This window comes from Anoplopoma fimbria, chromosome 17 (genome assembly GCF_027596085.1).
Source record: "Anoplopoma fimbria isolate UVic2021 breed Golden Eagle Sablefish chromosome 17, Afim_UVic_2022, whole genome shotgun sequence".
In the NCBI taxonomy this organism is placed as follows: Eukaryota; Metazoa; Chordata; class Actinopteri; order Perciformes; family Anoplopomatidae; genus Anoplopoma; species Anoplopoma fimbria.
Genome location: NC_072465.1, coordinates 1,112,639 through 1,256,817, shown reverse-complemented (window position 1 = coordinate 1,256,817; position 144,179 = coordinate 1,112,639). Strand labels below are relative to the sequence as shown.

Genomic DNA, 144,179 nt, shown 5'->3' with positions numbered 1-144,179 from the left:
AGTGTGTGTGAGTGCACAAGGGGTTGTGAAGATGTGTGTGTGTGTGTGTGTGTGTGTGTGTGTGTGTGTGTGTGTGTGTGTGTGTGTAAATGTCAGGGAAGGGCTGACGAAAGCAGGCAATTAGGACTAGAGGAGTGTGCTGGTTCAATCAGCTCCACAAGTGGAACCATCCAAAGCACATTAATAAGGAAGTAAGGCAGAGAGACAGTGTAGGTTAGGATGCTGCTTTGTGTGTGTGTGTGTGTGTGTGTGTGTGTGTGTGTGTGTGTGTGTGTGTGTGTGTGTGTGAAAGGCTTGTCTATGAAGAGCGAGCAAAGCAGAAGATGCAAAGCGCAAAAGGAATATACATTTTTAGATGAATAATGCATGGATGCAAACTTTCAAATTCATGATTATTAACATAGAAGAGAATACAGCTATATAGGGTATATAGCAATATCTTAATGCAAAGATTTGTGTTAAATCCTTCAAGATGCCGATTATGCATGTGAGACAAACTCAACAGTTACGCTTTTGTTACTGAAAGTGTGCACTGCGTAGCCTCTTGATGCTCTCTGCTACAACCATGTGCACCGGTAAGGGCTTAGCTGGCTGGACGAGACTATATGAAGAGGTCAAACCTTTGCACACACAACAGCTGCTTTCATCGATACTTTATTACATCAGTCTGGAAATAATTTTTCTCTAGTGCACAACTTGATGCAGCCTATTTCAATTTAATAAGCAGGCTAGCCTCAGGGTTTATTAGCATTAATGTGTGACTGACAGTGTTTTGGTCATGATTACTTTCTGTCTGAATCCTTAGTGCTCCTCTCCAAGAGAAGCATGATGCTATTTTTTTAAATAATAAGAATAATGCATAACAATGGGATGCACTTAATTAGCAGTGTGTGCTACAGCTGCATTGTTCTGAATGATCTCATTCACCAAAGTGTGACACACTTAAAGCACCTGATCTATTTGCTGAATTTTAAGAGACATTTTTGATGCCATAGTTTTACAGCTAACAGACATATTTACCATAATAATGTTAATTGATGAGCCTTTTCTTCAATCAGAGTACTCTACGCACTTTTCATTGTCAGTAGAGGAATCTGACAAATTTCAGATGTTTCTAGTATCTTGTTACTTCAGTATTACGCCTCAGTACAAAAGAAAATAAATTGATGTGAAAGCGGTCGCTGTACTCTTTCAAAATCTTACTGAATACAATTTCTGTGTGTTTCAATTCAAAATTAAGCTGCATTATTCAACATCAACATGTGAGAGATTATTTAATTCTTTACTGTTAAGTAATAAAACCTAGAAGGGTTGTTAAATGATTACGATGATACAATGTCCAACACAACGATCCTGAAGCCTTTATGAAAGATATTTAGTTATTATTTGCTTCATGAATAAAAGAGGAAAGCTGTAGAGTGTGGCTGACAAGTATTACATTTAGCCTTGCATTAGAGAAGAAGCTAGTTTACAAAAAACTAATAAATCTAATACATTTCTAAAATGTTCAAGCTGATACCATTGGAGGAGTAAAACTGTAAATCTAACTGTTGTATTGTAACATATTGTATTGTCGCATATGAATTCGGGACTTGTGCCTTAATCATTTTGTTCTTATTCAAAATGTCAATAAAGATAAAGAATAAAGATATTTAATAAGCTACCATGAAAATGAAAGATAAATATGACGCTTTGATAAATTATTATATGGTTAAAACATCATAACCCATTTGTTTGACTGTCTCTAACGCCAACTCCTGTATTTATCTGCAATCATAACTTAATCACATGGAAAGAAATTGTACGTTGAGTTTTTATTGTTTATCATGAATTTCTGTGTAATGATAATTTTAATCCCCTGCTTTATCTCTCTCTAATTCTGCTTCTTCCTCATCTCCTTTATCTTCTTCTTCTTCTTCTTCTCCTCAGAGGGTAGTGGTCCATGCTGAAAGCTGCCATGTTACCTAGCAGGTTGTTCAGCCTTCCTCTCTCAGTCAGGCTTGTGCAGACACACACACACACACACACACACACACACACACACACACACACACACACACACACACACACACACACACACACACACACAGTAGCAATTATGGCAATCAGCAAGCCGACCCAATTAGTGTTTCCTGCTTGTTAAGCCCTAGGGGTTGGCTGCCCGACCACCTCACTTTGCATAACTTAATCTGCAATGACAGGGTGTGACACCCAGACTTCTGACCCTACCAGCAGCTTGTGTGTGTTTGTGTGTGTACGTGTGTGAGTGTATGTGTGAGAGCCTACTAGTTGTCCAACCCATGTGTGGTTAAAATTTACATTCAACCAAATTGCTCCCAGGCTGAGGCCGCCTCGGCCCGGCCAGTGAGCTGTGGATCCAGAGGAGGAGCACTCTATCTGGGAGTGATTCTGGAGCTGCCTCCCTTCTCCTCTGGGTTTCTCTTCTGTCTGAGCTGGTTAAAGGCTGATGGACAACTCTGTTAATACGCAGCTTGTGAGGAGAGGCAAACAAGGTTTTTCCTGCAATCCATGATACACATCAGCTGCACCGACACACAAGCATACCGTACCAACAATCATCAGCTGAGTGTAGTTAGAGACTGAAGAACAAAAAAAAAATTGGCTCCTACTGCCATGTTCAAACTCAGCTTCTGCTCAAGTAAAATTTGTTTCATGGTCAAACACTTGTGATGTTATGAAGTGTACCGGAGGCCCTCCCCTTCTCAGTGAGTGGTTGCCCCGTGACACATGTTGCTAGGCATTAAACCTGACAGAAACCATGGTTACTGAACACAAAAGAACTATTGTGGAGGTGTGTTTGATCTCAGTGTGTGTGTGCGTGTGTGTTTGAACTCGGTGTGAACTGCATGGAGTCTGCGGAAGCCTTCTGCGAGGGGAACAAAAGCACAGCGGAGTGTGTGAGTGTGGCCATCACCCTGATTGCAGAGAGGGAAGCAAAACAACAACTTATATCTCCTTCAGCTCTCTGAGTTTCCCTCCTCACCCTCTTTTTAATTCTCTGTTTTTGCCTTCTTCCATGCCTTGACTAATTGTTTTTTGTTGGTTTTTTTTCTTCTTCTTGAGTTCAAAACTGGCAGAAGCGGGGAAAGCGTAGCGGGGTGTGTTTTGTACGAGTATCTCTCCGGTGCCTATTCCATTAAAGGCAGACTGATAAACAGGCTGGGATAATTAAAGGGGAGTGATAAATAGTGCTGCCTTAATTAAAGGGGAGTGATGAGGACACGTGTCGAAATGTTTTGTTAGCGGGCCGACGGACAGATGAAGGAGGAGAGTAATTGCTTTGGATTAATTATTTGGATACGGGCGCCGAGAGGGTACACACATCTCGAGGGCCCTTTCAGGATGGAGGGATGGAGAGGAGGGGGAGATGAGGAAGAGTAAAAGACTGGTGCCAAGGAAAGATTCACTGGCATCCATCTTCAGGCCAAGAACAGCACAAACATGAACATCATCCATGCAGGAGAGACAGGGGAGAAAAATCTGAATTTCAGGTGTGTTTACTGGTATTTTCATCTTTGTTCATCTAGTGAAAGTTGTCTTAAAGGGAGTCTTTAACAGCAACATCTTGCTTCACATTCATACAAACAAACGCATTCCCATTTGGAAGCTGCCCAATAAAACAACATGCTTCAACTGGTGTGTACTGAGCAGCAGTCAGAGGTGAACTGCCTCACCATAGCAGCAATATTGAGGTCATTGTTCGTTCACTTTGGCTTTCCAAGTTTTCTCTGGATTTGGAAAACCTAACTGTCAAGTCTGTGTCTCTGAGGTCTGGGTTCAACTTTGAGTAAAAAATGCCATATATTTACCACACTCATCAAAATAGCTCATAACACAACATTCAATGCAAGCTGTATAACCTATAGCCTGACTTATTCTGGATGTTTGAGGCAGATATTGATATTTTGGTTTAAAGTAATTAGATACCAATATAAAAGCAGATATTTACATTCTTTACAAAACACATAACATTTTTGATAAGGTTCCCTTGAATTCTTTGTTAACATTTGTGACCAAGAAATGTACTCAGGCACATCTCTCCGTTATCCAACCGACTTTGGATGAAACGAAAAAAATCAGGTGAATCAGTGTTAATGACTGAATATGTGAAGATAGCAATGTGCATTTCTACGTTGTGACAAGAGTGAATGGATGAAAAATGAATTTGTTAAATTTACTCATTTAGTGGCTCGCTAGTTAGCTAGCTAGCTTTCTACGCCACCACGCAAATGATCAAATAGTGATACTTTTTCAAAACACATCTTTGCTATTTCTATATGCCAATTTCTTGTCATCATATATTGGCCTGTCCGACATTGAGCTTTCATTAGACATTATATCATGATTAGAACAAGTACATACACCTTTTGTATTTGGAAAGCTAAATTGTTCTGTTTATGAGATGATACATTATAATATTTCCAATTTTGCAGGAAAAAAACGGATACTGGTTGTCATACAAGATCAGTCTCATTATCAGTCTATGAATGTGCATGTACATGTGATATGATTCAACTTCCTACAGAACATCCAGAGCGTGTTTTCTTATGTTATGAACGTGAAACAACGACAAACATCAAATAAAATATATAGTTAAAAATCTGTCGCTACATCCTCAATTAAATCTGTAAAATGAGTAAAAAAAAATTGTACTATTACTATAAATATATATATAAAGTTATATACTATAACTCTATTTATATACTTTGACTATAACAAAGTAAAAGGATTACATTTAGAAATGTTAATGGTTTACTGACTTCAGAGCGGTTGAATTGATTTTTGGGATGGAAGTAAAAAAAGAAAAGTAAAAGTTAGATTTGATCCCCTTTTTCTTATGTGTTGGTCCCATCTGTGATCCAATCCGTGACTCTGATCCATGATATGATCCAAACCGTGAGTTTTATGATCCGTTACACCACTAGTTTCTTTTTTCCATTTTCTTGGGAGAACATATACAACATAAAGTACAATCTCTGAAAAAGTTATTCGTAAAATCCGTTACTTATGTGTTATTTGTTCATGTGCACACTCAAAGCTCTAGTTCTCCTAAACAAGCCGAGAAGTCAAGCATGCGTGACCTCTTCTCTCAGCAGTGTGTGCGTGCCTCCCATTGAAAGGCTTGACTCCACCATTTCCTTTTTAGCAGCGTCAGTCGGAGCACTAACGCCTAACATGTACAGCGCACACACACACAGTTCACCACGCATATGCTCGCACACAAAACGGGTACCTCACCTCTCCACCTCCAGACTCTGTATGTGTGTGTGTGTGTGTGTGTGTGTGTGTGTGTGTGTGTGTGTGTAAAAGCTAGTGTGTGAGCAGGTAGAACCATCTGTGGTGTAGATCACAGCCAGATGTCCCAGGCTCCGCCACCAGCCAGATCACCTTACATAAATACTTTACCATGTGAGGGAATCATTTAGCCATATTAATTGACGGTAAACTTGCCCTGGAACGAAGGCCCCAGACTCCAGCAGACACACACACACAAACACACACACACACACACACACACACACACACACACACACACACACACACACACACACACACACACACAAACACACAGTTCTGCATCACAGGTGGGTTCCTTCACTCACAGGAGCAGCGAGTGGGTAACCGGTGGTAACCGGACTCTGATCAAAAGGAAGATTGACATAAATAAAGAGCCTGCAGGAATGCATTGTGCAAACAAAATATGAGCTGGGCCCCAAAACATTCCCTGGAGGGGGAGGGCTGAGGAGGAGGGGGAGGAGAAGGAGGGAGAAAAAGAGGGCAGCTGAGTAGTTTTCTCTTTTATTCCCTCAGACTCTCCTGTCTTTCATTCTGGTCATTCCAGACATGTGTGTCAGTATTCAACCACAAGCTCAAGAGTGAGCCAGGTGAACATAGCAGGAAACAAGTAGAGGAAGGTGGACGTGGTAGATGTTCAGTTTTGGCAGGAGCCGGCCCATCAAATTTAAACTGGAGAGATTAAAACCCATGTACTTCGGGGCATAGCGGACTGGGTTTCACCCCTCTAGTGACAGTCTTGTGTTTTGCCACCTATTGTTGTCACTTCTAAACAGGACCAAACATTCTTTAGCAGGGGAGTGATATTTAATCCCTGCTTACTGAACCTTTGATATGGTAGCCCATGGGCCTCTCAGGTTTGTGTACACACACACACACACACACACACACACAGACTGACTGACACACACACACATATATATGCACACACAACAAAAACCTGTCTGGGGAACTTCCATGTAGCTTCTGGTGTCTGTTTGTATCCATGTAAGGCTTTAAATCTAGAGGGGAAAACAAAGTGGCATAGCCCTTGTAGACGTACACACACAGTACTGTACACATGGCCGTAACACTACCATAAGAGGAGTTTACAGCTGGCACTGCAGGGTCACTTCAACCAGGACTGGGACATTTTTAGGTTTCCTTTCCAAAACAGAACCAGAGACTGTATCACTAAAAACAGCGTTGCTAAAATCAGTTGCCTCTGCACACAAACAGAAACACAGAGAGAGGGACATTACCGTTTACTTTAAACAAAACTTAGTACAAGTGTTCCCTCCTGGGTCACAAGATAATGAGTATTTAAATAAACTTTTTGGTTTACAATTGCTATGTGCGTGTTTTCGCTGAGCACTTGTGTATACTGTAAAAGTGTATTTCTCCATTATTTTCTGTGTGTTTGTTTCCACATCCCAAAGCATCCGGGAACAGTTGATGAAGAGAAGAGAGACATAATGGAAGGAGGATAACAGATAAAAGGCAGAACAACAATAGAGAGATCACAACGTCTCCCCTGACAGTTAGTTGCAACTTCAACCTCTGTGGGGAAAATACACACCAACATACTCGCTTTCAACTGCGCGCCAGAGGTATTGCGCTCTCAGTAGGGACTGAGAGGGGACCCGTTGTCTCGCTGTTCAGCCTGTAATGTGACTGGAAGTTTGTGTTTTGGGGGGATTTTGGTGTGTGTTTGCACCCCATAGCAAGGTCTCCCATCCCTCTAGGTGGGGTGAGGGTGCTGAGGGGCAGGGGGAGACAGTGGATCCCGCTGGCATCGCTCTGGGAGGAACCGCAGGGTGCTGCTGTTCCCACGGAAATCAAGGAAATCAAGGAGGGACAGGTGACAGAGTCAGGGGGAGGAAAGGCAGAGAGGAAAATGTAGAATAAGATGTTTGGGAAGTAGAAGAGGTGGGACCCTCCTCTCCTCCTTCCCTTCACCCCATCCCTCTGTGCAGGCCGCTCACGGAAGAAAAACAGCTTTGATGGAGAAAGAGACAGCAAAAGGCAGGAAAGGGCTGAATGAAAGGAAAGAAAAACACGGAAAGGTAAATCTAATTACAGAGGCCAGATATGGCAGCAACGTTCGTTAACACAATAAACACCGCTCCCATGTAACCACACCGTGTGTATGTGTGTGTGTGTGTTTTCATGTGAGTGATAGGGACCAGAGGAGGGCAACAGGGAAAGACGAGCCTATGTTTGTTTGTACACGGCTGTTTCTCAGGCCCTTGACACTGGCATTCCAGAGCCACACACACACACACACACACACACACACACACACACACACACACACACACACACACACACACACACACACACACACACACACACACTCACACATTGACATTTCATAACCAGTGGAGGTCAGATCCCAGTACAGACCCTGTGGCTAACTTAAGTCCCCGCTGCTGCACATAGACCCCCAATATATATCAATAAAACACACAAACACACAGGAGCATTTTACTCTCACACACACACACACACACACACACACGCACACGCACACACACAAAACCTTATTTTTTGAATGACTTTTGTCGTTCAAACATTTGTAGCTCGTAGTGACAGTGAGAAATCGATGAGATGGCTCCAGTTAACATGCCAACCTTGATATGCAGCAGAGAGGATAGGGCCGTGAAAAAAATATCGATATAGTTACTATTGTGATATTTTTTTAAATGGTAGTGTATCAAATGTCTCTGACTACATCGATATATAAAAAAAACTCCACCTCCACTCCTGTAACGCGTGCTGCCGATGCCTAATGCTTTCTAAGCTAAAGCCAGTGATGGGCTGTGAACCATCCTGTGACTGGAAGAGAACGTTGAAAAGGTGCATCGTCCCATTCATTTACAGCAAGCTTTCATAGAGGTCATCAAGGAGGGAAAATAGTCTCTCAGTGTGCCATTTAGGGACGGGGTTTTCAAGCAAAAATACGTTTTGATAATAAATAAGACAAGATGAAAGTCACATAAACTATTCAGTTGTTTTTTTTATCATTTAATGACTATTCAAAAGTCCCTCATCCCAATTAGGATTCTTTTTAAAATTTAACATATAAATGTAGAAGAATCTGTGTTTGAAGTGGAAAGAAACAAGAGCCAGTGCTCCACTTATTCACATGTTGGCGTCTGTACGGATATCCGGTAATGTTTATTAAATTCTTCATTTCTAGAGTGAATAAAAGGATACTAGGAAATATTGGGTTTGGGGGTACTCCCCCAAGAAAATCTGGATCATTATTATGAAAAGTGCTATAATGTTTCTATATCTTATGTCACAACGTTATGACAAGCAGTTCACTCATTATTTTAGAAAAAGGACGTGAACTTTGTATGAATAAATAACAAAAATTGCAATAAGTGAGAAGTGTCGATGCACAAAAACAATCATGGAACGCCAAAGAGTAAAATGTAGAAGTTCAGTTACTGTGTACCGGTGAGGACATGCCCGACTTCGAGCACTGAGCAGAATGTAGCATATTGTTGCTCAATTTACATTCATTTTGTGTTATGTAGCTGTTTGGTGGTGGTTGAGATTGAGTGAGAAAACAGTTCATGAATTTTGAAATGTAGTCGTTGATTTCATTTTGTGTCAAAGCAACTGGAAAGTGATCCACAGCTTAGTCCACGCTGACTTCTGCTGTGCCGACTGTGTGAAGTGAACTCAGTATTGATAAATGTGGGTTGCCAATTAAAGTGTGAAACTGTAATTAACAGTGCTTTAGAACATGACATTTCCCGTCCGTGCCCAGTGTGCCTGCCGTATGTCATCTGTTTCTCTCCTGCTCACACTCATTCCTCCCCTTAATGCTTGCATGTGCTCACAGCAGGTTTTACTCAGTAACACCTGCCTGCTTTGTGAGCATGTGCATACGTGCACGCATGCATGTGTGTGTGTGTGTCGGACCCAGGGACCCTCGGTCTAACCTAAACACTTGTGAGAAGAGCTTTTTTATACAGCCAGACATTCAAAACAAACCTCAGCCTAAGCCACTATCTGTCTGTGTAGACGAGTGAGACGTTTTAAAAAGGTGCTTTTACCGCACATCAGAAATGTAATGCTTCACAGACTTGGTGATCCAGTCTCTGCACACACACCCAAAAAAAATACACACACACACAGTCAACCGAACCCTGGTACCCCATCTGAGAGGTCAGAACAGGGAGGGGGACGTGGGTAACATACCGTTGTATTAGTGCACTTTTACCGTGGATGAGGAATGGCCATAAAAGGTAAAACCATCCTGCTCGGACCTGCTTACTGTAAACAAGCAGAGAGGAAAGTGGAACGGGTGAGAGATGCCGTCTAGAGAGGTGCAGAAAATGAAGAAAGAGGCGAGGAGGGGAGGAGAGGGAGGGAGAAGGGTGGCAGATGCCTGGGGAGGCCAGAGTTTCAAATTTTGTTTGGCTTTGCAGAAAAAGATAGGGTTGAATTGTTTAATGAAGGCAATAAACACAAAGATTTCAGTTCACAAAAAATATGGGGGTTTTTTTGGAAAAAAAATGGGTCTATTTTGCTTCCATAACATTTTCAACTAACCGTTCAGACTAGTTGAAAAAAGATATCCAGAATTCACATTTCGGTATTTATTTTACTAAACGTCTATTTGTGTCTGTAGGATTATCCTAAATTCACCAAAAGTTACCATTAGATAATGCCTCATTTGCATTTTTGAACACATCATTCAGAAAACTTGGAGCTGGGGATGTTTCATGGTTATATGAATTGGTTAAAAAAAACGTCAACCTATTCCCCTGTTGTGTAAAAATGTATGGAATTTTAACCTTTGGAGGCTGTTCTCAAAATGAGTTTTTTCTCCTACTCTGAGCCAGAAATATCCACTTCAGTAGCACTTACATAACCCAAACATTCTAATCTCATTCCTATCTATATTCTGAAAGTTTTTACTGAGGGGTTAATTCATATATCATTCATAGACTGATTTATAGAACGTTTTATTCCTAAAATATATTGTTATTGCCATTGACAGTATAGAGCACAGAGTGATAAAAAGAGATATCCAAAATTCCCTCAGGAAAAATCTTTGACTCTAATATGAGAACAAATATGAAACAAGAATGTTGAACCTGGCTTTATTCAATGTTCACATTTCTATGTTTGGAAACATATGCAAATTAGCACATCTTTAATAAGAGAATTCCTCATCTGCATATTTAAAATACAATTCAGAAAATTTGTAATGCAAAAAATAATGTCCTTGGTATACATAATCAACTGGGGAAGTTTCATGGTGATATCTATTATTTAATTTTTTTTACCCAATTCACCTGGTGTGTCTCCTCTTAAAACATGATCCAGGTCTTCATGCCTCCACTTTAATATCATTTAGTGCAGGCAGAAGGATTCACAATTATAATTTGTTATTTATATATGACTCTCTCCACAAAAAAATATGTTTTCAATGCACACAAAATAGTAATCATCAGACATTCATGTAAACAAAATCCATATATAAAAAAATAATAATCCACAAATACATTTCTGATTCACAAACAAATATTTCATGTTATAAATAAATGTTATAGATATCCAAAAACACATGTATTTAAAAGGATTTGAAATCTTCTTAAAAACAATTTTGGATTTGATTTTTTTTAGACTCCCCTGATGGCACTTTATTAAGCCAATCAGATGCCTCTTTCATTTTCAACCAATCACATGAACGCATCCCCATGATGGTAAACTCCTCATACTCAGATAGGGAACGGGGTGGAGAGTGAATTGGTGGTCCAAACCTTTAACTTGTGCACCAGCTAAGTGTTGGAACAATGAAACATGATCAGGTTAGCCTGCAAAGATGCAGGTTTAATGAAACAACATCCAAATGTGATTTTAAATACTTTTAAAGATGCATATTTGGGGATTTCCATTACATTCATTTAAAACCAGAGATATTTGTGTGTGCATCAGAAATACATTTGTGAATCTAATTTTCTTAATACATTTATATATTATGATATCTACTTTTGTGTACTTTGAAAAGATTTTTATAACGAGAGTAATTTAAATATAAATCACAAAACAATCATTAATATTGAGACTGATCTGCCTCTCAATGTGTATCTTTTTTCATTCCCATACAGTGAACACATAACAGTAAACCTTTGCAACTTTGCAACTTTGGTTCCAGGAAAAAAACTTCAGGAACATTTTTATGTCATTAAAGTTGTCCATAGTCCCCATAAGAACAGTAAATGATTTTGCACGCAGCAAGTTTAGTCATGGTTTTCAATAATTGTAATCAAACTACTTTTTCTGGTATTTAATTGTAAATATTTTTTCCAACCCGTCTACAGGGATTTTAATACTGCATATTATTTATTAAGTTTTAATTATTCGTGTCAAGCATAAAATATGCCCCGTGTATTTACAAGACACCAGACCTTCATTGTCTAAAAAATAATCCTAGGTCACTGGCAGAAACATTTTATAGTGGATAAATCAGTTCAAATAGTATTTTATCAATTCATTCAAAATCAGCTCCTTCCAAATCACACAGCTCACCAGATCTGTTATCCTCCTGAATATGTCTGAATGTGCCAACCTCAGTGTTCAAAGAAAAACTCTTCTCAAATGTGAAACTAAAGATCTTTGACCATTATATTAATGACTTTGAGACACACTTGTAGAATATGTTGTATATATTTTCTCCCAAAACTAAGATATAAAACTAACATTGCTCTTCATCAATTTTGAAGTCTTACAAATTTTTATTTCAAGACAATGCTAGCATTCTTTTCTCGGGGAACATTTGCATGACATTGGTGTCCATGTTTGTCATGACTTAATGCAGCAAAAAAAATCCTGTCTTCCAAACATTCCTTTAAGATTGCTCTTTTCTCTGCAGGTAGTGCGTGAGTGAGTCTGTGTGTGCATGTGAGTGTTGATTAAATGTGTCTGGTGTGAAGGGCGTTAGCTGCAGCTTCAGGTTTCTACAACAACAACACTTTCCAGTTACTGACCGGAGCACTTGGCGAAAACTGTGGAGAACAAAAACAAAAGATGTGTCCAGCTTTAATTTATTTTTTTCTCTTAATCGGAAAATTCCCCCACCTTTTGATCCCTCTCTCTCTCTCTCACACACACACACACACACACACACACACACACACACACACACACACACACACACACACACACACACACACACACACACACACCAAAAGAATATATAACATAATATTTGAAAATCATGGACCTTTTTCACATCATTTTACCACAGCACTAATCGTCCTTTACGTCTCAGTCTGTTTGTGTTTTCCCCTGCATCTACTTTTTAGTGAGTGAGTGTTGAGACAAGAAATCTATCAACGCCCGTATTGGATTCTTCCTTAGAATGTTTTTACTTCTCTTTAGAAACAGAAAGACAGGTTGACTCAGGGTGAGGTGGAGTAGTGCGACTTATAAATGTGTGCCTTTGTTAAGTCTCCTAATTCACTTCACAGGCACAATTTCACCAATTTCCCCTCTTTGAATACAAATGAATAGATAGAAAGATAAATAAATAACTCACCCCTTCTAACACTTAAATTGCATTGACCAAAAGCATTAGATTTTAGAAGAGTAATAGCTTTTAGGGTTGTTGTGTTTTTTTTTCTATCTTTTCACATCTGAAAAGGCCTAGACAAAAAAATTGTGTATGCGCACACACAACACACACACACACACACACACACACACACACACACACACACACACACACACACACACACACACACACACACACACACACACACACACACACACACACACACACACACACTCACTCACAGGTTGGCCAGGGGCAACGTAACAATGCAAAGTGGAAAAACACGAGTTAGGCTGTTGAGCGTGGAAAAAAAGATGTCTTCAAATAATTAGAGTAAACCACAGCAAATGAAGAGATGCATCACGGTGGAGGAGGAAGAATGAGAGATGAATGGAAGCAAAAGGGTGAGACAGGGAGCGGCTGATTTGCGTAATCCCATCGTGGAAATTGACTTTTAAATGCAATATTCAATTTCCGCACTCCTGGAAGCGAGAGAGGGAGAAGAGCCCAGCTTTTTTTGTTAATAATAATAACAAAATAATGTACTTGAGACATAAAAGCAGATAGAGAAATGAGAGTAGGCGAGCTTCGGAGCATAGAGACACATTACTGCGGCACACAAACAAAGTGCGACAGCCTTCGCTAACAAGGCTGGGAGAATTATTTCCACCTTGGTCTTTCAGGTTTCACAATCAGAGGCAGGAAAACTCTGAATTTCAATAGGAGTACCACAGTCACCACAGATATGCAGAATGTATGATGGTCTATTAATATAACCAATTCATACATAGTTGCCCTCTGTGTGTTTGGCTGGCCATCCAAAGCTAAAGCTCTGCCAACATCTGCAGACAGGAAGGTGTGTGGAATAAACCTTTTCAAGGTGATATAAACCGTTGGGTGGATCAGACCAAAAATGTCTCTGAGCTGACCAATAATTGCTTATAAAACATATCAGCTACTGAAAGTTAGAGAAACATAATCAGTATCAGGTTACTAATGTAACTTTTTCCAAATGAACAGTGAGCGCTGATTATTGTTTAAATAGTGTGTTTGGTACAGTATAGTTCCTGGTGTCGGACAGTTGTCATAGTTTAATGATTCAGTTTGTTAATGTTTATTTATATCATCGGACAGTTGTCATAGTTTAATGATTCAGTTTGTTAATGTTTATTTATATCATCAGTCATAGCTATAGACCACAAAATACCGTCTCTAATGTAGTAATGATGGGGTGTCCACAGCTCACACAACAGTTGAACAGAACAGATTGGAATAGAGTAGAACGGAGCAGATTCACCCAATTCAAATGGTACCAGCCCATTACCAGGCTGTTATCAATAGTTATCACCATGCTTCCGACGGGGCGAACCGCAACTACCCACACGTGAATCCAGAAGTGACACGAGATGAGTGGAGCTAAATACAACCAATCCTGAAAAAAAATTGTAGGCCACCAAAATGTGACAACTAACTAATAAATCAAGTCAGAAGTAGGGTCATTTTCTCATAGACTTCTATACAAGCAGACTGATTTTACAACCAGAGGAGTTGCCCCCCGCTGGTTATTAGAAAGAATGCATGGTTCAGGCACTTACACATTGGCCTCACTTTTCAGACCAGGAGGTTGCTGCCTGGCCATACCAAGTCAAATCTATACTCCTGATGATAACAACCAATTAATTTGGCTGATAAAATCTGAAGATTAGAACAGAACAGAATGGGATGCAGCAGAAGTGAATTAAATGGAAAGGAACAAACCTGAATAGAATGGAACAGAAACAAACAACAAGGTGCTCATTGCACCTGTGTAAAATTGCCCATAATGTCAGATAAAAATGTCCAGAGTTCATGTTAGCGGCACAGTAAAGATATTCAAATGCATATCAGCATGCCTGCTCTCAGCATGTATTAAAAAGGAGATAAAAAGAAAAAAAATCTATATATTTATGGAGGTAAGTTGAAGGTAATGAGGTCAGAGATGCTAAAAGAGGTTAGAAAGCTATTGTTCCTTTAGGGCTCAATCCAGATGGAAGCACTTCACTGCCACCCTATTACAGGACTTTTACTTATAGTAGTAATTTGAATTATTTCCACATATTGTGAATAACTTTGCAGTTACAGAATTGTGATTCAACCTAAAGCATGTCCATAAAAGCTTTAACAACTGCTGTTCTTATGCAGTGTAGCATAGGTGGAAAAGTCTACCACACCTCAACAGCAGCAGTCTGTTTGGAATTAACAGAAGAAGAGCCGGGTAGTTTGTTTAGCTTAGCTTAAAAGATTCGAAGAGACAAAAAAATGGCACCTACTGGATCAACAAAGAAAACATGAAACCTACAGGAATTCCAATACAACAAAAAATGGCAGCCCTGAAACATTTTTCTTTCCTTCCACAAAGCGCAGTGCAAAAACAACCTCCACAGCAATGACTGCTGTGTCCTACAAAGGCAAATCAAAAAGGAGCTCTTAGTTAGATTGCCACTTAAAACTGACTATGCAGTATGTGCATACCAAAACAACTTAACAGTGTCAACTGAACACTAATGTGTACATCTGAAATATAAAAACATATAACAAAAAAAGGCAATGATTGGCACATAGAAATAAAATAAAAAAGTGTTCAGCTAAATTAACTGATTACAGAAAAATTGCTGCCTGGTCATTTTGCACATATTTTCATGTGTAATTGTACTATTTATCTTGCCTATGTGCAAATTTGCTTGGGCAAAGAGTTACTTTTTACACTGACCGAGTTCTTGCCAAACATTTTGTCCATGTTTGTTATTATTTTGGGGAACACAAAAATGAGGGTTTCTAACTTTTTGACTGACTTTGCTGCTCCGCCAATGAATTTGCAGCACTTTGTTCCCCCAGCAGCTGCTCCATTTTATTTCTGAATAAAATACACACTTGTAACGAACACAACATGTGAACAGTTGGTCAGGGTGCTGAGGCTTCAGACTCCAGCTGGGGGGTTAGAGCCTGACCAGATAAGCAAATTAAACTCTGGTACAAATGTGAATTTGGAAGTGACTAAATTTAGGATACAAGGTTAATGCTTTATTGAAAAAGTATCGTTGCTATCCAGTGAAATCCAGGTCTCTCCTAGTATGGTGATTCTTGTGTTTTCAATAAACTTAGGATTACATGCTCTTTTATGTCATAAGAAATTCCCCCACCACTAAGGCTCATAGAAATCCTTTCAAAACACAACGGATTATCACAAAAATGCTTTATTAAGTTTGAAACAAGCCTGTTTTCTTAGTTCTTAAAAAAGTTGGTTTGCCATGTAGAGGGTTTCCAGCCTGTTCCACATAAACAGGGCCTTGATCACTGAGGTGTCCTTCATTTGCAACAACAATTGGCAATGTGCGGTCGACAATGTCATGAACATTGGCTGCAAACATTCCTGCTGCTCTCCTTTATCGTTTCATGAATTCATGTTTGTTAAAATAATATCTAAAGGCATGCACAGATTCACTGCAAAAGAGAGGTTTATTTGTATCAATCAGAGTACATGAGTCTTTAGAAATAAATCCTTAAAAAATGATATGTATGTACCTTTCTGGTATTGATTTATTTTAAGTGATGATTTTATGATAAAGGACCACTTGTATGAACTATGAGCTACTTGAGTGGTTATGCAATTGTGTAACATGGTAAGATTAAATTGTCAGCATGGAACATGATTTATTTTCTTAAGAGAAACATTTGAATCAATAGTTTGATTCAGTCGAAAGAATGTTTCATATGCAGTTATCCAATCCATGTCTCAAGGGCATGTCTTCAATTCAATCTTGACCGAAATGGATATGAAAGGGTGTTACGTTGGTGGGTGTATTTTATTCATGTCTCTAAGTTAATTAGACATTCTTGGAGTTCATCTTGAAGAAAGGTGTATCTCTGCACATAAGCTGTTTTGAAACTCATTTAATTTGAATAGATGTTTCTGCTGAAAGATGTGGTGGCAGAGTTAACACTTAAATACAGGTGCATGCTTGGCAACACACACACACACACACACACACACACACACACACACACACACACACACACACACACACACACACACACACACACACACACACAGGTCCCATAGCTCTAGCTGTAATCAGTGTGTTTATACGAAGTGTCAAGAAACCTGGGCTGCTCTGACAAAAAATTCCAAGACAACGCACTAAATGGCGTTCACCTCATCATCCGTCTCTTAACTACACGCACACTCAGTTGTCCGCCGCCGACCACTGACGAGGACTGATAGAGTGAACGGAGACGGGGACAGAGGAGTCAAACAAAGGAGTGAAATATGAAGACAGGAGGAAACGGAGAACCAAAAAACGGGGGGAGGAAGCGGAGGGATGGAGCACAGGATGAGGCTGACAGATATTAAAACAGCCAGAACACACCGAGAGAGCTTTCCCTTCCTGAGTGCTAATATACGGAGATTAGTGGGGGGTGGGGGAGAGATAGACGCAGAGAAAACGGCCTTTCTTGAAAGTCTTGAAAAAAAAATCTTAAAACTGCACACACAAAATAATACTTCTTTAAACCCTAAACCTGCCTTATCAGTCAGTCTTCCTTCTTCTCTCTTTTAAAATTCAAAAAACAATTTCTAATTCCGATATATTAAAAAACTTCTTCTGCCTTTTAAAGTGGCGTTCAACAATGAAAACATATGATTTACTAACTGTTAAGTACATTTTAGGATGATACTGCTGCTATTAATATATGCAAACATATAAATCATTGCACCGCTATGGCAGTAAAATCCCTTTTTAAGCTGCGCTGAAAATAAGGCCTCTTTCACCCTACCTCCAGCCAACAAATAAAGGTGTAATTGATGTGCATCGAGTTGCCAGTTAGAGGTTGTTTTATGTCTCGGAGGGACGGTCATGGCAGCCGAGTCTCACTGACTATTTTCGGAAGTTGTGTAAACCTCGCGGGGGACTCAAGGTAGATTTGAGACAAGCCCAAAATATATCTTTTTTCCACTGTCTAGCTCACTGCACATTGTTATACACATCCACAGATTGAACACACACACAGACACACTCAAGCGCAGGCTTCCAAAACACATACGCAACCCCGGCCTCCTCCAGTATGTGTGGGTGGGGGGGAAGGAAGGTGGGGGAAACTAATATTTCTCTTGAGAGAGATTGATGTGATCTGTTCAGCACTTCATTGTTTGAGGACGATTTGAGCGAACAGCCTGTTCTCAGCAGACCTGGCTGGCCGTCCGTGTGTGTGTGTGTGTGTGTGTGTGTGTGTGTGTGTGTGTGTGTGTGTGTGTGTGTGTGTGTGCGTGTATGTGTGTGTGTATGTGTATGCCCGAGTGTCTGTGTGAGTCAACAGCAGACCATGAGCATTAAGGAAAGAAATTGCTCTATTATTTTAGCGACTGCAACAAATCAGTTGGTTCACCTTTGTCCCTCTCAATTGTTGGAGCGAACATGGACAAACTCAACCAGCACACGCGGGACTGGCTGCTTGTTCGTGCGCTGCATAAGCCCAGCCGAGTGAATAGACCCTTTCACATCCACAGATAAAGGGATGAAGGGTAATAAAATGTGTATACTTTATACGCTAATACACTTGAGCTGTCCTTTCATGCGATTCACCCGAGCCGTCTCGGAGGGAAACAGCAACACGCTGACGCTCACAATGTATTATCAGACTGACGGGATAAATACGACAGAAATCTAAACTCAGAGTGTTGCCTGAAATGTTTACCTGGAGTGCTTCCATTATATAATCATAGCAGACGTCCTCTGTCTAATCAGAATTGGCCACTCACCCAAGCAATGGTTTGAGAACATCATCATAGCAGCAGAGCATGCTATGAAACTTTACTGCTAACATTTGTCCTGATACCGCCTCTTTGACTCTGTTGCAAAATACTCTTTTTGCAATGTAAAATACTCTTAAGCAGCAAAAAAACAAACTAGTCAAAAGCAACCATGTCTAGAGGTCTGGTGCAATAACAGTATAGTTAGTGTATTCAAATAAATGGCCTGAATTATGATGAATTATAGCATATTATTACTGAAGCTCAGGGTGCAGAGCCCTAATGCCAGGCTAAGGCTTTTTCAATAACTATAGTGCAACAACAGCAACAAATCTGTAGAGGAGAGATCTTAGGAAGAAAAAGAGCAAAAATATTTAAAACTAATGAGAGAGGTGTCGGATGCAATCTTGTCATTTGCTCTGAATAGAATATTTTTAGTAGCCACCAGAGAGCCGACGATCAGCTCATCAGTGTGAAAGAGCAAAGCTGGACTGTGATGGATAATGCAACTATTGATCTGTAGACGTAAATCAGGGAAGGGTTTAAAAACGTTGAGCTTTCCCAGCTACTACAAGAGGAAATACCCTGGAGAGGTTCTCATTAAGGGCTAACTGGCTCCAGTGGCAGGTTCAGCTTTTAATTTCTGACAGAAAAACTCTCTGCTGTGTCATTGCGGTGGCACTAATCAAAAATTAAAGCAGTTTGATGAATAGGTATCATGGGAGTCATAAGAGAGATGCATCCCTGTGGTATATTTGCAAAGAGAGGTTGGCAGGTCATTGAGTCATACCTGTGCAAACCAGGAAGCACTAGGACTCACTTCTGAATTTATTTCCAGTGTCAAATTTGCCATTTTGTTGAACATATTCTTGTAGAGAATAAATGCTTTTTAAAGCATTGCACCATCAACCTATTTTATACAGGATAATACTGTGGTAGCAGACCACAAAATCTAGCATAGAAGCCCAGCAGACTGGTTAGTTAAGAAACCATATTTAAAAATCACATGAGGAATAATTATATCTTATGAAATGGTTAGCTTATTTGCCGTATCACTCAACAGCTTGGGCAAATGCTTCAAATCTGTTTTGCTGTGAATAAAGTTGGTCTGAATGTGATTGAGACAGATGTTCAGCCAGAGTCAAACATGATTCTAGCTTTGCAATCAAGAGTGTTTAGATGTTCAGAGATAAGTGGAGATAAAGTGTAAGGCCGTGCTTATGCAAGCTGCATAATCCATTAGTAGATTGCAACCGCATGACGTTTTGTAAGACGTATTTTAAGATAGCACCTTTGCCTGTTGATTTTATGTGCTAGTCAAAGAGATATCTGAAATTCTTTCAAACGGCATTAGGTAACAAAAAATTGCATGTTCTCTTCGTTTAACAAAAGGATGTCTTTATCTTTGTCTCTCATTTTAATCACTTCTCATCGTGAGTGATCACAGCAGCACAGCAGTCAAATCTGGGATCAAAAACTTGCTCATTCTTTGGTCTCTGTGGCACAACAACCACTGGATGGGACAACAACAAATATTTATTAATTAATAACAAAGAAAAGCAGCTTGCAAGTAGCTGCATTTTGGCAAATATGTTTGTCTGTGACCAATCAGGTTGCATTTCTACAGCACAGGATCAGATTTGGGCAAACCAGCTTTTGCTATAGTAGTCAAGTTATTTCTCTATGAAGGAGGAGAGGAGCAGAGGAGCTGAGGTAATTGTTGTAATGATTTATTTCTTATTTAAACAAGCCTGGTGTCAAATACCATTTATAAATCAACGATGTACCCTTGAGTGCCACTGGACAATAGACTTGGCTCGACCAACACACTAATCACATCCAACATCAGTCATTTGTCAGACTAAAGGACTCTCATCTCCTCCTGTTGTGGTATCGGAGCAATATTCAGCCCATTCTACCGAAATGTTCAAACTGCTTCTTCAACATTTCATCAACATTTCAAGGACATTGCACGCACTGCAACCTCAATAGAACAGGACCTCACACGCCAACTCAATCAGCACCTCACCCTCCTGCCCTCCAGACGCAGGTACAGAGCACTGAGGTGCAGAACGGCTTGCTAACAGGAAAGTCTGATCCCTGCAGCCATCGCCGCCTTAAACAACAGACATCGCTGAATAGACATGAGTGTCTACTGTTGTCTGTCATTGTAGGTTGGTGCTGTTCTGCTGTTGTATGCATTATTGTTTAATGTGTACAGTGCTGTGAAATTTCCCTTTGAGGACAATAAAGTATTAAGTCTAAGTATATTTTAAATGGTGTCAATTGTTTTTGAATGCTACTGTTTAAGGCACCTGATGACACTGTTTTGATAGTCAAATCTTGATAAAATGTATTATTCTGTCATTATAATTTCACTCTCTGCTTAAGTACTTAAAAATCGTCAGTCCAAATTGCAACAGAAATGTAATTCGACTGCACTAAATACATCTGACATCAGATCTGTTAGCACTTTGAAAGAATTTTAAAATGTGATGTGTCACTTTCCGTCAATGCCTTTACGAAAAGTGCTTAAGAAGCTTCATAATGCCTTATGAGCAGCACGTCAGGAGAAGTGTTTGTACTTTGTTCTATTCCTCAGACGCCTCACGGTAATGAGAAGCGTCAGATTCCATCAAGCAGAAGAGGACAGGTCCACATTACAGATGCATACATCACTGCTCTCATTTCAATGTAATAACACCTGTCGGGCCTGATGATGGGGGAGCCATGATGGCTTAGTCTGAGAGCAACAGACACACACACACACACACATATATATATAGCCAGACACGAGTTTAGTACACACACACACATACACACACACAAATTAGTCAAATCAACAAAACACATGTAACAAGCGATCCACTCGGTAGCAAACCTACGTTTCTTTTTAAACTGCATACCAATACAGACACACATTAGATTATGTTTGAGAAAATGAGTGTCGTCCATCTCCATTATACTTGTGCAGGTGGTGTGTGTGGTTGTTCTGTCTGTGAAGATGTTGATATTTAGTATGTGACGCCTCTTCAATATCAGGAGGAAACTTACTATCTGAAGTCATTTGTCCAATTTTATTTTATCAGATAGAGCAAGGCACAAATAATAGTCTAAGGTAAAAAGTTTTTTAAAAAACCTGCCTTCATGAAGGCTACAACCTTCAGTTTTGTTTAAACTTGGACATGAGTCATTGGTTCAACTTTTTGGCCATTTTGGAGGCTGTCGTTTGTGGTGCTTTGAATTATATGGCATTAGCTTATTCTGAGAGGTTATTCGCTCTACCATCATTGATACTAATGGTTTGGACATAATATTAGAAATACCTCTCAGTGTGATGGAACATAGTTTACAGTAACAGCACCAGAATCTACAGCCTCCAAAACAACCATATTACTTCTCTTAAACTGGTCCAAACTAAAAGCTGAACATCATAACCTTCATGGAGGTAGGATTTATTGCAGGACTGTTGTATAGGACTGTATTTGTGTTAGCGAGGTTCACCCAATCAACCAAATAATAAAGAAACAATGCACATGTAATTGATTCTACCATGCTTATACTTAACTTAAAAAAGACAGAGACAGACAGACAGAGGCGTCTTTTGACGTCGTCTTCTGTCTTGTCTTTCATTGAGATGAAGTAACAACTCTTCCGGTTGTTTCACATTAAGTACGTTGTTAACTTATATTGTTTGACAGTTTGTTACTTTGTAACTATTTTCAATTGAAAGGATGCCAACTTCATCTTTCCTCACTCTAGAAAGCTGCATTATCATGTCTGACATTTGACAGTGGCCTGACGTTTATCAGCCGTGACTAACCAGAGGGGCGCTGTTCACTCACTGAGGAAGCGATGGGTGCATTCGTTAATAGTCACTTCGAGCGCCGGAGGGCATCCTGGAACGCCGCTGTAATGTACCGTTCGGTTATTCGGAGCACCTCACTGTAGATACTGCAGAGCGCTCATCGCAGTGAATGTGTGAAAGTTACTTCTTCGCCATACTGTTTAATAAAACGTTTAGCTAAGCTAACTGGGTTACATTTTCACAAACTCCTTACGTTAGCCTTAGCCTACGTTTTCTAACTTTTTTTCAAAGGCATATTGTTACAGTCTCATGTCACATCATAATCGTTGTCATCCTCTCTGGCTACAAGCTCTTGCAAGAGGTGCCATTTAGCATCATAACTAGAAAAAGTATATGATAGGAATGTTTTTCTTTCAATTAATTTAACTTACTTAATTTAATGTACCTGTTGGTTGATTTATATAGAATGATAAAGCTCTGTTTCGTCTAACAGCATTGCTCTCATAAACTGAAGGACGTCAGATTGGATTTACAAGCGCAGCCTATGAAAAATTGTTAAGCTAAGGCCACAACTATGAAATGAGTGCCTATTAGCAAAAGAAAATATCAGTCTGAATTTTTTTATTTAACATTGGCAATGATTATAATTTTGGTGAGCAGTAAAACAAAAATGTAAATGTACTTTACATTCGTACACTGCTGTTTTTTAGAGCTTATTCACTAAAAACAACTGGCTGCTCTGATTGAAATTGGAACAATGAGAGCTGGTGAGACTGAGCCAAACCAATAACATTGCGGACTGGGAAGCTTAGCCAAGAGCTGAAACTCACGGTGCCCTCTAGTCCCTGCCCAGAACCTAAATATCGATTTTAATCCTGATTAAACACAGATCACGTAAACAGATTAGTGCCACATAGAAAACAATGATTTTTAGCTTTAAATGAACACTAACAGACCAGAGAGGGGGTGTTCGCTGGTGTCAGAGGGGATAATACGGTATTTACAGTGATCAGGGTTTTGGTTTATATAACTATGCTACTTGGTTACCTTTGGGAATGATTATGGTCATTGGTAAAAGTAACCAAGGCTTTTGTTAACCAATCCATCCACCCTGAGCCACTCAATCTGAGGACTCTGTGGCTTAAACAAGACGGACATTAGTGATAATTCTTACGACCACTAGAAGGTTTTGTTAATTGTACTTTGTGACTTTTTTTGTGTCTAACTCATTGGTTCACTTCCTTGCTTTTCCACAGCATGGTCTTACTCAGCAAATCGCAGTTGCATTTCAAAATGGAACATAACAGACAGAATGACATTGTGAAGTAGGCAAATAAAAAGCTGTCTAGTCAGCAACACTCATCCAATAAGAAATACTTTGGTTTCCACTTAAACTTATTTCCAACACTGCAAATGATGTCTCTCTCTATTTTTTCACAAACAAGGAAATGTGGTGGAATAAGACTCCCAACAAGTTAATGGCAAGTCTAATAATGTGCACACATTTCCAGTGGCAGCGGCTGTCACTGCTGTGTGTTTAAAAAATCATCAAAGTCAAAATCAATGGAACAAACTCCTACAAAAGTATAACTTCATTATGAAGAGGTTGGATCTTGCTGTGATGAGTTGAATGGAATAAAACAGAGTTGGCTCGCTAATGGACTTCGTACTGTGGCACGTTGGTTCATATCAGTCACTCACTGCTTGCTGCTGTCACAGGTTTTAAGCTTTTAACCAGGCTTTACATACCAGGAAATAAAAAAAGCCTTCAGAAACATCAGAATCCAGTAAAATATGTGCAGTACTCTAGTAATACATGCTCGCTCACACCTGACACACACAAGCATTCGCAGACACACACTCTCGTATACACAGCAGAAGCAGTAGAACAAGGCATTACCATAAATTCATTAGAGTGGTTGGGCAGTATTTATAAACACGTAGAGATGTTGTTTACAATGTCTGACTGGATGGATTACACTTCTACACAGACAAGTAAAGGAAACGCTCCCAATACACACACTGTTTACACTGAGAGAGGAGAGAGAGAGAAAGGAGTATGAGTACGTCGCTCCACATGGTCCCTGACTGGCATGTTTTACACAGCGAAATAAACATCCAATAAAATAAACAGCACTCGACGGAGTTCTCCTTCCAAGTTCTGTACTGGGACAACACTGAGAGACTTCTGTGTGCATCTGCTAACACTACATGTGGGCATGTGTACATGTGTGTCCACAGGCGTGAGAGGAGGTTGTTTTTATGCAGATACATACATGACACAATAAATACATGCTCCAAAAGAGTTTTTGTTGCCACTGAATCTACGGCAGAACAAAAAAAAAAATTTATTTAATGATTTATTAAGAGCTAATTGCAATTGATATCCCTGTGGATATTGATGTACTTTTGGTTGAGTTCTGTCTCCAAATAAAATGAAAAGAATAACACGCTTATTCTTAAATCTGCAGCGAGTTAGATCAGATGATCAATACCACTCTCATATCAGCACGGTAATAAAGCTATCGCCATTAGCCGGTTAGCTTAGCATAAAGACCGGAAACGGGGAAACAGCTTGGCTTGGCCGGGTGCAGTAACTTCCTGGAGACTACGCTGGTTTGCTATCAATCTCACGGTGCAACAGGACTCTATGAAGTTACCGTTCCCAGCCAAGAAATGAGACCACAATGTACCGTAAAATGTTAACTTGTGGGCTTTAGACGTAACAGTAGGTCCACATTGTTATCTTTTGAGACATGGAAGTGGTAATTATTGAAATTAATGTGCATATTTCCTCATTTGGAGGTAAGCTTTCCTTCTAAACTGCTTTATTTATACACCCATAATTATTAGTAATGATTTATAAAGGCCTACATATTTTGATATCTAATATATGTTGACTGATAGGTCCATTCAAGGCTACCTCACTGCACTGTGCGCAACTTCTTCTGTGGTTTGTATTTCCCTAATAAGCCCCAGTGTTTTGCCAAACACTACTGTTTAATTTGAATAACTGATGGCACTGGCCTTGACACAGGGTGTAATGAACCATATGAGTGCAAAGGGAGGCAGAAATGATCTTCAGAAAAAGTGATAAGGGTGTTGATGGAGCAAAAAAAGACAAAGAGATTTGGAGATTTGGAGAAGAGGGGATGAATTTATTGCTCTGCAGAGAAGCGTATAGAGGAGACGTGAGGAGGAGGAGGAGGAAGAAGGGGGAGAGATGGAGGAGAGGGAAATCAGACAGGTTGGACTATGAGAGCACACACAGACGCACTCTGTTTAATGTCTCGCTGACATTTCTGCTCTCCATCTCCTCCCCGCCGACCCTCTCTCGCTGGAGACGAATGGGGCAGAGAGGAAAAGCCAGGGGAGAGAGAGCGGAGGAAGAACACAGACGAGAGTCTGGGAGGAGACGCAACACTCCGCCTGTACTTCACTCAAGGTCACAAGCACCAGACAAAGTCAAGGGTCAGGGTTCATGGGAGGGCCGTCCAATCAGGGGGTGAGCAAGTCTGGGAGGGATCAGGTTTCACTGCCAAGGAGGCTCCCTGAGGGCCCAGCTCGGCCCCGGTGCGACTTGCTCAACTGTCTTTCTGCGTCTGCGTCTTCCTCAATGACCATCTTTTTGTCTTTATGATAATACATAATAATCCTTTGATTTCTCTGCACACAGGTCTTTCATCCTTGTTTACGTCTTGCCCTTGTTATGAAGCTGTGGGTGCGTTACAATGTGAGGAAACTCAGGAGTTTCTGCAGGGCAGTTTAGAGGCTACCTAATAGTTCACTCCCTGAGTCCTTGAGTAAAATTCCTTCTTGATTCCGTCACTCCATTAACCCGTGCAGTCAGGGCTACGCGTGTGTGTGTGTGTGTGTGTGTGTGTGTGTGTGTGTGTGTGTGTGTGTGTGTGTGTGTGTGTGTGTGTGTGTGTGTGTGTGTGTGTGTGTGTGTGTGTGCATCATTGAAGCTTTCGTTCACTGTCACTGCTCTGTGTCTGGTGCTCATTTCATTGCTCTAAACCAAACCATGTGTGTGTTCAATAGCAGGAATGCTCTCCAAACACACACACACACACACACACACTGCTGCCTCCACACCTCCCATCCATTGACCCAGCCCTAAATGGTGGTCTCCATATCAACAGATGAAAGATGTTAGCTACCAGCTTTCCCTGCTGACCCTCATATTTATACATTAGCTCCGTCAGCTACTTAGCTCTCTGCAGTGCAGAAGGTAGAAAGCCGGCGTTCAACTGGGACCCACATCAAACATCCACAACAAGACAGCAACAGACAAAACTCCTTATGTCTGCCCTTTATTTCCCCTTTGCTGGTGATAGAGCATTCCTCCCCACTCATATTGCTGTTTAGACAGTCCCAAAGCAGCCTGACCAGGCCAGTTGGCTGGAGCCGTGCAGAGCAGTGAGCTTCAGGACAACAGGCAGCAGTGTGTAGACTCCTGGCCAGGCCTGAGAACACTTCACTAACCTGATCAGCACCAAGACAAATAGAGGGGTGATTGCTTCCCCGTGGCCCATCTGGCTTCTCTTAAAGCGGCGGGAGGGGAGAACCAGGGGTGGGCGTATGTGTATGTGTGTGTGTGTGTGTGTGTGTGTGTTAGTGTGAGTGTGCTTTTTAAAGGCTGCCACTTTACATAGTTCAAACACACCACCGACTTGCCGACCAATTACAGCCAATCGGTGCTGTCGGCCCGACTGCTTTCGCCCGTCAATAAAAACATTTTGGTTGGGGCTTGCTCAGGCCTCTCTGGACGGCGGCCCGGGCCCAAACAAAACGGCTAACTCAGAGTTTTGACATTCCAAAACGGAAGCGGCAGGATTCCAGCAGGAATAAAGATTGTAATTTAACAACGGAAACCGAGGGGCGAGTTTAGTCCTGGCGAAGGTGAAGAAGGGAAACGAGCTGACCATGTAGGTGTGAGTGGGTGTGTATGGTCACAGGTGGGAATGCTTTCCATACAGTAGGTGTTTGGCTCCCTTATGTCCTCTGAGTTATTTTGAGTGTTGGGCCCTAAAGTGATAGCCCGCGGCAGCCACCTCAAACTTAAGACTGAAACACTCAGGACCACCTCTCAGGATGGACTGACACTGAACTGATGAACCACAATGCTTCAAGCTCAAGGCCAACGGTGGTTCAAAGTTGGAGCGGCTCCATGGATGGACTGCTGCCCACAACCCCACCTGCTGGCCACCAAAAGAACAACAGCCAAATAAACGTTACCTTCCCAGACAGTTCAAGACCATTAGCTAAAACATATGTTTATACTAATATCAGTCGCTCCTATTTTTATCCTCTCAGACATGCAATTGCTGCTCGCTTTCTCCCCCTCTCTGCTTTCTGTCTCCTTCTTTCTGTTTCTTTTTCTCTAGCTAATAGTAAACAGAGATGCAGCAAGCTGGGAGCTGTCCAAACAGCAGGACAATAAAACTGTTTGTTGTCACCACGGATACACACTTTCATCACCGCCAACTCACACTGGAGCATCTGGCTTGTATGATGAATATGTGTGTGTGTGTGGGGTACATTGGCACATACACACTCAGGTTGATATATGGAAATGAATGGACTCTTACCCTATATAAGAAAGAGGCAGACCTTCACACTCTTACCACCTGCAAATTACATCACAGCGCTTAAAGAGTTAACATCGTGTTCTTTTTGTTCAGTGTGTGTGTGTGTGTGTGTGTGTGTGTGTGTGTGTGTGTGCGCGTGTGTGTGAGAGAGAGTGAGTGAGTTTGCGTATGCACACACGTGTGCATTGGTTGAGGAATGCCCTTCCCAGTTAGGGGGCAGGGGCCCAAGCAAGGGGCTTTAGAGAGGGGCCCAGTGTGTGTGTGTGTGTGTGTGTGTGTGTGTGTGTGTGTGTGTGTGTGTGTGTGTGTGTGTGTGTGTGTGTGTGTGTGTGTGTGTGCGCGCGTGTGTGCATGTGTGTGTGAGCCAGTGGGAGCTTAGCAAGGGGCCCTGTGTTTTGTTCTGTTCCACATCAATGGGACGTCAAGCCGGGTTTGGGCCTGACAGCACCCGGATTAAAGGTTTTCTACCAGACTCTCTCTACCCCTCCCCCGACACACACACACTCGCACACACAAAAACACACACACGCACAAACACACACAATGGGCTGAAAGAACACAGTCTTAACTCTTGGAGTACTAAATTGTAATTTGCAGGTGGCTACAGGCAGTAGGACAGGCCCTCCTCATAATGAGAAAAGGGGTTAGGAAAAGCATGTGTCTGTGAGTGTGCGTGCTCACATATACAAACCACCACAACAAATGAGCACAACTAAATCTTAGGCATCGCAACACAGCAACGTTTTATCTAAACTGTTGTGATTAATCTCCCAGCTGACTTCTTCCTGCTCCAGAAGCTGCTCATTCATACATAATTTGATTTAGGATGCACAAAGAATACATCTGTAGTTGAATAAGTCTCATTAATAAAACAAAGACTTGGGAATTAAATCAAATAAACAGAACTGAAAAAGAAACAAGCAACAACATGTGTGTATGTTTAAAAAAAAAAATGTATTCAGGAGTTAATGTTGGTTGTGCTGACATGTCAGGCTTTCACAGAACGTCATATCAGTTAAAAGATGTGCAAAATGTGCAGGTTGGAATATAAGGATGGCAGACTTTAGAGTTTAGAAATATAGAAGAAATTCCTAAGAATGATGCAGGCAAGAAATACAAAAGCACATAAAGGTCTGGCTAACACAAGGACAAATTACAAAAGCAACACCATCCAAAGGAAAGCAAAGAGAGGCCAAACACTTAGTGTGTGTGTGTGCGGTGTGTGTGTGTGTGTGTGTGTGTGTATGTGTATGTGTCTGTGTGTGTGCCGAGTGCGAGTGCGTCTGGTCATAGACTGTCGTCACTGACTTGAAATCATACATATTCCTTTAAGATGTACTAATGCAAAGACATGATCAGTAGATCACATACACTTAATACACACACACACACACACACACACACACACACACACACACACACACACACACACACACACACACACACACACACACACATTTGCATACTACAACACCCTTAAATCTCACACGCATACACGATTACATACAATGTAAAAATGTCAGTCTCTTCAGTGTCTTCTGAGTTCATGGAGCAGACAAGAGTGATGATGCTTCAGAGGTAGCTATTCAGAGCTTTGGTAATGAAATATGACATGTATTCACATAAGTATAGCTAATATCAGTTCCATTAAATTACCATTGGTTTGTATTTTGAAATACAATGACACTGACCTGAAAGACAGGTTCATAGTTCCACAATTTTTCAGATTTTACAGTGGATATTAAAAGTGTAAAGGTTCTTTCTAGCGGTCTAATTCTCATCGCACCAAGGAAAATAAAAGCCAAATAAACCGAATTCTGATTTAGTTTTCATGGTTAAATCAGGTTAAATGAAAGGTTAAAGCCCTGAAGACTTTCTCTTTCATTATGTTAACATGTTTCAATTTTGTATGGACCTGCCTAGGTTCATCTCTTGATAGAGGTATTTTACACAACTTGTGTGAACACGGTACAAATAAAAAATGAGGCCCTTTCTGCTTTGATGCAGAGTCGATGGCTGTGTTTGCTTCGTATAAAGATGGCACTTGAAGCAACTTTCTAAGCTTTGCTAGGGGCAGTGAGATAGAGGGAAGAAAATAGGAGACTAGCCTATCAGTACTCAGGCTAAGAAGCTGCAGCTTTTGCTTTTTTTTTCCCAGGTGGCTTTTGCAGATCCAGCGGTTCATGCCTCAACCGGACATTCAGCTGACAATAAACACGTTTGATGCTGACTGCTGTTGGGCTATAAAGTTCCCACTAAACCCCCATGGTCTGGGCGTTGGGGAACACATCCATGCCGACCGACTCGGATCCCCCATGACTTAATTAGTGCTCTCTGATTCTCCGCATTAGTTTACTGTATGGGAACAACTTTTATCCTTAACTGTAATCAGCTTGCCCAGAAGAATAGAACACAATAAGAAGCCTGTTTGAAGTTTTCTTTGTGTTATCTTGAGCACTTCAACAAAAGCCCATTGCAGCTCGCCTCAGAGTATAATTCTGGGCCAGTAGGCAGCACGCTTGTTGAAAACCTGCACTGATGCGTATGGCACCTGCAGATCTGTTTCCCCAGACTATGCATGGAAAACCAACTGTTTTTGTTATCCCTTAATTATAAAGCTAATGTTCTCAAGATCTTGGGCTCATTAGTTCCTAGAGGATATGTTGTTTTTTGTGGTTAAGCGATCATATAACATATTAGATAGATTTAGTAGAATTATTTAAGAATTCAAGCAGCCCGGCCAGCAGTCTCATGAAAGTTTCTTCCCCTGATTAAAGGGAGTATTCCCAAAGTGAATAAATTCAACCATTTATTACCATTTGCCCTCCTCACCCACTGAAGAAAGGTTTTTGTGATGAATTCTTGAGGTGTCATTAATATGCATAATCAGGCAAAGCTGGACATTAGCCTAGCCTTTTAGGTCTATTATCAGGAGATGACCATGACAGACTGCAGAGCTTTTATGAACCTCCTTATATTTCTTATAAGATATTCTGTTCCCTCTGATGATCAAGGTGACCGCTAATTTGATGGCAATCCTCTTCATCTGTCCTAGAAAAGTATAATAATGACATCTACTTGGAGTATTTAAATGCAAAATTATTTATGTGAAAAGCAAAGTAGTAAAATATTCTTGAAATGACTGGTCTCTCTCTAAAATTAGCTGGAATGGGATGTTGTTGTATTTTTTGTGCTGAGGGAAATCTTTTCATAAAAAATATACAAACGACACAACTTGTCTTTATCAGTATCCATATTCTGTTGTTGTTCAATTTGAATCCCAAAATAAGAAATACATGTTTCCTTTATGGCTTTCTGTTATTCTAGAAATAAATTAGTGACATAGCATTTATAAATATACATTTCTTTCTGGGTAAATGAGTTGTCTTTATTCCGATATGTTTCTTTGACACCGAGGTGCTGTCTCTAGCTGATTGTCTGACTGTAGTCTCCATTAATGGTACAACTGCACCATCTAGTGTCAATAAGGCAAAGTCATGTTGGCTGTGCACAGTCCCTGAACTCTAAGTAAATGTAAGAAAACATAAGTGGCATTTTTCAAGGGAAACCAGCTATTTTTTTTATCATCCAGTACTGATAGCCAGACCAGAGCATTTCTGAATTTTGCTTAATGACACCTAAAAGTACTATCCTTTGTCCAAATGTAAGCAAAGTACGTAGGAATTTATTTATTGATTAACACCAGACTAAATCTATGTGGTTATTGCTTTCTGTTAGTATCATTGCTTTGTTTGATTTTTTTCATGATGTAAACACTGCAGCAAAAAACAGGCAAATATTCTCAATTGTGATCAACTGGAAAACACACAAAATGCTTATTTTTAATCTATGAAGCAAATATGCATGTAAATAAATGTGTAATTTATTTGTGTGAGAATTGTATATATTTAATTCTGACTTTCAGTTGTTGTGGCTCCAGCAGTGATCATTTATTATCATCCTCACTCATAAGTTTCATGACCACTAAATCATAAGTCAATTTTATAAATTTATTTCCCAAATCGAAATATAACAGCAACTTAATTTTTACTGTATGTCATATCTTGTAATCTAATATTAATTTCACAATTCACGTACTTCCCTCCTCAATAATTTCAATTCTTGCTTGCAATTTACCAAAAAATGTCTTAATGATATAATAGTATCATTATTTGATGTGTTTATTTTTGAAGGACACATATGGTTTTCTGTCATATACTTGGATTTAGTTCTATATCCATCAATATGTAGATTTCTTTACTTTTAATCATGGAATGTCCTTCCTCCTCTCTTGACCATCTTGATCAGAGGACCAAGCTGGTTGGGCTTGTGTAACTATGACAACGAGAGTTTCCACCATCATCATTGTGCCCTAAATTACAGCATCCTTACAGATCACCAAATATCTCCCTTGATTAATCTCCAAGAGGAGGATGAGACATTTAAGCAAATACATCTAACCACTAAAATAAAATAAAAAGGGACCAGTAAAGTGTCCATTTAATGTAAGGTGAAGGAAGAACAGTCTTCTCTCAATATACCTGTATTTGAAAAAGAATAAATAAATTGATCCACGTATTAATAGTGTCATTGCACCTCTTATCCAGCAGAGTGCGCCAGAGTGTTTTCTATGAGGCTTTCCACTAAAGCATTAGAGGGGTTTACTGTAGGTCTGAGTTTGTAATCAACCAGTTGATCTAGTTACAATAGTTAAATTCCCTATACGAGATTATGTAACTTATATTTTCCAGATGCTCACGACTGTGTGTTTGTGTTCATTTTATGCTCGATTGCCATCTTCCTCACTCTCCTGTTAGTTTGGTTTCACCTGGAATGGAAGGTCAAATCACACATTTAGCTTTCCAACTTCAGTCTGTGGAGAGGTCTAATCAGCCAGCATTGAAAACTCCTGGGACCTTGATATAGAATATTTGAGTTAAACTGAATTAAGAATAAAACGGTCTGTTTTTATGTGTGACTTTCATTTGATTTAAACAGATCCATTTGGCATCTATTTGATCATTTTGTTGTAACTCAGCTTCCCAGAAGTGAGGGATTTATTATTTGCAAAGACCAGACAAAATTGGTTTATTGTCTAATGTGGAAAGATTTTGGATTATGTTAATGTAATCAAGTAATTGAGTTGTGCAATAAATAACATTAATTAAATTTCCATGCTGGCTCACTGCCATGGCTAACAAGGACATTTAAATGAAACAGGGTCGTCATTAATGTTATTGGTTGCACCTGTTCTTCCTGAGGAGTCACAACTCTGCCAGAAAATAAAGGGCCATTTCCATGTTTGCTTAAGAAGATAATGAGTCTATGAGCATTCTGTCACTTTAGAGTAGAACAATGCTGCATTGAGCCCTGCATCTTATGGACTCTGTGTCTACTCACCTGGCAGCTGTTTATGTAAAAGCAGTTGCACACCTGCACGCTTGTAGCTGCTATACGTTCCACACACCTGTCCACCATTCACACACAGCAGCTGCCATAATAGATCCATACCCGTCTGCCTGGTTTCCTGTTCATCTTAAAGCCGATCTTTGTGACACTACTAGCATAGTTCTTTAAAGTCATTGTTTTTATCAAGGAAAACACAATCAGGCAAAATTCTGCCTTAGATAAAACAGAACAAATAAAGAAAATAAAAAGTGGGTTCACACTGTGATTCATACTGTGAAAGAAAACAGTGTTTCACATCAATGACCTTCTAAAGGCCTTATTATCACAGGTGGCATCATGTCAATGAATTGCAAGCAGTTCCACCAAAGGGTGAGATTCTAGTCTTGTGAAGCCCAGGGTTTGTCTGATAGAACGTGATCTGTTAGACTTGTATTAGCATGTTGCTCTGTAAGCCGAGGTTGTGCCTGATTAACCAGCTCGGCTGTCACTGGAGCAGAGAGGTAACATATTGGATTTAAGAAGGCAACTGTCCTCTGAGTGCTATGCATTCTTTCTTTTATTCAGCAACACATTTACTCAATGTCTTGCAAACAAATGTATTTTGTGTTTCTCCTCTGGGTTCCAGGAATCTGGTTCTGTTCAACCCATGTTGAAGCAGAGTGTGACTTTACATGAAAAGAAATACAAACCACGTTTTTTCCTGTCCCTAACCTTTGGATCTTTTGGGGGGAAGCGGTGATGAAGTTACTGAATTGCACCTAAAACAGAGGGGATGTTACAGCTCATGAGTTGGTTTAAGATAAAACACACACATAAGGCTGATGTTCAGAGGGTGTGATTTGTAGGTTGAGCAGAGGTAAAAACAGGGCAAACCACAGCTATTTGTCTAATGATTTTTAACTACCTAAATTGCCCTTAACATGTCCTGACAGCAGCAGAGAATTCTTGAGTAGGAGGCATGCACAAACAAATTACCAAACTAAGTCAGATCCTTTTGGAAAAAAAGGACTAGTTTTCTTTGGGCACCTGAACCTCATAATGCACATAACTACAGATCAGGAAATCAGGTAAAAGACAAATTGGGGGTTTTCCCTCATGTCTGACTCTCTATATGTATTTATGGTTAAAGATGTTTTTCTTTTTGTAGATAAGACTCCTATTCTGTCTATTCTGGCTTAATATCTCCTAAAGTCTCAAATCAAACTTGTGAATTTTCAATATACCCACAGACATTCTGCCGTAACATTATGAAACTGTTAACAAAACAAAAGCATCTTATGACCCTTATGATGAATTTTATAAATCTGCAAAGTGCATGAATGAAAATACCTGATTCCAATGCGCTGACAGAATTATTGATCCATGACAACTCTCTATACCAGAGAAAGCTATTATAGGTCCCCAAGTTCTTTTGCAATTAAAAAAACAGTTGATTGTAACATTGATGATGACCAATTTGCTTTGAGATTCCCAAACACACACACACACCCACACACAACACTACACACTTGGATGCTGTCTGAGGGCTTGACAGTGCAGGTTGCGACATCCAGACAACCGCAAACGTTTTGTTGCTTTAAGGGAACACAAAGTGATAACGGCTCAAAACATAATAAGCAGGAGGATTATCCAGTTTCTAGGTTGTAAATGTTTACCCAACTCATCACTTGGTGCTGACAGTAGCAAATACTGTATATCTAGAGCATCATAACGAGACTTCTTTTTTCCTCATTCAGTCTAAGGATGGTGGGGGACAGGCTTGTAATGTGTGACCATAAATACAACTTGACTCTTTGATAAATGCGTTCAGACTTCTTGGCCGTCATCTGCATACAGTAAGTTAGAGAGAACTCAGGGTCATGTGTCGATGACGTAGAATGTGGCAAACAAAGTTCTATATAGTACTTCACAACAGCCCGTTTTCTTCTAAATCGCATAACAGGCTTGTGTGTACGCAGTGTAATAAGGATTTACTAAAACATGACATGTGTAAGCTTGAGTGAGTGAGTCATGTAATGTCAAATTTGTTCAGAACTTTTCAGTGGAGCCCAGTTTAAGCAGAAGATATGGTATGGAGGTACAAGTTAATGTGGATCTTAATCATAAATAAGTTCCCAAAAATGACATCAGAACTACAGGGCATTAAAGATATTTTGAAAAAAAAAAAGTTTATTAATTTAACAAGCATACAAAACAACAATTCATTTTTTTCAAACTACAGTTTCAGTGCAATTCCAAAATATACATTTTTTTCAGCAGGGCATGTTAATCAAAGTTATTCACATCAGAAACAGCCATTTAAATATATCTTTTTTGATTATCATGACAATTGTCCTAGCCAGAGGAAGCTTGCAAGTTATACCTTCTTGAGGTAAAACTGTACACATACAAACATACAAAACAAAGCACTACATCACAAATGAAATATTAAAAACCTGAACAAAACCACTGAAGTTACTACAAAACAATGCATTTGTAAACAAAGCTTGTAAACAAAAAGGAAGTATGTGGTTATAGGTATTTGGTTTGTGGATTTAATAAATACCTTGCTAATAAACTGTGTCCTAACAGTTTACCATATTAACAGTATTTGGTGTGCAAGTGTAGCAGACTGTCAGTTATAACTAAAATGGTGAAAGATTTCCTCCTCTATGTGTATATATTCCCACAACGGAAGGCTATAGCATAAATAAACACAGAGGCCAATTAAGGTTAAAAAAAAAAAATACCTTCTTCCTTTTTCCTTTTTCTTCAGGTAAGAAGAGACATTCTAGGTTTGCCGACAATGCCGGCAGATCTCATTCACTCACAGGAGAACTGTTACTTTAAGACAGGGCCATTTTATCAGCAGGGCACAGCAGTGAAACAATAACAGGACCGGGAGGATGGCACTGCCAAAACAGGACTGAGTTTGAGTTTGAGTCCCTGGAGGATGTCGAGGCATGTGTCTGACACAATAGACTGAGGAGAAGGCCTGGTCAGTTGGTGATGATCAACTACCATGCAGCATCAACCTCGAGGCCACAACTTAACAAAGGGTCATTGTCAGCGATCACAGCATCAGTAAGGCCAATTGAATATTGAGGTTTGAGTTTCAGGGTCAACATATTACTTGAAAATTGTGAAATGCTATTCAATAAGTTGGCCCCAAATGACACAACTATCTTTTTGAGAAGGGTAGCCAGTCTGCAAGTTCAATATCAATCAATATTCGATATGTTTCATGATTCTTTGGACTTGTCTTCTCTTCAGCTGCTACATTAATGCTGCTACATGAAACTGAACAGTAACAAAAACAGAGCATGGACACAGGAATCCATTTGGAACTCTTGTTTTCATTATTTTGCTTAATGATCCATATCGAAAGTTATTACGTTTTGTAAAAGTGCACCTTTGTTAGCTCCCGTTCTGGCTTTCCTATATCATCATCCTCATCATCATTAAACTGGGAATGTTTTACTTGAGTTGAGCTCTTACCAAAAACAAAACTTTAAAATCCAGCTGCTCCAGGCCTTTGTGGAAGCACACCCTATGCATACGTTAGTATGTTAGTATCAGATACCGCTACGGTCAGAGTCATCTGGGAGTTAAGCACATACTGCTGCTGTTGAGTATGTAACACTGTATTAGCATATCAAAATGTATCACTGATGGAACGTCAGATCGTAAGGTAACCCAAATTAAATATGCCCTTAAAAAGCAAGGAGTTCATATATATATATATATATTTATATCATTCAATCATTGTGCTATTACTCCAATACACCGGATTCAAAAAGCACACCAACTTTCAGTCTAGCCCTTTCTCCTAAAAGTTATTATACCATACAACAAAACTGCATGTGAATAACATTTCAAGGAGAAATACTTTTTTGTGGATTAAGTTTGCTTTGGAATCTTTCACAAATTAGTCTCAAATGAGAGTAAGAATTTGTGTTGACTAAACATAACCAACAAGTGGTTTGGTTGTCCAAACCTAACAAAGTACTTTTGTACCGTTTTTGCTTGTTTTGTTTCAATTTAAGTCAAAACTAGATGTTTTTTGGTAAACAGAACCCAGTATTTGTGTTGCCTCAACAAAAAAGAATTAGTTCTGTAGCTTTTTTTTGTTTTGTTTTTTTGTTTGTTAACCACATGTTCCTCCACGGCAGAAACAGTAGGATAAATGTTTCCCCTTGGAATGTAATTGAGAGAGCAGTTTAGCTGTATGGGAACGTCATTTTATACGAGACTAGGTTGTTCAGTCACATTCACACAGAGAGAATATAATCCTTTTAGACACAACTCTTATGGGAGTTTTTGCTTATTGCAGCATATTCAAAATCCAGATTATAACTGCCATTAAAAGGAAGGTAGGCGAATTGTGGTCATCTCATCAGAAAACTGGACTGAACGTAAACAGCGTGAAAAAGCACAGCATCCGTTAATAAGTTCCATTGACTTGTCATACCACACCCCCAGCTCCTCATGAGGCCGATCAAAACCATGAGCTCAGCGAAGACTCCGTGATGAGACGTAGAATACACCAGATTTAGTGGTCTAGTTGTTTGTTATTTTCAGCCTACGTCAGCCACGTTTCATAGTAACCCATGCATATTCACTAAGAAAAGAATAAGAGAGTAAAGAATATGTGTGACATAATGTGCGTCTGTGCTTTTAACAGTGAAAAGTGATGAGGGAAGGCATGGTCACAGGTTCAAGTGTAATTCGACACTAAATTACATAGAGCCAACAACTTTTTCTGCACTGCTCTCTGTGGGCGTTAACTTTGGAGCATGTTGTGTTTCAGGCCATCAGTGATGTCACAGCAGGTGTTCTCCATCAGCTGTCATAGGTAAAACACCTGCTGTGACATCACTGATTTGGCTGTTGCTAGATGTGCACCGTGGTTTCCGTTTTCAACCCATACAGAGCAGTACAGCAGAGCTTCTCTGCCCTATTTGATTCAGTATTAAATTGCCCTTTGAAGAGTCTCTTTTCTCTCTTATCTCAAGCATGGTTTGTACACTCTTCTAGCTCCACCTTAAACGTTAGCTTTCCAGGTCTCTCACATTGTCCCCTTCCCCTTTCTACCTAATACACTCTTCCTCTGATGGGCTTTCTGATTCTTCATTCTCGCTGTCATCCAGTTCGGGAAGATCTCCCCACAGGAGCAGATTCAGACCTGTGTACACATTGGAGGGCGACCGCTTATGAAACGCATTCAACAGAACAAAACTGCAAAGAAATCCAATGTTTTTAAGGGGAGTTCCTGCTGACCTGTCGCATCCAGTCTGTTGAGAGTAGACACAGCATCACTGTTGAACATCCAGAAATGGCCGTTGTTACAGGAGAGCAGGCAGGGTTTACAGGGGGCCACAACATGATAGCCCACAACATTACCACTGGGAGAGGGAGGGAGAGAGAATAAAGAAGAAACGTGTGTCAGCACTTTACTGGGGGCACTTCTGAAAAGTGCTAATCCACCAGTGGGCATCTATTATCTAACAGATGTTTGTTTTTGCCCTGAGTACAACAACAACAAAGGCCTGGGAATACAAAAGATGTTCCATGAAGCCTCACTGTAGCACCAAACTCTCCTTTAAATGCAGAATGGCAGAATGTCCTATTTATTAGAGGTGTATATAGCTTTAAAAAATGTTTACAGTTGTTTCACAGAAAATTAATAGGCAACTATTTTGATTATTCATTGTTTGAGACACTTTTCAAGTAAAAACACCAACAATTCTCTTGTTTCAGCTTCTTAAATATGAGAATGTACTGCATTTCTCAGTTTTATATCATTGTTAATTGAATAGCTTTGTATTTTATCTGGAAAATTGAATTGATAATAATCACGATTGCCTGTCTATATATTTGATGATTCCCTTCCTGATTAATCAGTTGGTCTATTAGATGTCGATATAAACAATCAGTAGCTGCAGCTCTACAGGTGTTTATAATGAGATAACAGCTACATTAGCAGATGGTCTTCCTAAAGCAAACCCTGCAGGCTATAGAAGAGCTTTACATACCACTTGAGACATGCGATGTCTCTCAGTTTGCATTTGCAGCTTTCAGTAGAGTAGCAGCTGGCCACAAAGTCAACAGTTCTGGGGGGAGGGTGCATGTAATGAGAAACAAACAGCCATGAAAGGTTAAAAAACACATTCATTTCACATTTTCATGCAACAAAAACCCTGTTGATCATACTTAGAGTATCACTATTTACCATCAACATATCAGTTAGAGGTGAGTTAGCTGTTTGTTTCAGATACATAAACAAAGGCTTGACTAGATTAGCACTTACCTATTGGGAGGTATATCAGTGGAAAACAGCTCAACCTCAGTGTCTGCAAGGAGCACGGCTTTCATGCCTCTGGTGCAGAGCAGACTGTCACAGAAGATGCAGTTCACCTGGGTCACACACTTGTTTTTGAAATTGGCGTTCGATGTAGACATTGTTGTCCTGCTAAGATGGACGGACCCTCTGGTGCTTTCTGGTCACAGACAGCAAACAACAAGACCCGCAGACTGGTGCTGCTCAGTTCTGGAGAATAACTCAAGAGTTAACACCGATGAAAGCCTTTACTAACGACACAACAGGAGGCTAACGCTAACCTGAGCGTACAGAACAGACGTTGTGTTTCGCAAAAGGATTTCCTATATTAAAAAAAATAAACTTGATAGCTGTATTTCTGATAGATACACGATATCTGCGAACAGCTAGCCCGTTTTACACGACTGGCTCAGCATCCATTAGGATGTGGTTATCAGCTAACCCAAACGCTGTCAGCTTTGTTTACAACTTCCTGGTATTTAACGGTACTTCCTGAAACTATCTTTAAAAGACTCGATCTCGGACTCTGATTGGTTGCTCTCCATGACAACCAACGCCATTGGGCGCCGTCATTTCAAAGCCGGATTCTAATTGGCTATACACCCCATGTTCAAAAACCCTCAACGCTGATTGGTCTGCTTGCATGTCGTTCAAATTGTGTTTGACCAATCAAGTCACGGAAGGCGGGGCTAACGTTTAGTTGGTGCAAATAAAGTTGATGTGTGGAGGTTCAGCCCATTGGGGGATAACTGTAGCTAACTTGAGGATAATTTTCAGTTTCGTTTAGCAAATACTCAGTTATTCAGTAATAAAAGTTCCTCATAATGACATATGTAAGACACACTGTCTCCTATCAGCGGTCATAGCGTTACTGAAAGATATGAAGTGGCAATTAAACCCACTTCTGCTCACTTTACCCACCCCTGCATCCTCAAATTATTATTATTATATTCCTTTATTGATCCCCATGGGGGAAATTCAAGTGTTGCAGCAGCTCAACTACACAGACACAGACAATAAATACACATATTATACAACTACACAGACAATAAATACACATACTATACAACTACACAGACAATAAATACACATACTATACAACTACAGACAATAAATACACATACTATACAACTACACAGACAATAAATACACATACTATACAACTACACAGACAATAAATACACATACTATACAACTACACAGACAATAAATACACATACTATACAACTACACAGACAATAAATACACATACTATACAACTACACAGACAATAAATACACATACTATACAACTACACAGACAATAAATACACATACTATACAACTACACAGACAATAAATACACATACTATACAACTACACAGACAATAAATACACATACTATACAACTACACAGACAATATATACACAATACTATACAACTACACAGACAATAAATACACATACTATACAACTACACAGACAATAAATACACATACTATACAACTACACAGACAATAAATACACATACTATACAACTACACAGACAATAAATACACATACTAACTACACAGACAATAAATACACATACTATACAACTACACAGACAATAAATACACATACTATACAACTACACAGACAATAACAATAAATACACATACTATACAACTACACAGACAATAAATACACATACTATACTATACAACTACACAGACAATAAATACACATACTATACAACTACACAGACAATAAATACACATACTATACAACTACACAGACAATAAATACACATACTATACAACAAAATAAAACAATTTGAACAACAAAATAAAAATAAAGATAGAATTACAACTAATCAGTCATAGAATTGTTGCTTTGTAACTATTCAATTCCCCTGGTTGAACAAGGACACACCTATGGGACTTTTTATTTTTATTTTTTATTTTTATTTTTTTACATGCAGTTATGGTCAAGTCTGCAGCCAAATGACACTAAAATGAGCACTGTGCATGTGTGCATGTGTGCATCCATGGCTGTCCTGCGCACTGGGGCTGACCAGACCAGACCAGTATGCACACTGGTTTTTCCTCCTCTCTCTCACTCCAGAGGGGGAAGAGGAGAGCAGTTGAGTTAAGCTGGCAAGAGAGAAACACATAATATAGAGAAAGGAGAAAAAAAACTTTTGGAAGTGACTATTGCTGCTTGTTGTTTTTTTGGGTTTTAAAAAAAAAAGGGAATGAATCTCCTTTCGCTGGAAGTTGTTTGCACCATAACCGGTTGTGAGGAGGCGGTGAGGCTTGGCGGATGGGAGCATTCAGCAGCAGCAGCCCGCACTGAACGCACTGAACGCACTGAACGCAGCCTGGGACACGACACGGACCCACGGTCACACTGACGAGCTGCAAACTCGCATCTGGGGCTGTCTTTTTTTTTTTTTTTTTTTTTTCCTCTTCCCTTTTTCCAAAAAAAAAACCCTGTTCCAGTTTGGTCATCCACCAAGTTTGACCCTTATTGTTTTTTTTTTTATTGTGCTAAAAAAAAAAAAAAAAAAAAAAAAGAAAATTGTACTTCGAGCGGTTTGATCTCCAAACTCAGCCATGACGTCTCCGGCGAAATTCCGAAAGGACAAGGAGATAGTGGCCGAATATGAGACTCAAGTTAAAGGTAAAAGTTGTTTTTTTTAAAGCTTCTCATATGTTAAAATGCTTTCTTAGTATCTGGTGGGTTTTCCTTCATGTGGCTGACTGCATGGCTTTCTGTACCCTCACCTCTCCTATCTATCAGACGCATGTTTATCACCATTTATACAAGCTTATTGTCAATATAGTTGGACGTTGGAGATCTAATATCATCAATATGTGCAAACATAACCAAGAACATCATGATCAGCGTGACTTGAAGCGTGCTCGCCTCTATAACGCAGATATGACCAACAAAGACTGGGAGGGGGAGGAGGAAGAAACTCGCTCACAAAGCAGTGTTTTTGTCCAGATGTTTTATCTTTATGGTCTCTAAAGAAAAGAAAAGAAACCTATCTTAAGGTTGATATGTGTGTCGAGTGTAGACTACACACAGGGCTGGGGTTCGACATGGAACAAGGCAGGGCGTTTTCTCTCTGTGCTGCTGGTGTGCGTTTAAAGTGTGTGTGTGTGTGTGTGTGTGTGTGTGTGTGTGTGTGTGTGTGTGTGTGTGTGTGCATGGCTTTAAAGCATATTGCAATTAAATGATCCATTTGTGTTTTAAGAATTGTCCTTAAATCACAGTTCCCTGCCCACGATCCTGGTCATGAGAGAGCAGATCATAGTGGTTGGAAAGGGGCGTTCAGATGTGTACTGTTTACTGGCTGATTGGTATTTGTGTGTGTGAGTGTGTGTTTCTGCACTGTATTCAGCTGGGCAGTGTTAGTCCGAGCTACAGTAATTGCTAATCAGATCTATAAGTTTAGGTTAGTGGGGGGGTATAGGCCTTGGGAGGAGAGGGGAAGCACCGAGGTGGAAGTAAAGGAGGTGGGAGGTGGAGGAGAGAGAGAGAGGACAGGATATTGCTCTCCTCATGGACAGCATGTTTTCCACTGCTGCAGCAGTGCAAGATCACCGGATAAAAAATGGGGCTACCACAGCCTTGATCACAGCTGCTTCTTATGTCCCTTTTTTAAGAACACACGTCCAATTCCCGTCGTTGACCCCGATGTTACATCACCTGGTAGGCCTCCTGTTCTGCTTTTGAGCTGCGGTCACCTGCAACTTTTGTAGGATAGAGCAGCAAATCAGTGACAAACAGTCGAGTTGTGGAGCGTGTTATCACAAATCCCTATGTCGGAAAAGTTGAATTTCAGGTGCTGATATACAAACGGATGACACGTTAAAGGAAAATAAAAATAAAAAACACATAAGTGGTTTTAGTTAAGTGTGGAGACACTAAAATCTGCTTAAATGGCTAAACGTTTCTGGAACTCTACTGGAGGGTTAAACACATTCTTCAAAAAGATAATCATAGGTGTTAAACCTGAGCTGAGATCAAATGACTGTGGAAACCACGCCATATGATTGAGGTGAATTTAAAACCTATCAAAGCTTCCAGTGATCCTCTTTTCCCCCTGTGTGGAGGCATCTTAGTTTGTTATGTTTCACCACTTCATCCTAGTTTATCCTTTTCATTTCTCACTTGTCTGCACAGAATCCGGGCTGTGGTTTGATTTGGTCACCTTGGCTACCAGGTTGTCCTGTCAGTTTAAATGAATGGCGGGATGAATCCATGGTAACTGGACTCGATTGTTTACCGCCTCTTATTAGCCACTTCCTCTTGTATACCTGCCTATCTGCAGACTCCTTCAGCTGTCACCGCGGCGACATTAGCGCTGTTGTCTCAATGTCCCGCTAGACCGCTGTTTATGCTTGCCAGCCCGTGTGAAGGCTCTCTGTCCGTGCTGCATTGTGAGGGCTGTCTGCTGTGTTTGTCAGCTCGTGGACTTAACGTTTGTCCATCGATTCCTCCTGTCAGTTACTTCACTGCTCCCCAGCCGACAGCGTCGTCGAGCTATCTCACTTCGTCCGCAGGTTTCTCCACATACCGTCTTCCGTATCTGGAATGAACCGATGAAAGATTAAACCTGTGCGTCCTCATTACGGTTGGGTGTGTTTGTGTTTTGTTTTTTTCATCAGTAGAAGTGTCTCCAGGTGCTGTGTGTGTGTGTGTGTGTGTCTGCTGTGACATTCCCAGCAGTCTGCATTCTCTGGGAGACACAGACAGTCTGTCATTACCCTGCACACTGCTGTTAGATGTTCTCTAAAGCCGGGTATCAAGCAGCAATACATACAGCACCTACGCGTCTTCTCCCTGTATTTGCAAACACACGTTCGTCTTATTTACATTTTTTTTTTTCTTAAATAAGTCATGCTATTGCAGTACAGCTGGCTGTTAAATGAATAGTATTTTCACTGTGCAGCCACACACTGCAGCATCATGGGGGATATAAATGTAAATCCTCCCATGGCTTACATTCGTACATCTCTGCTGCAGGAGAGAAAAATATGCACGATGCACATTCTAACATGCACACGGACACAAGATGTTCGTTACAAAGTAACCCAAGCGCTTAAGGAATTAATTGGTACTGATTATTTTCAGGACCCTCCCCTGTCCATCCTGACTACCATCATTTAGCATTTTGTTTGGCTGTTGAAGTAGGTTTTGTTTTTTGTCAGCAGGAATATGGAAAACTACCAGCTTTTCATGAACCTTGGTGGGAGGGTTTAGCATGAAAGAACCCATAAAGGTTTCAAGCCAGATATACAAATTATTTTTCACTTTTGTTAACGTTGCGAGACAGGGCACGCTCTTTGTGAAGGTCTGCGCTCTCCTACTACCCTTCTACTTAGATACATACTTTTATACCCAGCATTACATTCATGCTACACAGCGAGATTCCTGAGATAAGTTGGACTCCTATAGTGAAACTTTGATGCCCAATAGTGCTTAATGGTTTTGAATTTTGAAAACGTGCATCAAGTGCTGACGAATGCTGTTGTTGTATTGAGCCTAATATGTCATTTTTTCACGATGGGCTGTTATTTTGTATATCTTCTGTACCTTTTTGTGAAGGGAGAAAAAAAAGCTGTCGTGAAGCGATAACCTAAACTAGTTTGGGGATGTCATGGATACTGTCATGTCACCTGTTGGCATGTGAGCTGAAGAATATTGCTTTTGTAAATGCATATACACACATACGCATCGATGCTTGAATAACATCACCCTTTTCTCAGCCTTTGTTATTTCACAAAGGGCTGATACTATAATATGGGATTTTCTGGCTGATTCAAGGAATGTTCCTACTGCTCAGGAAGAGGGTGTGTCTGAGAGAGTATGAGAGAGAGAGAAAGAAAGACTAAGACGCAGAGAAAAAGAGAGAGGTGAAGAAAGCTGGAACAAAAAAGGGAAAGATAGCAGGAGAAAGTGAGTTCGACACATTTAAAGAGCGGTAGGAATGTTCTAACACAGATGTAAACGGTTATACACAGCGCCTAAATGGAGTTAAGGAATGAGCTTATCACCTTACAGTCGTAGTTCACATAGCACTTATTTCGAAATTGAATCCAGAAATCCCCCTGTGCTTTAAGAAAGACTCCTAATTTCTCTGAGGTTTGTCACTATTACAGGCTTCATCCCATTTATCCATTCTATGCACATCTACCAGCTATCACCACCAACCCTCGTTTACCAGTCAGCAAGCTCTCCAGGATATTTAAATGGAACGCTTTAATTCCCGCAATGTGAAACATTGTAGAGGAAAATTAGGGAGTGCTGAGTCTTTTAAACATTTGACAGATGTTTCCTTTTCAAGTACATTTTGGCACTTTAGCATCTGTCAGAGTTTTAACACATCTGGAAATATTAATAAGTGGCTGCCTTTGCAAATAACTACCGCTGTTGCTGCTGCTGAAACATATTGATATTGAATTCAATTCAATTAAATGTAATTCAATTTATTTTCTTAGCCCAAAATACAATTTATAGAAATACAGAGAGGAATGTCTGGCCAGCTAATCTGATGAAGCGCTGAAAAACTTGTTATGGTCTTCTTTAGACTAAATACTCGCACGCAGAGAGGTATGCACAGTATGTATCTCCGTACAGATGTAGACTTATCATTTTCAGGAATAATAAACTCATTCAACTCTGGTGCAGATATGACGTTGATCTGTCTCCCCGAAGAGGGATGAGTGCCGGTGGCCACAAACTAAAACGGTGTGACTGCCTACGTGTTCATTACAAAGCTGCCTGTTTACAAGGCAGCCAGAGACACGTATGATTTAAGATAAATGGCTGCTTTCACTAGCATACAAAAGGAAAGGTGGTGACACAGCAAGAGGCATGAGGCAAGAAGGATTGTGGGTCTGTCTCGTGTGTGTGTGTGTGTGTGTGTGTGTGTGTGTGTGTGTGTGTGTGTGTGTGTGTGTGTGTGTGTGTGTGTGTGTGTGTGTGTGTGTGTGTCTGTGTGAGGCTCTGTGGCTGGACTGAATATTTCTGTTTGTGTGTTGCGTTGTGGTTGATTGATGTATATTTGATCAGGAGGAGCAGGGGCACTGCAGAGGGGTCCTCTGACATAAATTGCAGGGAGATGCTGTTTCTCATTTATTAATTATGAAGTAGTAAAAGGCAGAAGGAATGGAGAAGTGACTAAACAGAGGAGAGCTTGATTTTTTTTTTATTGACGCCTTTGCTGCAGTTGCCTTCACCTCAGCAAACATCGCACATGGGTGGAAGGATGTGAGAGGACATCTCTAAACTAATCAATTAGTGGTCATTTAAGGGCTTTTGTGTGTGTATGTTCTTCTTAATAACCCCTAGTCGATTAGGGCTGGACTGTATTAAGTGAGTCCAGTGGTTCACCACAAGTCAATCACACAACTCTTAACAGTTGTGGGATTGACGTGTGTGTGTGTGTGTGTGTGTGTGTGTGTGTGTGTGTGTGTGTGTGTGTGTGTGTGTGTGTGTGTGTGTGTGTGTGTGTGTGTGTGTGTGGATGTCTGTCAGAGTGTGGTGGAACAAAGGGAAAGGGGGAGGGAGGGAGGGGTGGGGTGGGAGAGAGCTGAATTAAAAATGCTAACAGAGCTTAAAAATAATCAGCCAGGAAGGATGTTTGTGTGAAACTGAGGTTCAGGAGTCGGACTCAAACACACACACACACACACACACACACACACACACACACATCGGACAGCTTGTGTGTTAAGCTTCCTGTTCGGGCCCACGGCTTTGTGCCTGTGCAAAGGAATCCACTGCACACACACACACACTCAATGCTACTGTGCTCGGTGAGGGATGATTTTTAGCTCTGCAGTCGTCACACTTGCCTTTCGGAATAGAGAGGAACCGAGAAATGTTTTTTTAAGAGTGAAAATTCTCTATTCCCTATTGATGAGGCACAGTAGAACAATGTGTTTCATTGCAGGTGTCCCACCAATGTTTCAGTTTGTGTGTCTGTGTGTGCGCGCGCACCGTAGCAGTTACCTTGTGCTGTGTCAGCACCAGACACGACGTGGCTGAAAACACTCATTGATTTTCTGTTCCCTTCTACCTCTCTCCTACCTCATTCTTCAGTATTCAATATGACAATTTACTGCAGGGCTGCTGGGGCACCTGTGAGAAAAAAAACACACACAGCGGTAAATTTACCAACACCGCAAGGGTGCACACATACACATAAACAGAGCGCCGCTTACAAGCCAGTGAGTGTGTGATTGAGATGTCAAACCTGTACCTGTCTACACCACTACATTCTGGATACAGGCCATAGCTGAGAGATAGAAGAGGAATGTCTGCTATCACTATGATATGCAGATTAACCTGTACAAGTGTGCGCCAACACCAAGATGGTGTACAAGATGTCAGCTACAGAGAGATGAAGGAATAGATTTAAAAAGGCCAGAGAATGAATGAAAAATTGGCAGCCGGTGAAGCCAAGTGGCTAAGGTCAGAGGTCAGCTGCTGTTCATTGGTGCCAGATGTTCCAGATGCTCCGATTGGGCAACAGATGCTCCGTCTGACCTGGTTGGCTAATCCTCTGTGGCTGCCACCCCTTTACTAGGCCTTCAGCACTGAGGCATGTTGGGATTGGTTGGAATCTCCCCTCCCTCTTTTCAGGTGTGTGTGTGTGTGTGTGTGTGTGTGTGTGTGTGTGTGTGTGTGTGTGTGTGTGTGTGTGTGTGTGTGTGTGTGTTGTGCACCCATGTGAACCCACTTTGAATACCTAGTCAATAAGTTACATTGTGCTAATTTAGAAACGCACTGAATCTGATGTCATTTGTAATAATGCAAATATCTCTCTAACACACACACACACACACACACACACACACACACACACACACACACACACACACACCTCCTGCCTGCCAGTTTTTGTTGTTACCTAGATGGGTATTTTCCATAAAGTCAACTGTAGCATTTCCCTCAGACACTTGGTTGAAGTCTTTCTATTGAGAAATAACCAAATCTCTGGATTATTTAATTTTGCTTAAAAGATTAACAAATTATTTGTCAGAATTGCTGCCAATACACTTTCTAATTGTTTCAGCTCTAAAGTATAAATGGTCATATTGCCTAAGCCTATGTGTGAATGTGTGTGTGACCTTACCCATGGTTGATATAGGGGCCTTGACCCCTGTTAGGGTGCTTCATTCAATTTTCACTTTCTTTATCTGACACACACACACACACACACACACACACACACACACACACACACACACACACACACACACACACACACACACACACACACACACACAGCAACAGCAGAGCAACCGGTGAGAGGGTATAAAAATGTAAAAAGCAGAGCAGAACTCTGGCCTACCCCCTCTCTCTCACACACACACACACACACACACACACACACACACACACACACACACACACACACACACACACACACACACACACTGACCGTCAATCCCAAACTCCCTCTCTGGCTTTTTCAATCTTTTTCTTTCTGTCAGCCTACATGGAGTGAACAATCAGACCATTGTGAAAAGAACTGCTGGTCTTTAACTCAAACTCTCTGTTTTTCTCACTCCCTCTTTCTCCCCCCTCTCCTTTTTCTTGTCTCGCTCTTTTCCTCTCCCATGATGTCTGTCAGTTGTGATGAAATGTGACACACACATTTTTCAACCCGCCTCCCATGGCAGCTTAAACCAATAATCACCACTTTATGATTTCAGCATATGGGACACACACACACACACACACACACACACACACACATTGTGCGTGTATGCACTAGCCTCTACACCGGACACTGACTCACACCCAGCTGAGAGAGAGAGAGAGAGAGAGAGGATGTGTGTTTGTGTGTTGCTGAGAACATGTTAAAGAACAGAGGGATCTATATAAAGCCGAGCAAGGCTGAGACAAAGCTCACTCATATCCTCCGTAAAACAATCAATAGGAGAACAGACATCCAGCTGTAAATAAATAGGAGGGAGGCAAAAAGAAGGGAGGGAGGGAGAGAGAAAACACAACAGTAGAAAAGCTGGGATAATGCTCCCGGGGGACGCCAGAGGAAACAGGTTGTGTTTGAACAGTCCTCATACGTGGCCAGAGAGCAGGAGTACGAAAAGGAAGGAGTCTGACCAAGGAGGGAAAAGGGAGGAAAGGGGGGGGAGGAAAGGAAGAGGAGGGATCTTGGAAATGTGCAACAGAAGGACTGAATGGAAGATCGTTTTTTTAAAGACATAAAGAAGGGAGTGAAGCCCTTCTACTACTAGACTGTACGATCCATCTGCTCATTTCGATTGATAGGAGTGTGATTTCAGTATGCACTAGTATCAGCCCTTCCTCTCCCTACCTCCATCTCTCTCTCTCTCTCTCTCTCTCTCTCTGCCTCTCTCCTTCCCCCCTCCGTTCAGCAGCTTCCCTCTGCATGTTGGTAGAGTTGGTTGCTAGGGTTACTGAATTGCCCCCATTTTTCTGGGTTTGCGCGGAGCAGAGGGAAAATGAGAAAGAATAATGTAGATTTGTGTCCCCTGTAGGGTCTGGCTAATCAGGTTACACACACACACACACACACACACACACACACACACACACACACACCGATCGCATTTTGAACTATGGTCTTCTTGAGTTTTTTTCCTTTTCGCTGTCTTGCTTTTGCATTCCTGCTCTCCTTATTTGCTCTCCTCTGCCTCCTGTATTCCTTCTTTTAATCGCTGTCTTTTTTTTTCCCATGGTGTCAATGCCGTTTCCTCATCTCCCTTTAGGCTTTGGGCTGGTATGCGTCAAGTGTGTGTGTGTGAGATGAAGGGAAGCCGGTTTGATTAAAGGAAATTTGGAGTTGTTGTTTCTTGAAAATCATTTGGCTTGTCACTGATGTTTTTAAGCTTGATAATTATGGAAGCCCCAGGTTGCGTTTTAAACGTGCATCGGCATCAAACACTGTAAGTGCCAAGAGGTGGTTTGTGCTGGTATCAAAGAGAGAATTTCACTAGTTTGTGTGTGTGTGTGTGTGTGTGTGTGTTTGTGTGTGTGTGATGGAACTGGGCAATCACTGCACGCTGGCACCCACCATTCGGGTTCACACCTCTTCTAATGCCGTTTTAATGAAGCCATTCATCACTTCTTCTCAGCTGAATCTGCATCACTTACACACGCAGCCTCTCACTCTCTCTCACTCTTTTCTTCTATACCAATGTGAGGGAGGACACGGTGTTCTCCCCCCCCGGTTGCCATGTGGATGCACCAGTTCTATTTTAGTTGTTCCCAGCATCAAAGCTGCTCTGGTTTGGTTGAGTTTCCCCTTTTTTTCACTCAGTGTTTGTTGCCGCACATACGCAGGCTTATAGATGGAGAGGCTTGTTTAAAGTGCTGAGTCCTGGCTTTTCTTTAAACCTACTTTGAATGTGGGAGTACTGTAGTTTTCTTTCCCACAGTCTCTCTCTCACACACACACACACACACACACACACACACACACACACACACACACACACACACACACACACACACACACACACACACACACACACTTGTATGGGTAGGGAGCTAGATGGCTGAATAGGAGCAGCATCTCTGATCTTGAAAACAGTAAGATTCAAACTTCGTTCCTTGCTTCAGGCCCCCTCAATTCTCACTCAAACCAGATGCACCACCTCCACACACATCACTTAAACAGTGTACCAGCTGTGCGGTCGGTGTTTGGGTGTGTGTGCTGCCAACACGTAGACCTCAGCTGGAGGTTATTTTGAGGTCACTGTTAACCAGTTAGGTAGCAGCAGGAAGCAGATGTAGAGATCAGACTTCCTCCTGTCGTCTTCCCTTTTTCACTCATCAACGTGGACGACTCGTGATAGGAGGCCCCCCCCCTCTTGAAACCAAGAAAAGCGAAATGTCACACATGCCACTTGACACAGTGGCATAAATTAAACCTGCATGACTGGTCGACCTGAACGGGTTTCAGACCACCTCTCAGCTGAACATAAATGCCGTACTCTATCGTTTGTGAGAGTGATGCTAATTTAATCTAAAGTTTTTTTGAAATTTAAACGGCGTGCTCCCATAACAGTGCAAGAGGAAGAAACCGACTGAAGAACAGAGGCCGTTTGTGGACAGAACTGATATTGAAACAAATCTTTATTGGGTTCTATTTAAATAAACTGTATGTAATTGGGGATGTGTAAGGAACCACATTTGCAGATATGAGTTACTGTGAGCGGTGACAACTAGTAGTCGACTAGGGACAGAAGTGTCATATCTATGTGGTCAGACATGAGTTCTGTGCAGGTTGAGAGGATGTGCATCATGTGCACACTCCTCTCCAGGCTCATTTCAGTACGTGTTGACGGGGGTGGAGGTATGAGTCTGATTGCTTGCCTTCCTGAATGCATCTATGTATTTGTGTGTGTGTGTGTGTGTGTGTGTGTGTGTGTGTGTGTGTGTGTGTCTGTGTACTCTGGTTGGGCCTGGTGGGGATGAACCCAACCTGAAAATGTGGTTTACCTGCCGCTAACTTTGTACTTGAGCTGTTTATAGGCACATACCCACATACCTCAGGCCTGATATGTATCTCACTGGTTTCCAGGCTCTGTTAGCAGACTCTTTCTCTTGTTCTGCCTCTCACTGAGCGTGGCCGGGGGGCAACGATGTGTGTGAGAAACATGCTGATATGTGCTCTTCACTCATGCATGTTTAAGCGTGTCCTGAGGCGTTGGAATATGTACTGTCGAAAGTCTCTAAACCTGTCAAAAAAAGTTGTTGTCCTTTTGAAAGAAACACTGAAACCCTGTGGAGAGATTCTCTTTTTGCCTTTTTAATGTGTTGAACATGTTGTATTTTAATGTGTGAACATGCACAATTTGTTAAAAAAGGATGAGGGAGATGTTTATGAAACATTTATGCAAAGGTTCATAGAACTTTTAATTCATTACTATATGCAAGGCTCTAGTAGAGGGGTCAGGTCGATGCAGTGCTGCTTTTTTTCTCTGGTGGTGTTTGTAGCAGGTTGGGGACAGCGGGGATTATCGAGATCCAATCACAGTCAGACAATGAACCTTCTGCAGTCAGCACATCCGCAGATTGCAATGTGTCAAATTCTAGAGAGGCTACACGTAAAAGCTACATTTGCATTTGTAAAATAATTAGCTATGTGAGACAATACCAGAGTTGGATGGTGTTGGTGAGAATCTAACATTTTAATTGAGGAAGACTTGCAGTGCACTTCATGAATGACAATCCTGCAGCCACCATCATTATTGACAACATATTGCAGCAATATGTGCTGAGACAAATAATAAAAAACTGGACCACAAACACTAATATTTAGGGCTGGGCGATATGGAAAAAAATCAAATATCACACCTGACTAAATACCTCAATATCATATTGCAAAGTTTACCATTGGTGCTTTTATATAATATTTTACACAATGAGATTTTTTTTCATTTTTTTTCATTACATTACATTACATTACATTACATTACAGTCATTTAGCAGACGCTTTTATCCAAAGCGACTTACAGGAAGTGTATTCAACATAGGTATTCAAGAGAACTACTAGTCACCAGAAGTCATAAGTGCATCTCCTTTCTTAAACAAGCATCTAAAAGCATAAACCAGAGCAAAAGTATAGTGCAGAGGCAGATTACTACGAAAACAATAATTGCAACAGACTAATACGAATATAATAAGTGCTACAAACTACTACGAATAGGATAAGTGCAGTAAACAAATACGAATACAGTAAGTGCAACAACTAATACGAATGCAATAAATGCTACGAGGAAGACTCAGTTATGTGAATATAATGACTAAAGGCAAATAATAGAACAGCTAACAGTCTGGTGTGTTCAGAAAATCACATCACATTACTGTAATGCAACCTTTAAAACCAGGAAAAGACAACACTTGTGCCATATACCATATTAAAACATGTGACCCAGTCTCTTATCAAGATATCGGTATAAAATCATTGTATTGCCCAGCCCTACTTATATTTTCACATATGCACAATACAGCATACTGAGTTTGTTGGGCGAAGCATGCATTGTTAAGGCTGCATAGAGTAAATGCAGTAGTGCATCCTATATTTTTTCGACAGCTGAAGCAGCGACACTGTCAGACATTGTTATTTTCATCAAAGGAGCATCAGTAGGTACGCTGTGAGATGCCAGCGCCTACCAGGCCCGATAGTGTTGCACCGCTCATGGAGACTCTCTGTCAGCGTCCCTCTCCCCGTGCGCCGGGCCCACAGCTCAGTGTATAGACCATGTGCTAGCCTGCGCTGTGGGATACCCCTCTCAGATTACCGCCGTAGCCTCTCCCCTCCCTCCTCCACTGCGGCCCCCCTCCCCCTCCACATTCCGACTCAGTCCATGTGCTTCAAACAGACTGGAAATGGGAACATCCTTCTCCCTATACATGCACACACTCATACTCATTCCTGCGGTGCAGTGGCCCATGTGGAACAGGGGTTGGTGTGGAGCTGATGGGTGCTCTCCGTAAAGGCTATACACTATGTGCTTTACACTTTGTTAGGTGGTAGACCTCTGCCTAGACCTGAAAGTTGGGTAAGACCACGTGTTTTTTTTCTTGGAAATAAACCGAGATGAGTACTGGAGTGATAGAGAGGTTGACAAAGAAGAGAGGGTAAAGACATAAGGGGGGGGATCCCCTTTAGCACAAAGAACCTTCCCATCAATCACTTCATCACATTCGTGGCATAGCCGATTGACACGAGCATGTTCTGGTGCCCCCCCATCATTCCTTTTTTTCCACATCTTGCCTCTCCCACTCCCTTTATCTCTGTGATTTCTTTCTGTCTGAGGGCAGCGTTGCATGGTAAAGGTTGCTGTCCATGACACATATGCACATACACACAGGCATTCTCTCTGTGTAGAAGGTTGCAGTGGGAGGCAGCGGGCTAAGTGGCCGAGTGTGAGTGGGGCCCTTGTCATGTGCTGATGGTATACCCAGAGAGGAATGTGGAGGAGAGAGATTCCCATTGCTGGATCTGAGCACGCATGTAAGCCTTTAGGAAGCATTGTGGTCCCATTTGATTCAGTTGTATTTTGAGTGTGAATTTAAAAACTTCACCCATGTCAAGATAAAACTGGGTGAATTTTCACCTCCGCTGACATCCAAACATGGGATCCGCACTTGAGGCGTTTATAATGCTGAACATTTCAGCTCTGATTGATTTGACAACACCTGTGGTTACTGTTAACAGAAAAGAGTTTAAATAGTACAGGTCTCAAGAGTTGTCGATCAATGGGGTCAGCAAACGCACATTGTTATAACGAAGAAGGCTAAATAAGACGGTCAACAATATTGTGTAAACTCATGATCATACGTTGTCTTTCACATTATGTGAAATGTGCACATGCACTAGCTTTTGTCTTTCGCATCTCGTCCGATGTGAACACATTGTTTCCTGTGAACCCATATGTGCTGGTATGCAACTAAAATCTTGTGCCATGGTGTACATGTACTAAGGCTGATCCACACTGCAGCGGCCCGGCTTTGAATCTGACTCAACTCTGGCTTTTACTGTATATTGAAATAAAAAAATCAATAGAATCAGCTGCAGAATGCTTTTACTTTGAGTGTTTATTGCCTCTAGTCAAGTGTTAGTCATGAATAGCATTAAACAGGTGTTTGAGCAGAGGAATTATAACTGTAATACAAGAAAAGACAAACACATTTTTTTGTCTTTTGCAGGACTTTTGACTTTTTCTGGTTTTGAAGAACATGGCAATGCTTTTCAGCAACTGACACGCAACTCTTTGATGTGATTGTGTACTTTGAAAGATTGTTAAAAGTAATGGTAAATACAAGCCGTAGTAAATGGGCTTTGAAAAAAATCACACCGAATTCCAGAAAAACAAAGAAAAACAAACCTGCAGTGACGTTTTTGGCAAAACCGTCCTCTCTTAAAGCCACCATTGTGTCTGCACACAACACGTTGACACTTAACGCCCATTGTTTCCAGCGTCTCTGTTACCGATAATGGCCAGGAAGGCTTACAGTATGTGTGAGTCAGGTCCCTGGCTGTATCCCTCTCCATTGTGTCCCGCTCCTACTGGGGGATGACAATGATGGCCACTGTCCTCAGAGTGAAAACCATCGCCGTCGTAGCTTACGTTCTACATGCTCCATATGCACACAGCACAGCTGGCCTCAGCACAGCCTCAACAGCATCGAAGCCATTTTGAATTCATGAATTATTTTGTTGTCTTTGGTACAACAGGGGGAAACGTGTCTGATTTCTACCAGGGAGGGAAGGGAGAGTCTGTGATTCTTTTTTCTTTTTCTTTTTTTACCTTTTTTTTTTATTTCTGGAGAAGTGTGAGCTCTCTCTCCTCTAGAGTGAGGAGTGTGTGCCTGATGTCTCGGAGCTGGAGAGTCAGAACAGCAGGACTCCACGAGATCAAACAGGCTTCCTCTGCGGATAAGAACGAGAGCCAGCAAAGGAGAGAGAGAAAAACACCGGCAGGGAAGGGAGAAAGGAAAGCAAGAGGAGAGAGCTCTTTGTAATTTTTCAAACTACAGAGAATTGTTGAACAGTAAATGGCACTAATGACTCTCTCTCTTTACCTTGTGTCTTTCTCATGATGATCTGTCAGTGTGAGTCCACTGGGGCCAGTCTAGAACAGGTGTGTGCCACATGTTTCCCCCCCAACGGTCTGCTGTGACCTTTGACCTCCACTTTTCTCCCCTCCCAGCCACAGACCCCTCAGTTCTGCCTTCAGGGAAGGGATGATCCTTCGTACGTATATTGGCCACAGCTCAGCAGCTCTGTGTGTGTGTGTGTGTGTGTGTGTGTGTGTGTGTGTGTGTGTGTGTGTGTGTGTGCGTGCACGTTTATGATCCAGAGATTACACCGAGTGTGAAAGTGCTCGCCGTTCAACACCCAGGAACCATCAATAATTCAGCAGCACGTTGCTGAACACAATGCTTCAGACAGCGTTGCCTTTTTTCTCTCTTTCCCTCCCTCTAGATTCCTCAGTATTTATCTCCCTCCTGTTAGACTGTTTTATGCCCCCATTTTGTTTCTCTTACACCCTCCCCCCCCATCTGCTCATTTCTGCCCACTTTGCCTCTCCCCGTTTTCTGTCATGTTTCAGCAACTAAAACTGAGAACCTTTCAAAACCTCTCACTCTTTCTTGAATTCATAAGTGTCTTTTTTTCTTTTTTTTTTCTTTTACGTATCAGGGATTTCATTCCTGTGTGAACTCTCCCTCTCTCCTCCGTCCCATTCTTTTTAAATCTCGTCAAGGCAGTTTTGAGGGGGCCGTAGGGGAGGCCGTGGAGCTAGGAGGAAAGGGTGTGGCCGCCTACACTGCAGCACTTCATTGTGTTGTGGTGAGTCCGACCCGTCCCCTCTCTGACACACACATATCTCATAGCACACGAAATAGGACACACACACACACACACACACACACACACACACACACACACACACACACACACACACACACACACACACACACACACACTGTAGAATCATCGACCCTGTCTTTTGCTCTCCTCTATGCTGGACGGGCGTATTCTCCTGGTATCAGGGCTGTCCGTTTTCTTAGTACAGATAGCTTTGTTTTCCATCATTTGTCTGAAGCTCACAAGACTCCAGGCTCCCACGGTGTCAAAGGTCAGGAAGGCTGACGGAGAGAGACTCCAACAGTAGGACTTAACCACATGGCCTGCCGAAGGGATGACAGGAGGAGGGCGCTAGACTTTGAATCTAAGAGTCTGATACTTCCAGGAGTTTGTCCCGTCATTGACTCTCCTCCTCCTCAGAAAGGTTAAAGCTCAGGTTGAGCTAGAGTGCAGCGACTCTCCATTCATATCTTACTCACGCACATTCCAAAAAGAAATGCTTGCTGGCTGTCGTTGAGAAGAGTGAAGACACAGCACAAGAGTCAGCGTGGGTGTGAGCATGTTATTGCAGGTACAAATGAGAATAATGAAATGAATAAGCCAAAAACCCCCACTGCTCAGCAGGTTGTACTTCCTTTTTGAGGCAGGATTTTACAGTTAGAAATCAATAAACTCAGCAACAATTGTGTCTCTATGCGCATGTAAATGGCAGAGTTGGCACGATAACACACGGTATTATAATTGGACTGCAGAAGGTGTTCCCTGGATGACTTTCATACTTCATTTGAGCCAGGATCATCAACAACGGCTGACCTTGCGTTTGTTTGATGGAGCCCTATGCCCGCGGAGCTCCCCACTGCACCAACGAGGAGGTCTCAATCAATACAAAAACATGACCAGTTCTTAGGCTAGCAGTGGCGTTTCAGACCGCATCCAGGAGCCGAGCTGACAGTCTGTCCTCAGCTGACTGTGGTCGTCATCAGACTGTGAAGATTACAACCCATGAGACGATGATATTTGAGCTGTCGGGACAATCATGTGGGTGGTATACAATCATGCTTGCTATGTAGGCAGTTTTGTGTGAGAAAGCCAAACAATAGCGTGTATTTGTGCTCGGGCAGCACAAAGGCTGTGTTCATGGTGTCGGTGCGTCCTCGGGCTGACCTCAGGTGAGCGTTCCTCGCCCTGCAGTGGTTCACAAACAGGTTCTCCAAGTATCCTCTCAGTCTGACATGAGCTGTGAGAAATCTGGGAGAATTTCTGGGAAGATTTTTGTCAGTAAGGCGTTTCCGACTCGTCTGTTTGTTGTTCTTGTTTTTACCCTCCAAGTACTGGGAAGATTTGCCTCAAGGCTTACTTGAGTTTTCAGCACTGCGGAATAATGCAGTCTGTAATGCTAAGGTTTATAAAGACAGAGGTTTAATTGGGCAGTGAGCTCAAATGACCCAGATTCACCCTGCGGCAGGGAGATCGATTTATTCTGATACACCCCAAATACTAAATGAGTGTACAGAAAATCACACACCTGCCTCACTGGAGGCTCTGCTGCTGCTCTGTGTGCCTATTTACATCATTCATACATTTGGTCAAAACAAAAGATCATGTTAAAGCAGCTCTAACATTCCTGTTTTTGTACTTTTTTTTTTTTTTTTTTTACTTGCTCGAGGCTGTAACAGACAACCAAGGTTAAAGGAAGTGTGAAGAGTGTAACAGCCCTCTGCGTCTCTACACTGCCGGTCAGGTCTTTAAGTAAGGTCTTAGTGGAGGACTAAGCTTTGTCTGATACAATCTCGTAAAAGTTTAATAGAGCGTCTCTATGCTGCAGCTCATCCTGTTAGAGGAATTAGAAAACAGCGTAGTGCTCTAATTCTAAACCCTCTGCCAGATGTTGCATTGGCACCATTGTGTGTCTTTGGATGCTGGAAACGGTCCACTTTGAAACAACTGCTTTATGATCACATCTCTAACTAAGGTATACATTTCATAATTTAATTTTAGAACAACACATGTGAGTATGCAATGTGTTTGTCCAACTACCATGCAGACAGTGATTAGTATAATCTGTTTCACTTTCATGTTAAGCCTGCTGAAATGAAAGACCTGTCTTGGGCATTTTCTATAAGCTCATTTTCCTACTCTGTGTAGAAGCCTCACATATTCATTAAAGGCTAATCTCTAACAAAAAAGCGTCTGAATTAAAGGGGTCTTTAACCTTGTGGTAGTGTCACTTTGAACTGAACAGGGACATGAGTCCTCATTCAGACCACCTTTACACCAAGCGTCCATGTTTATGTCATTAGGACCTGATGGCCTTTGATATCCCTGTGCGACGAAGTTTCAGGCAGGACATGTGGATCAGTGTGGGTGTACTTACTGTATATTAGTGACTGTTACACGAATACAGCCTACGACACTTCTCCAAGCTATTACTTTGATCTGAGGATTACTGTGATCACATTCTGAGTGGCTAAAAGTGATCTTCACGGCTTAAAGCTTAGTTTATACTCGCCGTATTTGTAACTTGGCTTGTGCGGCGCAAGATCACGTGACTGTCACAAATAGTTCACTGATAAAGACACCATATACACGTCTAGGGATTATACAAAGAAGGCCAATTTGCTTTTAGATGCTTTAAAAACAAGAGGTCTTCAAAATCCTCATTTGAGTATATATTTTGTCAGCCAAATCAAATTGATTACTGGATTTTATACTTTGTTTCTTTCTAATGCATGTAATACTGGACTTCTGTCTTTATAGGGCTTGTGCAAAGGCAATAAAGTAGTCCATGATTATGAGATATGTGTTTGCAGATTATTACAATCCCTCCTCTGCCTTGTGGAGGTTAGTTTATGGCTTTTGCCAGCTACACCTACAGCCTACGGGCGTTTCTCTGGGTTACACTCGTTGTCTTTTTGATTCCTCACTTTTCATTTCATTTATACCATCCAGTATACTGTCTTTCAAAATGAAACTGAAACAGTAGCCTTAATTACCCCAAAACTTAACCAGCAGAACAAGTGTATATATACCTGGTGATTGGGTAATGCAACCCACTTGATGCTGCATGCATCTCATTAGGCCTTCACATGTCAACAATAAACTGATATAATGAGTTGATCTTCATCAGTTATATTATCATCTGTTGTTGTTTTTTTAAATAAAATAAATTACGCATAAATTCATTCAACTGTCAAATTGTGAAATGAACTGCAAGTGAGACAGTTTTCCTATCATCTATTTTCATTCTGGTGGGTATGGAATGAAAACCATGGTCTCTTTTAGATTTTGACCAGCAGAGATTGATATCTGAGATCTGTCTTTATCATCCAGTCAATCATTTTTACCATCTTGTTGTCTTTCCAGCGAGAAACTGACCCTGATCTCAGCATGGGTCATGACAAGCTTTTTACACTGATGCTTAGTGTAAAAGCCACTACACCAAAGAAAAGAAGTAACGCAAAAAAACCAAAAAACGGTGTTCTTCTTTATATGCCTTTTGGTCTACCTCAAGAGAGCAGGGTTGTTTTGTTACTATGAAAGGAAACTAAATGTAAACCAACTAAAGACGGAACAATGCTGCAGTGAAACGGAACAAGGGGAGGAATAAAAAGAGTCTCTTTCTGAGCCAGTGTCCCTGGTGATGCTTTTGTGCTGTTCAACAAAATTCTGCTGCGGTGGTTTGTTGAGCTGAAGGGGTTGAGTTGTCCTGCTCCCTGGGAGCTTCCTTATGCAGATTGGCCCACTTTCACTTTCTCTCTCTCTCTCTCTCTACCCGCCCATGTCTCTGCAGCACTCAGACATATGCCTGGGTGGCTAAGCGAGCAGGTGGGAATGCGAAGTAATGTAGAATTCAACTTGCTGGCTGTGGAACTTCACTGTGGAAAGAAATTAAGGTATAAGCCCTCAGATTCTCAGTTTATACCGCAGTGCTACATTCTCAAAGTGCTGAGGCGTAGACGGGGTGGGGCTCCGATCTTCTCTCTTGCACATCGTAACTGTTCGTCACGTATCCGGGTTTGGTATCTGCAGGGCTCTTTGTGACGGACTGCCCGCCTGGTTGAAATTGTGGCCATATTTCATTGGCCAGCCTGTCACTTGCCGGCAACCCCCCCGACTCTCTGAGCTGTAGCCTCTTACACAGCAAGGCCATTTCTCCATCATACATGCACATGTACACTATACATTAGCAAGCGTGATACTGAGTTATACCTCTGGAGCAGCGTGTTGTGGAGAGAAGGGTGGAAAGGATGCAGAAAAAGGGAGGGGGGGGATTTTAGTTGCTGCATAGGCTGATCCTGATTCAGCTTTTTTTGCCTTCGGTGATGACGGGTTGAGAGCCACTCAACTGACTCACACGCAGTTCCCTAATTCTGATCTACAGCTTTAACCTCCATACAACCGAAGCTTTCATAGCTTTATTGTGCAATTTATACGTTGTGAGCACATGCAGGCAGATCAGTATGTTAAGGAGAGTTTTATATTAGTGCATTTAATGTTACAGTTTAGGGCTGCAACCAATGATTAGTTCCCTTATCTGTTAATCTTACCATTGTTTAGTTAATTAATTGTTGAATACATTTTAAAAATTATATTTACATATTGTCTGCAGAACGGGCAGTTTGCAGTGATAAAGGATAGAGAAAAGAAGCAACATTTGTTTGAAATGTTTTTTCACAAATAATATATATTTTTAAATATTTTGTTACTTTTCCTGTTGATTAACCAATCAATTTTTTTACCAAAGTTTTTTTTAGCAGTCATGTTGTTATGCTACAATTATCCCTTATCTCCTACAAGGCAATGGTGGCAGGCATCAGCTGTTGATACATGAGAAATATAAAGTTGTGAGAAGATCACAGAGGATGAAAATCATCAGGATAAAGATAACATATGCACACACACAGACTGTATCTTTAAGTAGGCCACATCTGCATGTGGCTGGCGCTCTTTCCACTGCGTCACTATGTCTTATACCCTCCTCACCTCTGTCTGGGGAGGAAGCTTGTAGCTGTAGCTGGAAACGGCCATGATGTGACCTCAAGGTGGATGTAGGCGATTGTATCTCATGCTATCGACGGCTGTTCTTGGTCTCATCCTTTGTCTGATGCAACATACTCCCCTGCTCTCTCCACCCCCACCCCCCCCGGCTCGCTGCCTTCCACTGGCGCTCCGATAAGGATCGGCAGCCATCAGCAGATTACGGCCTTTAACTCGCGGTGCCGCTGCCCGCCCTCTCCTCTCAACTCTACCCTTTATCCTCTATCTCCATCTCTAAAATGTTTTCCCTGCGGACATTTTCGGCGTGCCACTGATGTCTCGTGGAATCCAGTGATAAGAGTTTGCCGCATACATACCGGTCACGTACACATGTTTAGTACCATGCATCTTTTCCCCACTGGGGTTTATGTATGTATGCGAGTGTGTACAGTTTGCTGTGTGACAGAGGCTGTCATACACAGCCATTAGACGACAGAGTGAGGCTATTACACACTGTGTTAGGCTTCAAAGCGCTGATGCTTCCCTCAGGGGGGCCTTAACGGGCATGCGCACATGCACACAAAGCCGTCAAGGTCTCCATGAGTCATTGGTGCTGACCAGTTTAATTCTGACGACATCAAAAAGGATGAAGGAACGATTTGATGACTGTTTAATCTGGAAGTAGGGAGTCATTACACACTGTCACTCATTCACTGGCAGTATGACGAGTATTAACCTGCTAATAAAGACGAGAATGAACCTTTACCCACCTGATGATGTGTCTGCACATGAAAGAAGTCCCACGCCCATCCGGGGCTGTCTGAAGGGACTCCCGTGTCTTGGATGATTCTTGTAATGCCGGATGCTTAAAGAGAGAGCTGTCCAAGATTGTGGAGGTTGAATCAACTCTGAACACACACTGTCAGACAGACCACTCACGCAGACACACGCACACGCAGTGGGCTCCCTCCCATCTTGTCTGCTGTGGATTAGACAAATCCCCCGACTGGCTGCTAAGCTGATTAAAGGGGGGTGTTCTGCATTGGTCATTTGGAAACACTGGAAAGACACTGCAAACACACACACACACACACTCACACACACAAATACAGACAGTGGGACAGCTCAGCTTAATATTGTCTCCTGCTGGTTTAGGATGGTATAATATGTGTGTGTGGTTTTGTCTGATACCTAACCATTCCTCCTCAGACAGATGGCGTAGGTCACTGTACTGTCATGGTTTTCATCCCCATGGCGAAGTGTGTGTGTGTGTGTGTGTGTGTGTGTGTGTGTGTGTGTGTGTGTGTGTGTGTGTGTGTGTGTGTGTGTGTGTGTGTGTGTGTGATGGAGAGGAGGAGACAGAGATGAAGGCTGTTGGAACAGACTGAGGCCCAGATGGCTGTGTCCGGCAGAGACAGGAAATAGAGGTGACACCAGGTGGAAAGTACCCTTGAGGATGAGCAACATAAACACACATACACACACATTAGCCCGGAGGCCTGTCTCACGTCATGTGAATTTAGTAATTGATAGATAGTGTGTAACCTCATTTAGTTCTTGAACAATTAGTCAACAACTTTAATAATCTGATCAATTATCAATTTATTTTGCCGATTCGCTCCGTTGTATCTTTGCAAATTCGCTGTTTCTCAGCTAAACAAGCTACTTCAAGACTTGAAAATCATTTGTGAAAGAAAATCTCAGCGCTATTTCCTAAAGCCCAAGGTGTGATGTTATCATATTCCTTGCTTTGTCCAACCCAGGGCTTAAAATCCAAAGATTTTCAGTTTCCTATCACATCATACAAAGAAAAGCAGCAAGTTCTCACATGTAAGAGCTGACAAAATGAAATGCTTAGCATTTCAAATGACTTAAATGAATAACCATTCATCGAAAAAAGGTGCTGATTAATTCACTTATTGTTTCAGCTCTCTTTCTAAACCATTAGTCTAAACATTTTCGACGGATTCATTATGAATATAGTTATTGTTTGCAGCCCCAATCTCATTTGAATCTCATCTATCCTCAGTGTGTGTGAGACGTTCCCCCCTCCCCCAACACACTCACACTCTGTCATCGCCTTTTCCAGTCTGGGTTAGTAGAGCAGGCAGGGGCTGTAAATGGGTGAGGAGCTGGTTGACTTTTGATAAGCAGCCTTTTTCATTATGCATAGAGGGACCCCAGCCCCCAATCTCCAACGCTGCATCCCCTCTGCCTCCACAGGAGAGGAGTCAGAGCATGAGGGGGTTTTAAAGGGCTGCTGGTGTCAGGAGGGTTAAGTGCTGCGATGTAAAATATCCTCCTGGAAGGACTGATGGTATATAACCGTAGACTCAGGTAGCAGGATTAGTTAAAAGTACTTTTGTCTGAGGTGAAATTGATAGTTCTATCATTGTAGGTGTTTTCCACCAGTTGGTTGACGTGGGAGAATGACTCCCTCCGGTAGCTTCGCGACCCATGACCCCTGACCTGTGCACCCAGCTCACGGAGTGCAAGGAACCCTGACGAGAGCCCACATGGCTCGACAGACACACACACACACACACACACACACACACACACACACACACACACACACACACACACACACACACACACACACACACACACCTTCATCCAGCTGGGGGATGAGGCCTCCCACTAGCTAGTAAAGGGTTAATGACTTCCTGATCTGAGTAGAAGTGCAAAGGAATTTACCCCCGCTGAGTACTGCCCCCCGCAATAACTCCCTCCCTGTCACCCCCTTTACTCTTTTCTCCCTGAAGGGTGCAACATGGACAAGTAATGTTGATTTCCACACACCAATAAGAATCAAGTCCACTCTCCTGTCCATCATGGCAGAGACTCCGTGTGCCGAGCTGATTAGTCAACTAATCGGTCCTATTGTTCTTAGGCTACATCCACACTACGTTTCCATTCTAAAAACGCATATCTTTTACTGTGTACTGTGGACAGGGAAACCGTGGACCTTTTTTTTAAAACGATGATGTAGACGCTACTTGCTCGGGTCTTAGCAGTCACAGCGAGTTTTTTTTGTGAATGTTGGTGCAGCAACTTAGTTTTACAGATCTCTCGATCAAATCAACTATGAGTGTTAGTCGAGGACAGGGTGCAGGGTGTTGGTCTGTTTTTGTGGGTGTGTGAAAACTTAAGACTGGGAGGTCAGAGTCTTGCTTTCTTAGCCCGGCTTAAAGCGTCCTACAGAACTTTATTCTCCAATATGAAGTTGGGCCAGAACTGAAATTAACCAAAGGGACTACATTAACTTTAACCCCATAAAAACTTCAGTTATTGACCTATTTCTGCTCAGGCACAGCACAGAGTAGCTCTTATATCCCTCTCATCCTCTGCCCGTCTCTCTCCTCACGGAGCAGGTCTGCCCTGGTTTGGCTTCAGCAGGGTTTTCCATGTCTGAAAGTCACCAAACCTGTTAACTCGCCTCCTTAAGACGACACTGCTTTTCCTAAAGGTTTCAAACTGTGTGTGAGAGGGGAAATGCTTGTATGAGTTTTAGTGTGTGAGTCTGTGTGTGTGTGTGTGTGTGTGTGTGTGTGTGTGTGTGTGTGTGTGTGTGTGTGTGTGTGTGTGTGTGTGTGTGTGTGTGTGTGTTTTGTTTTCAGAAGAAAGTCCAGACCCAAGGAAAAGACATTGGCTGGAATCTTTCCATTCCTGCAATAGTTTTCCCTCCAACACTTACTGTACTGTAATTCTATCTTTTCCTCTGCTCCCCTCCTCACTCGCGTGTGTGAGTGTGTGTGTGTGTGTGTGTGTGTGTGTGTGTGTGTGTGTGTGTGTGTGTGTGTGTGTGTGTGTGTGTGTGTGTGTGTGTGTGTGTGTGTGTGTGTGTGTGTACACACAGTGCAGCAGTATTAGGCAGGCATGTCTGGAACTAATAGATTCCTCCCTTCTGAAGAATCTTATTAGGAATTACAACCTGCAACCTGAGGCTTCAGACTACCTTCTCATTCAACTTCCTTAAAACCACGTCCCATAGTAGCCACGCCATCATCTTGCGCACACACAAACACACACACTCTCTTGCCCCCCCCCTTAACCTGAAAACCTCTGGCCCAGTTTCTCTCCTTCTGTCTCTCTTCCTGCCTGGTTTCGGGTTCGGAGGTTTATATTGGTGAACTCCACAGCTGCCTGTTATTCTTCAGGCCTTTTTATTTGAAGAAACAGACACACACACACACACACAACTCAGTCCAACCCCCCATCCTGCTACACACACACACACACACACACACACACACACACACACACACACACACACACACACACACACACACACACACACACACACACACACACACACACACACACACACAGACATGCTTCCTGTAGTTGTTTTAGTATGACCCTACCCTCCCGTGTGCTCCCTACTGGCAAATGAACTGGTCGGACTGACTTCCTTTCTCCCTGTCCTCTCTTCCTGTGTGTATAGGGATGAATGGACATATTATTCACAGTGACGCAGTGTCCCCCCCCCCCCCCCCACCCTTACTCACCCTTTACACTGCTTTCTGTTCTTTCTCCTTTTCTTTCTGCTTCTTTCATTCTTCGGAGGACAATAGTATGAGCTCACCGTGGTACAACTCTAAACCATTACCCCCCTTCTGCTCCCCCTCCTCTCCTGCGCCGCTCTGTACTGCAGTATCAGCCCCCGGAGCAACAAAGACCAGGCCTTACTTCATAAACACAGTGTGTACACATGCTCGCACGCACACACGCAAAAACACAAACAGAATGGGTGATATTCTACCTCTTCAAAAGCTAGATCACCTGGTTGGTTGTCTTGGATTTCCTAGAACTAGTTAACGGTTGAGTGTGCCATTGTGTTTCCCGCGGTGTTCAGTGATTACCTGGCACAGGTTGGGGCACTCCGATGCTGGCAGAGAGGTTTGTGTTTAAAAGATTATCCCGGTTTCTACAACTTTAGTCTCATTTCCCTAGTTTTGACCTTTGTTTATGTCGATTATGACAACACTGGACTCGCCAAAGTAATTGCTGAGATCTGGGAACATACAATGTTTTTGCAGCCAGTTATATTCTTTAAGTCATAGTTGGGCAACTGACTCAATGACACTGGTATCGCTTTAGTGCTCAGTATAAAAAACTGTACCAGGGGAGAAAAACTTAAAATAAATGTATCCTTACTGCTGCAATTAAGTTTTGTATTCACAAACAGGTATCATTGTCAAAAACTACAAAAATGTGGGTCATTTTCCTTTTACTGAACTGACCTGTCATCTGTGTCTGTGTGGTTTTCCTCTGTTGTTCTTACACTCATGCTCCAGCCAGTTCAAGCCTAGTCACGAACATTCACCACGTCTACTTGTTTAACAGTTGCCATGTGTGTGTGAAAGTCTATGCATGCATGTGTGTGTGTGTGTGTGTGTGTGTGTGTGTGTGTGTGTGTGTGTGTGTGTGTGTGTGTGTGTGTGTGTGTGTGTGTGTGTGTGTGTGTGTGTGTGTGTCTCTACAAACCTGTCCAGTAATAGAGCAGGACTGATCTGGGGGCGGGGCTTCCAAGAGCAGGCTGGAGAGCTGCCGTCCAAACACCTCAGAGTGACAGCTTGGACTCAAAGTGTCACGTGTGTGTGCGTGCGTGTGCGTGTGTGTTGTACCCATAGCCCAAGGTGTTTTCAGGTATAATGAGTGCTAGCAGCAGTATGTACAGCTCCTGTATCTAGGCCAGCTCTGAACAGCATCCAGGGCTGCCATCACTTCTGTCAGCTTCCAAAGAAACAGCCTAAAGCTGGTGGTATGTTTGCTGCAAAAGCTAACTTCAGCTATAAAAGGTAATGTTGCAGGGAAAACTTGACTTTCATCCTCCACATCTTGCTTGCCAAAGTAGGACTATGTGGCGGGTTGGGTTGCCTTTTGGCAGCATCGTTATTTCCTTTTCCATACTTTTTTTTCCTTTTTAAAGTTAACATCACATATTTATATGCAGGAGTGTGTCTGCCAAATGCAAAATTTACAGCAGGCATTGACCACGGCGGTAATGTCATTCTAGTATGGTTACACTGTCTCCATCTATCATCTCGCTCTATTTTCATCTTCCCTTTTCTGGGTCGGAATAAGCAAACTAGTCAATAATGCATGATGAGGAGGGGCAGCTTTGGATGAAATGGTTTCGAGAGAGATTTCATGCACAAGTTGTTCCTACATAGAGAGCCAGACATATGGAGGGTAATCAATCACGCACTTTATCACACGATACCACCCACTCATCTCCACTCAGTGCCAAAACAACAGGTGGCTCCTATGACTGGTGTTGGAATAAAAGAAGGAAAACAAACACAGATCTTAAAAAAGACAAAAACAGTGCTCCATATGACATATGAGACTGTCTGATGTTGAATTATACGTAAGTAAATGTACGTAGCTACAGTATTTATATATGTAGCTCTACGCCAGCAACGTTGCACTAAACTAGTGGTTCTCAAACGTTTCCTGTCATTCTGTTCCTTTGGAGGAATAAACATTTATCCCCCTCCTATGAAATAACATCAAGATCATGAACTTTTCTCCTTTGTATCCATGGTTTTGGACGTGCAAATAAAAACTGCTAATTCCTCTGTTTTCTAAATGTCTTCCTAATTTGTTGGGACTCATACTGTCAGCTGACACAGTTTTCAGACATATAAAATACACACTGGTCTCCCATCATCTCCCACTGCACTGTGAATCCAAGAGAGCGAGATGGGCTTCGTCATATTTTCTTTTCATTACCGTCAGCCGAGCACGTTGTCTTGTTCGTCTCGGAAGCATCTACCTTGTCCTATATCTGTCCGCTGTGTAAACCGCCACACTATCTGTCTGAATGAACACCACTGCTATTGTGAAGGCACAATTCGTTTACCGTTCCACCGTGAAAAAGATTCCGACGTCAAAACATTAGTTATGCGTCACATTTCCTTCCCGTCACGCGCGCCCTAACTGTCATGCCTCTGGCGTAGGTGACTGGTCTTATTTTTAAAGCGGGATTCATCAGCTTGCTCAGTTTATTCACATGTGAATGATTGCAGATGCTGACTGGTATTGTCTGCCACTCGAGAAGGAGTGGCCATGGTGATTTCGATGTACTGTGACATCGCTAGATACCTTCTAAAGGTCAACGAGCGCTGCATGTAGACCGGTCTGTTTATGCAGGAAAACGAAAGGAGGAGCTGCTTTAAAGCTTTGCGTCCATCTTCTTCTGCAGATTTGTGTTGTTTATGGTGTTGGTGGGACTGGTGAACAAAGTGAAAAGTGAATATGGACAAGGCTCGTAGAGACAGAGCCAGACGGCCCTCACCGCTACTGACGGAGGAGGAGGAGGAGGGAAAAAAAGAGAAAGGAGAGCATCAGTAAAGTAGAATCCCAGAGCCTGATTACAAGACCTGCTCTCATCTGCCTGGAAAATCTGACTGGCGGGTTGTCTGGAGGGGGGGGTGGAGGCGTCACATTCCAGTTCACATCCCACTTCTTACAGGCTCGGGGGGGATGATGACCATTACAGAGGGATGAGGTGGACCGGACGACCCGCATCCATCTTTCCTCTTAGCTGTACCAAGCTCTCCGTATCACAGCCAACACTCCTCTCCTGTTGGGCGATAACGCCGTCTAGATGGATAAAGACTTTTTAAAGACCTCTCAGGGAAATTCAGTTTAACAGCCAGTATCAACAAGGTATAGTGCGGAGAGCTCGGGGTTAGCTGTGGTTGAGTCGCACAGCCATATATTTTATAAATGGAGCGTGTTGCCAGAATCGCTCTTCATCCTAATGGGACTGTTAGGGGCCTGAGAGGGGCTTTGGGGCACAGTGCACGGCCTCCCTGTTAAATTAAACTACCCCCCCATTAAACCTGCTCTCTAAACATCGGGGTCACATGGGACTGATGTCACCTTTTCTCTCCACGTATCCTCCACCCCTCAAGATGCACCCCTCTGCTGATTACCTTATCCTTTCCTTCACCTTATTTCACTCCCTATGGATAGGAGCGCTTGTTTTTAGCTGGATTAGTTTGTGCACGGGGTGTGTGTTGTTGCCTTGGGTCGGTTAATTACAAGGCCGACGTCTCGAGGTTTTGTGTCGCAGCCTTGAGAGGCGGGACACTGACTCACTCCCCATCATTGACAGCACTGCGCAATGAGGGAAAAAAATATAACACACACACACACACAGACAATAACATGTGTTGTCAAATCAGATACTCACACCAGGTCATTAGCACAGACGCAGACTGTGTGTGTGGATTTATTTGTTGCGTGTGTGAGTGTTTGCGCCGCAGTGTCATAATGCCGCAAAACTCCTCCGTTCTGGGCTTTTTAATCAGTACAGAATGACTGTGAGCGGACACAGCCACTGCCGAGTGGCACAATGTTTTGGTCTGTGTTTATGAGAGAGAGAGAGAGAGAGAGAGAGAGAGAGAGAGAGAGAGAGAGAGAGAAGTGGGTAGACTCGGGGGTGGGATCGGGGTGATCATAGACACTTTTAGAAATCCCACTTCTCTTTGTGGTAATGAGAAACTGCTCTCTCAGCTGTTAAACACAAAGGCAAGGTCGCTGTCGGCCGGACGGATGGCTGACTGTCTGCCCGCCTGTGATTGTGTGTGTGTTTGAATGAATTAATGTGTATGTGAGGGGAGTCTAACCTGCACTGAAGCCAACATGGAAGCCAAAACCGTCCGCTTTTTCTACAGCCAGCGTTGTAAAGGTAGGACAGCTGTAAACTACCCATGATACAACTGCAGAGGCTGGCGATTGGAGAAGTGTGTCTCTGTGTGTGTCTCTATGCGTGTGTGTGTGTTGTTTCTTAACTCTTTAAAAGGATGCCTGTGCAGCCGACTCAGCATTGGCAGGCAGCTATGAGAGCATAGCATTAATCTGTCATCTGTCAGCACACATCCAGCGTATCGCCATCATAGTGTGTGCGTCCATGGGTGTCTGTGTGTGTGTGTGTGTGTGTGTGCACATGTTGCTGCAGACGCTTGGTGTGTCCCAGTCTATAACTGCAGTGGGCCGGACTCTCCAGAGGACCTTTTCGTTGCCAGTGATTGAATATGGTTACTGAGTGTGTCTGTACTGAGTGCACTCTATTAATTTAAGGCCCAGATTGGAGAGCAGCATGGAGGAGGGAGAAAAAATGAAAAGTGATAAGCTGGGATAAATGACAGCCTCTGGAGATCTGTGTGTGTGTGTGTGTGGAAGAGGAAAAAGCTGATCACGCACACACAAATGCATATAAATATGATGATGTACACACATGCACTGCAGTCTATGGTTTAGGGGAGTGGATTTCAGCCAAGACTCCAGGCTGCTGTGTCAGGGCCCTGCCAGGTGTTTCACTAGAGCTCAGTTCATCCACATCAGATGGGAAGAGGAAAATGCTTTCGACTTCATTACACATTGTTATGGCACGTAACTTGATGATAGCACTGCACTTGGAACAGTAATGTACACAGCTGTATGGATAATTGCAGGTAGTTCACATTCTTTAGAGAATTTGATTTGAGAAAAATGTGTCGGCTGTCCTTTGTGGCCTCAGTGTGATTGATTAACCTGAATTGGGGTTTGCATGATATCCAACAAAGACATTAAACTCATCTCCTTCTCTCTTTCACCCCGACAGAGATCCGTGCCCAGCTGGTGGAGCAGCTCAAGTGTCTGGATCAGCAGTGTGAGCTGAGGGTGCAGCTGCTGCAGGACCTGCAGGACTTTTTCAGGAAGAAGGCAGAGATCGAGGTCGACTACAGCCGCAACCTTGAGAAGCTGGCGGAGAGGTTCCTCACCAAGACCCGCAGCACCAAGGACCATCTACTCAAGTATGGGACACACACACACACACACACACACACACACACACACACACACACACACACACACACACACACACACACACACACACACACACACACACACACACACACACACACACACACTTACTTGTTGTTTACTTTAAGTGCCATAGACAGCTAAGATTCGATGTAAAGATTAGGGGGAAATAATCATGATTTTTCCCTTTAAGCAGTGTGAGAGCGCTTTCAAGATTAGTGACTTCCTTCTTGAGAAAAGAGAAGTAGACACTAATAATAATAAAAAAAGACCAAGCGGCATGTTGGGGAGGCCATATTGGTGTGTGCCAGTCTGGAAAATACAGACTTTCATCACTCACGGCTTCCCAGTTTGATATAATGGAAACTCCAACTGATTTATAGATTGAACATTTCCTTAGAATGCTCACTTCTGTTATCAGGGAGGTCCTGTGAGTTTGTGTATGCTTGTGTGTGTGTGTGTGTGTGTGTGTGTGTGTGTGTGTGTAACCGTATATTTTGCCAGAAACAGCCAGACGGTGATTTTGTGCTCTGACTACTTCGCTGTGTCCTGCTGTGTGTTTGACATTGCCCAAACAGGGATTCTCTCCCCCAAAGAAGGTCTCGCTCTCTCTTGTCTCTCTCTCAGTCACTCCCTCATTTACACATAATATGCATTCAAATACACACTGTATAATTTTATCTGTTTTGTTGGTGGAGGAGAGCAGCATTTTTCCCTGTAGGGAAGGATACACTGAACTGCTAACTAATCATTACCACACACACACACACACACACACACACACACACACACACACACACACACACACACACAGACACACACACACACACACACACACACACACACACACACATTCAGTGGAGTTACAGATAAATAGAGGCAGAGAGGTGCCTTTTTAGCGAATCATGCCTACTTGCCCTCTCACTCCTCCGTGCTTTATCGTGTGACTTGGAAATCGGCTGAAATATCACTTAGGATGTTTTAAGGTAGAACACGTGCAAAAACCCTTTCGATGAAAGTGACCGATCACTGCCGTTGGTTTAAAGGGGCTGTAGGGCTCTGTGATCATTACTGCAGTATCATTAATACATCATTACTGCAATACTGCGTTGTTTTTCAAACAACCCATGGGGACAGGAGTAGCCGCACCAAGTGTGTCACGATCTGTAGGCCAGCTGTGCGTTATCAGTGAGTCTTTACTCTTCAGAATGGTGGCGGTTGGATTAAACAAAGATGACCTCTTCAGTAGCTGTGCCATTCCTCATCCATCCATGCATATCTCTGTTGCATCTTCAAGAGCCAAGGTGCAAGAAACAAAAGCAATTAATTAAAAAAATAACCCATAATGTTTATTTTTATCAGATTATGGCACTTAAGCAATTTTTGTATAAACAGTACAAACATTTTATGAGGCGGAAAACACAATTAATCCAGATTTTTTTTTTTTTACTCTTTGTGATATAGACACAATAGATACGCTTATCAATATAATTACTAAGATTGTAGTTTAGCTCTACTGATGATGTGAATTCATCAACCAATGAACACAATCATAAATCAATAATTGTGCAGCTGCAACATCTTTTATCTTAGGACCCTAGTGTATCATTTGGCTGCAACATTTGTTATTCTGCGGTTTATAAAATAAATTGTTAAGAGAATATGTTTATGTTTCTAAGAGAACAAACAGGAGAAACATTCTTCCTCTCATTTTATTTGATTTAAGCAGTATCATGTGTCCTTTGCTGCAGAGGAAACACAAGCGGACTTTTTTTTTTTTCTGCTTGTCATCTTTCTCTGGCTTCCTGTTAACCATGACCTCCTCCACAGCCACCTTCCTTTTTCTTTTTCCCCATGCACTGTTCTCGTTCTTCTTTTCTCCTGCATCTTGCACTTTTCCAGAAACATTCATTTCTCTGCTGGGGGCAAACCCACATCCATGCTCTCACACACACACACACACACACACACACACACACACACACACACACACACACACACACACACACACACACACACACACACACACACACACACACACACACACACACACACACACACACACACACACGCAGGCAGACTAAAAGAGATCGATAGGGCCTCTAAATGAAACCCAATTCCAACCAAGAGGACATACCCCCCCAACACACACACTCATTTACAACACACACACCCTCCAGCTCAGATCAATACTGAGACAGTTGCAATGTGGGTGCGTGTGTGTGTGTGTGTGTGTGTGTGTGTGTGCGCGCCCCTGTGTTGCATATTGGGGGAGGGGAGGAGAGCAGAAGAGAGCGGAGGGCAAAAGGACAGAGAATAAAATGTGTTGTTGAGTGGGTCAGTTACTGCCGCTGCCTCAGCCGGTCTGTTCAGGTCCTTATCTGTCACGATGTCATAAGGCAATAAAAAAATACAATTCACTAACTGACTAAGTGATCAAGCTTTACTTTCCATTCACCTCTCTGCTCTCCTCACACTCGTCTTTTTTGCTTTCCTCTTCATCCAACATCTGTGCATTTAACATTCTCCCTGCATCTGCTGCTGCTCAGTCCAAGTGCCACGCTGGAATTCCAGCAATTTTCCAGTTATGTGTGTGTGTTTTTGTGTGTCTGAATGTAGGTGTGTGTGTGTGTCTGTGTGTGCGTGTGCCTGTGGCTGATTCTCCGTACAGCAAGCCATTGATGGTGCTCCAAGCAATGAGGGTGAGAGGGTTGTTGTGTGTTGATCCCATGGAGACCCCTGGTATTCCCGCTATTTGGCAGACTGTGTACAGCAGCGGTGGAGGGTTACACGGTTTAACTGAATTGTGTGTGTGTGTGTGTGTGTGTGTGTGTGTGTGTGTGTGTGTGTGTGTGTGTGTGTGTGTGTGTGTGTGTGTGTGTGTGTGTGTGTGTGTGTGCCCCGAGGCTGACAGGCTGATTGGTCACATGGAGAAGCCCTCACAAGTTGCATTGATTCAAAACCTCTCTCTGTGCTAAATATTAAGCCAGCTCCACTGTTGACACGCTGCAGACCCTCACAGTAGCCTAGGCTGCAGCGACATATTATTTCAATGTGGGTTTTGTGTTCTGATTCTAAAGATCACATGGTTGTATGACCACACATGGACTGAAAATTGCTGTCTTGGATCTGTTCTGCAGATTTCAATAGCACAGCATTTCCTTCAGCATAGTGCAAGAATACAACATTTTGGATGCCCACAGTCATTATAATTACTATACCCCATAATTAGCTCATGCTAGTATTTCCAACTCAAGTAAATACAAGTGTAAATGAGTAAATATTTACCTTGAGCTTGGCAATAAAGAGGCCATCTTTTTTTTTACAATTTGTTTTACCTTTTTACTGAAAAAGTCTCACAAAATACCCCATCTTTATCCACAAACTGCTCTTCAAGGCCAATAACTCTAATGAAAATGCTCCTTCCAGATACCCTGTTGGTTTATTATTAAAATACTTAACCAGTAATTGGAACCAAGATTCAATAAGAACCATAATTCATAAAAAATCGTCATTAGAATTGGGCTTGATATTATTATTAAATGTCATAATATTACAGCTGTACTTATGAAGTTTATAAGCAAACTACTAACAGAAATGAATTAATTCCATCATAAAATGCCACAATGCATATTTTTTCTATATTTTAGTTCCAGATTTCAAGTGGTTTTTAAAAAAAAAAAAAAAAAAACAATAACAGAAAAACATTCTGCAAAAAAACAAAACCACAACTAACAAACACAGTCCCTTCAAAAGACAGACATAGAAAAACATGTTTTTGTTCTGATATTCAAACAAGAGCTGCCTCATCAGAGCAGTTGGACCTATCCTGCAGTTCAGTCAGCGCATTAAACTGTTCAAGTAGCGTCAGTTGTACAAAACTGCCAGCAGGATGCCCTGTTTAATGCTAAATGTTTTGATCCTGAATGTAAATGACCAATTTAGCATTTTCCCTCCAATGTGAGTCGCTGGCAGCAGCTGACCTAAAGAATGACTATGTGCCTGGCCTGTACCATGTGACCTTCAGAGGGCCAGTGACATTTCCGTGTTTACCTTGTGATAGCTGAGAGTTGGGTGATATTTTGTCCCGTGCTGCAGTGCAATTACCATGGCGATCGCTGGTGGGCTGAGGGCGACATGTCACATGGAAGCGGAGACGCCAGTTGATTGAGTAAATAATAGAGGAACTGCTGCCCCGTTTTTAGTCGAGCAAAATGTCGTGCAACGGGTGCAAACAGACAGACAGACAGACACACAGGAAAAGAAACAGGCTGCAGAGAGAAGTTGGAGCAGAAAGTGATGCAAACACACGTGTGTCCACATGACCGTTGCTCAAGTTTAGTATACAACACACATTAGGGCTTCATAATGTGTGTGTGTGTGTGTGTGTGTGTGTGTGTGTGTGTGTGTGTGTGTGTGTGTGTGTGTGTGTGTGTGTGTGTGTGTGTGTGTGTAGGGGAATCTTTCTTTAAATCCTACCCTTGAAATTGTAATTGTTTATTTTGTTAGTCATCTGACCATCTGACCAGTGACAGCGAGTACCAGCGTATCACATCACTGTCTATGACTCATCTCATCAGGCCCTACTTTCCCAAACACACAAACACACACACACACACACACAATGACACACATACATACAAACACATACACACACGCACCTCCCCACGGACACTACCCCCTCTCCATAAGCCACGGTCAAAGACTTTCTCTGTCAGTCTGACCTTGTGGATGCTTGGGTCACTGCTCTACTTTTCCTCACCCCCATCTGTGTGTGTGTGTGTGTGTGTGTGCGTGTGTGCGTGCACGTGTGTGTGATGTAAATGCCTTGCAGCTCTTGGCTGTTTCTATCCAGTTAAAGCTGCTCTTAACGGCACAAAGACCTTCTTTCATCCACTTAAACTCAGTCATAATCCATTTTACCCACTAGATCAACCATGGATCATCCATAACACATGCTGTACACACACATACTGTACACACACACACACACACACACACACACACACGCACACACGCACACACACACAGCCACACTGTTCGTAGACACTCTAAAAGAGGCTGTGTTGTTCTGTAAGCAGGACATTGACAGCCTTGCATTTGTGTAATGGCTTAATGGGCACTTGAAGCAAAGACAATGAAACAGTATTGAGCTATTAGACTCTTTGTGAAATCATTACATTCTTTTAAGTGTTTTTTTACTTCTGTCTCTCCTTCACATCTCTCTCCTTTCTCTCTTATTCCTTTCTGCAACAGCTGTGCTTGTGGGGGAGTCTTACCTCTTCCTGCTGGGTTTTGTACCCTGGCTGAATCCCCTGTTTGGGCTGGCTCGCCGACCATGAGTGTGCGTGTGTGTGGTACAGCTATCTTTGTGAGGACTAATTTAAGTTTTAGACCTTTTAAAGTGAGGGCATTTTTGCTGGTCCTCACTTTGGGAACGACCTACAAGAGCCTGTTTGACTTGGTTTTAAAATATTTAGTAGTAGTTCAATGCATTATGACGATGAGTGTCCTCACAAAGATAGAAGAACAACGGTGTGTATGCTTGTCTCTACATTTTACATGAAGTAGGCCTGTGTGTGTGTGTGTGTGTGTGTGTGTGTGTGTGTGTGTGTGTGTGTGTGTGTGTGTGTGTGTGTGTGTGTGTGTGTGTGTGTGTGTGTGTGTGTGTGTGTGTGTGTACATCTATCAGCAGGATAAAAAGGGAAATTAAAAGATGAAAGGGACTTAATGCTAGTCATTTAAAAAAGGTGCTTGGAGCTCCTTGAATACATTTTAAGACTCTGTTTCTCTGTGTGCAGGAAGGAGCACAGCATCTTATCCCCCGTGAACTGCTGGAACCTGTTGTTGCTTCAGGTGAAGAGGGAGAGCCGCGACCACGCCACTCTGTCCGACCTCTACCTCAACAACATCATCCCCCGCTTCGCACAGATCAGCGAGGACTCAGGGCGTCTCTTCAAGAAGGTAACGCACACTCAAACACACACACACACACACACACACACACACACACACACACACACACACACACACACACACACACACACACACACACAAACACAAACACAGTTGGACTTAAGCCCAATAAGCTGAGTCCATGTCCATATTTTTTGCCTTGTCCATCTGTCTCCGTAGAGCATCTGTTTACTGTCTTGGCTGATTTATTGACTGGTGGCAAGTCAGCTGAACCTCAGACCAGGAGAGTTTATGTTGTCTGTGTTTCATACAGTAGTCTCATTCTTGTCTCCTTTTATCTCTGCCTTGCTAGTCTGAGAGAAAATAGATGAGGTGAGAAAGACGAAATGAAGAGGAAGAACAGATAAACAGTGAACTGAGGGAATTGGGATTGAGAGAGGGGGCAACATGAGAGGACAAGAGAGAGAGAACAGAGAGGGGGGGATGAAGAGATTTTTCTGGAGATCAGAGCTTACTGTGACCTTGTAGAGAGACATACACCTCCGGGCAGGACATATCTAACTATAAAGCAATGTATCTCTGTCTCTACATATGTATTTATGCATGTCCTTGGCATATCTTTGAGAACCGTTCATCAGATCTACTTCACACTTGGCGGCTGTATTGCTGGGTATCTAAGGACATGTAGTGTCCAAGTTTGTGCAATTTCCTCATGCGATACACTCAATATTAATGCATTTTGAATTAACAAGCTACGGTGCTCTGGCAGCAGCAATTAACTGCAGTTCACTTTTACTGCTGGATGCTGGAATGCTAACATTACAACCAAACTCTTCGTCACTTCCTCTGAGTCAACGAGGGATGAGTGTTTCTCAACAACACCACAAGCAGCAATATCAAGGGAAAAGCAATCAGCCCTTTCCTAACGGGCGCTGCACTAAGACCAAATGCACAAGGGTCAGTGCATCACACTGAGATTAAAGCAGGAATTCAGTCAATCTAAGACCTTTATACATCTTATCTAGTGAAGTTTTAACAGCTTGGTTTCAGAGCAAGTTTCATAAATATGTAAAGATAAATTTGTTTAGTGTAAACTTACTTACTTTTCATGTTTTGATATACGTGCATCCTTGTTTGTTCTGCACGACTTTCAGAGCGATGATTCCCCTTGTAGAAATCGGCTAACAATTTCTAAAAGGAGATTTAATTTTGTGTGATCGTTCACTTTTTTAAAGGATGAGTGCATATAGCCTCGTACTGGGTTAAGGTTCAAATATAATGGGTTAAGTGTGAGGTAAGGAATAAAGTGAGGAAGGCTAAGCATTAGGGTGTAAGAATGTTATCAGCGGAAAGCCCTCACAAGTATAGTAAGATAAATGTGTGTGTGGAAGACAAAATGAAGCAGTCTGTGCCTGGAATGTCATGGCAGAGGCTGCTGATTTTCAACCTGATAGGTTTCTTTGAACTTCATTTTACTGTCTGATGGCAGGCAATGAGAGCACACAAAAACATCCTCCCTCATCTGATACACCAGTACACAAAAAAACCACTTTCTCCCCTTTTCTCAGTCTGGGTCAAGTCATGGGCCCTGATTTCTATTTTTGAGACGCTGCTTGTTATTTGGCACGAGGGATGCTTCCATCATGTCTGGGTCATAAACTGTCTGTGCACATAAAGAGAATTCTCTGATGGCAAATTAAGTAGAAAATTTGGTTCATTTACAATACAAGTCATTGTGACGTACATCACGACTCATATTAGAGCAGTCATCACATTCATCTCAGCCCGTCTGGAAAACAGTACAGACTGAAACTGTTAGCACAGCGGGAGTGTTTATGAGATCTCGTCACTGAAAGAGAGGAAGCACTAATGAGTCAAACTCTATTAATTAATACAAAGTCTCAACTTGGACCACAGACATCATGGGCCAATGAAGTGTGCTAGTTCCTGTTTCTTTTTTTGCCAAGCCAGACAGACGACCACAGGCAAGAGGAGAAGTCCAAAGGTCAAGATCCAAAGTTGATAGATAGGAGGGCATGGGTGATTGCTTTTTGATTGGCTGTAGTCCGCCTTGTTGTCACCTAATATGAAACTCCCACAGCACTTTAAAGAGCGAGAGGGAAACCACCTCAGTTATCCTGTTACCTCTTTCAGCTGCTTCGCTACCTTAAATCACATCCCTGCTGCTTTCTCCCTTGGTTCCTCATTATGATATCTGTTTCCTTTTTTCTCCATAACCCTACCAATTCTCTCCATCAGTAAACATTGTCTCTCCCATCCATTTCTCCTCCTTTTTTTTCATGAGACAACCTCCACCTTACCTACCTTCATTTTTGTTGCGCTGGAGAAATCTGTTCATCCTGCATTCCTTAAACTTATTTTTTATTTGACTGTTTCGAACAGTTTCCTCCTTTATCCCCTCCCCGTCTGTCTGGTTTTTCAAGTTAAGTCAGTTCTAGTTGTGTATGTCTGATCTGTGCACACATGTTTCCTTTGTACCTTGTCTATGCCTCTCTTTGCGTCATGGATATAACCAAGTCTGAATGGTGTCCTTTTTAAAAGTATAGTAGGAGCTGTGAAAGCAGTTGTGTGTTTGTGTACATGCGTGTGGAGTCTTCTGATCCATGGGTTGCTGTGAAGTCATCAGTCACTCGTGGCTCCCGGCAGTTATGTCTGGAGACTGGCAGTCTCTGTATTACTCTCTATCCTCCCTCTTTTGTCTTTTTAAAAAAAAAATCGTTTTCAACTTCGTCATCTTGCCCTCTGTCTTTGTCTCTGTCCTCCTCTTGCCCTCTCTGTCTTTTCCTCCCTGCCCGATTGTAAAGATCACTATCTATCCGCAGCCTGAAAATCCACATCCATTTACCTCCTCCGCTCCCATTAGCCAGATAATCTAGTCTTGATTGATGATGCGGGGCAGTTGGTTGACCACATGACTCAACAGGTGAGGATCATCATCAGTTGGTAGAAAGATGACCAGGTAGATGGGCGGACGGTAGAAGCTGCAGGTAATGACGCTGAGCTACATTAATCCGTCTTTTTTCTCTCTGTCCCTTCAGAGCAAAGAGGTGGGCGTACAGCTGCAAGAGGACCTGATGAAAGTTCTTAATGAGCTTTACACGGTAAGAGAAACCACTGACATTGCAAATCACAGAATATGGATCCATAATTATGGGTTTTGGTCTCTTGTATCTGGTGCTGCTCAATGGGGAGAGCGTTGCACTTGTCATGTCCGGGTTAGCAGTCTTTTCCTCACAGGTGTTATAGGATGCTAAAAAGTGCTTTAAAAAGTGCTTTATTCAACATATTTCAAAACCAAAAGGGCAAAGTTTGTTACTACAAGGAGAGGTTGCAAGTATAAATTCTGATACAAATACATAGATATAACATAAGCTGGCAACAAAAAAGCTTATCTACATTACAGGCCACTTGGCTACCTTGGCTACAGTTATTAAGGATTTATAGCCACACTAGAGACTTGGCTCCAGGGAAAACCATTGTTCAGTCTGTCCACCACTTTGGTCCAGATTGAAATATCTTTAAAAAAACAACAACTATTTACTGGATTGCCATGATCTGTTGTTCAAACAATCATTATCCCCAGAGGATGAAGCCCAATGACTTTGGAGATGTATCCATGCAGGTGGACATTTATGGTTTTGAGTGAAATTCCCTGAATCAGTTGCTTTGAATTTTGGTGCTAACATTCATGGTCCCCTCAGTTGAATTGAAATAACACTAGTTGGTGATCCATTGGGTTTCCAGTAAGCACCATCATCAGTTTTAAATTTAAATCCGTCCAACGTTCTGATTTATTATCAAATACTTGCAAAGCTAATGATATTTCCATTAGCCTCAGCGTTAAATAGCAAATGTTTGCATGCTAACATGCTAAACTAAATCTTGTTGATCATAGTAAACATTCTAGACTCTTGTTGATAGACTTTCTATAAAGAATGAGAATAAGTATACTGTGTAGTCATGCTACTGTGAACATCCTCACAACATCCTCATCTCTGTCGGTTGTTTTGGGATTCTCACTCTGCCAGCGGCTTCATAGCGTCTGGTTACACATGTCCATGGTACTGCCAAAAGGACTGAGGCAATAACTGTGTGTGTGTGTGTTTGTGTGTGTGTGTGGGCAGGCAAAGTTTCCTCCCACAGCACATCTCTGAGAAGCAAGCAACGGTTTAGCTGCTCAGCTTGGCCCATAAAAGCAGGTTTTATGCTGTAATTATAGTATAAAGTAAGCGATAGAAATAGATCTGGTTTGAGTGACGCGCACATGCATACTCATAGACGGACTAGTGTATCGGTCTGCAGTGTTGTGGAAGGCTTAGAGCAGTGTAATGATGGCTCTGGTGGTGGTCATTGGAATAAGGCTGACCCTGCAAACACACACTTGTTTCATGTGTTTCATTTTTTATATCAAACTCGTACCACCATGTTCGAGTGCAGTAGTATGGAAGAGTAGAGGAAGCTGGTTGTGTGACTCCTTCACTGAAATATTTTTGAGTGCCAGCAACAGCATTTATCTGAATGTTGTGCTGGTTGTGTATTGAGCCTCAGTGCTCTGCTCTCATTATGCTGACTGGCTTTATCCCGCTATTGATCCAGAGCCAAAAACCGAAGTAAGACACACACTGGTTAAATCGCAGACCTGTGTTTGCCTTTGTTCCCAGGTGATGAAGACGTACCACATGTACAACACTGACAGCATGAACGCCGAGTCCAAGCTGAAGGACGCGGAGAAGCAGGAGGAGAAGCAGATGGGACGCTCCGGCCGACAAGACGACCGGCAGACGCCGCGCTCCCCTGACACCTTGGCCAGCATCAAGGCCGACGAGAAGCCCGTCCGGCGCTCCAGCGTCAAGAAAATCGAGAAGATGAAAGAGAAGGTGAGCCGGGCCGGGCCTGATGGGGGAAGTGGGGGAAGTGGGGGGCAGCGAGTAGAGAGAGGAAAGCTGTTTCAGAGTGCTCCACCTGTTGTCACACTGACTTACAATGTGTGTCTCATTAATGATTTATGACTGCACGACTGGCTTATTGCTAACCTTGTCTACCACAGCTGGGGCTGTCACAGAAACATGGTTCACCAGTTCTTATTATCCATAATCAATACTGAGGCGTTTCACTCTAACACCATTATTATTCCTTCCCTCTCTTAATCTGTTCTACCCTTCTTCTTTCCTTTACAATCTCTCTTTTTCTTTCTCTCTCTCTCTCTCTCTCTCTCTCTCTCTTATCAGAGACAAGCTAAGTACACAGAGAACAAGCTGAAGGCCATCAAGGCCAGGAATGAGTACCTGCTGGCTCTTGAGGCCACCAACAGCTGTGTCTTCAAATATTACATCCACGACCTCTCCGACATCATTGACGTGAGTATAAACACGTCATGTTACTCTGTGAGAGCGGCTAACATTTGTAGACATAGAGTGTGTGCGTGTATGTGTGTGTATCCCAGTGTCCCTGTGCTCTATCCGTTGGCCCCTCGGCTAGTCTCCTTACATTAGCCTCAGTGCTCCTAATGAAGGCAGCAGACTGGTCGCCCTCTCTGCATGTTTTTTCCCCTTTGTCTCTTTGCTTCCGAACACTCCTCTCATCGCAGTGGTGTTGTCCACTGACATGTCCTCCACCTGTCCACTTGATTTTCTTTCCCCAACATTGTCTGAATGCCATGCCATCTGTGTTTTATGTACTTTTTTTGTGTGTGTCACAGTGCTGTGACCTAGGTTACCATGCAAGCCTGCACCGCGCCCTGAGGACCTACCTATCTGCAGAGCAGAACGTCGAGACGTCCAAACACTCTGGCCTGGAGACGCTGGAGGCCGCCGCAGAGAGTCTGGAGGCCAACGGGGACAAACAGAAAATGATGGAGACCTACAATAACGTCTTCTGTCCCCCTGCTCGTTTTGACTTCCAGTCTCACATGGGAGACACGGTACAGTTCTAGTGCTTGAGTCATTAATATTAGGCGTGTTTTTCTTCAGTGATAAATACCTAATTTTGAAGCTTAAATATGTCTACTGGGATGGTTATTTTTGTGATGCTGTTATATTAAATTGTTAACTGTCTCCCTGTCTGCTTTGTTCTGAGTGCAGATGGGAGTGGTGTGTGCACAGCAGCCGCTGGAAAGCGAGCTGCTCCAGAGGTGTCAGCAGCTGCAGTCCCGCCTCTCCACCCTCAAGATTGAGAATGAAGAGGTCAGACATCTTCTGCTTCCTCTAACAATAGGAATTCACCTTTCACCCCTTGCAGCTATTTTGTGTGGTTATCACATCATTTTCTTTATTTCTTTTTCTTCTCTTCCTTGCTGCACATCAGGTGAAGAAAACCATGGAAGCCACTCTGTCCACCATCCAAGACATGGTGACGGTGGAGGACTACGACGTCTCGGAGTGCTTCCACCACAGCAACAGCATGGAGTCGGTCAAGTCCACTTTCAGTGAATCCTATCTCAGTAAGCCCAGTCTGGCCAAACGACGGGCCAATCAGCAGGAGACGGAGCAGTTTTACTTCACGGTCAGTGCTAGTGATGGTCACCGATGATTTGTCCGGAGCATTAGTGCAGTTACAAAAGGGAATACATGTGTGACCCCGGTGTGTCTTTGTGTGTTGTAGAAGCTGAAGGAGTTTCTGGAAGGCAGGAACCTTATCACCAAGCTGGAGGCCAAGCATGACCTCATCGACAAGACCATGGGAGAGAGTGAGTGGGACTGTCATAAATGTCCTTCATACCTTTTAGACATTGTCCTGTGTGTGTGTGTGTGTGTGTGTGTGTGTGTGTGTGTGTGTGTGTGTGTGTGTGTGTGTGTGTGTGTGTGTGTGTGTGTGTGTGTGTGTTACTGGGAGCCCCCTCAGTAAGAGGGAAATGGATTCAGGGAAAGGCCTGGTGCCCCGAGGCGAAAGAGGGAGCAGATCAGAGACATGAGTGATTTAATGGGACACATCAGGCCACATGCAGGGAAGCAGAGCGGGTTTAATTTATCTAATAATCACAAGCTGTATGTGTGTGTAAGTGTGTAAGAGTGAGTGAGTGTAGGGCTTGGTCACAGTGACAGTGACCATATGTGGATGCAGCTGTGTGTTTAAGAGTGTGTGTGAGGGGGATTCCTTTGGGCCGAATGTGTCTACATTTCCAGAACCTTGCAGGAAAACCTCCTTAACTGTGTGTGTGTGTGTGTGTGTGTGTGTGTGTGTGTGTGTGTGTGTGTGTGTGTGTGTGTGTGTGTGTGTGTGTGTGTGTGTGTGTGTGTGTACACACAGCTGAAGTAGGAAGTTTGTTTCCCCATTTCTGTCCATCTGAAGCGGTTTATGTGTCCTTCTTTTGCTTTAACTGTCTTCATCTCTCTCTCCCCTCCCCCTCTTCCTGTTTCTCTCTCCTTTAGGTCAGAAGACTGACTGTTGCCTTGCCAGGTAGGTGTGGTGAAGGAAGGAAATATGCGCACACACACACACACACACACACACACACACACACACACACACACACACACACACACACACACACACACACACACACACACACAAACGCTTGCATATACCATAGCAGTGTTTAAGCTAGATTTCTTGGCAGCCAGGGCTATTATTTTCCCCGTCACTGTTTATAAGTATTTTCAACACATGTGCATATGTGTCTGTGTGTACAAATAGAGCATTACCAGAGTTTGCGAGTATAAATAGACTTTCTCTGGAGACATAATGACAGAGTGCCGTTTCTCTCTCTCCCTCTGTGTAGTGGACGGAGAAACTCGGCGGTACGGAAGCAGGTAATTATCTGTCATAAGTGTGTGTCTTTGTTTCTGAGCGGCTGTCAGCTTCTCAGTTAGAGCCGCCATAGCTTTGACTCTAACTCGAGCCACATGTTTTCTCACATTTTTTTCTGCCTGCAGGGTTTACGGGCACCTAGAGGTTGACAGCACTTTTGTATTTACCACATAATTCAAATTTAACATAATCCAATACACAAATTATTTATATTTGTATCTACAGTTGAATCCATACATCCTGCTGGTGCATGCAATCTGAAACATCACTTTTGCGATCAAAAGCAACTGCTCCATTGAAGAATCTAATGTTTGTGGCTCCCCCTTGTGGGTAGCTTGTGTTTTGGCCACCAGCTCTCAATTTGCAAAAAAATCAATTGATTGTTTATTTGAAATGATATCAGGTTTTCAAATTATTAAAACCACAATGGGATTCACATAACAATCGGCACATAAATCAGCCAAAATACCTTCCACGGCCTTACCTCCCAGAGATTTCTGGGAACCCCAAACAAACAAAGGGAAAAGGAAAAATCTCCGTCTCCTAGCAACAGCTGAGTGCCCAGCCCACCCTCTCCCGGCACACATAAATGTGTGCATCGATGCGTGTGCGTGTGCAGACTTGTGTGCGGAAATCCTCCTGACAAGATGTGTTTTATTTCCGTACCGGTCTCCTGTCTTGTGTTCCTCCATCGGGAGTAATTCCTCTTCCCCTGTTTTAGGAGTCTGGTGAGGCCATTCCTCTGATGGTCGAGAGCTGCATCCGCTTCATCAGTCGCCATGGTGAGTGGAATCCTCCAGTGAAGTGATAGGTTTAGCATCAGCTTTTCCTGTGCACTGATTGGTTGCATTGTCAAGCCAAGTGTGATTGGTTCTGGATCAAATGAATCTGGGAATTTTACCAGAACGTCTCGGCTTGAGACTATGAGAATGCAAACCGTTCAGAACTATAAAATCCCAAAATATGAAAATAGGTACTATATTTAAACACCAGTGTGTGTTTATGTCTGTGTAGGTCTGCAGCATGAGGGCATCTTCAGAGTGTCAGGTTCTCAGGTGGAAGTCAATGACATCAAGAATGCCTTTGAGCGAGGTAAGACTGCCATCCAGCAGGAAACCTGAGCATTTTAGACAAACTGAATTTTTCCAGTACTTTATTATCTTTTCTCTTACACTCCCTCTTCTCTCTGTCTTCTTGTCCGTATTTAGGTGAGGACCCGCTGGCAGGGGACCAGAATGACCACGACATGGACTCCATTGCTGGCGTCCTGAAGCTCTACTTCAGAGGACTGGACCACGCCCTCTTCCCAAAGGAAGTCTTCCATGACCTCATATCCTGTGTCTGTAAGTCTCTTGTCCTTTTGTATGTTTGTGTGAGTTTGTATTTATGTGCTTGATTGTGTGAGTAATCGCTTATGTGTCATCGCTGTATTATTTTCCAGCTATGGAGAGCCTTCAGGAGCGGGCAGTGCACATTAAGAAAGTTCTGAAATCTCTGCCGAGCAAAACCCTCATCATTATGAGATACCTGTTCTCCTTCCTCAACCAGTGAGTAGCAGGACACACACACGCCAAGACACTAAAGTATACCAGTCTGAGTTTTGTCAATAAAAAGATAAAAGGGAGTTTTTGGAATATGACAGATTTTTTTCATCTCAGTTAATAATCCTGACTCTAATGTAAGTTATGTATTGTTAGAAAACAAAGAAAGACATTCACACTTACATTGTACACAGTATAACCGGTGTGACAATCATCACTTTTTATATTTGAGTTTCGGTGTATCCTCAGGCCTCGGGCCTACTGTTCAAAAGAGGCCAAATGTTTGGTTGTTGTTGCAGTTTCAGAAATGGTGGATGAAGCCTTCAGACAAGGCGAGATTGAAGTAACGTGGTAGCAGCTGAACATCAAGTGCTGCATTCTCAAAAAAACAACCAGTGAATTAAACATACGCCCCTGTGACATAGTCTCAGGAAATGATCTATGATAGAAACATAAACAAGAGAAGATTATTGCACTGAGGCCTACGTCAATATTCTTCGAAAGTTCATATTTATTTAATTACACATGCGTTTGCACAGAACCGGAAGCTTTTTTGCCTCAGGCTCCATCAGGTTTGCTTTACATTTTTATCTCGCACACAAAACCGTCTCGGCTGAGCAACTTATACACATCAATCTCTATTTTCTGTATACTGTATGCATGTCCTAAGGTGTAGGATGAAAAACACTGCAACTATTACTTGACCACTGAGAATACAATCTATAATCAGAGATGACAGCCCTGCTCCAAGACCTTTTCAATTTATGTTAATATGTGTCTCAAGATACCATCTTCAAAGTCCATCTTCAATAATTTTCATCTTCAATCATTTTCAATATATTTTAGTATACATAAGTCTGTGGTACTATAAAATCAATAGGGCCTGATAAGCTGCCTTTCAACAGTACGATTCCCTAACATTTCCCCACGCACACTCAATAGTTTCATAAACACCAGAGTGAGGTTAAAAGGCCTTTGTATGGCCTTCTCTCACCAAATCTAAACATCCTTTAACCTTTTGTGGGAAGTCAAGTACAGACCCTAATGAAAGTCCAAAGTGCAAAGAACCTTTCTGCCTCTTCATTCCTCAACGAGCTCCTTGAGGAATAATTAGTATTATTATTAATTTTTTTTGTGTAGCCCAATATCACTGACAGTTTCTCAATGTGCTCACCCACAAAAGAAGCTTCAGTAGAGGCCATTAAGATAAACCGAGTTGTCGGTGCAATAGGAGCTACCGGAGGGCTTGTGTCATATTCAGTAGTAGTTAACACCAAATGTAATCTCTCTAAACAATTTTCTGCATGTGTACATTGGTGCTGTATTGATTGAATATATGCTATTACCCAATACACATTGAAGATTGATTTTAGACACACACACGCACGTAGAGACAAACATTCCACGCTGACGCTATACACCGGGACCGAGCCTTTCAGTGAAGGGAGGAGGAAAAAGAGAAAAGAGAAAAAGAAAAGGGATGTGGGGGACCAGAAACGTGAGACTCCTGGGTAAACCAAGAGGAGACCGAAGAGGAGCTTCTTCTTTTCCTTAAGTGATTTACTGTCAGCCTGATGCTCCTGCTTCTTCTCACACACTGAAACACACACACGTCACCAGAGGCTCACCACAGTGAACAGATGAGGTGATGCATTGATGCAGGATCGGGTAGTGTTTACTGTTGGACCTTGTGCAGTCCGACACACACACACACACACACATATATGCATTCACAACTTGTTAACGAGAAGGGGGTGATGGAGGCGATAAATGACACGTCATGGTTGTCAGCTTTGGTTATATTATATGTTTAAAAGAAATAAGGATGAGGTAATGGTCTCTAAAAGACACTGTTTTCCCTTCTGCACAGCCTGTCCCAGTACAGCGAGGACAACATGATGGACCCATACAACCTGGCCATCTGTTTCGGTCCCACCCTGATGTCCGTCCCCGAGGGCAACGACCAGGTCTCCTGCCAGGCCCACGTCAACGAGCTCATTAAGACGATCATCATCCACCATGACACCATCTTCCCCGGACCGAAGGACCTGCAGGGCCCCCAATACATTGTCCCTGGATCTGGAGAAGACTTCTGGTGAGCGGAGTTTGATAAGTCATGTAGGGCAGGAACTTGAGTTGCTAAGGCTATTGTTGTCTAACTAGAGGGGGCTTGGAGATGATGGGGAGGCCAAAAAAAGGGGTAAGTGGTTGATTTAAGGGGCTGCCATGGAGTGATGGGGGACTCAGATTGTCTGCCTCGCTCTGGGCCAGAAGGCCACGAGGATCAGCTTACCCTCCATCACACAGGAGATTAAAGCACCGCCTGACCACTGCCAGCCTGGGAGAGCACAGCATGCACGCACACACTCACTCACCACAATGCACACAAGGGTCAATTTTCCTGTAATGACAAGCCTGGGCACCAGTTATTATGATCAATGCCAGTCAGTGCAGTTGTTTAGACTGTAAGTTACGCTGGAGGAGCAGATCTTAGTCTCTACTGTAGAAAGTGTATGCAGAAAATATTATCACACTGGCATGACTGGGCTTTGTTGTACCATAGCTACTGTAGCGTTTAGGTCATGTGATTGATAATGTACCCCTTCCGGGAATCGGGAAGTTTTAGCAACTTTGAAGAGTCTAAATTCAACATTTAAAAACAGACATATGTGGGGTTTTAACTGGTTTATTTAAGTCTCAAAGTAGATTCAGTAGAACTGCGTTGGAAAACTATGGTGGCCCTCTGGTAACGTAAAAATGTGAAAGGCTCTCTCTACAGCCAGTGTTGGTTTGTCTGTTCTGGGCTACTGTAGAAACATGGCGGACTCTGTGAAGTGGACCCGCTCCCTATGTGATATAAATGGCTCATTCTAAGGAGACCAAAACACAACGATTCTTAGTCTCAGGTGATTGTACACAAATTAAAACATAGTTATGAATATAATATTCCCCTAAATCCTACACACTGTTCCTTTAAGAGATTAGTTAATACTTTTTAAGGAAGCATTCACCATTTCTTCATCAGAATTACACATCTTGCAGTGGATAGTTATCAATACAAATAATACTGCGTTATTACATCAGCCACAGCGGCAAATTGGGCCAAGGACATAAAGTGAGTGGGCCCCTTTCCCACTCCCCACCTCCACCCCCCGCCTTTGTGCAGACCCAACCCCAACTTTCAAATTTGGCCTTAATTTTAATCTTAATTATGTGACTGCATCTTGAATGGCACACAATCTGTCCACAGACCAACAGAATAAAGAAACATGGCGAGGTATTCAGTGCTGATTCTGTGGTAGTTACACTAGGTGTCTCCAGGACCCCCCTTTTTTCTCATGATGACTTACACACAAACTCACAAGTTGAAAACAATACCAGAGTTGCTGTTGTAGCTGATGAAAATGTGCCCACAACATATTGATAACTGAACAGCCCTGTTAGGGATAGAGAATGTTTGAAAGTTAAACAGTTGAATAATAAAATAAAACACAGGACTTTCCTTTCGGTTACCGGTCAGTTTTCTGAGGGGAATTGGATGTACCTGAACGCAGCTCTAGGTCTAGTGCCTATAATCAAAGCAGAGATGGACATCACATTTCGAACAACAATTTCAAGTTTGCAGCATGGTTGTAATCTCGACACTAAGCCAAAGGCGTGGTGAATACAGTATGAACTAATGTGATTTAAAGAGGAATATGAGGTCAGGCTGTGAGTCATCAACACATGTCACTGTGTTGTGTCCTCTAACCTCATGTGCTCTCTTTGTGCCCTGCAGTGACAGTCCACACTGTGAGCCCCCCCTCGTGGAAGAGCCTGCGCCTGACACCGTCTCTGTCATCCACAACAGCGAAGATGGTGCATAACGCACACACACACACGCACGCACACACACACTTGAATACATGCAATACATATACTTTATATACTCAATGAAAACAGTTTCCTCTTGCCACCAGTTTATGAGATCTCATCCTGCTTTTCTCACCAGTTCCTGCAGCCCTAATCGTTTAATCCAGCCCACATCCTTCTCCCATTAACATATTTATTATGCTGCTTTGTTCACTGCTCAGCAGAATATAACATTTGTGCAGTCACCAAACACAGCAGCACTAACCTGCTATGCACTAATCTGGCCTCCACTTCTCTTCCACCTCTCTTTTCTCTCTCTCTCTCTCTCTCTCTCTCTCTCTTATTTGTTGCTGCCTCCTGCTTCTCCATCCACTTCCTGTGTCTGTCCACCATCCTCTGAAATCTCAGGCTCCTTGGCTGTTTCAGAGTCCGACCCATTCGAAGCCGTCGCCCGGTTCGACTTCACCGGCCGGACTAGTCGGGAGTTATCGTTTAAGAAGGGCGCGTCTATACTCCTGTACCAGCGAGCTTCTGATGACTGGTGGGAGGGACGACATAACGGAGTGGATGGACTGGTGCCTCACCAGTACATTGTGATCCAAGACATGTAAGATGTGTTCCAGTTGCTAGTCTTAATCACATATCAGCATAAGGAAAATAATAACAAATGAATAAAGAAATGACAGTGTTATCATAGTTTTCGTCTGTTGTGTATTTCGGTCATGATCATATTTTACTCAGCGCCTCTGTTGTAGTGTTTTTGGAAATGTGAACTCTGGCCATCGGAGAAAATAGCAAAACGCCTTCTACAGAACACATCAAGAGAAATTATACTTGTTCTTTAATCTAACCAAAAGTCAACACAGAAAGTCATCCACTGGAAATCCCCATATCTAAGGAAGTTGATCTGCTATGATGCGTAGCAAACTGCAAGGCGGATCAACTTCCTGGTCCACTTCCAATGTTGAGTGGTTTGTTGACATAAACGTGTGAAGATTCTTTACACTTCTGTGTCCATGGCTACAGGGATTTAGAGAGGAACACTTTCTGTGACTCTGCAGGAAAATAAACAAAGACAAGTGAGTGTAGCAGCTGTAGGCATTCTATTCAGAGTTCATGTTTCCCAAAACTCAGGGGTGGTGAAAACAAGGTTATCTAGATTAGTAGTCCTACTAGACAAGAATATGAGTATAAACTTGTTGAAATATACTGGATTTTCCCTTTTAAGTTGCCGTCACTTTTCATTTGGGCAAAATACTTTGTAGTTTAAAAAAAGTTTATTAGGATTAGTGTAAGTGTTATTTTGTATTTAGTACAACAGCTTTCATCACTACTTTGTTACGTCATTCTACTGTTGCCTTTTTGGAAATGAGTCAAGAGTAACCGTCAACTGTAATTGTAGGTTTTGTGTTCAGAATTAATGTGTCAGTGAGAGAGACTGCTCCTTCTCTGCTAGCTTTGTGCAAGTGGGAGGCACAAACGTGATAAATAAAACTTCCGCTTGATGGTTTCAGGCCTGACGGGGGCAGGGGAAGTCCAAAGCCCGATGTGGACAGCAGGGACCTGCTGGAGGAGAGAGTGTCCACTAGAGGCAGTGCTGCCTCTCCTACTGGAGCTCATGTGGCTGACATCTACCTGGCCAACCTGAACAAGTGTGTCTCTGCCTATTTACTCTATCCCATAGATTTTCATTTGCAGCTTTAGTTGATAGGAAATGTATTATGTGGAAATCAACTTGGGCCAAAACGTCTAAAAAAAGAGTGAGGAACCAAAACCATAAGCAGATTCCTGGTTTCTTTTTTATGATTTAGTGGAACCGAGTCACAACACATAGGTTATAATTGAAATATATAACTTAAATATTTATCTCATTCAGGTTGAGGAAACGTCCGGAGTCCGGGAGCATCCGAAGAGCGTTCCGTGGCTCAGAGAGCGACAGTACGAGTCCAGGTGCCAGCGGAGGGGGAGGAGGAGGAGGAGGAGGAGGAGGAGGAGGAGGAGGAGGAGGAGGGGGGGTGAGAACAGCTTCCCTTCCTGTTGGTGGGGCTCTGGTGAAAGAAACTGGAGATAAACGACCCGTCAGCGCTCACAGCATCCTCAACTCAGTCACCCGCCACTCCTCTCTCAAGACCAAGGTACAGTGACCTCTTAAAGTGACATCATCGAATGAATATAGTGAATGGACCATTTAGCTTGAATTTCAGATAGCATTTAATTGAGGGCATTATGAATGTTTAGGTGGAGAGTCCACAGTTACGCAAGACAAATTCAGCAGGGCGCTCCAAGAGCTTCAGCAACCACAGACCACTGGACCCTGAGGTCATAGCCCAAGTGGAGCACAGCTCACAGGTAGAACCCGGTCTCTAATCACTTGCACCACCATCCGCAGAGCGTTGGGTATTACGGTCATATTTACTTCTCTGTCTGCCTCTCGTGTTGCAGGACATTGAGGCGGTGATGACCTCTGCCCTGAGTGAGCTCAGTAAGTTGGAAAGACAGAGCACCTCGAAGCACACACACACCCCCGACGTGGTCCTGGACACACTGGAGCAGCTGAAAGGCCTGGGTGGTGGTGGTGGTGGTGGTGGTGGAGGAGGAGGAGGAGCCTCGGAGCCCTCCAGTCCACTCCACTCCCGTCTGTTACGGGACAGTGAGGGGGGCTCCTCGCACGCCCACCCGCTTCAGCGAAGCGCCTCCTCCGCCAGCGACGTGCCCTCGTCCTTCCGCCCGGCCAAGAGCCAGCCGCGGAGCCCCCTGCCCTCCGTCACGTCCCCCTCTCTCTCCTCCTCCTCCCTCTCCTCATCTGTACCTTCCTTCAGAGAGCTGCGCCCCCCGGCAACGAGGCCCAAACCGGTGGTGTTCCCAAAGGGCGGCGGCGGCGGCGGCAGTCCAGCCATGGGTTCCCCGACCTCTACTGTGCCCCCTACACCTCCTCCTCCACTTACAGGCCACACACACTCTCTCCTTCACACCCCTCCTCCTCCACCTCCACCCCAGCCTACTGACAAATCCTGCTCGGCTTTGGACTTCTGAATCTGACCGGCGACAGTCTTTTAATCTTACAGCTCTTCTACCAGGTGCAGAGAGCGCTTCATCTGTTTCACACAAGACCTAACCCACTACTCATGTGTAGCATTCACTTCTTGATGTCCAGGCGAGTTCTCAAGACGCCATGTTCCCTTTTAGAGTGTCAAAAGTAGTTTTCTGCCCTCTCCTGGCAGCTCTGCTTACTGCAGGTCAACTATCGGTGGGCGTAGATTAGTGAACACCCTTCAAAGACACTCTTTATGTTTTGCCACCGTAGAGATCCCAGGCATCACTGGATTTTATTTCATTCTTTTTTTTTTTTTTATAAGGGAACAGGACTCAGGATGGACACCTTAACACCTAAAGCTTACCTACACTAGGTTGTGATGTTTGAATTTGTGTTTGAGTGGGCGTGCAGGAGTGTTACTTGCCTTTACACACAGATCAAAGTGAGGAACAAAAAGCACTGTTTGATTTTTTTCTTTTATAGTAGACATGACCGTTTTTCTTTTCTTTTTAATGACCCATGTTTAACGGACTGGAAGGGAGTGTTTGATTCCTGAGAATAGACTGTGAAATGCTAAGCTCTTGCCCTGCGTAGACATTAAACACACTGACTTGCTGCTTCAAAAGTGGACAACTAGAGATAAAGGCGGACTTTTCGGATGATGAAAGGAAAGAAAACTGGGCCAAATATCAGTGTAAGTCATGTGATCGGGAGCTTTATTCGATCTCTTCCTCGAGTGTTTGATATGTTGGTGATTTTCTTTTTATGACTGTTCATTACTAGAACCACAACAGGGGCATAGCAGGAGCAGTGCGCCCCGAAGCCTGACATGGCCAACAGTAATTCTAAATACACATATAGCAATACAGATAATGAAAGCTGATAGTTTGAGGCATTATGCTGCTTCTCTCCTGCAGCTCTATTATGTGTGTAGGGGACCACTGAAACCCAGCATTTTTATAGGTAATGTTGGACTGTACACATACACACACGTTCTCTCAAAATGTGTGTGTGTTGGTGTTTTGTGGCAGCTAAACGCCTTTCAGGTTTTCCTCGCATGCTGGGGCCATAGACAGCGGCCATAATGGCGAGCTGGCTGATTGCATCAGTTTATATATCTGCAGCACCAGACACACGACAACTTCAAACAAAGTTACAGCTTGCTCCTTTTAAGATAAACTTCACACTTAACAGTAAAAAGGGTTATATTATTCTAATGGTGTATGTATGTTTAATAATCATGTTGATAACTGGAAGCATGGAGCTGAGGATCCTCTTGAGTGTGTTTTTAAATAGAAGCAACCAACCACCTCATCCAATGCGTTTCTTAAGCAAAGATTGCTTTTGTTGTTACTTTTTGTTCCCAGTTGGTAATTAATGCTCACAATCTGTAATGGTAAAATGTTGAACTGTGTAACTGTCTGGGTGTGTGCATGTGTGTGTGTGTGTGTGTGTGTGCGCCTGTGGGAGCATGCGTGGATGTAGAGTATGTATGCACCCCGACCCCACCCCTTTACAATGCCCACCCACCATAAAGGGAAGCCACCCAACGGCAACTGTCTGGAGAGACACAGGAGTACCAGCGGCCTTAGTGCTGAATAAATATGCACTGTGTGTACATGTGATCAGACAAAGATCCTGCAAGTATAGACATGATCAAGTTGTCTCGTCTTCAGTCACTGCTGTAACAACACCAATGGTGGATCAGCTTTAAGTGGAAGCAGGAGGAAAAAAACAATATCAAAGGGCTTACTCTTTTTTTTTTTTTTTTTTAATGATTTATGCAAAGAAAATATTTTGCGAAATTAAAATGAATTAAGTAATATGTGAATAATTTTAATAACACTGACTTCAAAAGTGGACACTTAATTCAGGGTGAACCGAATAATGTTTTTTTTGGTTGTATTTCACCTTCTTGGAACAGTATTGATCTAATTTTAGCGAGGCGTCCTCATATTCCCCCCCATCACGCCTCTCCTCCTCTCCCAGAAATACAGCACATACTGCATTCCTGTATGCTCTCTACCAGGTAATGAATTCTACTTGTAAAGGTTTATTTTTTATCTCTGTATACTGTTGGTGTATTACCTGGTGTATTTGTGTTGCTCTTACCTCATCATGACAACTGGAGGGACTGTGACTGTGTGTGTTTGTGTGTTTGTGTGCGTTTGTTGTGAGCAATGACCTCACCTTACCCATGCACACACTCTAACACATACAGACATGCATGTGGTTGGTTGGTGTGTTTTGTCCCAGCTGTGCCGTCAACGGGAGCTGGGACCCTCTTTTCGATCTCGAATCAATCATTGTGCACTTGAACAACTTGGCTTGCGTGTGGACTAACTGTGTGGGGATGATTTGTCAGAATTGAATATTGTTAAATATGCATTTTGTGTCCATTTGAAAACAGCAGAACTAAAAAAAAAAGACTGTAATGTCAAATCTATTTATAGTTGTCTCTGTATTACTGGAGAATCCTGTGTTCAGATGTACTTTGTATATACAATGTTGTACATTACAGAGGTACACTCTTTTTTGGTACAATATTGTACAGTAATAGCAATAGTAGTTTAATCAAATAGGCCTTATATAATTCTATGTGTAGTTCTTGTAGTAGATCTGTTTTTTAATAAACATTGCTTGCTATAAAGATTCTTGAATTCTTTGTCGTTTGTACCTATAAAATTGTCCATGAAAACATTGATTAAAAATAATCTGAATATATGGAAATATGTGTCTGTCCCAAGTAAGAACAGTAATTATGGAGCTAGCTTTAGAGACCAATGATATACAGCGAGAAGAAACCAGTGAACCACCAAATGAGGGATTTCGATGGCATATTGGAAACTGTAGACAAGAAAATCTTAATACCAAACTGAGTATTACACTTCCATACGGCTGTAAGATTCACAAGAGAGAGACCTAAAAGAGAACAGTCAAAAGCTGAGACAGTAGCTATGAGTACTACTCATCATGTAGAGTAAGGAAGTTCTTTTTAACAGAACACAATACATGCAAAGCCTGTCAGGCAACAAAGAAGTGACGCACAGACAAACCGGGTCTGACTGTGAGCATAGAAACCATAACCTTACTGAGATCAAGAAAATAAACCTATTAAAAAAAAAATCCTTGCAAATGAGGTATGCAAATTATTAATCTGTATGTATTAAAAAAAATTGGGGAAAAAGAGGGCACTGGTATCGGATCACAGACATCTTGAGGTCAGAGGTGGGTCATTCTACAAAAACGGTGGAAGTGCTGTCACTTACTTTTGCAGACACCAAATTCCTTTAAGTTAACTTAATAATCTCATAAATTATACATATTCAATAACTAAAGACTGTCCTTGCAATGATAAAACTAAATGTATTCATCTAATGTTCAATGTTCAATTTTGGCAATGTATTTAAAATCCTAAATTCTAGGAATTGTCTTGTCACTTTTATCATACATGGAAGTGGAGCCTTTACTTTTCATTCAAAACCTTTTTTTTCATGAATTAAATCTCATTCACATTTACATTGAACATTACATATATTAAATAGATATTTTAAAAAACAACAACATTGAAATAGCTCATTATTATTAACAATATCAAATAAATACCAGTCACACAGAATTACGTCATTGGTGTTAATGCTACACAAAACACTTATATTTTGAAATACTACACTTAACAGGTCCTTCCTGCTGCTGTCAGGCTGCACAACCAGCTCTGCTCCCAGCAGACCACATGACCACATGACAATGACAATAATAACATGACAATAAAAACCTGTGCAATACATTACACATTACACTGTGCAATAATAGTTAAAAAAGTTAAAAATAGTTAAAATAGTTGTTGTTTTTTTCTCTGTCTGTAAATATAATATTTCAGTTATTGTTGTTTTTTTTCTACTGTTTTTTTTTTTTATTGCTTATTTATAATACTTGTTTTATTTTATTTTTATTTTTATTTTTTATTTTTAGCTTGTCTTCTTCTACTATGTCTCTTGTGTGCACTTTACTCTCTGCTGTTGTAAGTCTGCAAATTTCCCCGCTGCGGGACTAATAAAGGATTATCTTATCTTATCTTATCTTATCTTTTCTTATCTTAACCATTTGAGGTTCTTCCTGGATCCGTACGAATTTAACTAATTATTAATTATTTTTTTTACAGATCAAACATGAACGTGTCTCTCATGCTGAGCAGCAGAGGGGCCCAGCATGGCTCTTGTTTGGGGACCCTCAGGGGCCCCACATGCTGCTCTAAGATCCCCAGTCGCCCCTTTTCCGGATGTCATGTAAATATTACATTCACATGTATAAAAGCACACATACAAATCTCAAACACAGTATATTTTGTCTATGCTTTCACATCACACTATCACTGTGCACGTTGCGGTAAATTTTGCGGTTCTCTTAGAAGGTCAAATACTCCGGTCAGGGCGTTCTAGTGCCTGGCCGTACGATGGAAAAGAACAGAGACACTTAAAGAAGGATTACATTACATTAGTCATTTAGCAGACGCTTTTCTCCAAAGCGACTTACAGTCAGTAGTATGTTACATATCATTCACCCATTCACACACTGATGACAGGCTACCATCAAGGTGCCACCATCAGACTCTAACTAACATTCATCATCCAGTCCACACCGATGGCCTTCAGGAGCAACTTGGGGTTAAGTGTCTTGCCCAAGGACACATCGACTGCCGAAGCCGGGTATCGAACCACCGACCCTCTGATTGGAGAACTACCTTGCTCTCCACTACGCCACAGCCACCCCTATATTATATAAATGTTGAGCTCATGCTGCAGAGAAACCAGATAACAGAGGCCCTTTTTACGACCAACTGATGAGGCCCTCAGAAAGTCTAAAAGTCTAAACCAAGAGCCGCCTCTCTCTTTTTTGGACCTATCATATTCAACTCATAAAACCTATATAACATGATGCGCACTCTGTTTAAGCGCCTTTTAGTTGCTGAACTACTTATCCTATTCGTAGTAGTTTGTAGCACTTATTATATTCGTATTAGTCTGTTGCAATTATTGTTCTCGTAGTAATCTGCCTCTGCACTGTACTTTTGCTCTGGTTTATGCTTTAAGATGCTTGTTTAAGAAAGGAGATGCACTGATGACTTCTGGTGACTAGTAGTTTTCTTGAATACCTATGTTGAACACACTTCCTGTAAGTCGCTTTGGATAAAAGCGTCTGCTAAATGACTGTAATGTAATGTAATGTAACTTGAACTTCTCAGTACTGCTAGGCCCGTGCACGTACAACTGCTGGGCGATATATGGGGCGGCTATGGCACATGAGGTAGAGCGCTTGTCCCGTAACCACAAGGTCGGTGGTTCAAACCCTCTTGTGTGAGCAAGACCCTGAGCGAGACCCACCTAAACCCCAAGTTGTCTCCCGGGCTTGCTTCACTTGCAGCCCACTGCTCCTCGGGATGGTCAAATGCAGAGAAATAATTTCCCCATTGTGGGACTAATAAAGGATTGATTATTATTATTATTATTTATATACCCTGTTATCCTTCAATAAATGTCACATTTGTTTTAAGATGAATCTGGTGTAGAAGTCTCTCTTGTTTTCCACTCAACATGTAAAAACTAGGAACACAAGTCCTGAAGCTTCACACTGTGATGTGTGTGTGTGTGTGTGTGTGTGTGTGTGTGTGTGTGTGTGTGTGTGTGTGTGTGTGTGTGTGCTGCTCTGCTCTCTCCCAGTGGACGCACACGGAAGTTGAAGCAGACAATGAAACTGTCAAGTGTGCAATTCTCTGTATTTCCGCCACTACTTAGCTAGATTAACTAATGCTGCTCTGTGGACTTCCTAAAGCACTCAATAGAACTGCTGCCAGCTGCTGTCTTTGATGAAACTCTGGAATACTAAAGAAAACACATAACCTGTTGTTGTCCTCAGGTGATCACGGAGGCTTTATGTCTGAAGCAGGTCGGATCCACCGAGACTTTTACACCGTATTTCACTAACCAGGACCGGGAGAAGCTCACCAGGAAGCTGCTTTACCGACTCAACTTAAAGGTGACAGCAGCAGCAGTCCAGGTAATCTAACCAGCTTCATAAAGTAGCTAACTTATTGTCTCTTATTGTCGTTTTGTGTCATAGACGTTTTCTGAAGCTACACAGGAGAGTTACCTGATCAGTGACGTCAGGTTAGCTGTGTACGTCACTAGAACGTCAGAAAATGAGCTTGACTTTAAGTTGTGTGTGTGGTATCACACTGTAACTTATGCATTGTTAGGGGAGAGACTTTGATACTTTGTATGTACAGTACCAGTGAAAGGTTAGGACACACCTTCTCATTCAACTACTGTGAAGAATCTAAAATATAAAACTTATTCTGGTGTGTTGAGCATTTGTTTGTTTACCACATAATGTCCATATGTGTTCCTTCATTACATTACATTACATTACATTATTACATTACATTACATTATATTATATTATATTACATTACATTACATTACATTACATTACATTACATTACATTACAGAACTACTAGTCACCAGAAGTCAGTGCATCTCCTTTCTTAAACAAGCATCTTTAGCAGACGCTTTTATCCAAAGCGACTTACAGGAAGTGTATTCAACATAGGTATTCAAGAGAACTACTAGTCACCAGAAGTCATCAGTGCATCTCCTTTCTTAAACAAGCATCTTAAAGCATAAACCAGAGCAAAAGTATAGTGCAGAGGCAGATTACTACGAAAACAATAATTGCAACAGACTAATCCGAATATAGTAAGTGCTACAAACTACTACTTCATAGTTTGGATGTCTTCGATATTAATCTACAATGTAGAAAAAAATAAAAATAAAGAAAAACCATTGAATGAGAAGGTGTGTCCAAACTTTTGACTGGTACTGTATGTCTCTCTATGGAGTCTCCATGCTTATTCTCAGTCTATTCCTCCAGCATGACGGGGATGACGGCCAGTACAACAAGCTACCTGTGGTCTTTACAAGACGTCCTCGGTCAAGGGGCCACTGCCAGTGTCTACAAGGCACGCAATAAGGTACCTTAGCCACACTGAGGATGTGTTGTTGTTTTTTTTAATCACCATAACACACTGTAAAGTTAGTTTTCCACTGAGCACATCATTCACATCACTGCTGCTGCAGATTTTTCCGCCTACTCTTTGAGTCAAAAGTGACTATAGAGATTGGGTGATTATAAAAGGATATCAGCACAGTGCTGATGTGGGCAGATTTTCACATTCTGACATGGTGCTCTGATGTGTAATGCTGATATCAATGTGTGTGTGTGTGTGTGTGTGTGTGTGTGTGTGTGTGTGTGTGTGTGTGTGTGTGTGTGTGTGTGTGTGTGTGTGTGTGTGTGTGTGTGTGTGTGTGTGTGTGTGTGTGTGTGTGTTTGTGCGTGCCCAGAGGTTGGGTGAGCTGGTAGCTGTCAAGGTGTTTAACACCGTGAGCTACAACCGCCCCCTGAGGTTCAGATGAGAGAGTTTGAAATGCTGAGGAAGCTCAACCACAGCAATATTGTCAAGCTGTACGCCGTGGAAGAGGTAAGGCTACCATGAGAGGAGGACAGCAGACGAATGAAACTGTGTAAAAACAGAGCTGCAGTTTTATTCCAACTAAATCGGAACATGGAATGGGAGAGAATTTGTACTGCTTGATCTACACACTGTAAAGCCTGTAAATACACAGGTCTTGTAATAATGTTAGCCCTGTTGGGTTTGCATTTTTTGATTTGTATCCATCATAGAATTTGATGAGGCAGTAAGTTTTTACTAATATATTTGTATAATATTTACAAGCATTTGCAGCTCACCTCCTAATGCCTCCCCCCCTCCCTCTCTAGCTGCCCTCCAAACAGAAGGTGCTGGTGATGGAGTATTGTTCAGGAGGAAGTCTGCTCAGCCTGCTCGAGGAGTCAGAAAACGCCTTCGGCTTGCCTGAAACAGAATTCCTCATAGTTTTGCAGTGTGTTGGTGGGTATATATCTTGGTATTTCCCAATAATTGAATTGACCTAAACTGAATTATTCTTCTCCTTTCCTATCTTCAGTGCAGGGGATGAACCATCTGCGAGAAAATGGAGTGGTACACAGAGACATTAAGCCAGGCAACATCATGCGGCAGGTCGGGGAGGACGGCAAGTCTGTTTATAAGCTAACTGATTTTGGTGCAGCAAGAAAGCTGGACGATGATGAGAAGTTTATGTCTATCTACGGAACTGAAGAGTATCTGGTAAGATAACAGTCACAGAAATGAATGTGCTTGCATCTGGCAATTTGCAGTCAAAGATACCTTTTTTGATGAGTAAGGTGTCTTTGAGAAAGTCGATGAACGCATGCTGTCGCTTAAGCTGAACAGTCCTTTAAAACAAATTCTGATTACCATTTAAAGGGTGTTTTACAAATATAATCAAAATGCATTAAAATCTTCTGGGGCAGAAAACGTTTTTGTAAACTTTTCCCTAAATATCATTGAAATGTATCAAGAAGTTCTTGATAGATTCTGCTAACTAAACGAGAAGCAGGACTTCATGTTTAGTTGGCATTACGTGGCATAGCTCATAGTAAACACTGTTGGAGATGACATTTTCATAACCACTTTGATGTCTCAGCAGTTCAGCTCCACAGGGGGAGACAACAAATATCCATAACACTTATATTATTCAGTTCATTATGGCTTCATTGGCATGGAAGTTTCTAAAGAAATGTTGCTAGAGCATTAAAAATTTAAAAAAAGACATATTATTACTATGAATATTAAAACAGCATTAACATTACGATGTTATATGATTATTTATATACAGTATAACATTAACATTATTAGGACCCTCGCATTAGATAAGTAAAGACATTAACGTGAAATAAGGAAATGTGATAAAATACTATTGCATCCATAAAAAGTATCCTCAATGTCCCCTATGAATGGAAAATGATACGATTATTTCACATTGGTCACATATCAGTTGAGTTTTACTCCAGGGAAAGCTCTCAAGGCTCGGTAGCAGAAATGGCATCGCATCTCCTCTGATCTGAATCTCTATGTGTTGCACGTGATTGGTTGTTTGATATGAAGGCCAACATTGAATCCACTCCAAGTTCGGTGTGAAAATCGTCCTGTGTAATCAGTGTCTGTGTTGAGATGTCTTTGTGAGACTGGCCTTTTGGAGCCTTGATCTTGATACTTCGAGGCAACTTGTGTTATGAAGACTGGGTGGCCCTCTAGTGGACAAATGGGGGAAGGACCTATTCATAACAGCAACTGAAACTTTCACTTTCTTTTACGTTTCTGCCTAATGCTGAGCTCAACAAGATGATCCCTGATTAAAAGAAGGGGACTGGAGAGAGAATACATGTTAGGGCAAAAACACTGCTTTCACTTTACACAAAAGCTGAGGTTTAGATGATAATCTTGATGACTGCATATCCGCCTCTGCAGACTGCAAACTGATAGTTTGTGTGTGTGCATGTGCGTGTGTGTGTGTGCATGTGTGTGTGTGTGTGTGTGTGTGTGTGTGTGTGTGTGTGTGTGTGTGTGTGTGTGTGTGTGTGTGTGTGTGTGTGTGTGTGTGTGTGTGTGTGTGTGTGTGTGTGTGTGTGTGTGTGTGTTCTCAGCACCCAGACATGTATGAACGTGCTGTGCTGCGTAAGCCTCATCAGAAGTCCTATGGGGTCAGTGTAGACCTGTGGAGTATCGGTGTGACATTTTACCACGCTACCACTGGGAGTCTTCCCTTCACACCGTACGGAGGACCCCGCAGGAACAAGCCCACCATGTGAGTCGATACATCAGTGTGTGAGAAAGTAAATCACAGACCACACATTTCTGATAGAAACAAGGGTCTCAATGGTTGGGTCTCAAATGACTTGGCTCCATCTTCAGCTGCCAAGTTTCCTATTGGGAAGCATACAGCATCCCACCATGGCAGAGCATGAACATATGTCAATGATTATCAGCCTGACCTGTGTGTTTTTGTTGTGTAGGTACAAAATAACCACAGAGAAGCCTATGGGGGCAATAGCTGGAATACAGCGCGTGGATGGCGGGCCTATAGAGTGGAGCTACCACCTACCTCACAGCTGCCAACTCTCACAGTATGTCACCCGATAAAGGGTATTTAAACATGCACCTCAGGGACTTTTTAATGAATGAAGTGATGCTAATGTATTACCTAATTGTCTCCATCTATTTCTCTCCCTCTCTGTCCGTAGGGGTCTGATGGTGCAACTGGTTCCAATTCTAGCGGGTATACTGGAGGCTGACCAGGAGAGGTGTTGGGGTTTTGACCAGTTCTTCAAAGCCACCACAGACATACTGCAGCGTCAGCCAGTTCACCTGTTCTCTCTGCAACAGGCCATGGCACATTGCATCTACATACACCACTACAACACGTGAGTCTGCACATAAACATTCTGACCAAACACAAAGAAAGCAGTTTACAGTTTGAATTGGAGCGACTGAAATAAAAAAAAAAGTAGATTTCTTACTCAAAGATGCCAAAGTTATACTGCCAACCCCAGTTTTAAACCTACATCTGCGCCGGGCATTATAGATGGCCCAGTAAATTTGTACAGAATAACAACTGTAGCCGTGACAAAGAGCTTTGACTCCTGATGTTAAAATGTAGTCAGGATACAGAATCAGACCTGAAATAAAGAAAAAAAGCTTAGCATACAAAAATCCTCTCTCTCTCTCTCTCTCTCCCCTCAGGGTGTCAATGTTCTTCGAGGAGGTGGCGTCTCAGACTGGTATAGCAGTTCAGCTGCAACATCTGCTGTACCTTGGTCACGACCTCCCTCTGGAGGGCAACATGAAGGTGGTCAACCTCCCGCCCTCTTCCCATGACAGGCCCCTGATTCTGCTCAGCGACGGGCCTGAAGCAAATACCAGCCTACCCTTCAGAGAACGTAAGACAATCAAAGACACATACACCTCTGATCAGTTTCTGTGAAGTCCAAAGCCTTCCTCTTCTTTATTCTTTGCTATTCCCCTAGGAAGATATGCAAGAGTTTTGATAAGTGGTGTAATCATTTTTACTTAGACAAAACATAACTATCTTTGTGAATCAGGTGTTTCATGCCAATTTTGTCTAGTTATATTTCTGTCAGTGCCAATCCTAAATAAAGGGAAGTTATATACAAAAAATGAATTGTGCATCATGAATGTTGGTTAAAAAGGAAGGTAATCGCATTTGTGTGCATACACATATTAATTTGTACACACTGTTTCCATAAGTCCTGTATTTTTGACTTGTGTGTTTCTGTCTCTCCTTTTGTAGCGGAGTCTCCAGTCATCCCATCACGGTTTGATGTTATGGCAGACTACAACTTCTCCAAGGTACTGCTGCTCTGCTGATTTTATTTGCCACCCATACCTAATGTCATGGTCAGTTTTATTTGAATTGTGTGTATTATAAACAACCCACCCATTATTTATTATCTCCTTTTATCCCCCTCCTGTCTGTAGGTTATAGTGGGAGTGGTCCACCAGTATCTGAGGATAGTACGGTTGCTGCACACTCACAGAGAGCTGCTGCTGCAAGGATACTACAGCTACATGTGAGACACACACACATGTTGAAATAAGCAGTATTTGTTTTAGCCTCGAGGTTATGTACTAACTAGGTAATATCTCTTCTCCTGCCCATTCCTCCTCCTCTCTCACACTCTGATTGTTCCTCAGGATGAGGTTGCGTAGAGAGTGTGAAGAAGCGTTCCACAGTATCGCGATGATCACCATTAGACTGCAGTCTTGCCTCAGCGTGGAACACAGGACTCGCACACTGTGAGTTCATTGACACACATTTTGAACTAATTAGAGGGAATCTGTGATTTCACACTTGGGGTGTTGAAATGCATAAATATGTGTTGTATGACATTCATTATGATATACAGTAGTAAGGCAAACGGAGCTGTAGTTTCTTTTCCAAGTAAAATTTTCCACTGTGAATGTGATGTAGGATTGAATTGCTCACTGTATGATCTTAACTGCCAGTAACGTATGTTGTGGATTCTACTGGATGTAATTTGTTGAAAAATGTAGACCAAACGCATCTTTTTTTATTGTTATAATTCAAGCCACAATCCTCTTTTTCCCCTTTTTCCCTCCCATATCTGTTGTATCTTTATTTTTCTTAGCGGCCACTATGATTCAGAAAACCAAGGGTTGACTGATAGCAGGCAAAAGCTGCATCTGGTGAGTAGCATGAAGAAGAAGTATCAAAGCTTGACAAATGTGGCTGATGGGAAAGAGACGAGTTTGGAATGTGGCTTTTTCTTTGTATTTTAACGCCATTATTCCTTCATCAATGAGTTTAAAGTGGAGAAATGCAGATCACATGGAAACCAAGCCAAAGTTGTGCAATGTGAAATGCTAAAACACAAGCAGGCGTATAAGAATTTTGCCCATATAAAATAGTCTTCCTGTTTAAAATGATGAAATTTCATATCAGTTTGAAAACTAACATATTTCTGTCAACACAAAAAAGTGACGAGGTTTGACATTTAGTCAAGATTTTAAGCGAGTTTCAAACCCACAACGTTACAAGTACTGTTTTCTAAGCCCGAGGAGTTCTCTCTTCTCAACATTGCTGGACTCAAAAAACATTTATTTTGAATACATAAACAAATGGAAAAAGAGGATTTTGGACTGTGTACCATTCATTTTGTGTCAGATTTGTTGAATCGGGTCTCAGAGTCTGTGGCTGCTGTCTCTACAGGTGCGTGAGCACTTGCCTAAATACGCTGGAGGAATCCAAGAGTTTCAGAGCCGACTGGACCTTCTGCAGATAGAACAGTCCAAGCTAGCAGAGACGCTGACCAATGACAAGAGGTACTCAGGCATACAGAGATACAAAGCTTCACGGTGGCCTTCAGGGTGTATGTGTTTTTTTTAACTCTGATGTTTTGCCTTCCACAGCTGTCAGAAGATGGAGATGCTGCTGCAAAAGATAACGGCAATTCATCAGCATTATCGTAAAGACAGACAAACTGGCAGTATGTTTTTTTTACTATTACTACAATGTATTTCGTTTCTCTTTTTGTAAATGGTAAAATTGACTATGTTTTCTTATTTTCAACACAGAGTTGGCATACAACGACGAGCAAATCCACAAGTTTGAGAAGTGAGTGTGTGTCCACACTGCTGCTGTCCTGCTGAGCCAGCCTGTGAAGTATGTTATTCTGAGCTCTCCTGTAATCTTCTTGTCACTCTTCCTTCCCAGAATCCACCTGTCGTCCCACATTAAGCGAGTGAAATCTCTCCTTAGAGACGACTGCGTCCAGAGATACAAAGAGCTTTTGGCCTCAACAAGGACGTGGAGCAGGTCAGAGCAGGCTCTCAAGTTGCACTTTTGACCCCAAAGTACACAGTGGATTCACTTCAGCTGAGTTATCCCAAACACTTTGATATTTACTATAAGATAACTGTTTGGTTTGATTGACAGGCATTCACCCAGATGATGGAGGTTTATATGAATAAGATTAACACAGGACAGTAGGACGGTGCTATTCAGCAGTCACTCTCAAACGGATTAAATTTGTACTCAACATTATTAAGCTTCATTTCACAAAAAAACAATTGATATTATAAAATGCATAACACTTTGCTCTATAATTCTTAAATTCCTTTTCCAGTTGATTTGGATGAAGCAATCCATTTTTAGATTTAAAATGACATTTAGAATTTTAATTTAGCATAATGATGCGGTAGATGTGATCTGATATAAGATGATGGGGAACATTTGTTTGTTTATTCTTACACTCCCAAATGTGTTGTAATTATTTCTTATTTTTCTTATGTTATGAAACATATTTGTAAAAATGCTTTTTATCTTATTTACATCAATAGATCTGCAGTAGATATGGAACATGCAAGCAGCAGTAGTGCCAAGTGATTTTGGGCTTTTTCGCTTCCATAACATGTCCTCTCTCTGAAGCGAGTGGAAATTATAATTAAGTATACAAAAACACATTTAAGGGTTTGTCAATTTGTGTCCGTAGATTTCTCGCAAATTCACCAAAATTTAGCATAAGATAATGCCTCATTTGCATATTCATAAACACATTTTCAGATAACTTGTAATACAAAACATTTTTTGCCTTAATGTTAGTAATCAACTTGGGAACTGTTAACAGTGCAAACAACGGAAACAGTGCTTCTAGAGCTTACAGTGTTTAACTGTGGGGGAACTGGAGGGTGGGTGCTACGCTTCTGCGTCGACGCCGTCAATGAGGGTGGTGTTATCAGCGATAACCAACGTATGAGTGCAGTACACAGCAGCAGGCATTTGATACCTAGTGGGGCACATTCACTAATAGTAACTCGTGTCCAGCCCGGATATGTAACCAAAGCACAGAGAAGCTCTGATTGCAACACACACAGAGGGAGGGACTTCATTCCTCCAGTATATCTTTACATAGTAAATAATTGTTTGCTGCTTTATTAATGCTCCTAATATCGAATGTAGCTTCTTTAGAGAGACAGGCGCTTAAACAGACAGATATTTTCAAAACCCCAAAATACAGGTATTAAGCTGTGCATGATATGTTTTTGTGCTAGGTTAACTATTGTTAAAAAATATGATAAAATGTATCTAAAAAATTGAAAAAACTCTGTGTAATTGCAGAATTATAAATAAATTGATTGTTAAGAAAGGATCCAGATTATCTATAAACACATCTTTTGATTATTTGAATTTTTTTAGATATTCAGTTCTTTTTTTGGAATCCAGTAGACCATTGACACATTGTAAATATGGTAGCTTTGACTTACTGAAGTGTCTCCCTTCTGTGTCTGCAGTGTTTTAATGGAGATGCAGACCAGACTTCAGGACTTCAGCTCTTTCTCCACAGGCTTGTTGGCAGACCTGGAGATGAGCGAGCAGTGCCAATATAAGGTCAACATTTCACTCTCTCTGTGTTGAAGATCTCTGCCGCTCAGAACAAATATATTAACCTAACAGTATGCAACAAATACATGTTTTCTTACATTGATAAAAAAAAGTTGTGTGATATTTTAGTGATGTCACCAATGTAGCATCTCAGTGATGTGATGATGTAACGTCTCATCTGTCCTCCTCAGGCTCTGGACAGAATCCTTTTCACTCTGCAGTCCAATGGAACGGGACAACAGCCTGAAATTGTCCCAAGGGACAAGGACCAGATGGTCTCTAGGTATGTGTCTTTTTGTGCATGTATTTGTATGTGTGTTTTTGTGTTGTGCGCAAGATGGAAACGGTTGTCCAGTTGCCCTGATGCCATCTCTTCCTTTTGTTCTAGGATGCACCATCTGAAGGACGAAATGGAGATTTTGGTGAGGGAACTGCAGTGTAACAACAGCATTATTGAGGGGTGAGTTGAGTGAACCAACTTCATGTCTCTGTCAAAACTCACAGCCCCATTTGCAGTATGTGACAAAGTATGATGTTGTTTGTATTGTTTTTGTCATACAGTCTGGGAACAGTGAGCCCTGCAGCACCTCTGGAGCCGAACTTGGCCAGACCTTCGACACTCTGACAAAAGTGCTGCATCTTTGCATCTTAACTCAAAGAACACACACACACACACACACACACTCTGTAGATATAACTGCCACTAATGAACAGCTATGGACAATGTGCTGGATCTTCTTTCAAGGACAGGATGATTTCCCTTGCTGTAAGAAGAGGAAGCAGCCGAAGACAATCGATAAAATGTGAATCTCAATTTAGAGATAAGATGCCCACAAAGGAGAAGGAGGAAATGCCACTGATGGATTTTTAGTCGAGTGAGTGTGTGTGTGTGTGTGTGTCTGTGTGGTTGTGTGTGTGTGTGGCTGGCATCTGAGTACAGCAGTTCAATACAAACCTCATTAATGCCTTTAGTGTTATTGTATTTCTAATAGGCTGCCACAGTGATGGACCGTCAGGATAAAGCAGATGAATTCAAAGTCAGCTGCTAGAGTGTTTTTCTTAAGGCTGTGTTTCTTCTTGGTCCCACAGAAGAAGCAAACTGCAAACTCTGGATAACCTAAAAGGATTAATTTAACCAGAGTGACACTATATCTGTGTGTGTGTGTGTGTGTGTGTGTGTGTGTGTGTGTGTGTGTGTGTGTGTGTGTGTGTGTGTGTGTGTGTGTGTGTGTGTGTGTGTGTGTGTGTGTGTGTGTGTGTGTGTGTGTGTGTGTGTGTGTGTTTGTTGAAGGCTTGAGACTCCTGCTGTCTTTTCCGGTTGATCAATCAAATGGTTTCATGTGACTTCATTTCTAGGTTTCCTCAAAGTAGATCACTGTTAATTAAATGATTACATCATTGATTTTCAGCCTTTCTAAGAACACAGCACTGTAGTTTTGGAGTATAATTTGTCCCTCTTCCTGTTGATGTTTATCTTGAATGATAAGTTGTTTTTTTTTGGTATTTTTTCAAAGGTTTCAATGTAAAGGAGAAAATAAAAAGTTAGGGAAACTCAGCACTCACCACTGTGTTCTTTTTTACAGAAGTACACAGTCCAGTGACAATACAGCAAATAACAGTATGAAAAAAATGACATTAGCCAGTGTGGCTCAACGGTGGGGAAATCCCAGGGTTTGTTATTTGTTTATAAAGGTGTCACGGGGGATTCAAAAGGTCAGAGAAAAACAAAAAAAGATATGCTTTTACTATACTTTTTACTATAAACTTTTTTGCCATATTTCACTCTCGTTTGTTTTTCTTCTTGAGAAATGATATTATCTCCTTTTTGAGAGAGTAATGCAGGCTGAAAAGTGAAAGTAAAAAACATTTCATGTCGACATACCTCATGTTCTGAAAGTCAATATGTCACGTATGACTATGAGACAACAGTAGACTCATATTCAGTCTATAGTCAAATTACTTCAACATTACATTTGTTGTGGGAAGGTGCAACTTAGCTGGGAAGTTAAAAGGTCACAGAAAACAAAAAACAGAAAACATATGAGCTGTTGTGACACTGCGAAGTACGGGGAATGAAATTGAAAGTTCCTCACTCTGTCTGAGTAGGAGTGGCGTGAGCGTCCTCGGGGGCTTTCTCGCTTTAGTGAGCACAACTGCCTCTGTGGTTTCATGTAGCTCATATGACACGCTCTTGGCAAAGTGGAAAATTTGATAACTTTCCTATTCCTAGCCTACTCAAACAAGTGTGACATTGTGTTTTTATCACTAGACTTGTATACATCATGGCTATACTCACAACATTATGTAACCCCACCTTTAAGTCGCGATGTGCTGTCAGTCCTGTTTCATACCTACTATTTGTCTTTTTAGTTAATTTGTTCACTGTGTAGTTTTAACAGTGAGAAAACACTTCTGCCTCTGAGTCAAAAAATAAAAATGTATTGTCTACAAACAATACATTTTCATACAAACAAAAGACTTTTCACTGTAGGAATCAGGTACTATGTGTCAAAGACAATGCTCTTTAAACTGTTTGCCCTACCACTTTGAAAACATTGTCATAGACATCTTACATCCTCATTATTATGAATTTAATAATTACCATGTTCTCCATGTCATACTTATATAAATCCAGTCTCTGGTAGCTCTCCACAGCTGCTTCCCTTGAGAGTGTAGTTTGTGGTTTATGCCAGTCTGCAATCTGTAGTCTGTCTGGTTTCAGAAGATAATTACTGGGAGTGGGACTACATTTAGAGTAGCCTAAAGGGCTACACTAAATGTAGCAATACTGATAAGATAAGATAAGATAAGATAAGATAATCCTTTATTAGTCCCGCAGCGGGGAAATTTGCAGGCTTACAACAGCGTAGAGTAAAGTGCACACAAGAGACATAGTAGAAGAAGACAAGCTAAAAAATAAAAATAAAATAAAACAAGTATTATAAATAAGCAAGTAGAAAAAACAACAATAACTGAAATATTATATTTACAGACAGAGAAAAAAACAACTATTTCAACTATTTTTAACATTTTAACTATTATTGCACAGTGTAATGTGTAGTGTATTGCACAGGTTTTTATTGTCATGTTATTATTGTCATGTTATTGTTGTCATGTGGTCATGTACTGGGAGCAGAGCTGGTTGTGCAGCCTGACAGATAAACAGCTAACAAAGTACAATGACTAATCAGAAAGTCAAGTGTCATGTGGTGTTATCCAGCGAATAAGTGGTTAATAACTCGCCTGTTGATGCCAAATCAAACCCCTGCAGTGTGAACCAGGGATTACTGCGCGCTCCCGTGGCTTTAACGGGAGCGCGCGTCGCTACTACACGCTTGTCGCAGGAGTTGTTGAGTTTACATTCAGGTACAAACACAGGAGGAGAGAGAGGATAATGGCGTCTGTGAGTGTGGTGGGCCAGCACCCGGGTCCACACAGACTGGACTCGGAACCGCTGCTCTTCAAGCTGCCCGGCGGCAGAAAGAAGATCACCCTGCCGAGGAAGTCGTCCTGGGAGAAGATGATGTTCCGGAGGAGCTCCGGGACGAGCCTGGATGAGATGCTGCCGGGGAATCATCCCTCCTCTCCGGGAGAACCGGACCGGGACAGAGAGCAGAGCACCGCAGCCGGTTCTCCAGAGAGCCGCATCAACGGGGACTCGAACCTTAACACCGGGGCTTTGATCACGAATGGACTCAAAGGAGCAAACCGGCACCGGTACCGAGACCGAGACGCACCCGGGAGGAGAGGCACCTGGAACGGGGGAGAGAACGCACAACCGAGCGGCTCCTCCTCCGGGAGAGGACGAGGACACACCGGGAGTCTGCCGCTGGAGAGGCTCACACAGGGCAAGACCGGGGTGGTGAAGCTGGCCCGAACCGAGCCGGTCCGTGTGGAGGCCTGGTCCATCTTCCCCCGGGGGTGCAGGGACCCTCGGGTGAGGCCAGAGACCGGGGAAGGACACAGGTTCGAGTCCGAGCCGTGCGGGCACGACTGGTGCGACGCCTGCAGCCGCCAGATCACTGCAGCAGCTCTCAAGTGTCAGAGTGAGTACAGAGTCATCAAATCATCTGGTTTTAAAGTGTTTTTATGGAAAGTATAGTTACCCATTTGCACTGTTTCAGAGAAAAACAAAAAAAGATATGCTTTTACTAGAGAAAAACAAAAAAAGATATGCTTTTACTAGAGAAAAAAAAAAAAGATATGCTTTTACTAGAGAAAAACAAAAAAAGATATGCTTTTACTAGAGAAAAAACAAAAAAAGATATGCTTTTACTAGAGAAAAACAAAAAAAGATATGCTTTTACTAGAGAAAAAAAAAAAAAAGAAAAACAAAAAAAGATGCTTTTACTAGAGAAAAACAAAAAAAGATATGCTTTTACTAGAGAAAAACAAAAAAAGATATGCTTTTACTAGAGAAAAACAAAAAAAGATATGCTTTTACTAGAGAAAAACAAAAAAAGATATGCTTTTACTAGAGAAAAACAAAAAAAGATATGCTTTTACTAGAGAAAAACAAAAAAAGATATGCTTTTACTAGAGAAAAACAAAAAAAAAACTAGAGAAAAACAAAAAAAGATATGCTTTTAGAGAAAAACTAGATATGCTTTTAAAAAAAACAAAAAAAGATATGCTTTTACTAGAGAAAAACAAAAAAGAAAAAAAAGATATGCTTTTACTAGAAAAAAAGAAAAAAAGATATGCTTTTACTAGAGAAAAACAAAAAAAGATATGCTTTTACTAGAGAAAAACAAAAAAAGATATGCTTTTACTAGAGAAAAACAAAAAAAGATATGCTTTTACTAGAGAAAAACAAAAAAAGATATGCTTTTACTAGAGAAAAACAAAAAAAATATGCTTTTACTAGAGAAAAACAAAAAAAAGATATGCTTTTACTAGAGAAAAACAAAAAAAGATATGCTTTTACTAGAGAAAAACAAAAAAAGATATGCTTTTACTAGAGAAAAACAAAAAAAAACTAGAGAAAAAAAAAAGATATGCTTTTACTAGAGAAAAACAAAAAAAGATATGCTTTTACTAGAGAAAAACAAAAAAAGATATGCTTTTACTAGAGAAAAACAAAAAAAGATATGCTTTTACTAGAGAAAAACAAAAAAAGATATGCTTTTACTAGAGAAAAACAAAAAAAGATATGCTTTTATAGAGAAAAACAAAAAAAGATATGCTTTTACTAGAGAAAAACAAAAAAAGATATGCTTTTACTAGAGAAAAACAAAAAAAAGATATGCTTTTACTAGAGAAAAACAAAAAAAGATATGCTTTTACTAGAGAAAAACAAAAAAAGATATGCTTTTACTAGAGAAAAACTAAAAAAGATATGCTTTTACTAGAGAAAAACAAAAAAAGATATGCTTTTACTAGAGAAAAACAAAAAAAGATATGCTTTTACTAGAGAAAAACAAAAAAAGATATGCTTTTACTAGAGAAAAACAAAAAAAGATATGCTTTTACTAGAGAAAAACAAAAAAAAATGCTTTTACTAGAGAAAAACAAAAAAAGATATGCTTTTACTAGAGAAAAACAAAAAAAGATATGCTTTTACTATACTTTTTACTATAAACTTTTTTGCCATATTTCACTCTCGTTTGTTTTTCTTCTTGAGAAATGATATTATCTATCTATCTATAGTAATGCAGAGTAATGCAGCAGCACTCAAGTGTCAAAGTAAGTACAGAGTCATCCAAATCATCTGTTTTTAAAGTGTTTTTATAGAAAGTATAGTTACCCATTTGCACTGTTTCATATTATATAAATGTTTTATATTAATACAAAACGTGCGCTTAAATAGTAGGCTATTATTACTCTCCCTTATTAGATGATACAGATAGACTTTGTTGTTGAATCAGAACTTTTACATGACATTACAGTCATTTAGCAGAGGCTTTTCTCCAAAGCGACTTACAGTCAGTAGTATGTTACATATCATTCACCCATTCACACACTGATGACAGGCTACCATCAAGGTGCCACCATCAGACTCTAACTAACATTCATCATCCAGTCCACACCGATGGCCTTCAGGAGCAACTTGGGGTTAAGTGTCTTGCCCAAGGACACATCGACTGCCGAAGCCGGGTATCGAACCACCGACCCTCTGATTGGAGAACTACCTTGCTCTCCACTACGCCACAGCCTCCCCTATATTATATAAATGTTTTATATTAATACAAAACGTGCGCTTAAATAGTAGGCTATTATTACTCTCCCTTATTAGATGATACAGATAGACTTTGTTGTTGAATCAGAACTTGATTTACTGGCCTGTATCTTGTTTCTGATACAATAGTATTATTATTATTATTATTGGGATTATTATTATATGAAGGGCACAAGAGCCAGTGTGACAGGGAAGGACATTTCCATGCATTCTTTGCTCCACAGACTCAGCCAAAACCCTTCCATGGAAAGCCCATTATCTTGTCTGTCCAGCTTTGCAGCCTAGCCTCAAAGAGTGAGAGAAAGAAAGCAGAATTAAAAACACAAATTGTGAGCGTGTATGAACTCATGTGTTTTTAGATTGGCGTGTATTTGTTACCAGCAGGCATAGAGATGTAATAGTGAAACTGGAAGAAGCCCTTTAAAACGTTTTGCTTTCACTCAGCCTGACATCTCTGGAGTCACACACCTGGCTGTCTGTACTGTACTGCAGAGAGCTGCTCAGGCTCTGATGACTTCACTCCCACCTGCTCACTCCTGGGACGCAGACAGTTTGGGCTAAGCCAATTTGACCTGGCAGATATGTGTTTAGTCTGGCTTGAGAGGACACATGTGCACACACACACACACACACACACACACACACACACACACACACACACACACACACACACACACACACACACACACACACACACACACACCTTTGGAGGGAGTTCAACTTGAAGAGTTATTGTAATTGTTTGGTGGCTTTACTGTGCGCATACTGTATTGTATGCATGCTGTGTGTGTGTGTGTGTGTGTGTGTGTGTGTGTGTGTGTGTGTGTGTGTGTGTGTGTGTGTGTGTGTGTGTGTGTGTGTGTGTGTGTGAGAAAGAGTGCTGCTGACTTGGCATTGTGTCAGCAAACCTCTGTCACAGGGAGGCTGCGGCTGCAGAACAGAGTGAGATAAAGAAATTGAAGAGAGGGTCGAGAGAAAGGAAGGAAGGAAGAAAGGGACGGACTGGTTGAAACAGAGGAACAGAGCTGAGGGGATATGGAACAAGAAAGGGAAAGAACGAGGAGTAGTTGGAATCAGGGATGACAAAAATAACGGAAAGTGTCAGAGGAGAGGTGGAGGGAGGCCGGGTGATAGGAATGAGGAGAGATGGAGAGCTAGAACAAGAGCGATGGGGGGGGAAGAGAGCCAGTGAAGAGAGGGATAAGGGGAAAAGAGCAAGAGTTTGTCCAGCACTGCAGAGCTGTCTGATTTAGTGTGCTATCAGCAAGAGCTCAGTGGAGCGAGAGCAGAGATTACTGGAGCACTATTCACACACATATCCATAAAGACACACACACACACACACACACACACACACACACACACACACACACACACACACACACACACACACACACACACACACACACACACACACAGATTTACTTTACAACCCCAGAACTTTTTGTCTCCACTGGTCTCTTTAAGGACCAGGCTAATTAGCCATAGTTTTCTGCCCTCTAGATCAAACAGCCTTTTACCGCTTTAACTCCACTTTTTCTTGGAAAACATCAGAGGTGAGTGCGGTGTACAGTCATGGGGGGTCACCAGGACATTTATGACAAGCGACGCAAATTTAGGCATTTCAGGGTATTTTTGTGGGGAGAGACGCAACCAAAACTGCCAAAATAGAAACGGCACACACACACACATGCACACACGCACACACATGCAGGCATGCTCCTCTTTCAACTACACCCAGCAAATGACAGGGAGTGAGAGACGGAGGCCTCGCAGCCATAAACAACCATCATCCTGTCTCTTTGTCTCGTCGTATGCCTCGCTCCCTCGTTCTGTCTTTAATTTATCACCCTCCCTTTGTCTGCGTTGGCTTTGTTGCATATGGAGCTCATAGAAACAGATGACTTTCACCCTTGAGACAGTCGGGTGCTCGCAGGGACTGTTGTAATGGGGCCTTGCCCTACTGAGGAATCTGTCAATCTAGCCAGAGCTCCTAGTCGCACTGTTGTTGCACAATCCTCCTGCTGGCTTTCATCTGTGTTTGTGCTTTTTCTTTTTGCTTCTCATGAAAGTTAGTATATATGCACAAATACACTACACACATACAGATGATATGTGGCATCAGGCCGTAAGAGGGCGTACAAAATGAAGCATATGACCAACATGCCAGATGAGTGACAGTCTAGACATCTATGAGCTCTATATGTCTGCTTTGCTGACACTAATCTGGCCTATTAAGGGAGCTTACTCCAATGGCACTCTTCTCTGATGTTATTTTATTGGTATCCAAATGTCTAACACATATATAATACACAGAAATAAGGATAGATACTTATATATTTTTTTTATATAAAGCTGTAAAGAAAAGTCCCATGTGTCACAGTTATATAAATCAATACAGTAGACTCGGGTTGGATCCTGTTAGTGGCTGTTGTTTTGATTTGCATTGTCATCTCTCCATGTTGTGTGACGTTGGTCAGGGGAGGCAGGAAGGAGGCGGGCAGCGAGGGAGCAAGGGGAGGGGAATGTCAGTCTCCCTAATCCCAGCTCGTGGTGTCTCCTGCCCTGGATTATGTCTCAGGGATGGAGAGGTCGGGATTACAGGCTAGCAGACAGAGTCAGACGTCAGATTAGTATTTAATTAAAGCTTTACGGGCACCATGCTTTTGTGGCACCAGTGCTTCGACACACTGGGTTTGGTCGTCTCCTGTCTTCAAACTTGTCAAGATATAAGACATTTCGTTGCAACTACATTAGTGTGTTTGAAACCTTTAGCTGTTGTTTGTTTACGGTTTATGAATGCTAAATAGGGATTGAAAATGAAGTGTTACCTAAAAGGATAATCAAGAGAACCCCTTACACATGTACTTTGAATTAGGGCTGCGATAATGATTGTTTTCAATATTTATAAATCCGTCTCTTTTGCTATTTAGTGATTCATTTTAAAGCTATAAAATGGCAAACATTTATGAAAAATGTGGGAAACAATTTCCTTTAGTCCAATGTGAATTCCTCTTTTTGTTTAATCTGTCTGACCAACAATGTGCATTTACAGTGATATCAAATAGGAGAAACCAACAAATCATCATATTTGAGTGTCTTGAATCAGTGAATTTTTGGTATTTTACTCGATGAATGATCTCAACAATTAATAGCACAATAGCTGTCAATTGTTTTTCTGTGTCGCTCTTCTAATCAACCAATCAACTAATTATTAAGTATTACAGACAATAATAACTAGGTACTGGTATTGATTTATCAAAGAGTCCATGTCTGCATGGATTTGTACTCCTCTCACTCCTTCTGTGTACTTTGGTCTGTTATTGAATTTACAAGTTAGCCTGTATATCTCTGCTCCTTGTGTCAGAGCACTGTACACAGAGGTGAATGCCCCAGAGATCAGAGATCCTCTAAACACAATTTCCCAATTTCTGAACTATTTGAGCTTGAATAATTCCAATTCCTTGTTGTTACAGTGAGCAGATGTGGGGTCGTTTGCTGGTCACTGTACAGACAGGGAGGGATTCTCACTTTGACACACACACACACACACACACACACACACACACACACACACACACACACACACACACACACACACACACACACACACACACACACACACATATATGTTGCAGACCTTCATAGTAACCCTCAGTGTATTCTCAATGCCCCATGGCACTCGTCTCTCAAGAGGATGTTCCCATCTCCTGCTTATTTCACCTTTCCCCTTGACCTACACAATACACACCTTGTCTTAGGAACCCTTGCGGTGTTTTCACATCGGTCTTCTCAAAGCTCCATTCACAGTTGAAGAAGAAAACATAGGAAGAAGGTCATGTTAAATGGCTCATATCCTTCTTGTGCCGGCATGCCAATGCTGCCGCCCTGCCAGACATGCGATGAATATAGTTTTAACCAGACTTCAGCCAAAACATTCAGACCTCACGTCTTAAGTTTAAAAACAAGCAGAATCTGAACACAAGACTGCATTGAATGTTGAAGAAAGCTATCGACAAATTCATCAAATGACTACATCACTTCTATTGCACTGCATTTTTCTTCAGTATCAACTACATAGAAAGAGTCTTCGCCCTGTTGCCCTTAACAATGTTTCATCTTGATGTCAAAGGAATGTTTCACAAGATAGGGCATGCAGATAAGGGTTTTGTTTTTACTGAAAGACCTGCATGACGTTTTGTGTTCTCCTCCCTGTGCACCATCTCTGCTCAGCTGTATGTATGGCAGAGCAGTGGGGATTTTCAACCAGGCTATATTTAGTTCACCCTTGGTGAATAGTGATAGGAGGACTGCAGAGGGAGAGGTGGTTAGGGCAGAAAGGACAGGACAAAGACATTCTTAAGCACATCTTTGATGAGAACAATTGGGTTACAAAAAAACAACGTCATTCTGTGTTCTGCAGTGGAAAAAGAATGGTGACATCAGAGCGTAACCTTCTCTTGCCATTGCTCGTGATTATGTCATATGCTTGTGAGTGAAACTTGGGAGCACATCCTGTTCCTCCAAACTCTTCAATTCAAGAAGTAGGGCAGAAGAACTCCCAGTAGCCTGCTCTCTTTCTTTTTTTTTTCTTTCACAGTGCATATTAATAACCAACGGACTGCGCATCACCTCAACCCACACATACACACACACACACACTTGAGGTGATGCATGTCCTTCTCGCTGACAAGATATGTCACTGTCGTGGGGTTAGACAGGATGGCTGACTCACCTCCCCTCAACCGCTGCTGTAGGGTTTCACACCAAGGAGACAGAAAAGGGGGAGAAGAGAGAAGGTAGTGCCGGTAACTACCTCTGCAGTGGTCTGTGACGTTTCTGCTCTATGGTATGGAGATCCCGCCCTGTTCTCTACTACTGAATGAACTGTGTATACAGTCAACCACTGAGGGAGCGGAAATCAGAAAAGGCTCCTGTTGCTGGAAAGAGTGGATAGAGGGGAATAGAGAAACCAGGATTACGAGGGGGGTCTCTGTCTCTTTAAACTGGCTGTTTGATACTGCAGAGAGTGTGGGTGCTGCAGTAGAGTCAGAGAGAGGGAGAGAGAAAGAGGGGAGAGAGGAAGAGAGAGGACGAGGGAGCATTGATAACAGAGAGACGTTAGAGAGGAACAAGTAGCACAGCAGAGATTCAGGGCTCATGTCCGCACGCTGAGGTGCGAGGGGAGACCGAGCAGGTGAGGAGATTAAGTGTGAGGCAAGTAGAGAGGTAAGAACATTGGGGGAGCGTGTGAGGAGTACAGGTGGAGGGGTGGCAGAGCGGGTGGAGAGGGGGCTGTTTATTCGGAGCGTGGCACCGGTGGCAGAGTGGCTGCGCTGGGATGGCAGAGGGGGAACTGGGGGGCTGGCGCTGGGGCAGTCCCCAGAGGGAGAGGGGCGGCCGGGGGCAGGACAGGAGGACCAGCGAGGGTTACGCGCACAGGACGGTGCCCGCCGGCTGGTGCCACCATGCTCCATCCATGGCACAGATAGCACCTCTGGTCCCGGAGCAGGAGGACACGGAGGGGGAGTCCGGGGAGGGGTGCGGGTCAGGGGGAGTCGAAGGCGTCGGGGTGGGCAGGGCGCTACTCGGACAGGTGTCGCTGCGTCTGGATGAGGTCAGGGGTGATTCGGAAGGGGAGGCCGGCAGCGCTTGCTTCGGGCAGGTGTCCCGGCGGCTGGGGAGGCTGCTGAAGAGGCTGCCCAAGTCTCGGTCCTGGAGCGACAGCCTGAGGATCCTACGAAGATCATCCTCTAACGGCTCTCTGCTCACCAACTCAGGTACGGAGTGGAGAGTGGGGTGTGAACAAGTGGTTACAAACTGGGATTTGGGACTTAGAAGTTGTGCATGGAATCCAAATCAGTTTGGTGTTGATAGGGGTCAGTATTTTAGGGGAAAAAAAGGGAAAGATGATGAGTAGACAAGTTGAGCCGGGTTGGCCTCAAAGAGGTGCTGCGGGCCAAAATATTTGGGTATTGTGTGCATCGGTCTGCCTATCTGTGAACTGCAATGCCCTCAAGCTCTGTCGCTCTTTGTCTATACCCCCCCCCACCCCCTCTATCGGCTGATCTATACCCCTGGCTTTTGTGTGAGGGCAGATAATGTCCGTGTGTGTGTGTGTGTGTGAGAGCGTGTGTTAACAGCGAGGACACGTGCTGCTGACAGACTGGCTGTTAACGGCAGAATAGTCCGGTAAACAGGTCAGACGAAAGCAGTTGGATCTACAGTTTATCCTCGCTCCAGACACACAAACACAGAAAACCTACACAAATTCCACTCTGTCGAGAAAATGCTACGTAACTGGATTAACATATTGACTTTCATATTTGTAGCAGGAATTTGAGATAAGCTGGAGCCGGCTGGAGGTTGCAATGTATCGATTTTTATCCCGTGTTTTCTCCAAATACAGGACGGGCTAATGCAGCTTTTTTTTTTAGAGGGTGATGAATTCATAATGTAACATTAGCTCAAAGTGTGGCTGGGGTAAAAAGTAGCAGAGAGCAAAATGGCTGGGTGCTGCAGACTTATTGATTCATTCACAGCAAGAGACTGACAGCTGATTTATGTGTGTGTGTGTATATATGTTTGTGTGTGTGTGTGCCCCTCTGTGTAAGCCTGATAATACCCTGACCAAACATGACTCAGGGAGCTGCTCATCAATAGCTCACCCCTCCACCTGAGTGACGTCATGCTGCAGCCTCCAAAGCTCCAGAAAACAGCATCACCAGTGTGAGCTCCAGCAGACACATGATGAGTATTTTTCGATGGTGTTCATCTGTAGGCCCGAACCACATTCCTCAGTTCCTCTTCTATTGCTTCTTCTATCTATTATTATCGTCTTCTTTAAGTCAGAATCTTGGACAATGATGCAGTCGGGGGAAATTCTCAAATTCTCTTTAACTGCTAATTCTCTAAACTGTTACTTGGTGTTATTATGTTGGCTAGGACAGTAAAAACAGGAAGTCTGTGTTCCAAAATTGGACCGTGTGAAAGCAAATTTGACCATTTATCAAACATGGAAGGTCAAACATAATGATTTTATCAAATTGAGTAGTGAGATTTGTAGTATCCAGTCGTTTTTTGTAGGGACGCACTGATCTGACTTTTTCAGTCCTGATACCTGATCTTTGGGTATCGGCCAATACTGAGTACCGTTTTGGTTTCCACTGTTTAATTAATGGGCTGTGTGCCTCACTGAAGAGATTGGGATCTTTGTTTTATTCAGGCTTGACTTAAAGATTTTAGTTTTTTCTTTCCTCACTTTGTTAAACAAAATTTAAAAATCGATATATAAATATACTGATTTGTTATTTATTAAAATAATGGTATCCAATTCCAGAACCAGGTTAAAGATCCATTCCTTAAGTTGGAAAAAGCACTTTGTCAAAAAATATTTATTTAATTTATCTGTTTCGAGCTTTCAGCCACATCTTGTGTCAGCTGATAAACTTTTATCTATTACAACTGAGAAAAATCCATTTGCCGAGGAAGGCCATGAGATGTGCCTGAAAGCTTTGGAGGAAATCCACTTAATGGCCTTTGGGTGAAGATGGTTCGTCATTTTCATATCTCTGTAAATCAATAATCAGCTTGTTTTTTATCGTACAATCCTAATTATCTACTTGATCCTGAAAAACTCCATCAGGGGATAATTTATCTTTGATTGCAACATCATTACCACCAACACACAAGCTCTGTACCGATGTTGTCTGGAGCCACAGAAATATCCTCATGAGGCAAAACAAACCCCTTTAAGCATCCGGCTGCCTCCATCTGCAGCTCAGTGGACAGAACAAGCCTTAAAAGAACAGCCTGGATCTTCCTGTGTTTGTTTGGTGAATTCGGGGAGCATCTGTAGCCTGACAGATGGATGAATTGAGGGAGTGGAAGGTAGAGATGCTGCATAGATTTAGATTAAGAACTTCAGTATCAAATATGAAATTATTGTTTGTGTACATATAGACACAGATGTCGAGGGGAACTGGGGCAGATTTGATTCAGGTTATGAGAGATTTGTTTGTTCATGTCTGGTAGGTCAGCATATGGAGTTTGCATCCTGGAAGCTCGTTGAAGTCCAGTGTGAGTGACGACATGCTAGAACAGAAGCATGATATTTTGATCTATGGTGATGTACAGTAGAACGGGTAGCACGGTGTGTAGTGTGGGAGCAGCACAGTGGGAGAACATGGATAACTGCTCCAAATGAGCTATGATGGGATCAGACTGTCTAAAGCCCCCAAAGCTGCTCTTAACTCCCTCATAAGACCTTCAGAGCTCCCTTTAGGTTCATTAGTGACCGTGTTGAGATCCTCGCTTATATGTTATAGCTAACCCACCCCTATTTATCCCCTCCCTCCTTACGCAGACAAGGAACAAATACAATATGGCCCTTCCCAGCCAGCGTCTCTATCTGGTGCCAAACAGACATCCTCCATGACCCGAGAAACACTGCTAATCTGTGTCTGTCCCACACCCACCGTCTCCAAGGAAAAAAAACAACCACCCACATCCCCTATCTTCTAAAAAAGGTACAGGAGATGATGCAGGGACGAGAAAGAATGATTTGATGGGACTAATAACAAAATAAAGAGATTTTAGGAGACTGAATAGAGAAGCATGACCATGGGAGATTTTTCTCTCAGCAGCCTCCACCACCAAGGCAATCTGCCTGTCCTCCTTTTAGAACAGGATTGCCATTTAACACGCTGCAATAAAAGCTCCTCTTTTCCCATCTCCTCTCGCAGTTATCGACCCAAGTGCAGCAGGGGAAGTTAACACAGCCACCACATATAGATCTTTACGTACTCTACATCCAAGCTCCCTCGTCTCTTTCCGCTGCACTGATGCCGTTTCCTGGCGCTCTCTCTTTCACATCGCCATCAATCTGCATCATCGTCCAGCTCTGTCTGGAGGCAGGGTCATTTTAAAAAGCAGTCAGACTGGAATGAAGGCATGAGAGACGGAGAGGGAGTCCGTGCACTCGTCTCCGTCTTCCATGGCGATACATAACACCACGGCCCTGCGTCTTGTTGAAACAACACACACACACACACACACACACACAACACACACACACACACACACACACACACACACAGACTCTAGACTCCACGGCTCTGTGCAGGATTAACAGATGCTAATGAGTGTTTATGGCTCAGCTTCATTACAGTCATCTCTTGGTGTCCAGTCCCCACATGCAGGCGTGCATGCATGTTCATTTGTGTCCACTACCATCACAGTGTCTAAATTGTACAGCTGCTCTTTTTAACCAGGAAATGCCTCGCTGACATTAAGTATGTTTTACTTGAGTGCTCTCGCAAAGACAGCAGCAGGACATAGAAGTTACAAATCATAAGATTCAGAGCTGGTGATGATAAAACAATCAAAGAATCATAGTTTACCTGACAAAATTTATTTTAATGACAATACAATAAAATGGTACATCAACACTGACAGCTAGATTGGCTTGTCTTTCGATCATAAGTGCTTTTAAAAAGAGTCCGTTGAGACAGGTTCTGGAAGTTTTATATGTGACTAATCAAGGGGAGCAGAGTACATGAAGGCTATTTTTCCTTTCAGTTATGACTTCTAGGAATCAAAGCAAATACAGAAAGTAAAAGGTAGGTTCCAGACAAATTTTGAGTGATTAACATCGAAGTCAGACGTGTCCGTGCAAGTGCCGAATCCAGTGACTCTTCTGGAAAAAACGGTTATGGCATTCCCATTAATGAACCTGAACGCAACTTCCTCATTTATTATTATAACCATGTACTTTCCACAGAAGACCAAAAAGGGAAACCCCTATAAGTCCTAACATGAAGTCTAGCCAGAGTTACATGTCAGGCATTCAAACAACTCTCATGGTTGTTTTTGCTGACTCTCATGGTTGTTTTCTCCTTCCCTTTTCTCCCTAACAATTCTCTGTGATTATGTCTGCGTCAGCACGGCTTCATAACCTTCAGAGCTCTTCTGGGTCACTGGATCGCTGCTGCAGCTTCTCAGCCCGCTCATTAGCGCTCACATATGCATGGCACAGCATCTCGAGGAGACATCCTCACACCTAGCATGCATTCACATTTAGTCCGGCACCTTGTACCTTTACTGTAACACAGAGGAGGGGGACTCTGTGTTTACATCGATGATGCTTGGTGATAGAACATAGTCAAAGTCGATGGAAAGTGTTCCACTGATGTTGAATGCTAAATGTTAAGATGTCAGCCATGTCGTCTGCCCTGAGAATTGGTTTTATTGCTGCTGTTTACATTCCTCCTTATGCAAATTTAAAAAATGCACTACAGGAATGCACTACTGTTTTTGTTTTGTTATGGTTTTGTTTGGTAGCAATATGGACCACAACTATGTTATGTTGTTGGACAACCCTGATAAATTCAACTTGAAACCTAAACCTTTTACCTTAATTTAACCTTACCTTTAAATTTAAGTCTAAACACTGTGGTTTGTTTAAGGTGTGAAACAAGACAACATCATGTTTTCACAAAGATGTCAGCAAAAATACACACTGTGCTAGTAGTCACAAAATCATCACCACCACCACCATTTTGTTTATGTGTCATTTTAGAGTCAGGCAGTATTTTGTGTGTAAATACAGTACTATGTGTATATAAATGTGGGACACAGAGACGGTATGTCTTATCAGTGTGGGAATAATCTGGAGCTTAGGTGAACTGTGACTTGCTGGCAGTGGTGTGTCTTACTGTAGGTGTGGTACAGGGAAACATCTCAGAGCATTCCTCCTATTTTCCTTGCAGTTCGCCCAGCTATAATTCCTGTCTGCTAGATTAATTATCAGGAGAAAGATGGGATGGGATGGGTGGGGAACTCTCCAAGAAGCAACCTACACCGATTTCTGTTTGGAGAAAGACAACAGAGGAAGTTTAAAGGCACCATGGCGGGTTTTTGACCACTAGTAGTGCTATGGAGCACAATGTGTTTGGAATATGCTCCCTTGTCTGTACGGTAAATATGAAGCTTCTGCAAGCTTAGCACTAAGACCGGAAACAGCTTGCCTGAGTCTATCAAATGGCAAAAAATAAACCTATACCAGTAACTCTTAATGGCACTATTTTAAGGGGTTTTGTAGTTTGATTGGATGAGGCTAGGCTAGCTCTTTCCCACTGTTTCCAGTCTTTGTGCTCGGTTAGCTAGTCAACTGATGGTGACAGCTTCATATTTACTCTGTAATCAAAACATGAATCAATCTCCTCATCTAACTCTCTGTAAGATATTTAAATAAAAAAATGTCACAAAATATTGCATATTTCTTTTAAGTATTCACAGGAGTAAGTAAGCCGGAGTGAGGGTGGATCGAGTAAATGAAGGAAAGCCGTACAGGAAAGGAGTTCCTCTCTTCCTTTCCCCTGCGTGTTTCCTTTCCTTCTCTCTTTCTGCAGTGACCTCTAAACTATCATGAGCAGAGGAAAGCTTATCTGAACTCTCCTCTCTCCTCAACACATCCCTCCTGTCAGCGAGGCATTGCAGCCCTTTCCTCTCTCTCTCTCTCTCTCTCTCTCTCTCTCTCTCTGTCTCTCACACGTACTTATGTCTATCTCCCCCTCTTATGCACTGACCTCTAAACTGTCACAAGCAAAGTATCTCCTCTATCAGAACTTTCCTCTTTGTTTGACATAACCCTGCTGTTAGTCAGCCCTCCCTTTTCCTCCCTTTACTCCTCCCTCCCTACTTTAATAATCAGGCCGATACAATTTCCCATGCCAGTGCAAAGAAATATGAAGCATTTCATTCCCAAAGAAGACATTTTGAAATGATCTGCAATTCCAGTCATGAAAGTGTAAGTCATCATTGGTTAATCTAAGGTTTATAGATAATTAATAACTAAAAACTTTACACACACAGCCGTGTGCCGGTGACCTTATGTAAGTAGAGCTCCTCTCTTTTCTACAATGGTCATCAAGATCCTTGTTGCCATGGTTACAGTGCAGATGCTGAGTGTGAGATACGCAGTGGTGTCCCTCTCTTAGCAGGATACAGACAGAGCCACTAATATCAGCAGACAGAAAACAACCAGGCTGAGCTCCGCCCGTTCATTCAGCACTGACTGCAGCAACAAAGAGGTTTACCAGAAAAAAAACAATGTGTTCTTTTGGAGCATATGTTTAAGTATTTGCTTCTAAACAGAACATGGAAACAGTTTACTATATTTTATTAAATCTGGCTGATGGCGTGTCGTCTACTGTACAGAGTTTTATTTGAAAAGCTTTTCTGCTTGAGAACCACAAAAAGGATCTGACTCAGAGTTTCCCCCCCAAGCTGCCGTCCTCTCTCTGCTCCTGCGGTTTAAAAGTCTCTCTTTCCTTTAGCCTGGATTATCTCCCCAACATAGGAGAAGTTAGAAGTGAGGCAATGCATCTCAGTGGAAAAGCCTCTGGCCACAATAAAGTCTTAAGACACATCAACAGGCCGATGCTCTCATATGTGGGACCAACAAAAAAAATGAAAGGACTGTGGACTATTTTGGGAGTTTTTGGGGGAAGCACAAATCTATTTCTTTCCTGCCGAGCAGTAAGATGGGAGTTGACCACAGAAGTGCTGCCATACTGGTACAGTTAGCTGGCTTTGGAAATGTAAAGTCTGAGTCTGTCCATCCATTTTTACAATACAGTATGTCTGTTTTACACAATGTATTTGTTTGCCCCATGTTCTTTGCTGGACCTTGTATACATTATGTCCATTATATAATATGATATTAGATATTGTTTAATGTGTCTGCACCAGAAGACAGTTGTACTTAGCAAAGGATTTTTCTGGCATTCTATGAGTAAATGAGATCTGTAGAAGAGGATCTGTAAAGTGTCATTTAGCGGATTAAGTTGTGACATTTCAACATATTATTGCTGTGGTAGTGTTCAATGTTATAATATCAAATAGATAGCTGTAAATTGTAGAGTTACTGTTCAATCTAACAAACTTATATTGCCTGGACGGGTATGTCTTGTTGAATACTCTGTCTGGTATCTTGTAGATGTGTGTCTGACATTAGCCACTAGATGGAGCAAACTCTTTGTAAATGGAAGCTTTAGTATGACTGTATCTGTTTGATTTCATTTTAATTTCAAACTCACACACTTGACTAATCAGCAATACACTCTCTGACATTAATTGGAGGCTTATAGTTCACAGTGTTGGGTCAACAGTTGACCGTGTTTCATCCACTGCCTCCCATGTGATTGGTTCTGATCATGTGTGCTCTTGTCTCTGATTGGTGTGTTTTTTGTGTCCATCAGACTGTAGCTACACCTGTCACCTGGAGTGTGAGAGCCAGGTCCAGCTGGACTGCAACCGGAAGGACAGAGAGCCCGAAGAGACTCCATCCCCCAGAAAACGCTGCTCCTCTGCAGCCCCTCAGCCCAAGGTGAGCATTCAAACACACAAAAAAAAGAAAATTCATCCAGTAGAATTAAGAAGAGGGTGCAGAGAACTATTTGTGGCATTTTAAGGGGCACTACAAAAGAGCAAACCCATTCATCTCAAATAGAGTGCGTTGAACTTTTTGTGTGTGTGTGTGTGTGTATATGGTGCAGAGGAGAACATCAGTCACAATTGTGTAATGTCAGGGTTCATTCTGCAGCATCTCTCCAAGCCTACACTCTTACATAATCATCCTCCTCTTTCACAACATGCTGTCTCTCCTCCTCCTCCACCTCAGTTGTCTACTTGTGAATTTATACATGCTCATTTGCTTTTTCTTTTTTTTTTTTTTTTGGTCACAGAATGTTCCCAGGACAGAATATGCTCCGTCACATAAACCTCTAATGTGCCTCGCTCTCTACTTCCCCTGCTCTGTTGCTCTCATGGCCTCCATCCTCCTCCTACTCTTTTCATCTCTCCAATCCTATATTATCATGTAGTATGTTGTGCGCTATATGGGCATATAATTCAATCAGTGATGGACCCTGATGTCCTCACTTCTCCAGCCTTTCTAATATGAGTACAAACTAATTAGTTTAATCACTGTTCTCTGTAGGAACTTCCATTAGGGCATGCTAGCTCAACATGTTCTCAGATGCTATGTATGCTAGTGGAATGTATTTAGCTAAACTCAAAATCTAGCCATACTCTCATACTGTACAAGCCAAAAGATACAGTAATTATGTTCAAATAATTATGTATAATTCATCCTCAAAATAGTGCTTTGGCCATGTTTGGTGTAAGCACATGTGAGTGTGCATGCTGCTCTTGGCCTCCCAGCCTCATTCACCCACGCAGTGTGGTCCATCACACACACTACACTCACATAGCGTGCACAAGAGAACGCTGGGTAACCCCACAGGCCTGCAGTAGAACCTTGGCAGCTACTCTACGCCGTGGGGCCAGATAATGCAAAATTAGACCCCTGGTAGATGCCAGGTACTCCTTTTCCAGAGAGCGTGAATAAATGCACACAATTATTCTTCCCTGAAACACGTTTATGGCAATGGCGAGAATTGGAGCGAGCGAAGAGATGTGTAAATTGAGTACATTCCACCTAATGTCTTTTTACCTTTTCGATATTCCGCATGTACCGGAACAAAATGATGGCATATCATTTTTTTGTAGAGTCATTTTTAGCTAATCCACTGCTACTTCTTCTTTCTGAGTGTAATGACTGCGTAGTTAAAGATAAGTAGTTGAAAGTCAGAATTAAGTGAGCGTGGTGATCACTGTCCTGGAGGTATCTGAACTCTCTCTCTCTCTCTCTCTCTCTCTCTCTCTCTCTCTCTCTCTCTCTCCCTACTGCAGTTTTGTTAGCACACGAGCACTGCAGACAAGAGGAGATATGACAGTTCATTTCCTGCAGTCCTCTTTCTCCCCTTTTGCTCTGTTTAATAGCTGCAGCTGAATGTGTGTGCGTGTGTGTGGTGCGTGTGTGTGTGCGTGTGGTCGTGTTCCATTTCCCCTCTATCTTTACAGGCCCTTATTGTGTGTGCATCAGCAGAAATTGATCCCCTTTTCCCCTCGAAGCACATACACTGCTGCAGTCACACGTACTTGAGCACACTGGCAAGGCGTTATTGACTTAAAGCCAGCAGGAGTGTTGGTCAGTATGCATTTTTGAATGTGTGTGTGTGTGTGTGTGTGTGTGTGTGTGTGTGTGTGTGTGTGTGTGTGTGTGTGTGTGTGTGTGTGTGTGTGTGTGTGTGTGTGTGTGTGTGTGTGTGGCATCTAGGGCTGTAATCAACCAAAGAAATTCTTGGTCGACTGAAACCCTGAAATTTCGACTAAAAATCGACTAATGGGGGGGGGGGCATCACGTGCATCTGCGCAATATAATAGCCCATGATTACCGAAAATATATACTGATATCAGCACAAGAAGGCAATTAAACACAAAAGGCAATTCAGGGAAAATTATCTTTATTAAACATCCCAGATCATGTACCAAAAATAAAGCAAAGGCTCAAAACAATAGCCTACAAACAGTGGGCACGGCGCAATTGCGCATTAGGCAAAAAAAACCAAAAAACCAAATCCAATAAATAGAAATAAATGTGCACAATAATAAAAGGGAACCATAAAAGTTCGTTATTTAGCAATAAACTGAAACGAAATAAAGTGCATAAAAATAACAAGGAAGGCTCACTCAGAACAAATACAAAAATAAATAAATAAAATGCCCAAATCTACAAGTATTTATCAAATAAATGTGCAAAGCTATTAAAATGTTATTAATGTCCAAAACGAAATAATGTAAAAACAATGAAATAAACAAATGGCTACTCACTCACAGAGAGTACAATCAGTGTCCACTGTCCACAAACTATCCACACTTTCTTGTGTTGTGTGCGAGAAACACAAGCATACCCACGTTCTCTGGAAGGAGACAGCTTCTTGATTTGTTGACAATAAATCCTGCCTTGGAGAAAATGCGTTCAGAAGGCGTGGATGTTGCAGGGATACAGAGCATTTTGCGGTTAGTGCATGCATGATTGTCTGGCACTGAATATCCAGGTTCCAAAACTTTTAACAGGTTCTTAAAACCTTGGCCTTCCACGACACCAATGGGCCTCATATCCTGAGCAATGAAATGGACAATTCCTTCTGTGATCTCATGTTTTTGGATGATGAGGAGGCTTAACATCCAGCGTGGCCTGCAGTTATGAAACGAATAAACGATTATTAGACTAAAATATTGAAATATGTTTAATATGATATTAATAGGCTATAATATTGAAATATGACCGTGTTTAGATGATACATGTTTGTAGTCGAGCTGTGATATGCAAACTGTTGTTTGCAAATTTTACATTCGACTTTTTTCCCGCCATCTATTTTGGAAAACTTCTGCCACACTGCCGATGTCTTTGACATGGATGGTAGAGGAGGAGGACTCAAATGAAACTTAAATGAAACGCTCAAAATAAAAATAAATATTCAGCAATTAAACCACCGGACGTTGAATAACATGGACCTTCTTCAATCTACCTGTCTCTAGTGGGTTGGGCTAATCCAACATAGTGAAAACAAGGGGGGTGTTCTCTGAAGACAGGCTGTTTCCTGTGAAACAGGGCTCTGAAAACACCCCCATTAGCACTTGGTACTTTCCTCCTGATGACGACTTTATGAAATTAACACGGCAAAAAATCGACCAATCAGAATTTTGGTCGACCCAGAACGTATCGACCAATAAGTCGACCAGTCGACTAGGACTTTACAGCCCTAGTGGCATCCCACCCCCTGCACGCTGCCTTCTCCCTTTAGTGATTTCACTGATTGGAGCGAGGAGCAGAGCTGCAGGTAATCAGTCTTCGGCTGACTCAAGCCTGACACAAAGACACCAGAAGAAAGGGTGACACTCAATCCCTGCATGATGCAGCCCTCCACCCTCATATGGGTTTACCTATAATCATGTCTGAGTCGATTATAAAATCATACTGCACACACAGAAACGGCACATGTGGACAGGTGATCATATGCGGCCTTAATCTCAGCGGTCCCAGGGGCATTAGCTGCTTCGTGACAAGCTGGGTCACTGCCAGAGTCAGAGGGCAGATTGCAGAGTCAGCATAAGGTTAAAGGTCACAGTAATCTCTCTCGTGAAGGCAATCATTCATTATTTTCTTAATCTCACTTTAAACACTGTGAGCCGTCCCCCTCCACCACCAACAAATGTGGCACTGCAGCTGTGGAAGTGACATTGTATTTCTGGACTGTATCTGTTCCCTTATTGGTTTGTGTGTCAAAACAGTAGCCCTTTATTAAATATGGCATGGTCCAACACAAAAGCCACATGTTTATAGTGGTTGCCATGGCTTCCAATGAACCGTTGCATCTCTCTAGAAAAGCAGCCATCTTCCCCAGCCTCTCTTCCGCCTCCCGTCAATGCTACTGTTACGTATGTTACACAGGAGCTGCGGGACTTCATATCTCTCACTCATTAGCATTTCTCTTTCTGCGTACCCATGACTCTCTCTCTCTCTCTCTCTCTCTCTCTCTCTCACTCTCTGTAAGAGGAAGTGGCCATGCTCTGCAGAGTGCAGTCGCTTGCAGGAAGAGAGAGAGACAGTGAGAGAGAGAGAGAGAGTGGAGGGAGAAGGGGGGAGGGTTCTGATAACACACTCAACCACAGATGGTTGAGCAAGGCTGCAAGAGAGTGAGGGAGCAAAGCAGGCGCACAGACAGACAGACAGACAGAGAGAGAGAGAGTGAGGAGAGGAGAGGAAGGGAGAGAGTAAGAAGGAGAGAGAGGCAGAGTGGGAGGCATCCGTCTCTCTTGTAGTATTGCCAAAGCAACGGCGAGAAGAGGAGAGAGGAGGGATTACGGCGTCTGTGAACGTCTTGTTGCTGCAGCCAAGAGATCTTCTGCTGCTGTTTACTCTGGACGGATGGATGCTCCAAGAAATAAATGCCGGAATTGACTTGAACCGTTCGTTGTTTCTTCGCAACGGGCCGCCACAGAGACACAGACACAGACACAGGAAAGCAGGATGTGGTATTGCATGCGTGACTTTACGAGTGTTGGATTGTGGGTATAACAGGGGGCTCTCAGGTGAGCAGGGTTAAACTTGAAACCAACCTGTAAACTGACTCCATGACACCAGTGTGTGCCTATGTGTGTGTGTGAGAGGGTTACATACTGTGTACGAGTGTGCACATGTGTGTACGTTTAGCTGCAAGTGACCAGGTGCATATACTATATGGTGTGTTTGTGACACCGGCGTCACTGCACACACACACACACACACACACACGCGTCAGGAGGAAGTGACAAGTCTGTACTCGCTCTCGGATTTCCTGGTCCCCTCTCCGGTGGCACGCCAAGCGCCGAATCTGAGCCAAGTTCACCTGTCTCGCCCCTCACAGGCGGGACTTAAACTCTTCTGGATGCATCAGCGGAGGAGTGTTGACTTTTTCTGGAAGAGAGAAGGACAATTAGAAGCGTGTGGACTCTGATTGTGGCTGCGTGTCACATCAGCCCTGGGTGTTTTCGAGATAAACCAGCACTTCCTCAACCTGTCAACGTGTTGCACCGGTGCTTGGGGCCGCCTCTGGACCTCTCCATGACCGTCAACACAGTGCTGACCCCCTCCATGACCAGCAGTAACAGCATGAGCAGTGGGTACTGCAGCCTGGATGACGAGAGCGAGGACTTCACTTTCTTCACGGCCAAGACCTCGTTCTTCCACCAGCCCAAGCATGCAGTTAAGGTACAGAATCAGGGCGACACCCCCATCTGATAGATGAAACTGAAAGAGTGAGGGGAAAAAAAAACTCAGATGGGTCTGATGGTGGGTGTTTCAGTTGGGCTGGGAACCAAACTGCCATTTATATCAGAAACATGCTGCCAGAAAGCAGAAGTACGGAGAGGAAGTGGTGGTGTTTGTGCATTCTTCAGAGGGCCTGTAGGTGTGTGAGAGTGTAGGAAGGGGTCATACATCTGTTGTGTCACATCGATCTGTCGGACTTGTTCATCAACCTTCATGCCTTCTGGCAGCTCATTTATCATGTTAGTGGCTCGCATAGATTTAGCATCATTGTCTGAAAACAGCTTGAGGAGTGATAGCTTGTGGTTTTGTCTCAGAATGGTCACAACGGTCGACAGAGATAATGAGTTAATGATGGAAACCTACAGATTCCATAGAGGCTTCTACTCTACGGTGCGTGGGAGAGGTTTCCGTAGAAACAAAGCTGATACTTTTTTGCACTGGAACAAGTGTGTGTGTGTGTGTGTGTGTGTGTGTGTGTGTGTGTGTGTGTGTGTGTGTGTGTGTGTGTGTGTTTGTGTTTGTGTGTGCGTGTGTGTGTGTAGAGCAACTACTTGTCTGTAGCAAAACATTTTCCCAGTTACCATAGCAACTCTGGGTTTTGTTGGCACACACTTCCTGATATTTGGTTTTGGTCTACTGTACATAGTATTACACATAATTGTGTCAAATACTTTAGCTTTCGATATATGCAGTATTACTCGCTCTGCAGGGTGTGAGGTGCTACTTGTTTGTTTTTGGGGCTTGTCCCAAGATGTTAAGCATGTGACTGAATGATGTTATATAGACGGATAGAAAAGTAAAATGTGTTTCTGGTTGCACAAAAAGCCTCTTGATGAAATTCTTGAAACTACACAGACATTTGCATTTATGTAAAACACGCTCAGCCCACTTCTCTGCTGTCCTTTTCCAGACAGTGCCTTTGGTGTCTGACTTGGAGAAGGTATAATCTCTGAATAATTGACCAGCTGTGTTGTCAGCGTGTGGAGTTAGGGTTGCTGCCTTGCTGAGGCAGAAGGGTATTGGGGTTAGCTTGTCTGGGACATATAGTATAGCAGCACAGTCAGCTTTAGAACACAATAGGCAACGGTTCTTGAATTGTAGATTCCTAAAAAGCTGCCATGCTGCAGTGAAAGTGCCTTGTTTTTATTCCTGTGTTTTGATATGACAAGGAGATAATGCAAAGATCAGCCTGGCATTTTGTGACCTTCTTTTCTTTATGAATTATTTCCATAGCTGAGCTTTTGCTCCAGATTAGCCAGCCATCTTTAGTGTGTGTGTGTGTGTGTGTGTGTGTGTGTGTGTGTGTGTGTGTGTGTGTGTGTGTGTGTGTGTGTGTGTGTGTGTGTGTGTGTGTGTGTGTGTGTGTGTGTGTGTCACTGTGATGAGCAAGGGGTCTATTCAGTTTATGCTGGTCTGCTTTTTGATGCAGTAAAAATGAATGAGTTACACTGCTGTATTTACAAAGACCTTTACAGCACAAATATCTCATACACTGCACACACAAAGCTACATTACTAGGAAAGTGTGTAGAAGTGGGCTTTATACAGTACTTATTATAGATCTGTTCTGTATTAGGTATAGCTTTGAAGTAATGGTAATTGATTAGTATTTTTCTTTTACAACTACACAAACACTCACTTATATTTCTAGGACATTTCAGATGAAAATGTTTGATGTTTTGGCCCCATTGCATTATTTTTTTGAGGGGGTGGTTAGTTATGTCACAGATAAAGACTGTATGTACAAAACATAACATACTATAAACCTTAAGATATGATGCATAGCTTTACATTACAAGGCCATAACAAGTAGATTAGCACCACTCGGATCCCACACATCAGCTGTGTGTTCTCCATCGAGCTTCGCCTCCTCGACACTTGACCCGGTAAAGGCGTTGCGCTAATGTGTCTGTTATTAGTTATTGTTAAAATCTGTCCACATTCTTTGCTCTGCATTATTTGAGTATTGTTAGTTTAGTTCTGACAGCGCAGCCATGTCCTCAATCTTGGCTTGTTGTAATAGATCCTAGAGTCTAGTGTTACCTGAAGATCATGATGTCAATCGCACACACACACACACACACACACACACACACACACACACACACACACACACACACACACACACACACACACACACACACACACACACACACACACAGGTTTGACTGACACAGTCAAGAGTGAGTTTAAGGTAACAAAAAGGTTGTCAGGTTTGGTCCATGGATTCACACTGACTACTTTGCAGCAACATTTCAAGCAGTTATATGACCTCTCTTGTCTGATCTCATCAGAGTGAGAGCATCAACACTTACTCAGTCACCCTGAGGGCTGTTTGTGTGTGTTTGTATCTGCGTGGCATGTGTACATATGTGTGTGTGTGTGTGTGTGTGTGTGTGTGTGTGTGTGTGTGTGTGTGTGTGTGTGTGTGTGTGTGTGTGTGCATGTGTGTGTGTGTGTGTGTGTGTGTGTGTGTGCGTGACCCTTATGTAACAGTCTATCTTACACAATAAAGCGGCTTTACATCTCTCTGAATCCTCCATCTTTTATCTGGATTAACTGGCATGGACCTGTCACCTGTAATATTGTTATTATCAGACAGTGACCAATCACTCTGTGGGAACACTTATTGCTAGAGGCTAATGATTTCTGGGTAAAATTGAACTTAAGTTGTCGTATTCTTTCAGTAAAGAGAACGTATTTGATCACTTCACGCTTCAGTAAAAATTAAGAACTTATAAAAATGTTAAATGAAGCAAAACCCTGATCGTTTGGTGTGTGAGATTGGAACAGTTTGAATATAAAATTGTTTCTGTGTCTTGCCGGTCATTGGCTCCCTCGTGACCTGGTCCAAGCAGGGCAGTGTCCCAGGACTTGTGGAACTCTCAGGGCCGGAAACTGCTCCATTGTCCCCTGATCACTCTGACTGGTGTGCAGAAAGGGAGGGCAGGGCACTGCTTCTGATACATTTAGAAACTTGGATACAAACGCAGGAATTCCTGCGAGGTTCTTTTCACTTTGTTGCCTTAGAAGAGGCCTTGGGAGGACCTTTGCACACAAGCCATCTCCTCCGTATCCCTAAGATTCTTTTCTCAACCATGGATTTTGCTCTGCACACTTAATGTTAAAACAACAGTTTTATTAAATGTCTGTGTATTTATTAAATCAGCGGCCAGATTAGTACACATAGTGATTCTTAATGAGTCTTTGGAGATACATAAGCAGGGCTGTAAATTAATATAATTTTTGCTTTTTTAAGTGCTTGCATCCTAATTAAAAGGGATTTCAATCGTTGAATTTGTGACAGGCTGTAGCCATCATATCAGCTGCTTATACTGCCGTTTCACTGCAACATGGACAATAACTATGATAGAAGGAAAATCAAAAGTCCCCCTGTTCTCGCTGTTCCTATTCTCACACACACACACACACACACACACACACACACACACACACACACACACACACACACACACACACACACACACACACACACACACACACACACAGTTCAGTCCTGTTATCTATCTCCAACCGTCAGCCTTGAAATTTAAATTGTTATAATGTGACCACCTCTTTTGATGCCAGGATGAGCTAAACTGCACTAGTCCTGTGTGTGTGTGTGTGTGTGTGTGTGTGTGTGTGTGTGTGTGTGTGTGTGTGTGTGTGTGTGTGTGTGTGTGTGTGTGTGTGTGTGTGTGTGTTTATGAAACTGCCCTGCCTCCTGAAGGGATCCTTGTCTTTCTTCTTTGTGTATCACCACAAGGTGCCTCAGTCACACACACATGCACACTGCATCTGCGTTGAATGAAACAGTGACTTCATCTCACAACCCGAGGACTCCCCTGCAGAAATGATTCCTGCCCTTCATTCTCTCTTTCTCTCTCTTTCTCTCCTTCTGCCCCAGAAAATGCAAACGAACAAGAGAAAGAAAAAAAAATGCTATTATGAGATAGAGAGGATGCATCCCACTGTACTATAAATAACCCAGTCAAACTCTGTGTTGCTAAGGCTGGCTCAGCAGCCGCTCTTTCATTATTCCTCACCTCTTTCACTGCCTCCCCCTCCTCCCTCCTTCCATTGCTCCTTCCCTCACTATCTCTCTTTCTTACTCCCAGTCAAAGAGGGAAATTAATAAGAGGGAGAGGAGGGAGGCAGGGCTGTCAATATTCTCGTGCTGTGATGCTGAATGTGTGATTCGCTCCATTGACAACATTTCCTGTCCCCATGTTTACTTGTAGAGTTGTGTGACAACGCTGAGGAGGAAGAGATAAAGTCTTTAAGAAACCCCCATCAGATTCAGTCAGAGATGCAGGTTTTCCTCCTGAGGTTGATAAAGGTGGAGGATTGGAGGAGGAGGTGTTGTCACAAGTAGAGCAGGAACCAGCCAAGATCATGTTAAGTCTGGTTTTCAACCAAATATGACACCTGAAATTTCTGCATGTCAGTCGATATTCTTTAAAAAATAAGTTTAGGGTGGAAGGGTTTCTCCTGATTCGGGTGTATTCAGATATCTATTCATGAACTTGAGCAAAAAGGCGGAGAAGGCAGCGCCATCTGCTGGTTAAAATAAAATGAAAATACGACTAGATGTTTGAATGCTTCTCTCGTTGCCTTTCAGCAGAAGGAATCAAAGGAGGAAGATGACAGAGGAACGAGGGAACTGTCAGAGGAAGAGGTGCGGACACAGATAAAAGAGTATAACGCTCAAGTCTCTAAAAATGGCATGAAACTGGTGAGTTTTGAACAACTGTTGTAGCTGCTGAATGTACTGTGGAATATAATGTCAAACTAACAATGCAACAAAATTCTTTACAACTTCCTCGCTTTCTTTTGATGAATAGAAACAGGAAATTAAGCTGGGACATAAAACATATATAAAAGTAGGAACAAAAACCAACATGAGTAATTAAAAGAGTGAAGGAGATTAGAGCAGAGAGGTATTGATTTGAATTGATTTCTCTACTAAATGATGTGCAGTAAAGTCTCCATTAAAGATGCATGGTATACTATACTAAATAAAAACTTCTATACACATGAAAAGAAAATACTTTTTTTTGTTTTTCCCATTGATAAATACATCAATGACTTGGAAATCACCCATCAGTGAAAGAACACTGGTTCCATGTAGATGTAACTTAAAAGGAATAGTTTGACATTTTAGGAAAATATGGTTATTGGCTTTCTGTTTTAGATCAGAAGATTGATACCGTGTCTGTTTCTCCTGCAGGTTAGCTTAGCTTAGCATAAAGACTGGAAACAGGTGGAAACAGGTGGAAACAGGTGGAAACAGCGTTGTGCTCCATCCAAAGACAACACAATCGTCAAACCAGCGCCTCTTAAGCTTACTTTATACCTTGGTTTGTTGAATTTGTTACCTTTGTACAGAGACAAGCTAACCTCTCCCCCTGTTTCCAGTCTTTATGCTAAGCTAGCTAACGGTGGCTGACAGAAGCTTCATAATTACCATACAGGCGTGAGGGTTGCTATCAGCCTTCTCATCTAGCTCTCGGCAAGAAGGCAAATTAACTGTATTTCCCAAAATGTTAAACTTTAAAGAACCACATATAATACTCCTTTCCAGTCCTGCTACAGTGCACATATTAACACCGAAATGTCTTATTGTCTTCCTCTTTCTCTCTGCGCGCTCAAGGCTTTAGATGGATCCTACACAGGCTTCATTAAGGTCCACCTGAGGCTCAGTCGACCAGTCACAGTCCCCGCTTTCAAGGCAGCAGACTCAGAGCAAGCGTCCAAACCGACGGCGGGCCGCACTCAGGCACCGTCAGATGGCCAGGAAGGGACGGACTGTGGGCAGAGCGAGAAGAGGACATCCTTCTACTTACCAAGTGACTGTGTGAAGCAGCTCCACATCAGCTCTCTGAACACCACCAGGGAGGTCATCCAGGGCCTGCTGAAGAAGTTCATGGTGTTGGACAATCCCTGCAAGTTTGCTCTGTACAGGCAGACGCACCGCGACGGACAGGGTGAGGAAAAAACACCCAGTTACCAGATCATCTGCAGAAGACATGGTTAATACATAGCACTGAATGATCGTTGTGCTGCTTCCCCCCTCCAGATCTGTTCCAGAAGCTTTCTCTGTGTGAGCGCCCTCTTCTTCTGAGGTTGTTAGCAGGGCCGGACGCAGAGCAGCTCAGCTTTGTCCTTAAGGAAAATGAGACCGGAGAGGTGGAGGTGAGATAACACACACACATTTACACAAACGCACAAGTACTTCTACACTTTATTTATTTGTAATATCAAATTATTCTCACAATTTTTTTACATGCTTCATTTGTCATAAAGGGGAATAATGCAGGCTGCTGACGCAATGTTCCTTTCTGTTAGACAATCATAGAAGGCTGGTAGCAAGATCTTTTTAACAGCGGTTTAACAATGTGTCTCTCTCCTTCTCCGACAGTGGCATGCCTTCTCTGTCCCTGAGTTACAAAACTTCCTGGTAATCCTGAAGAAAGAGGAGGCGGAGCGTGTCCGGACAGTAGCGCAAAAATACGCTGCGTACCGACAGAAACTACAACAGGCCCTTCAACAACATGACCCCTGACCCCTTCACCTGTTACCTTACGACCCGAACCCGGGGAGAGACTGACCCTCTGAACGCTGACCCCTTCAAGACCCGTGATCTATTCAGAGACTGGAGCCAGAGCTGAACTTGCCTCCGCCCTCCCTACACATATACACCCAAACATACAGTACATCCACACACAGATGCATACCCCTTTCTCAGGACGCATACAAGCCCCCCTCCCCCCACCACCACCACCACCACCACCACCCACACACCGAGGAGAGAATAAGGGGTTGAAAGTGACGTGAAAGGCTACAGCGTGTGCTGTCTGATAAGCTGATTGGACAGGGCAGTGTTGCCACTCTGACACACCCAGAGAAACATCACAGCAACACAAGATCTGAAAGTACAACTTGAGATCTCATTTGGGAATGATATGAATCATTAGTGTTGTTAAAGATTCCCTCTTCTTCTGCTACTTCTGCTGCTGCTACTGCAAGTGTTACTTATGCATGAGTGTCTCTCAGCTCAGCCCCCTGCACATAGAGCTAGAAGTAAAACAGAAGGCATGATTTCTTTTTGATGGAGGGGACAATCACACAGAGTATTTTTTTTCTTGGAATTGATGTTTAGGGTTATCAGCTGATGTATTCTATCTGTGCTGGATTTGAGAGGGAGGTGTTCGGGGTCAGGGCTGGAGGCTGAAGGCTGCGTTTTGCTTTGGATGCTAGAGCGAGAAAGAATGGAAAGATAAGAAAGTGAGATCCGTTCTCTGATTATTCTCAGGGCGCATGCGTAGAGCAAAGAGAAAACCTGAAGGAGGCAAGAAACTGAATACAACATCCCGCTTTAGCCAACTTTGTCCCAAATCCCTGCCTTTTGTATTTGTTGCTATCATTTTATTTTCCTACTTTAACGCCATGTTAAAAGACCCTGTCAGGTTCTTTGCTGACAGAGAGGTCTTTTTGATCGGACCCAGTTACCAATCCCCTCCCCGGACACAAACCTAAACTCTTCTCAGATGATAACTGTGAATTCATTTTACCTCCCTAAATCCCCATACAATCAACTTTGCATGGACTGCTGAGCGAGGCAATCCACATATCTTTACGGATCTTACACTTTATTGTAAAAGTGATTTTACACTGTTATTATATGGGTTGCATTTGAATGTGAGAATTTTTTTTTTTTTTTTTTTACACCAAAGCTTTGAGGGACAGATCTATTGAGAGAACTTTAAAGGGATAAGAGACATTTTGAAATGTATCTAAATACAGGTGGTGTATGTAAAAAGAAATAAACCAGCTTCTGTTTTTGCACATATAGATGCAGGTCACTGAATAGCCCACATCTGCGTGGGTGGGCATGCATTTCTGCTTCTCTTTTCTTTTTATCTCTCAACGTTACACCCCAAAAAAAGAAACAAAAAGTATATAAAGTTCATGATAATGGCTATGATGTACCAATGACGTGTTTGCAATGCATATGTATTATGTAGACACTGGAAAAAAGAGTGAAAAGGTTTAACTTTGTTGTTATTACAATGACTTTTTAATATTCTTTTGGTATCATTCCTACTGGTTAGTGTGTGTGTGTGTGTGTGTGTGTGTGTGTGTGTGTGTGTGTGTGTGTGTGTGTGTGTGTGTGTGTGTGTGTGTGTGTGTGTGCACCCATCTAGGGCAGGGAGAATAATGTGAATTGTGTTTTATAATGAGTGTGTGTGTGTTATCAGCGCTCCCTCATTGGGCCTCACTTATCAAGAATTGAAACATGCATTGAGTGCATATGTAATATAACACATTACAACTGCAAATTAGGTTGTTTTGGAAAAGATATCTGGCATGCATGTATCTTAAAAGGAATGCATTGAACCAAAGGATTTTACTGTAATCATTTCCGACACATTATTCATCTTTTTTTTATGTAACACATTAGAAATACTGATAAATGAGGCCCGTCGTCCATCAGCACATGCTTCTCTGTTGATCATTTTTAACACCACCACCCAAAGCCCAAGCTGTTCCTGCTGGCAGTGCCTTTTGTTTCATGTGCCCCTGTGGATCTATGTAAGGTGTGTTTCAGCACACAGGTGCCTGAGTGTATGTGTGGGTGCTTTTGCATGTGTGCAAATCTGTGTTTCTTGGGTGGTGTTGTACATGTCCTTGTTTCTTTCTTTCCAAAGCCCTTAATATATTTGTCTTTCCAACAAACCCTCTGTATGGGTCGGCGCGTGTGTGTGATTGTGGTGCGTGTTATTTATTTCATGGTCCACCTCATCCATATGATATTATCTCAAGGATGATGAGACTTGATGCTTTTTTTCCTGCAATTTATTTTGTTTAATTTGAAGAAGTGTGTGTATAAATATAGCAGTAGAACTGTACAGAATATCACAATGAAATAAAAAAGGTCATCCCTTTATTGAAATGTTCTCAGACCCTTGTGTTTTGCTTCGACGTCGTTTTCACTGAAGAACATACAGCAATATAAAACATTACTCGCCTGCATCTTAAGTCTGTCTCTGCATCATGATGAGGCCCAAAATGGTTCCCTGTGTAAGAGTCTTCTACCCTAACATGAGCAGGAAATCACATCATGTAGACACTTATTACATCACATAGAACATCTAGACGTATAAGAAATCCTGAAGAGATCCCTCTTAGTTGGCTTGACAGAAAAGGCTTTTTCTTTTGTTCTTTAGTACAGGAAAAAAGATCAAGAATCTACATTAGTTTAACTTCTCTGTGTTGGTCTGTCCAGCAAACGTTTATTTGAGCTAGACACTTAATTCAAACCATCTAGTAAATCAATAATTTGCTGTTGTTACTGCTATTATGTGCACATCATCATCATCATCATCATATTGTAGACAGTCAAATGTCATAAAATCTAACCACAGGCACTACAATCTTCTGTCTTTCATAATTGTAGTGCCTATGGATTAGATTTATTTATTCATATCTTAATAGAGACACTAAATGCATCATTAAGTGATTCAATTATTTTAACAGAGCATATTGTCCAGACATGCCCGAAGTAGAAATTGCTGAGCTTTTCATTTGGTGTTTCCTTCACCAGAAGCAAGCTTCTGTTACTGTCAACTCACCAGCAGGTGGCAGTATCTCATCTAAACTGCAGGTACTATTTTATCATGCGGAATGTAAGCCGTGTTTGTCTTTGTGCAGATGCACTTGTGTGTGGGATTTTGTGACCATACGTTGTGTTTTGCTCGATACGATAAAACACTTTGTTGCAGTGACACAGTTTGACACGATACTTTCTCTGATATGGTGTGTTTTCAAAGGGGCATTCAAAATGAGGTGTTAGACTAATAAACCCCCACAGGTGTCAGTGTCTGTCACAGGCTCTGAGACCAAATACAGACAGAACTCACAACCCCCACAAGGACCTGGAGGTAGCTTTGCACCTGGTCCGCTCTCCTGCTGTGCTTGTAAATTCACTGGCTGTGATTAACCACCTGTTAATCCACAAAATTAAACCTTGATCCCCTTTAAGAAAGGGTAATAAGCAAATATATTTTTTGGCATTGTCGCCCTACTCTCTCTGTACACCACCATCTAAGAATAATCAGCATAGCCAGGCTGCCCTTAAGGGCCACCTAAAACTGTGTCAGTATTCTTATTTATGGCAGCAAATACAGACAGACCCCTCTTCTCACCTCTGAGAAAGAGCTAAGATTAGCATGACCCTCTGCCAAGCATGTATCACTGTCTGAATTTAGACTGTTCCCCTTCTCATGCCGGCCCGGTCTCACTCCGTCTGTCCTCTGCCCTGCCCCTAACTATATCTATCCCTGTATAG

At 42.2% G+C, this 144,179-nt stretch overlaps 4 protein-coding genes across 11 annotated transcripts; 3 read left to right on the top strand and 1 right to left on the bottom strand.

The window, feature by feature from the left end:
* Positions 1 to 38,347: 38,347 nt before the first annotated feature.
* fam72a (family with sequence similarity 72 member A) lies at positions 38,348 to 40,224 on the bottom strand. Its single transcript, XM_054617012.1, has 4 exons — positions 39,760 to 40,224; positions 39,485 to 39,562; positions 38,730 to 38,854; positions 38,348 to 38,634 (listed from the first exon to the last, which is right to left on the bottom strand). Exons 1-4 carry the CDS (start codon positions 39,909 to 39,911, stop codon positions 38,540 to 38,542), a joined length of 450 nt encoding a protein of 149 aa, XP_054472987.1. The 5' UTR covers positions 39,912 to 40,224; the 3' UTR covers positions 38,348 to 38,539.
* A 2,105-nt stretch (positions 40,225 to 42,329) lies between these two features.
* srgap2 (SLIT-ROBO Rho GTPase activating protein 2) lies at positions 42,330 to 96,697 on the top strand. 4 transcript variants are annotated; one of them, XM_054616395.1, is made up of 23 exons: positions 42,330 to 42,431; positions 71,741 to 71,933; positions 77,745 to 77,907; positions 80,919 to 80,981; positions 82,542 to 82,757; positions 83,109 to 83,237; positions 83,579 to 83,800; positions 83,961 to 84,062; positions 84,184 to 84,381; positions 84,481 to 84,565; positions 85,248 to 85,275; positions 85,598 to 85,628; positions 86,348 to 86,408; positions 86,641 to 86,718; positions 86,835 to 86,969; positions 87,068 to 87,173; positions 89,038 to 89,262; positions 90,946 to 91,025; positions 91,446 to 91,626; positions 92,534 to 92,671; positions 92,896 to 93,154; positions 93,258 to 93,368; positions 93,462 to 96,697. In XM_054616395.1, the coding sequence occupies exons 1-23, from the start codon at positions 42,365 to 42,367 to the stop codon at positions 94,050 to 94,052; spliced, it is 3,462 nt and encodes a 1,153-aa protein (XP_054472370.1). In that variant the 5' UTR covers positions 42,330 to 42,364; the 3' UTR covers positions 94,053 to 96,697. The 4 variants fall into 4 exon arrangements, with proteins under 4 accessions (XP_054472370.1, XP_054472369.1, XP_054472372.1 ...); XM_054616394.1 differs by having other exon boundaries at positions 91,428 to 91,626; XM_054616396.1 differs by lacking the exon at positions 42,330 to 42,431 and adding an exon at positions 70,758 to 70,825 and having other exon boundaries at positions 91,428 to 91,626.
* A 4,307-nt stretch (positions 96,698 to 101,004) lies between these two features.
* ikbke (inhibitor of nuclear factor kappa B kinase subunit epsilon) lies at positions 101,005 to 110,682 on the top strand. 2 transcript variants are annotated; one of them, XM_054616828.1, is made up of 20 exons: positions 101,005 to 101,081; positions 101,452 to 101,588; positions 101,888 to 102,017; positions 102,094 to 102,275; positions 103,655 to 103,815; positions 104,024 to 104,134; positions 104,252 to 104,431; positions 104,751 to 104,947; positions 105,319 to 105,377; positions 105,507 to 105,598; positions 105,723 to 105,824; positions 106,178 to 106,235; positions 106,759 to 106,871; positions 106,959 to 107,035; positions 107,124 to 107,163; positions 107,263 to 107,364; positions 108,840 to 108,936; positions 109,122 to 109,213; positions 109,319 to 109,390; positions 109,492 to 110,682. In XM_054616828.1, exons 2-20 carry the CDS (start codon positions 101,520 to 101,522, stop codon positions 109,553 to 109,555), a joined length of 1,998 nt encoding a protein of 665 aa, XP_054472803.1. In that variant the 5' UTR covers positions 101,005 to 101,081; positions 101,452 to 101,519; the 3' UTR covers positions 109,556 to 110,682. The 2 variants fall into 2 exon arrangements, 1 of the variants encoding a protein (XP_054472803.1); XR_008531828.1 differs by lacking the exons at positions 101,005 to 101,081; positions 101,452 to 101,588 and having other exon boundaries at positions 109,492 to 109,805; positions 110,514 to 110,682.
* Positions 110,683 to 112,165: 1,483 nt separating this feature from the next.
* Positions 112,166 to 142,788, top strand: rassf5 (Ras association domain family member 5). Of its 4 annotated transcripts, none has more exons than XM_054617381.1 (6): positions 112,166 to 112,976; positions 128,371 to 128,498; positions 138,453 to 138,563; positions 139,482 to 139,815; positions 139,908 to 140,023; positions 140,250 to 142,788. In XM_054617381.1, the coding sequence occupies exons 1-6, from the start codon at positions 112,325 to 112,327 to the stop codon at positions 140,391 to 140,393; spliced, it is 1,485 nt and encodes a 494-aa protein (XP_054473356.1). In that variant the 5' UTR covers positions 112,166 to 112,324; the 3' UTR covers positions 140,394 to 142,788. The 4 variants fall into 4 exon arrangements, with proteins under 4 accessions (XP_054473356.1, XP_054473355.1, XP_054473358.1 ...); XM_054617380.1 differs by having other exon boundaries at positions 138,450 to 138,563; XM_054617383.1 differs by lacking the exons at positions 112,166 to 112,976; positions 128,371 to 128,498 and adding an exon at positions 132,637 to 133,769.
* Positions 142,789 to 144,179: the final 1,391 nt, after the last annotated feature.

Coding starts and splice junctions, on each gene's coding strand:
- fam72a (XM_054617012.1), bottom strand. CDS start 39,911: ATGTCTACATCGAACGCCAATTTCAAAAACAAGTGTGTGACCCAGGTG. Junction 39,563..39,759: donor ACTGATATACCTCCCAATAG/GTAAGTGCTAAT, acceptor CCCTCCCCCCAG/AACTGTTGACTTTGTGGCCA. Junction 38,855..39,484: donor GACATCGCATGTCTCAAGTG/GTATGTAAAGCT, acceptor TCCCTCTCCCAG/TGGTAATGTTGTGGGCTATC.
- ikbke (XM_054616828.1), top strand. CDS start 101,520: ATGAGAGAGTTTGAAATGCTGAGGAAGCTCAACCACAGCAATATTGTC. Junction 105,378..105,506: donor CAGACTACAACTTCTCCAAG/GTACTGCTGCTC, acceptor TCCTGTCTGTAG/GTTATAGTGGGAGTGGTCCA. Junction 105,599..105,722: donor CAAGGATACTACAGCTACAT/GTGAGACACACA, acceptor ATTGTTCCTCAG/GATGAGGTTGCGTAGAGAGT.
- srgap2 (XM_054616394.1), top strand. CDS start 42,365: ATGACGTCTCCGGCGAAATTCCGAAAGGACAAGGAGATAGTGGCCGAA. Junction 83,801..83,960: donor AGTCTCACATGGGAGACACG/GTACAGTTCTAG, acceptor TTCTGAGTGCAG/ATGGGAGTGGTGTGTGCACA. Junction 84,063..84,183: donor TCAAGATTGAGAATGAAGAG/GTCAGACATCTT, acceptor GCTGCACATCAG/GTGAAGAAAACCATGGAAGC.
- rassf5 (XM_054617380.1), top strand. CDS start 112,325: ATGGCGTCTGTGAGTGTGGTGGGCCAGCACCCGGGTCCACACAGACTG. Junction 128,499..138,449: donor CTGCAGCCCCTCAGCCCAAG/GTGAGCATTCAA, acceptor GTTGCCTTTCAG/CAGAAGGAATCAAAGGAGGA. Junction 138,564..139,481: donor CTAAAAATGGCATGAAACTG/GTGAGTTTTGAA, acceptor TGCGCGCTCAAG/GCTTTAGATGGATCCTACAC.